This window comes from Oryx dammah, unplaced genomic scaffold (assembly GCF_014754425.2).
Source record: "Oryx dammah isolate SB20612 unplaced genomic scaffold, SCBI_Odam_1.1 HiC_scaffold_17, whole genome shotgun sequence".
Taxonomy (NCBI): domain Eukaryota; kingdom Metazoa; phylum Chordata; class Mammalia; order Artiodactyla; family Bovidae; genus Oryx; species Oryx dammah.
Window position 1 is genome coordinate 52,829,154 of NW_024070201.1, and position 142,045 is coordinate 52,971,198.

General features: G+C 47.3%; 3 protein-coding genes, 1 long non-coding RNA gene, 1 other non-coding gene and 2 pseudogenes across 7 annotated transcripts in view; 4 read left to right on the forward strand and 3 right to left on the reverse strand.

Moving 5' to 3' along the window:
- Positions 1 to 6,746: 6,746 nt before the first annotated feature.
- On the forward strand, positions 6,747 to 19,634 carry LOC120875954 (annotated as a pseudogene).
- Positions 19,635 to 42,016: 22,382 nt separating this feature from the next.
- Positions 42,017 to 51,983, forward strand: LOC120876778 (2-acylglycerol O-acyltransferase 2-like). 2 transcript variants are annotated; one of them, XM_040258865.1, is made up of 6 exons: positions 42,017 to 42,188; positions 45,477 to 45,655; positions 48,094 to 48,298; positions 48,595 to 48,769; positions 49,395 to 49,594; positions 51,053 to 51,983. In XM_040258865.1, exons 1-6 carry the CDS (start codon positions 42,098 to 42,100, stop codon positions 51,205 to 51,207), a joined length of 1,005 nt encoding a protein of 334 aa, XP_040114799.1. In that variant the 5' UTR covers positions 42,017 to 42,097; the 3' UTR covers positions 51,208 to 51,983. The 2 variants fall into 2 exon arrangements, with proteins under 2 accessions (XP_040114799.1, XP_040114801.1); XM_040258867.1 differs by lacking the exon at positions 51,053 to 51,983 and adding an exon at positions 49,625 to 51,040 and having other exon boundaries at positions 49,395 to 49,590.
- A 2,278-nt stretch (positions 51,984 to 54,261) lies between these two features.
- Positions 54,262 to 86,636, reverse strand: LOC120876798. 2 transcript variants are annotated; one of them, XR_005724206.1, is made up of 4 exons: positions 86,545 to 86,636; positions 85,634 to 85,777; positions 54,433 to 54,535; positions 54,262 to 54,301 (listed from the first exon to the last, which is right to left on the reverse strand). It is a non-coding gene; the product is annotated as an uncharacterized LOC120876798 (long non-coding RNA). The 2 variants fall into 2 exon arrangements; XR_005724207.1 differs by lacking the exons at positions 85,634 to 85,777; positions 86,545 to 86,636 and adding an exon at positions 82,187 to 82,281.
- LOC120876791 lies at positions 66,965 to 68,302 on the reverse strand (annotated as a pseudogene).
- A 314-nt stretch (positions 86,637 to 86,950) lies between the features above and the next one.
- On the forward strand, positions 86,951 to 121,045 carry DGAT2 (diacylglycerol O-acyltransferase 2). The gene is made up of 8 exons (XM_040258861.1): positions 86,951 to 87,211; positions 101,319 to 101,447; positions 109,134 to 109,241; positions 109,611 to 109,681; positions 115,860 to 116,064; positions 116,612 to 116,786; positions 117,588 to 117,790; positions 119,680 to 121,045. The coding sequence occupies exons 1-8, from the start codon at positions 87,172 to 87,174 to the stop codon at positions 119,832 to 119,834; spliced, it is 1,086 nt and encodes a 361-aa protein (XP_040114795.1). The 5' UTR covers positions 86,951 to 87,171; the 3' UTR covers positions 119,835 to 121,045.
- Positions 121,046 to 124,311: 3,266 nt separating this feature from the next.
- On the reverse strand, positions 124,312 to 124,383 carry TRNAW-CCA. Its single transcript has one exon. It is a non-coding gene; the product is annotated as a tRNA-Trp (tRNA).
- Positions 124,384 to 140,104: 15,721 nt separating this feature from the next.
- The window catches only part of UVRAG (UV radiation resistance associated), a 325,077-nt gene continuing 323,136 nt past the window's right edge, over positions 140,105 to 142,045 (forward strand). The window contains exon 1 of the mRNA XM_040258823.1: positions 140,105 to 140,427. Coding sequence (XP_040114757.1) covers positions 140,311 to 140,427 — 117 coding nt within the window. The 5' untranslated portion in view covers positions 140,105 to 140,310. The remainder of the gene's footprint in view (positions 140,428 to 142,045) is intronic.

The following is a 142,045-nucleotide window of genomic DNA, read 5'->3' on the forward strand; positions in this document are numbered from 1 at the left end:
TAACTTATATGCAGAGTACATCATGAGAAATGCTGGACTGGAAGAAACACAAGTTGGAATCAAGATTGTTGGGAGAAATATCAATCACTTCAGATATACAGATGACACCACCCTGATGGCAGAAAGTGAAGAGGAAGTCAAAAGCCTCGTGATGAAAGTGAAAGAGGAGAGTGAAAAAGTTGGCTTAAAGCTCAACATTCAGAAAATGAAGATCATGGCATTCGGTCCCATCACTTCATGGGAAATAGATGGGGAAACAGTGGAAACAGTGTCAGACTTTATTTTTGGGGGCTCCAAAATCACTGCAGATGGTGACTGCAGCCATGAAATTTAAAGACGCTTACTCCTTGGAAGAAAAGTTATGACCACCTAGATACTATATTCAAAAGCAGAGACATTACTTTGCCGACTAAGGTCCATCTAGTTAAGGCTATGGTTTTTCCTGTGGTCATGTATGGATGTGAGAGTTGGACTGTGAAGAAGACTGAGCGCTGAAGAATTGATGCTTTTGAACTGTGGTGTTGGAGAAGACTCTTGAGAGTCCCTTGGACTGCAAGAAGATCCAACCAGTCCATTCTGAAGGAGATCAACCCTGGGATTTCTTTGGAAGGAATGATGCTAAAGCTGAAACTCCAATACTTTGGCCACCTCATGGGAAGAGTTGACTCATTGGAAAAGACTCTGATGCTGGGAGGGATTGGGGGCAGGAGGAGAAGGGGTCGACAGAGGATGAGATGGCTGGCTGGCATCATTGACTTGATGGACGGGAGTCCGAGTGAACTCCGGGAGTTGGTGATGGACAGGGAGGCCTGGTATGCTGTGATTCATGAGGTCGCAAAGAGTTGGACACGACTGAGCGACTGAAATGAACTGAACTGAACTGAACTGAAATCTAGAAACAGAGATAACAGAGCAGAAGAAATGTTTAGGCATGATCTGAACATTTTCCAAAATAATTAAACATATAAAACCGTAGATCCAGGAACATAGAGATTCTCAATGGGATTTTTTTTTAAAACCTAGATACATTATAGTAAAGCTGCTAAAAGCCAAGAGGGTCTGCGAGGCAGTCAGATCAAAAGGTACATTTAATACAGAGAAACAAAGATAAGAACTATACCTTTGAAGAGCTGAAAGGAAAAGTAATTGTCAACCAAAATGTATCTACTCTGTGAAAATCTCTTTCAAATATAAGGCAAAAATTAGATATTTTCAAGCAAACAAAAGCCAAGAGAATTAATTCCTAATGGGCTTGTGCTAGAAAAAGTTTTAAGGAAATTTCTTCAAGCAGAAGGATTATGATACCAAATAAAAACCTGGGTTTACAGCAAGCAATGAATAACTCCAGAAATGATAAAAACAAACAAACAACAACAAAAAAAAAAAAACCAAGAGAAACACTTTTAGAGCTTTCCAAGTACACAATCATATCAACTGCGAGGGATTGATTGTCTCCTTTTCTTCCTCATCTGAGATCTCTTACTGATTTCTCTTTTCTTAATGCTTTCCCTAATGTGTCCCATATATGTTGAATTGCAGAGGGCTTCTTTGGTTTACTGTTGATCTTAGTGAAAATGCCCCAAGAGTTTCCCCATTAAAGTAGATTTTTAGCTTTAGGAATGAAGTATATATATTTTATCATATGAAGAAGCCATTCATCTATTTCACTCTACAGTAATTTTGGTCAAGAGCTTTTTAGCATCTATGGAAATAATCATGATTTTCATCTTAAATCTATTTATCTGATATACTATTGATGGTTTCCCTAAACCAATCTTTTCATAGTATTTGATAGTGTGAAGTTTGTTTTTTAATATTTTCTAACAACATTTTAATACTATTAATATATTTTGTCTTAACACTCAGCAATTCAGTAATTGCTTAATTGCTTCTCTTTTTTGTGCTTCTTTCTGAAAAATTGAGTTTAAATATCAATGTGCTACTTGCTATAGGAGGAAGAAATTGGAAGTTTTTCTTCATTTTATAAACTTTCAAACAACTCATGGAGCAGTGGGGCTATTTAGTCTTAACAAATTTGGTGAAATTATTACATGAAACCATCTTGGCCTGGTGCTATTTTGTGGGGAAATTCTTCTGTTTCTTCTATGCAAATTGTTCTGTTTTACCTATCTAACCTTAACTGGATCTGTTTGGTAAAGTGAATTTCCCTTTAACCTATGAATCTCATCTAAGTTTGAAAATTTATTTAAATGGAAGTTTGCCAAGTAGTTTTTTGGAATTTTAAAATTTCTCTGTTTCAGTTATATCTCCATTATCTTTCTTATTTTGTATAATGTGATTTGTCCCTTTATTTTTTTTAAATAATTTTTAAATTTATTTCTGGCTGCACTGTGTCCTCATTGCTATATGCTGGCTTTAAGTGCACAGGCTTCTCCTTGTGGTGGCTTCTTTTGTTGTGGAACACAGGCTGTAAGGCTCACGTGTCGGCTCTGTAGTTGTGGTACACTGGCTTAGTTGCCCTTTGGCACATGGAATCTTCCTGGACCAAGAATTGAACCCCTATCCCCTGCATTGGTGTGCATACTCCTAACCACTGAACCACCTGGGATGTCCTTTTTATTCTTGATTATATTACTTTTTAAAAATGTTTAGAAACCAAAATTTAATTCATTAATTAGATTTATTCTTTTTTAAAAATCTCTGTCTCATTAATATCTGATTTTTTATCTTTAATATTTTCCTCCTTGTGTTTTCTTTTGGGCTTCTTTGTTACACTTTTGCTAGATTTTAAGGCCTGAAAAATTTAACTCATCTATTCTTTCTCTTTTATTTCACATACACATTTCCTCAAAATGATCTCTGAATTCAACATTCTATGAATGTAACATTCCAAGAAGAATTACTAGAATTTTAAAAGTGAAAGTGAAGTCGCTCAGTCGTGTCTGACTCTTTGCAACCCGTGGACTGTAACCCACGAAGCTCCTCCATCCATGGGATTCTCCAGGCAAGAATACTGGAGTAGGTTGCCATTTCCTTCTCCAGGGGATCTTCCCAACCCAGGGATCGAACCCAGGTCTCCCACATTGCAGGCAGATGCTTTAACCTCTGCACCACCAGGGAAGCCCTTAAATACAAGAATACAGTCTCTCAGAAAACCTCCTATAGAGACACAGAACTTCAGACCGTAAAACACACTTGGAAAAATAAATTGCTGATTAAACCTTGGAAATGTTTTTTTCCTTTTTAAATATTTATTTATTTATTTGGTGGCACTGAGTCCTAGTTGTAGACTCATGAGATCATCAAACTTCTTTGTGGCATGAGAGCTTTAGTTGTCTCAAGTGAACTCCTAGTTGTGGCATGTGGGATCTAGTTCCCCGACCAGGGATGGAACCCAGGCCACCTGCTTTGGAAGCCAAGAGTCTTAGTCACTAGATCCCAGGGAAGCCTCATATCTTGGACATGTCTCAGATAGAAAAACCAGGAAGCTTGCCCTCCCAGATATTAGAACTAAATAATTAAGGGGGTGTGGCATTGGCATAGATACATAAATTGACCAATGAAAGAGAATAAAAGCCCTGACATAGTCCAGGTATTGTTGAATTCTTTTATACATCAAAGGTGGCACATTATATCATTGGGGATGGGAGAGGTATTTAACAAATAGGACTGCTCAGAAAGGTCCCCAGTGTTAAAGGATAAGTGAAAACTAACTCATACTATATAATTATATGAACATCCAGATGATTAAATATTTATGTATGAAAAGCAATATTAAATTCTCAATGGAAAAGTTGTTTTTTCTGAGAAAAAAGTGTTTTGGAGTTTCTTTTTCACACTTCTTTTAATGCCATATTCTATGTTTTCATTTAAAAGGGAAATAAAGCATGAAAAAAACTTAGTATAGGGGCTCAGTATAGTAAGTTACCTGGATTGAAAAAAACTTAGTATAGGGGCTCAGTATGGGAAGTTACCTGGATTGAAACACCAAGATATTACTGTGGGCTTAAAGAAAAGAACTTAGAAAATAATTCTCAATGTCTTTTAGGTGGGTTTGGTTTAGTTGCTCAGTTGCAACCCCAAGGACTGCAGCAAGCCACGCTTCCCCATCCATCACCAACTCGTGGAGCTTGCTCAAACTTATGTCCATTGCATCAGTGATGCCATCCAACCATCTCATCCTCTGTTCTCCCCTTCTTCTACCTTCAATCTTTCCTAGCATCAGGGTCTTTCCAATGAATCGGTTCTTCACATCAAGTGGCTAAAAATTTGGAGCTTCAGTTTCAGCATCAGTTTTTCCAATGGACTGATTTCCTTTAGGATTGACTAGTTGGATCTTCTTGCAGTCCAAGGGACTCTCAAGAGTCTTCTCCACCACCACAGTTCAAAAGCAGCAATTCTTCGGCCCTCAGCTTTCTTTATGGCCCAACTCTCACACCCATACACTACCACTGGAAAAACCATAGCCTTGACTAGATAGACCTTTGTCAGCAAAGTAATGTTTCTGCTTTTTAATATGCTGTCTAGGTTTGTTGTAGCTTTCCTTCCAAGAAGCAAGCCTCTTTTAATTTCATGGCTGCAGTCACCATCTGCAGTGATTTTGGAGCCCAAGAAAATAAAGTCTGTTACCGTTTCCATTGTATTCCCATCTATTTGCCATGAAGTGATGGGACCAGATGCCTTGATTTTAATTTTTGGAATGTTGAGTTTAAGTCAGCTTTTTCACTCTCCTCCTTCACTTTCATCAAGAGGCTCTCTAGTTCCTCTTCACTTCCTGCCATAAGGATGGTGTCTTCTGCATATCTGAAGTTATTAATATTTCTCCTGGCAGTCTTGATTCCAGCTTGTGCTTCATCCAGTCTGGCATTTCCTATGATGTACTCTGTATATAAGTTAAATAAGCAGGGTGACAATATACAGCCTTGACGTACTCCTTTCCCAATATGGAACTAGTTGTTCCGTGTCCCATTCTAACTGTTGCTTCTTGACCTGAATACAGATTTCTCAGGAGGCAAGTATGGTATTCCCAACTCTTCAAGAATTTTCCACAGTTTGTTGTGATCCACACTGTCAAAGGCTTTAGCGTAGTCAATGAGGCAGATAGAGATGTTTTTCTGGCATTCTCTTGCTTTCTTGATGATCCAATGGATGTTGGCAATTTGATCTCTGGTTCCTCTGCCTGTTCTAAATCCAGCTTGAACATTTGGAATTTCTCAGTTCATGTTCCACTGAGGCCTCGCTTGGAGAATTTTGAGCATTACTTTGCTAGTGTGTGAGTTGAGTGCAACTGTGCACATTTTCAGCATTACTTGATTTTTTTATATCAAAGTAAGCAAAGTCTATGTTTGAAAAGCTGACAAATATGAGTATATTAAAATTTAAAATGGTTTGTCTTACAGTGACACCTTAAAACAAAGCTGGATATTGAAAAAGAGATTCGCAATATGTACAGACAAACAACACTATAGGGAACTAGCAAAAATTAAGGAGTTTACACTGAGAGGAAATGCCTCCAAATAAAGACATGTTCAACGTTCATGATGAGGAAATGCAATCAAGATCCCGACTCAATATCACTCTACACGCTAATAAATAATTAGAAGTCTGTCCACACCAAGGGCCAGAGAGGATATGCATCCAAGGGATCTCATATACATTTCTGGTGAGAGTGTAAACTGGTGCTGCTGTTTTGGGAAAAGCCTGGCACTGCTCCTCCCCAGCTCATGAAGTTACATATTCTTTGACCTAGCAGTCCCTCCAGCTGTTGAGATTGTGGGAGAGAGAAAGGGTGCAGAGACAGAAACCAGTGAGAGTCGATCGAAGAGGCTGGCTGTAGGCGTGGAAAGCAACTTTCCCACGCAAGAGATATATAAATCAGCAAAAGACTCGAGCATGAACTTGTCATAAAATGTTATTCAAATGGTCAGTAAACAAATTGAAATGTGCTCTACCTCTCAGGCTAGAAAACCACAGTAAGCACAATGAAGTGTCCCCACATACTCACTACAATGGCTGAAATGTTAAGGAGGATGTGGGGCAATTGGAACTCTCGTGTGAGGTTTGTGGGTGTAAATTTGTACAATCACTTTGGGAAATATGTGGTTTTATAAAAAGAGATATGGCTGTCCTATTCCTGGGGACTCATTCAACAGAAATGTATGGAAATGTGAATCAAAGTCATGAACAGAATGCCCCTATTACTGCGTGATACATAGGAGAGTTGGGAAGTCAGTAGACCCTAAGAGCTCTCATCATAAGGAGAATTCTTTTCTTTTCTTTTCTTTTTTTTCATTGTACTATGTAAGATAATGGATAATAGTGAAATCTATTGTGGTAGTCATGTCACAACATTTGTAAATCACACCGTAATACTGGATACCTTATGTTTCTACAGTAACGTATGTCAATTATTTCTCAAATAAATTTGAAAAAGAAATACAGAAAAGAAAGCCTTCAGCTGCACAATTTGCAATAGCCAGAAACAAAAACACACCAAAAATCTTCAGTAGTAAAATACAAGAAGATAAAGCATTGCCTAAGGAAGCAAATGCATTTTTTCCCTCCATCTCTACCTGGGTCTAGGATAGTGGGTTCAAAGAATTCTCCTAGGAAAGAGGTCCTTGCCAAGCATGGGCAGGGAAGCACTGGGGCTGGATTGGATTGGGCACTCACCCTCTCCAGCCCCTACAAATACTTAGACAACCTCTGGCAGAAACAAAAGCCAGCAGGTGTCTCCAACCACAGCAGAGCTCAGAGAAGGCTCAGGAGCCAGCAAAGGAGCCAGCATGGTGGAGTTTGTGCCCTTGTTTTTGCCATGGGAGTGCAGACTGCAGACCTTCGCAGTCCTGCAGTATGTCTTCGGCATCATTGCCCTGAGTAAGGGGGCTGGGTTGGGGGACGGGAGACTGTGGGTTCCTGTCATTCCAGGTACACACAGTGTATTGATGGGACAAAGAGGTAGGTCCTGAGGGGACTGCTGAGGCTACTGGCCCTCCCGGAGACCTCTGCAGGGGGTGGGAATTTGTTGGGTCTAGGGGGTAGAAGCCCTCACCTGTGGCTTTGGGCAGGGTTCGTAGCCCTCCTGGGCTGTGGGTTCCACCTGAATACCAGGACAGGGACCCACCTCAAGATGCTTGGTGCTGTGAGGAAGGAATCCGTGATTCTGGGACATTTGGACTGCTCAGACTGCTCAGACAGGATTGAGTTCTTGCTTTTCATTCAGAGAAGAGGAGACTGACTCTAGTGGGTGGGGAAAGAGAAGGGAATAGGGATGAACAGGACGGGGAGTGAGGCAGGGGCCCATAGGGAATGGGCGAGTGAGAAGCACAGCTGGGTTGGACTCTGGCTGGGCAACTGACTGGCTGTGGGACCCTGGAGGACCCATGCCAAGCCTCCCTGTGCCTCCATCTCATCATCTGCAGAATGGGCCCAAGGATGCTGACCTTATCGGGGAGGGGCTGTGGATGAAAGGAAGAAATGTGCTCACTCTTCTCAACTCAGCCCTGGCCTGGCTCCGGGTAGGGAGCCCAGAGGGTACGTAGGATCTAGTACCTGACCTACTCCCACAGTGAACATATCCATTATGACAGGAAGGCCTCAAACATGCCAAGTTCAGCTCTGCTGAAGGGAGCATTTTTGAGGAGGGCCTGGGATTGAGGACTGGGAAAGGAGAGTGACTAGAAGTGTGTGAGATTCTTCATCTCCCCTGCTGGCACCAGACTGGGTAGAAATTGCTCCCCCTGTAACTGCTGGTGTTCAGCCTGTACACAGATGCTACTGCTGTGCTAAGTCACTTCAGTCCTATCCAACTCTCTGTGACGCCATGGACTGTAGCCCGCCAGACTCCTCTGTCCATGGGATTTTCCAGGTAAGAGTACTAAAGGGGGTTGCCATGTCCTTTTCCAGGGGATCGTCCTGACCCAGGGATTGAACCTACATCTCTTTGGGCTCCTGCATTGCAGGCAGATTCTTTACCACCAGTGCCACCTGGAAAGCCCTCTATCCTGGTGTTAAACTATGGACATACTCTGTACAGACTGCTCTACAGCCATTTCACACATTCACACACAAATTCACACACACACAGGCACCACAAACCCAGCACAAACCCACAAACCCAGCACATATACCAGGTGGTCCCTTAGAACCTCCTCCAACTTTAGCAGCTAAAATTTTCATCCCAAGTAAAGCCCCCCAGTTTCCTGCTCCCCGCATCCCTGATGATTGACTTGTGTCTCTGTCTTAAGAGTCATTGTGCTCAGTCACTCAGTCATGTCTGACTCTTTGTGATCCTTTTGGACCATAAGCCACCAGGCTCCTCTGTCCATGAGATTTTTCAGGCAAGAACACTGAGGTGGGTTGCCACTTCCTCCTCCAGAGGATCTTGCCAGTCCAGGGATCAAATCCTGGTGTCCTGTGTCTCCTGCATTGCGGGTGGATTCTTTATCCACTGAGTTATCAGGGAAGCCCCTAAGGATCATTAGACATTTTAACTATCCTTGATTGCCCTCATTACACAGATGAGTAGAGAAGCTAAGTGCCTAGATATCCAAGACTGTAAGTCTGGGCCCCTCTGCTTCCAAAGAAAGAAAGGGAAGGAGGCAGAGGGAGGAGAAAGGGCTGAGGGTGTGGGAGGAGGTGTGGAGCATGGGGAGGAGGGTTACCCTAGGGCAGGGGACAAGTCCCTTGGCTCCTGGATGAAAGGCACTGGGGGTCCAGAACCAGGTAGACTGACACCTGGGGATCATGGGGATGAGGGACATCTTTCTCACCTGGCCATGGGGGAGCTTTGTGAGCAGGAGTGTGTCCGACTAGCTGTGCCCACCCCCAGCCCAGCCCGGGACCTGGGAGTATCAGGAACAGCACAGGGAGGTCAAGTAGCCCTGGACCTGGAGCTAGAGGGAGAGAAGTTGAGAAAGAGGATGTGAACCCACCAATGTCAGGAGTGTGTACCTTGTCCTTTATCCTGGGGACAAAGAGGACCTTCAGGAGGCTTTAGGTATGGGAGGGACAAGGTTCAGTCTTTGGGTACAGGTCTCTGTGGCTGCATTTGGGGTTTCTACTCTGTCAACGGTCTAGGGGGTAGAATGATGATGGCAAGGAGTAGCCACAGTCTACATGAGAGGTCACCAAATTATGCCCCATGAACCAAACCCAGGTGACTGGTTATTTTTGTATTTGCACAGCCCATGAGCTAAGAATGGTTTTTACATTTTACATGATCTTTTGTCTCTGTAATATCCTCCAAGTTGCCTTTTGAGCCGAGTGGCAAAGTCTAAAATATTTACAATCTGTCCCTTTAGGTAAATGATTGCCTCCCCTGGTCTAGGGAGGCTGAGGGTAGGTGGAAAGAAGGTACCTCTTTCCAGACATAGTAGGAGATGGATCTTCTGGGAAGGATTTAAAGGCTGACAGGAGATTAAGGGCTTTCAGCTGGGGAGAGAACCCCATACTTACATTGGACAGCTGGTTAACAATGGATGTGAAATATGCATTTGTGGGAGGGGCAAAGAAGTGGTCAGAGAGGTCAACTAGGGCCTGTCACCGTGACCTCAGGGCATAGGTACCAATAGTTTCCAGTGGGTTACTTGTTCACTCTGCTTCCTTTCCTCTCCTCTGTAACTCTCACACCTCACACAGGAAGGTAAGTTCCATTCAAACAGTTGGTCTTATTCTCAGCTGTGTTTCCAGATCCTAGAAGGGTTGAAGTCAATGAATGTTTGTTGAATGAATGAATGTTGGGAGCATGATGGAGCCAAAATAGTAGAACTGAATGCCAGGTCCCATCCTACTAGCTTGCTGTGTGAGCTTAGGCAATTTGCATACCCTCTCTGGGCTTGGTAAAATGGGGTGATACATTTTCCCACTTGATATTATGAGGTGAAAGAAGTCTTTTTCCTAAGTGACTGAAAAGACTCCCAAGTTTGGGTTTGGGATAAGGCGGATGGTGAAGTGCAGGGAAGTCTTTCTGGTCAAGTATAAATGACCAAAATGTGTTTTTTTCCTAACTTTTTTTTTCTTGTTAAAGCTAATATTTGCTGTTGTAACACATTCAAACAAAATGTGTTTCCAAAGTGAAAGATGTCCCCTAAATCCAACCCTCTGGGGAGCCACTAATAACAACTTGATTTGATTCTCTAGAACTGGCTTTCTGAAAGTGGGAAAAACCAAAACAGATTTTTAATTTTGCCCCAGGGCAGAGATCTAACTGGGTCATTGTTTTCTTCAAATTAAACATTTGTAGTAAAAAAAAATAAATAATTTTACTTAATTAATTTATTTTAATTGGAGGCTAATTACTTTACAATATTGTGGTGGTTTTTGCCATACATCGACATGAATCAGCCATGGGTGCACATGTGTCCCCCCATCCTGAACCGCTCTCCCATCTCTCTCCCCACCCCATCCCTCTGAGTTGTCCCACAGCATCCGCTTTGAGTGCCCTGCTTCATGCATCAAACTTTCACTGGTCATCTGTTTTACATGTGGTAATATATGTGTTTCAATGTTATTCTCTCAAATCATCCCACCCTCGCCTTCTCCCACAGAGTTCAAAAGTTTTTACATCTGTGTTTCTTTTGCTGTCTTGCATATAGGGTCATCATTACCGTCTTCCTAAATTCCATATATATGCGTTCATATGCTGTATTGGTGTTTCTCTTTCTGACTTACTTCTCACTGTATAATAGGCTCCAATTTCATCCACCTTAGTTGAACTGACTCAAATGTGTTCTTTTTAATAGCTGAGTAATATTCCATTGTGTATATGTACCACAGCTTCCTTATCCATTCATCTTCCAATAGATATCTAGGTAGCTTCCACATCCTAGCTATTGTAAACAATGCTGCAATGAACTTTGGGGTACATGTGTCTCTTTCAACTCAGTAAATAAAATTGAAGTTAAATCCTGACCATCTTTCCCAGTGGCATCCTTTGTCCATCCTCCGGATTTGAGACAGTCAGCTCCAGGAGGGCAGGCATTTTTGTCTGCTGTTCATGGCTGTACCACCAACACCTGGCACATCACAGGTGCTCTGTGGGAAGTGAACATCTGTGAGCCTCAACTTACTTTATCCAGATTCTATATTTTACTACTGTTCAGACTGAGTCCAGAGTGCCTTCCTCCTGGAAGCATGCCGGGAAAGAGCCCGGCTACCCTTCTTCTAAAAGGAATAGAAATGGAAGCTGATCTTCTTAAGGAATTTGATTGCATGGTGTCAGGAGGAGAGAATGGAGTCTGGAACGAGCAATGTTCCCTGGAAATTAGGCTCCATTGGTATCATAGCACCTGACTCTTGAGATGAAACCAGGTTAGTCTGTGGTAGGGACTGAGAATCAAAGATCAGATGGAAATTCCTCGTCAAGCCCAGTCCTAGCCCTGCTGCACCCCCAACCTACAGTCCAGTCAGGTATTGGCCTCTTCAACCTTCCTTCAGTAGGAAAGGGCATGGCAGGCAGAGGAAACTGCATGAGCAAAAGCTAAGAGGTTGAAGGAGCTCAGGCAGTTGGAGGAGCACTGAGCCGCTTAGTGTAGCTGAAGCTAGGGTGCCTGTGCATGAGGTAGGCTGGAGCAAGTTTCTTGAGGAGCCTGAATGTCAGGCTGAGTTGCTTGCAATGTGCCTCAAAGTCATGAGAAGTTTAAGTAGAGGGAGGAATCTAGTGGGATTTATCTACAGAAAGATGGACAGCGAGTATACAGAAGGAGTGCTGGGCAGAAAGAATGTCTCCATTTCTCTGAGGTCCCAAAGAATAACTGGAAACAATTTATGCAGTCACTGGGCTCCTGGGAATTTATTGAGCACTTGGGAAAGAAAGACTGCTTAACAGACAGGGAGGGAAAGGGAAGGGAAAACCAGAGTGAATGAGGCAGCGTGGCACAGTGGGAACAAGTGAGTTTGGAGTTAGTCCTGGTGTCAAATCCAGGGTCCCAGTGTGGCACATCCTCGACTGCATTTTCTCCTCCTTGGAGTACTGGGGAGGCTGACCTGTTCCCCCTGGGGTGAGGGCTAGACAGGACAGTGCTGCTAGTGCTGGGCATACGGGGAGAGTGCATCCTTCACCCTGGCCATTAGTGCCCACTAATGCTCCTGCTTCCCTTCCCAGCCTTTATCTGCTATGTGATCTTCATAGGCCTCCTGTTCTCAAGATTCTGGATCTTCACTATCCTGCATGCCACCTGGTGGTACCTGGACCAAGACTCTCCACTGCACAGAGGCAGGCACATCCAGGCCTTCAGGTCCTGGATCTTAGGGAAGTACGTAAAAGACTATTTCCCCCCCTTGGTGAGTAATGGAGCTATCTGAGTAGTGGCCAGGACTGTAGTGCCCTATGTGTCCATGGGGAAGTGTGATCCTGTGTGCAGTGAGTAGGGTACTGGGCTGGGAGAGACGAACCAGGCTTCCACCACTATGTGGCCTGGAAGAGAGTCCAGCCTCTGTCTGCCCATGGTTTTCCATCTGCAGAGATGTAGGGCCAATATGAGGATTGATAAATGAACATGATTTGAAGGAGTCTTGTGGGCCATCTAGTGTGACACACATATGTAACTTACCTGCACTTCTCAACAGCCATGCTTGAGAGTGCAGGTAATAAAGTCATGTCCTTAGAGAACTTCTGGCCTTACAGTTCATCATATAAGGAGACAAGCACCCAGGAGAGAGGAAGGTGTGACCAAGGTCACACAGGAAGTTCTTTTACTAGTTTTACAATTAGTGCATTTCTGGGTAGAAAGCAAAACAGAGAGCCCTGAACTGGTTCTCAGGTTCTATCCTGTTGCATCTGGGTATGGTATGCATTCTTGGAAAGCCTTTCCTGTTCTGATCTCAGTTTCTCCATGTATCCCCTAAGCAGTCTGCTCCCTCCTACTCTGAGTGCCTCTGATTCTCTGACTCAGGGCTCCTCATGGCCATTGTGAAGTCCTGACCATGGACCCAAAGATCAGTCCTGATGGAAGAAAACATTGATTTGACCAACTCCATTCTGCTCTTTCCTTTATCACAAAGAGAATAAACTCAGTTTGTAATCAGAGAGGAAAGGATGGCTCGTTGACCAGATAGGGTAGGGAAGGCAGAAGGGAAACAGTGCCAGGCCAGGGCAGGCAGCTGTCCTCTGCACACAGGAGAGAATAAATATATGGAGTGTATTCTTTAGGCCTGGGCAGAAAAAGTTCTAATACCATGTGTGCAACCTACCTACTGTACACCTTACTGAGTATAATAAAATAGCCTTTCTGAGCCTCCATTTCTTCATATGTAGAGATGATACAGCATACATCATTGGGTTGTGTGGATTCCATGAGACATCAGGTCATCCTGGAGACCTCAGGACAGCATCTGGCTCTCTTTACAACCGGAGTTACTATAAAATGCATGACTGGGGAAAAAAAAAGGTTGCTGAGCAATTCTGTGCCTGTCCTTTGCACCCCCTTTCTGCTCCTTCCTTCGTGAGGTTCCAAGGGGATTTCTCAGCCCTAAAACTATTGACAGTGGTGGGACATCGAACTTGATTTGCAGAAATTCCACCTACACAGTGTTCAGGATTGTTGCCCACTGGAGTCTTCAGGCATCGCCATATCCACTGGAGGGGCAAGAGCACAAAGTAGCCAGCAGAGAGAGAGATGACATGCACTTTGCCTCACCTGGCCTAGGCTGGGGGCCTGCAAGAGTGGGGATTTGGCCTGCAGATTTTAGACCTAACCACCTCCTGGTAGCTCAGACAGTAAAGCATCTGCCTACAATGTGGGAGATCCGGGTTCAATCCCTGGGTCGGGAAGATCCCCTGGAGAAGGAAATGGCAACCCACTCTAGTATTCTTGCCTGTAAAATCCCATGGACTGAGGAGTCTGGTAGGCTATAGTCCATGGGGTCGCAAAAGAGTCGGTCACGACTGAGCAACTTCACTTCTTCACCTCCCAGGAGACCCTTCAACATGCCCACACATATTTATAGTACAGGTCCTTCAGGGATCTTGGGGAGGACAACATGTTCGTGGTCCCAGGTAGGGAGCCCCTCTCTGTTGGTGCTCCCCTGCATTCATAAGCCTCTGCACTCTGTGTCAAATGAGCATGTATTTCTGAACTTCCTTCAGTTCTTACTGATTTAATACCTAAAGTCTATTGGTAGAATTATAAGTAAATTTAGAAAACTATTTTAGAGTACTGGATCTTTCTAAGTATACCCTATGGCCTTCCTAAAGAAGTCTTTTGGCACTGCCATATCCACAGGAGGGGCAGTAGCACCAAATGGCCAGCAGAGAGAAAGCTAACAGTGGAGAATCAGGCAGTGTTTCCCCTAGGACAAGTTGCCTCCACCTCATGCTGATGATAAGTCCAGGAGCTGGGTTTCTTTGTGAAGATTTCATTATCCTGGGGCAGCAGTGTCTACACAGGCCAAGGCCTGAGCAGGGGTGCAGTGCTGTGGGCAGGCTGTGACCTGGTGTCAGGAACTGTTACCAACCTGTGCACTGAGGGCACAGGCTTCTCCTCGATCACCCCTGGTATCCGCCCACATCTTATGACACTCCCAGCCCCTACCTTCAGCACCCTGAGGTCTCTTACACTGAGTCACAGAAACTCAGGGATCCAGCCCTCCATGTGGGATAGAACCCCAGCTGCCACAGTCCTTGGAGAGATGCTCACTCTCTCCTGTGAAGGCTCCTTCATCCTGGGTGGGCTCTGCCTGGGACAAGGTCTCTCTTCACATAGGACAGGGGCTTGTGTCCCTGTCACCCTGCCAGGAGTCCTACCTCTGCCTTGGGCAGGAGGCCTTCCTTCCCAGGTGGGCTGAATTGGCTTCATCCATTCATGAGTCTGCTCCCTCTCCCTCTTCATTCCACAGTCTCCCAGAGCATCTCTTCTGCTCCAGGCCAGCAGTGGGGACAAGGATCCTCAGATAGGCATCTCTAATCTCAGGACACTCACATGGGGGTGTGATAGCACTTGGGCACAGGGGACACATAGAAGAGGTCAGCACAGAAAGTCAGAACAGAGACCAGGGAGGACATGAGGTGCAGCCCCGATTCACCAGGCCACCATCCCTGCAGCTGGTCAAGACTGCCGAGCTGGCCCTCCCGGAACTACCTTGCTGCCTACCACCCCCACGGGATCATGGGCATTGGAACTGTTACCAACCTGTGCACTGAGGGCACAGGCTTCTCCTCGATCTTCCCTGGTATCCGCCCACATCTTATGACACTGAACATGTTTTTCCAGGTCCCCTTGGTCAGGGATTACATCATGTTAGGGGGTAAGTCTTCCAACCGTTGGATTGCCCAGGTATATGAGGGCTGGAGACATGAGGGGGTTTTTTAGGAAGGGCTGCCAACAATCAGAACTTTCTCTAAGAGTATGTATATTAGAAAAGGAGGTTAGATATAAGGAAGCACTTCCCACAGTTCTATGCCCAGCAATGAGCTTGGTGAGGGGTTGTGTGGAGAGAAAGGACTCTGTCCCAGGCCTCAGGGAGCTCCCACCTGGGAGAGGGGAGCCCAGGGTACATCATCCCCGCCCCCACAGTCCCTGCCCCCTTTATCCTGTATCTAACCACCATCCTATCTCCAGGGCTGGTCTCAGCAGACAGGGAGAGTGCTGCGCACTTTCTGAGCAGGGAAGGAGGCAGTAACCTGCTGTCCATCGTTGTTGGGGACATCCAGGAGTCACTGGATGCCAGGCTGCAGAACCACAAGGGCTTCATCAGGCTCGCCCTGATGCACGGGGTATCAGGGAGAGGGCTCTTAGTTCAGCTGGAGATTGACAAAGGTTGTATTTTGCTGGAAAGACTGAGAGATGAATGTAAATCCTATTTTGGCAAGAGCTGCTCAGTCCATTCACAGTGAAGATTCTATCTTGGTGATAGATGTACTGTGCTGTGCTATGCTTAGTCACTCAGTAGTGTCCAATTCTTTGTGAACCTATGGACTGCAGTCCACCAGGCTCATCTCTCCATGAAGATTCTCCAGGCAAAAATACTGGAGTTGGTTGCCTTGCCCTCCTCCAGGGGATCTGCCCAACCCAGGGATCAAACCCACATCTCCCACATTGCAGGCGTTCTTTGCCATCTGAGCCACCAAGCCCTAGATGTATTGTGTCATGCCCAAATACCCAGAGAAGATTCTAGAAGGGAGACTTGGTGATCAAAGGGACTAGATGTGAAAGGTCATAATGCCCACAGTTGGCATCAGATCTGAGACCTAAGGCTTCTGTGAGAATGGAGCTTAGAAGTAGCTTAAAGCTGTTCTCTTACCCTGAAACACTCTTTAAGAATATAAGCTAGCTGGGGCAGAAGAGATTTTTAAAGAAAGTTTGCAGATGTTTTAAATCAGAAAGGACTCTCCGCAGCATTCTGGTCTCCCTGTCATGGTGTAATGGGGAGGTGATGGCCCCAAGAGGAGGCAGTAACTGCTTGAGTCCTAAAGCAAGGCTGTGGCAGGTCTGAGAGACACCCGAGGCCTCCTACTTTTGGTCCATGACTCTGTCCTCTGCTCCAGCTCCCACTCTCTATGTCCCTGCAGGAAGCTAGTGACCAGCTTGTGCCTTCTTGCCCCTCCACATGCCCTCTCTCTTGTCTCCCTCTAGAGCAGCTCTGGTGCCTATCTTCTCCTTTGGAGAGAATGAAATGTTTGACCAGATTGAGAACTCCCCTGGCTCCTGGTTGCGCTGGTTCCAGGAACAAAATTCTGAAGATCATGGGAGCTTCCATTCCATTCTTTTATGGCTATGGTGTTTTCCAATACAATTTTGGTCTTAATCCATACTGCCGGCCCATCAACGCTGTGGGTAAGCCAAAATCCAGGCTGGGAGGGGTTGGGTTACAGGGCAAGGGACTTGGGCTTGGGCTGAAGGGGAATGGAAATGAGCCAGACACATCCTTGTCCTCCTGGAGTTCAGGTTCTATTACTGGGAAATGGACATACAGGCAAGTAACCCAGATGCAAGGCTGCCAGGAGCCAGCAGGAGGAACTCCGCCCATGGCAAAGGTCATGAGGAAGGAGGCTTTGGCATATGCAAAGGCCTGATAGAGCCTCAGGAAACCCCCTGTTCCCGAGCATCTACCCCCAAAACAAGAGTCTGCCTACTTTAATGCTTCATGCTCTCACCTACACCTCTGATTTTATGGGGGGCTGTCCCCCACCACCTCTCTCAGAGAAGGAGTTAACCTACAACTCCAGTTAATAAAAATTCCTGGGCATGACAAGAGTGTTTCAACATACAAAATCCTCTGAAGGTTATCTAGCCTGCCTGAACACTTTCATCTGGCCACATGTGATTGTTTACAGCCTCCCAACCATGAGAGGCACGAGATGTTTTAAACTTTCTAAAGGCAGATTCTTTTAGGAAGTTAGAAATTATTAGTATAGTGGGTTGACTAGGAATTATATTGGTGAAGGGTTTTTCATTTATTGGGCCAATGTTTGCTGCTAAATCTCCATATTCCCTGCCCTTATAATGAATATAACTAGCATATAGGAAAAATAAGTATTAACCTTTAAGATTAATCATGTTAACCTTAGGCTAAGTAAATTCCTTTCTTAATTGTAACCCACTACACCCTCACCCTATAGGAATGCAACTTTATTTGGTACCTTCGGAGGGTGGCGCCTGGTTTAAGAAAAAAATCACCCTTGGAAAAAATAAGTTTTCTGGTTGACCAACCGTTATCAGAAAGAAAGGGTCATAAAATGTTAGCAGGCCTCATGTCCAGAAGATGATGTAAAGCCCCTACGACCTTTTTATACATTTGTATAAAGCACCTGATTTTGATAAGGGTCAGGTGTGCTGACCCTGCGAGACTCTGTATTCATCCCTATGTATAACAAAAAGTATATAAGCGGACATGAAAAATAAAGAAAGGGGACCAATTCCTGGAAAGACTGGTTTCCCCCGTGTGGTCTTTTCTCGTTCTCTCCATTTCTCTGGCTGAATTCCCATCTGGAGCGTGGAGGCTCACCATGTCTACTTACTTGCCCTGGCTTCTAAAACCCACGCGAGAGGGAGCCCAAGGCGGGGCACCCTCCACTATTCAAGTGGGCACCGGTGGCCTACGTAGATGGTGCAAATTCCTTGTCTTGGAGTTTTATTGGTATTCCACGTAAACCAAGTTATTTAGCCTCTTTTTCTCCACTAGTATTTTCCTACTACACTATTTCTTTCTAATCTCTTTCCATATGTTTAATTAAGCAATTAATTCCTAGGACGCTGACTCCATCCCCACTTCAAATTATTGCTGGGAAATGGATATATAGGCAAGTAACCCAGATGCAAGGCATCTGAGATGAGAAGAGTAACAGGGGCATAAAGACCAGTTGCCACTACTGATAACTGAGCACCTACTGTGCCAGGCACTGCATTGGCTACTTATATGCAGCTTCTCAGTTGTCCCTACAACCTTGGAAGCAAAAATTATCATCCTCATTTTATTGATCACAAAATGAGACCTATAGAAGGTAAATCATTTCCAAAAGATGACCCTGCATTTGAGTAACACAACTGAGATTTGAGTCAGGATCTACTTGACTTTTACTATACCAGAGGAAAGAGTTTTTACTTCTGAGAAGACAATCTCCATAAGGCTTATTGGAGAAGACGGATATAAGGGATGTGCACTCCAGGTCTGTTAGAACTGTGTATAATAGCCATCATCAGGCTACAAAGGAGAGCCTGAAGAAATTTCCTATAAATAATGGGCATGGGCTTCAGCGCATGGATTTAACACCATCTTTTCAGTTATATGGTCATCTTATTTGCTCTCCTCTTGGATTCCAAATGTCTTCCAACGGCAAAGCTTGTAATGAGAGGTCTGTTTATCTCCATTCACCCAGTTACCTTTAGCTGAGTCCAGGCAGTCAAGAGTTTCCCTGGATTTGGGGGTAATATTTTCAGGAATGTTATAGGGCTGCTGCCTCCAGATGACTCTGAAGAGAAGACATGACAGTTGCTTTCGGAGCCAGATAGAACCAGAGGAAGGAAGTTGATAGGGCCTCTTATTTCCTCCTTAGAATGGGGGGCACTGCCCTCTAGCATAGCAGGAGAGAGGGAAGTAAGGTGCTTGGGGTGTGGCCCACCGCCTCCCAGACATTTGGGTGTGTCCAATCATGGCATCTGAGACTCCAGTGTCCACATGTCCTTGAGACTAAGAGCACATTCCACCTGACACTTATTCTGCCTAGCTATGTGACATTAAACAAGTTACTTAAGCTCCCTGAGGTGAGTTTAACACCTCAGCTGTCAAACAGGAATAAAGCAAGTTCTATCCTTGGAGGATTTCTAGGAGGATAGAAAGAGATCATGCATTAAAGTATCTAATACATTGCCTAGCAGGAGGTCATGCAGCCTGTGGCGTTTTATCATCAGAGCTTAGAGTTGCCCTAATATCTAGATTAGGTCACCCAAAATACAATTGGAAGGGAGGCAGTACAGGCACCTTCCAGCAGGTGTGACCTCTGGCATGGAGTCCTGGCCCATGGGATCCTGGGACTCCAGTGGTTCCTGCTCTGGGCCACCACTCACCTCTGTGTCTTGCAGTGGGGGAAGCCCATCGAGGTGCAGAAGACCCCGCATCCCTCCCAGGAGGAGGTGTACAGGCTGTACCAGCACTACATGAAGGAGCTGGAAAACCTCTTCGAAGCCCACAAGCTCAAGTACAATGTTCCCAGAGACCAACACTTGGAGTTCTGCTGAGCTGAGATGCTGCCCCAAAGGGCAGGGCTGGATTGGGGAGGATAGAGGAAAGTTGCTGTGATCCCAGAAGGCTTCCTGGAGGTGTCTGTTGAACACATCTCCAGAGCCTTCACCGACTCCTGCAGCTCCACCCCATGCCAGGCCCCAGGTCACAGTTGGCTCCATGGCAGAGGAGACCAGACTCTGGCATCAGGGATTTGCTCTCCTGCACCGACTCCTCTGTAATGGGCCCTCTCCTTGGTTCTGCCCACCTGAGAAGTGGGAGAGATACTGGGAGAGGATGATGTTTGTGTCTCTGTCCTCTGTGGTCCTGTCACTCAATGAGCAGGACAAAGAGCAGCTCCAGTTAGCAGGTTTCCCTTCCTCTGCTTTGAGTGACAGCACAGAAGCTGCCCCCAGCTACAGCCCTTTTTCCTACAAGCTCCCTCATCCTGCCTCCTGCCTGTCCCATCTCCTCCCTCCCTGAGCTGGAGAGGAGGGTGAGGTCACAACCTCCTGGCTCATCCTGGCACCTCTGAGTTTCTGAGTCCTCTGAGCCCCAGGCTGGCAGCCACAGGGAGATCCAGAAGTTGGGGAAAAAGAATTGGGCTCTGTCACTGGCTAAACGACTGTGCACTAACATCTTCATCCTCCTTCTGGGTCTCAGTTTCCCTGAGTGACTAAGATGAACTTTGACCTCAATTCTGAGGTCACATTAAGCAAGCGTCAATGGCAGTTCCTACTCATTCAGCCCTAACAGTGGCACGGAATCTGGGCTCCATAAATTTCAATTCAATAGTTGAAAGATTCTGGGAATTCCCTAGGAGTCCCGTGGTTAGGACTCTGCACTTTCACTGTCAGGGCCCAGGTTCAACCCCTGGTAGGGGAACTAACATCCCTCAAGCCACTTAGTGTGGCAAAACAAAAAAACACAGAAACAATTGAAAGATTCCATTTAATCTTTTTCTCAATCCTTCTACCTCCAACTAGGAAAGAAAGAAAGTGAAGTCGCTCAGTCATGTCCAACTCTTTGCGACCCCGTGGACTGCAGCCCACCAGGCTCCTCCATCCATGGGATTCTCCAGGCAAGAATACCAGAGTGGGTTGCCGTTTCCTTCTCCAGGGATCTTCCTGACCCAGGGATTGAACCCAGGTCTCCCACATTGCAGGCAGATGCTTTAACCTCTGAGCCACAAGGGAAGCCCCAATAGGAGGGCTGGTCAAAAGCTCACCTTTGATTCCCAGCCTGGACCCCAGCCCTGCTGTCCTGTGCCCCCTTCCTAGATGGTGGCTCAGATGGGCCAGAGAATGGCATGCTTCTTCTTCCTTCCTAAGCAGTCAACTCCAGCTTACCACCTCTGGCCTATTCTGTGGGAGACAAGGGTTATTACATAAAGACACAAGGCAGACCAGCCAGAGAAGGAAGGCCACACCTGAGGAGTGACTGATCTTATGCATCTGCAAGAAGAGAAGGTGGGGCCAAGCCTCTGATGAGAATTCTGGGTTCCTAGGTCTGGGACACAGGTCATTAGTGAGGGACAGGATGTAGGGTGGGACAGGATGATAGCATAGGACCAGAACTGTGAACCCCCACATTTTGAGTGGGAAAATACGTCTTCTCCATCCATAAGCTAATCACAGCAATAACTGTAAATGTGGGGCACTTCAAGAATGTAAATTTGGGTCCAAGCTTAGCCCAACCCTTTTCAGTGACTGTGGGCAAGTCACATCCTCCACAAACCTTAGTTTTGCTATCAGAGAAACAAGCATCACAACATGAAGCTTGAGTCTTGGGAGTGGAACAGATATAATGAGATAATTAGCCATTTCACATACAGTGAGAAATGGTTGGCAGGGAGAAGAGTGTAACCAGGAGTCAGGTCATAAATGTGCCCAGCATCTCATGATGGCCTGTTCTGACACTATGAAGTGGGTGCTATAGGGTCCCAAGAGAAGCAGGATCAAGAGCAGGGGGTTTGGTTTCTACCAGGGGAAGAGGGAGGAAGTTGCAGGTGGGCTATGCCATGAAAGAAGGGCAGAATTTGCCAGGAGAGAAGTACCTGTCTGCTATAATTTTCTACTGCTTGTATTGAACCACTGCAGACCTAAGTGGCTGAAATCAGCAAGGATTTATTGTGTCTACATCTCTGTGGGTGGCTGGGTGGTTCTTAGTCTTAACCCAAGCTCTCCTTCATCTGAGTTCAGTGGTGGGGTGGCTGAAGCTGGGGGCAGCTGGGGGGCCCGACCAACTGACCTCTCCTTGCAGGTGGGCATGCTGCTGCTAAGTCGCTTCAGTCGTGTCCGACTCGGTGATCCCATAGACGGCAGCCCACCAAGCTCCACAGTCTCTGGGATTCTCCAGGCAAGAACACTGGAGTGGGGCATAGGTCTCTTTCTCTATTCATCTGACTTTTCACATTCATGGTGGCTGGTTTCCAAAGGATGAGAGCAAGGCTGCAACATCTACTAAGTCCTCTAGGCATGACTTGCACAATTTTGCTTGCATCTGTCAAAGCAAGTCCTGAGGCTGGTCTAGATTCAAAGGGAGAGGAATAGGCTTCTCCTCTGTGTGGCAGGAACAGCAAGTCACACTCAAAAGGGTGGGACACAGATAGCAACACTTGGGCCCCTCTTTGAAAACAGTTTACCAATAAGTGTACGTGGAAACCTACCAGGCCCCCTTCTCCCACATCACCTGGCCCTCCCTGAGTGTGACCATGACAAAGCCCTACTTTACCCTGAGGGTCTCGGCCCCATTCCCCATCGGTGCCCATTCCCATCTTGCTTGTTCCTTCTAGGGCTCTCCATTGCTCCTAGAACTTGTATCAGCCTGGATCCCAGCAGGGATCAGTTGCCACGTTGCAGTTAGGATAATGTAAGGCAATCTGGGGCTTCCCTGGTGGCTCGGTATTAAAGAATATGCCTGCAATGCGGGAGACCTGGGTTCAATATCTGGGCTGGGAAGATTTCCTAGAGAAGACAATGGCTACCCACTCCAGTATTCCTGCCTGGAGAATTCCGTGGACGGTGGAGCCTGTCAGGCCCCAGCCCATGGAATCACAAAGAGTCGGAGATGACTGCGGGACTGACGTTAACACTTAATAATGAAATCTCTCTAAGGCAATTTTAACTAAGGGACAATTCTCTGAGGAGCCTGCAGGGGGTGGGAAAGCACAATTATCCAGGGCTGTGGCAGAGGTAAAGGGCTACTACCACCCTGAAACCTAGAAGGACAAGAGGAGGCAGCTGTGGCCTGAAACTGGAGGGCCTGAAACTGAAATGCAGGGGCCAGGTTTGCGGAGGAGCACAGGAGCACCCTGACCCTGCAGGGAAAGAGCCTTCCCACCTCATTCTCCTCCCTCCATCGCCTGCCAAGTCTCCCGATTGCCTGAACCCATGTGGAAGCTAGAGGGTACCCAGACCCTTGGGATACAGTCTATGGAGTGGTCTCTCTGCAGAAAGCAAGGTGGACACATGTGGAGAGTAGGTCTGAATGTGTCAACGGGAGACAGAAGGTGTCCGCATCCAGGCCCAAGCTTCTTTTCCCACCATCCCCAGCCTCCACTGTCTCCTCCAGGTCTCCATCCTCCTCCTCCTGCTCCTCCTTCTCCCTTGGCCTTCAACTCTCATCGTATGGATGAGATAGTTTCCACTGGGTTCACATGACTTTCTCTTCCTCTGCTGTTGACTCAGCCCCCTGGGTTCTCACTGGCGGGGAGAGGAAGTCCCAGTACTGTGAAATAATCCTCCTGCCTCCAGGGCTTCCCTCTAGCTAGCCTTCACCCAGCACCTGAGTCTTCTCCTCAAATAAAACCCAGCCTGTAAATGATCTCTATGTGTCAGGATATGCCTAAACTCTACCTCAGCCTGGCTTGCAAGGCCCTTTCAAACCTGTTCTACAAACCTGCCCCGTTTCACCTCCCAGATCCTCTCCCCTCCAGCCCACTCTTGCCTGCCCTGCACACTCAGTCTTACAGAACACATGCTGCTCACACAGGCTATGTCTTAGGACTCTTTCCCTGGACCCTCTGTTTCCTCCACTTGGTCAAATAAAGGATACCTCTGTTGTCAGACCTCAGTACACTCCACCCACCTTCAAATCCAGGTCTCCCACCCCACTGCCCTCAATCCCAGTTAGTTACCCATCTTGTGAGCTGACTTGTGGTGAAAGGACAGGGCCACTAGTGGGTGAGTGGATACCATGTTGCCAAGGGACTGGACTCTGAGGCTAGACCACATCCTTATTGCCCCCAGGACCCACCCAGCCCTGACACAGGACCTAGGCACGTCAGTATCCCCGGTGACTGTGGGAAGTTGCATAAATGATTCACATGGCACCTCCTCTCGGGCCTCACAGGCCAGACCTGGGAAGGGGTAGAGACCAGTACTAGACTCTCAGGTGATTAAACTGGTTCTCTCTTGGTTTAGATCTAATGTTCCAAAACTAAGCTGCTTTTACACAACCAACATTTACTGTCTCACAGTTCCTGAAGGTCAGTGTTGTGGAGTTGCTAGGCTGTGGGCCTGAGCACAGGTGTCTCATAACAAGGCAGCCAAGCTGTTGCAGGGGCTACTGTCTCAGAGCCTTGAGTGGGGCTGGAGGATCCACTCCCAGGCTTGCTCCTGTGGCTACTGGCAGCAGGCATCTATGCATCACATGTGGGGTTTTCCATGGGGCTGCCAACTGTCAGTGACACTGCTTCTCCCAGAGTAAGCGAATCACGAGGAAGAGAGAGAGAGAGAGAGAGATGTAGAGACAGAGGTGTAAGGCCCAGAGAACCGCACTCTGAAAAGGACACTCAGGGACAGCCTCTAGTGGACTGACAAAGTTTCTTATCCAGTTGTGTAGTTTTATAATTTTCAGGGAATAGAGCATAAGACAGACTTGCACGTAGCCATTTCAGATAAACATCAAAGCATTTAAGCATAAAATACAGTTCCCACCACCCAAGCCATAACATAGCTTTGGCGAAACTCTAAAGGGAGTCTTATCATGAAACAACAGTCCTTGCTCTCAGAAACAGGTGGTCAGAAGGAAGCCTTTGAACGCCTCAAGGCCGGGCGTATAACCCTTCGTTCCCAGCCTCAGGCACTCGGTGAACACTCATAACCCTTTGTTATGCTCGTTCCAGCTTCCAACCTTCATTAACAGTGGAGCAAATACATTTTCAGTATTTACTCAAAGCCTTCCAGCTCCTCCACACAGAGGGAAAAGGCACAAAAAGAAGCCACACTGCCTTCTATGAGCTAACTTACCTGAATCACCATCAGTTCAGCCTCTGTATTCTATCTGTTTGATGCCTGGCTCTAAGTCCACCCCACCCTCCGTATGAGAGTTTGATATTTGCAGCTTAAGTCACTGCAGGCATTTTGCAGGTGCTACCAGAGTGATAGCCCACGAGCCCTCAGACACTGGATTAGGCAACCCCAGTGCTGTGGGTGTTGCAGGAGGCTGTCTGCCAGGAGGACACAGGCTGAGATGCATGCACAGCAGGGCCCCAGGTGGGGCAAAGGTGTGAGCACAGGTCAGAGATGGGAATCATGACAGTGAGTCCAGGCATGGCTGGGATGCAGTAGAAGGTGACCATCAGACTTAGGGCACTTGGATGGGGAATGGGATGTGGGAAGCCAGGGAGGCTATACAGAAGGATTTTCCCCCTTGTACACAGTAATGTTGGAGGCTCTATTTGATGACCTCAGTCACACAAGGAGGGAGCAGTGAGACTGATCTCAGAGGAGGGCTGCCCGGAGAGGTACCCGAGCAGGAACAGCCACACTGGATTCTGTGTGGACAGAGTGTCCTTTCATGTGTTCAGCACTGATGCTGGGCTATTAAGCAGTCGGCCTCCCCATGGATACAGCAATCCAGGAGCTGCAGAGCAAGAGTCCAATACTATACAGCACCTACTCCCTGACACCCCCTCAGTGTCTCCAGCTTTCCCAAGAGGCTTTGCCCTTGTGAGAAGATCTCCCACCAACACAGGGGCAGACTCACACAGCCTGAGGAGCACAAGAGATGTCAGGTGTGGTAGAGAGACTCAGAGGCCCTCAAGGTTGGGCAGAACTGGAGTCCCCTCCAGAAATCAGGCCGCCCTTTGACCTGGAAGAAGTTCTCAGACATCATTTCTCACAAGACACAAAGGGTGTGCTGGGGCCAAGCCTAGTGACACTGCTTGATGGTGACAAGTGGGACAAAGGTCAGCCAGCACAGCTCTACCGACAGCCACATGGCCTGAATCAACCTCACCCTCTCAGGAGGACTGGGCTTTGCTAGAGATCAGGAGGAAGCAGAGGTGCAATCATGGGAGCTGCTAAGGGAGCAAAGGCAGAGAGGAGAGGGCAGAGTACATGTGGGCGAGACTTCCTGGTGAGGGTCAGGTTCAAGGTTAGGTTAGGGAACAGGAGGCTGAGGTTTAGGCCTTTGTTCAGCAAAGTTCTATTGAGATAGAGGGGGATCAGGTCAGATGGGGTCCCTGAGGATGCCCGGCCTGCTGTCTGAAGGAACTATTGTCCAGTCCAGGGGTCAAGAATTGATACCCAGGTAGGGAGGAGCCCTGGGAGGTGCTTGAGCAGGAGCAGGTCATGGGTCAGATGGAGGGGCAGTGGACCCCTCAGGCTGGACTGAGCATGTGTCTTAGTGACCCCACAGCAGGGCAGAGTCAGCTCCCTGAGCCACTTTCTAAGAACCTCCTACCTACTAGAGTGCATGTGGATGCTTCACAGCTGCACGATGTCACTTTTACCAGTGGTTGGCAGGGCCCTGCTCCCTCCTGAGGCTCTCAGGGAGAATCTGTTTCCTTGCATTTTCCAGTTTCTAGAGCTACATGTGTTTCTTGGCTCATGGCTCTTTCTCCATCTTCAAAGCCAGATAAGAAGCATCTTCAAATCTTTCTCTGTTTCCATTTTCACATTACCTTCTCCTTCCTTGTTGTCATTTGTAGTTGTTGTTTAGTTGTTCAGTCATGTCCAACTCTTTTGTGACCCCATAGACTGTAGCCCCCATAGATTGTAGACTGTAATCAAAATTGCTGGGAGAAATATCAATAACCTCAGATATGCAGTTGACACCACCCTTATGGCAGAAAGTGCAGAAGAACTAAAGAGCCTGTTGAAGAAAGCGAAAGAGGAGAGTGAAAAAGCTGGCTTAAAACTCAACATTCAAAAAACAAAGGTCATGGCATCCAGTCCCATCACTTCATGGCAAATAAATGGGGAAACAATGGAAACAGTGAGCGACTTTATTTTTGGAGGCTCCAAAATCACCGCATATGGTGATTGCAGCCAAGAAATTAAAAGATGCTTGCTCCTTGGAAGAAAAGCTATGACCAACCTAGATAGTATACTAAAAAGCAGAGACATTACTTTGCCAACAAAGGTCCGTCTGGTCAAAGCTAGTTTTTCCAGTAGTCATGTATGGATGTGAGGATTGGACTATAAAGAAAGCTGAGCGCCAAAGAGTTGATGCTTTTGTACTGTGGTGTTAGAGAAGACTCTTGAGAGTTCCTTGGACAGCAAGGAGATCCAACCATTCCATCCTAAAGGAAATCAGTCCTGAATATACATTGGAAGGACTGATGCCGAAGCTGAAACTCCATACTTTGGCCAACTGATGCAAAGAACTGACTCTGGAAAAGACCCCAATGCTGGGAAAGATTGAAGGCAGGAGGAGATGGGGACGACAGAGGATGAGATGGTTGGATGGCATCACCGACTCAATGGACATGAGTTTGAGCAAGCTCTGGGAGTTGGTGTTGAACAGGGAAAGTTGGTGTGCTGAGTCCATGGGGTCACAAAGAGTCGGACATGACTGAGCGACTGAACTGAACTGACTAAGACTATAGCCTGCCAGGCTACTCTGTCCACGGGATTCTCCAGGCAAGAATACTAGAATGGGTTGCCATGTCCTTCTCCAGAGGATCTTCCCAACCCAGGGATCAAACTTGCTACTCCGGCATTGGTAGGCAGATTCTTTACCACTGAGCCATAAGGGAGTGAGCTAGTCAAATCTCTCTCTGTGTCTTTCTTATACTGATGCATGTGATTGATTTAGAGCCCATCCAGATACTCCAGGATAATCTACTCATCTAAGGATCCTTAGTTTAATCACATATGCAAAGACCCATTTTCTCTTCAGTTAAGGAAATATTCACAACGCTAGGGATTATGACACGGATATCTTTTGAGACGACTCCATTTTTACTCCTAATAGATGGCAAGCAAGTTGTTCATTCTCTTGAAGCCTCAGATTCCTAATCAGGGAAAGTTATGTATGAAATATATGTAAATTTGGAGGCCTGATCTGCCCTGGACCACCAGCTGGGGAAATCAGGAGCCTGAAGAGCATCTTTTTCTCATTTGCTCCTGCTCCCAGTGTTAGCCAGAGATCATGGCAAGGATAGGGTTGTATAGGGAAAGGATACCCAGCTGTGAATCCTGAGATTTGTATTCAAATACCAGCTCTTGCAACATGATCTCACAGGTTACTTTCCATATCTGGAATATTTTGCTTTCCTAAGAAAGTCATGTATGTTAGTCCTGCCCTGGGAGAATGCTGGGCAGGGACCTCTTAGGTCCCTGTTACCCTGAGATATTATGATTACAGACCTTCACATTTGTGGGATCTTCCTGTTGCTAAGGGATCTCAGTTCCTGCTGGCAGTAAGGGTAATTTTCACTGATTCCCCCAGATGTGACATCTCTCAAAGGATGACAGGCTGGAGGAGGTCCATTGTGGTGGGACTAGAGACCCTCCTAGCTTCTCACTTGCTTCCACCCAGTCCCCCTGGTCTAGACCAGAGTGAGCAAACTATGGTCAGTTGTTGAACAACCTGTGAGCTAAGAATGACTTGTGCAGGTGAACATTTGCCATCACTTGATTGTAGGGAACATTGACTGAACCCCAGTTAGGTGAATATCCTCTGAAATTTCTACCCTTCTCAGTAGTAGACCTCTAGTACAAAAAAAAAAAAAGAAAGAAAGGAAACTGTATTAAATTACTTTGAATACTATGTATTATAATTTAGAGAACATTTCTTCCTTTCTTATTATATGAGTATCTATGTAAAGTCCTTCCTTGGGCAACCCCACTAATCAGCTGCCCTACATTCCACTCAAATTAGTCTCAAGCCATCCCCAGATCCACCCTGCACTTGGAGCCAGAAGGACCTCCCAGTGCAGGTCTGACACCATCAGTCCCCTGATGAAAACTGCCCAGTGGATTCTCTGGGTTCTTAGGATGTCTCTGGTCCTTTGGCCTGCTTACCACCCTTTGCATCGTGGGCTCTGCCTTCCTCACCAACTACTCCCTACCCTCCTCCAGCCTTGCTGAGCTTTCTCCAGTTCTCTAGGACATCATGCTTCCCTTAGTGCCAGCATTTTGCAGAGACTGTTCCCTCTGCCAGAAAGCCCTTTTACCCAATCCTATTTTGCTTAGTCTCTCAGGAGTGCTTTCAGACATCACCTCCTCCAGAAAGCTTTCCCTGATCCCACCCCCTGAAGTCCATCAGGTCTCTCCTCTGGGTTTCCACAGCCCCCTGATTCCTTTCAACAGTGCACTGTCCAATCTTTTAAAATATTTATGACTTCCATCAGCCAAGGAGGCCCTTGGAGCTGGGGTCACTTTGACTATGAACTGATGGCCTTGCTTCCCACTGGCCACGTTTCTGCTGGCCCCTGACATTTGGGGAAGACATGGGTTACATGTCAGGGATGAGGGTGCATATCAGGAGCCTTGTTTCACCCCTACCCTGTATGCAGAGCCTTATTTGTAGAATGAGGTCGATGTGCCCCTGACTCTCAATGGACTAAGCTTGGGTCAAAGGTAAGAGTGGAACTTTGGGGACAGTGACAGGGAAGGAGGTAGCAGCTGAGCTCCCAACACTTTTAAAAATCAGCCAAGAAGATGTATACTTTGATGAACAGTTTAAAAAAAAAAAAATCAGCCAGAGTGACTCCAGACAGATATAAGCCTAGGGTCTGGATTGTGTTACTCTTCCCAGGTGGCACAGTGGTAAAGAATCTGCCTGTGAATGCAGGAGATGCAAGAGACTTGAGTTTGATACCTGGGTCAGGAAGATACCTGGAGGAGGAAATAGCAACCCATTCTAGTATTCTTGCCTGGAAAATTTCATGGACAGTGGAGCCTGGGTGGGCTACAGTCCATGGGATCGGAAAAAGTCAGACATGACTGAGCGACTCTGCACTGGACTGCATGATCTGGGCCATTCACGCTAAAAGTCACCCTCCTGTGAAAGCTGCTAGCAGCCTGGTTCTGGACTCTGGTGCAGCCCCTACTTCCCCCTCCTTTGAGGGTTGGTCTGAAAGAAACAAGATGGCCATCCTTTAGGCATGAGCTCAGCAATATGCATGTGGAACAGATTGTGAAAGTCTCTGGGTGTGTTTCTTCACTGGGGCTCATGTAATTGTCTGAACACAGCCCAGCATGAGTCTGTGTCAGCAAGTCTGTGTGCACCAGTTGCCCAGTTCAGTTCAATTCAGTCACTCAGTCGTGTCCGACTCTTTGTGACCCATGAATCGCAGCACACCAGGCCTCCCCGTTCATCACCATCTCCCGGAGTTCACTCAAACTCACGTCCATCGAGTCCGTGATGCGATCCAGCCATCTCATCCTCGGTCGTCCCCTTCTCCTCCTGCCCTCAATCCCTCCCAGCATCAGTGTCTTTTCCAATGAGTCAGCTCTTCTCATGAGGCGCCAAAGTACTGGAGTTTCAGCTTTAGCATCATTCCTTCCAAAGAAATCCCAGGGCTGATCTCTTTCAGAATGGACTGGTTGGATCTCCTTGCAGTCCAAGGGACTCTCAAGAGTCTTCTCCAACACCACAGTTCAAACACATCAATTCTTCGGTGCTCAGCCTTCTTCACAGTCCAACTCTCACATCCATACATGACCATAGGAAAAACCATAGCCTTAACTAGATGGACCTTAGTCGGCAAGGTAATGTCTCTGCTTTTGAATATGCTGTCTAGGTTGGTCATAACTTTTCTTCCAAGGACTAAGCGTCTTTTAATTTCATGGCTGCAGTCACCATCTGCAGTGATTCTGGAGCCCCACAAAATAAAGTCTGAAAAAAATAAATAAATAAAGTCTGACACTGTTTCCACTGTTTCCCCATCTATTTCCCATGAAGTGATGGGACCAGATGCCATGATCTTCGTTTTCTGAATGTTGAGCTTTAAGCCAACTTTTTCGCTCTCCTCTTTCACTTTCATTAAGAGGCTTTTTAGCTCCTCTTCACTTTCTGCCATCAGGGTGGTGTCATCTGCATATCTGAGGTTTTTGATATTTCTCCCAGCAATCTTGATTCCAGCTTGTGTTTCTTCCAGCCCAGAGTTTCTCATGATGTACTCTGCATATAAGTTAAATAAGAAGGGTGACAATATACAGCCTTGACGTACTCCTTTTCCTATTTGGAACCACTCTGTTGTTCCATGTCCAGTTCTAACTGTTGCTTCCTGACCTGCATACAGATTTCTCAAGAGGCAGGTCAGGTGGTCTGGTATTCCCATCTCTTTCAGAATTTTCCACAGTTGATTGTGATCTACACAGTCAAAGGCTTTGGCATAGTCAATAAAGCAGAAACAGATGTTTTTCTGGAACTCTCTTGCTTTTTCCATGATCCAATGGATGTTGGCAATTTGATCTCTGGTTCCTCTGCCTTTTCTAAAACCAGCTTGAACATCAGGGAGTTCACGGTTCACATATTGCTGAAGCCTGGCTTGGAGAATTTTGAGTATTACTTTACTAGCGAGTGAGATGAGTGCAATTGTGCGGTAGTTTGAGCATTCTTTGGCATTGCCTTTCTTTGGGATTGGAATGAAAACTGACCTTTTCCAGTCCTGTGGCCACTGCTGAGTTTTCCACATTTGCTGGCATATTGAGTGCAGCACTTTCACAGCATCATCTTTCAGGATTTGAAATAGCTCAAGTGGAATTCCATCACCTCAACTAGCTTTGTTCATAGTGAGGCTTTCTAAGGCCCACTTGACTTCACATTCTAAGATGTCTGGTTCTAGATTAGTGATCACATCACCATGACTATCTGGGTCGTGAAGATCTTTTTTGTACAGTTCTTCTGTGTATTCTTGCCACCTCTTCTTAATATCTTCTGCTTATGTTAGGTCCATACCATTTCTGTCCTTTATCCAGCCCATCTTTGCATGAAATGTTCCCTTGGTATCTCTAATTTTCTTGAAGAGATCTCTAGTCTTTCCCAATCTGTTGTTTTCCTCTATTTCTTTGCATTGTTCGCTGAAGAAGGCTTTCTTATCTCTTCTTGCTATTCTTTGGAACTCTGCATTTAGATGCCTATATCTTTCCTTTTCTCCTTTGCTTTTCACCTCTCTTCTTTTCACAGCTATTTGTAAGGCCTCCCCAGACAGCCATTTTGCTTTTTTGCATTTCTTTTCCATGGGGATGGACTTGATCCCTGTCTCCTGCACAATGTCACGAACCTCCATCCATAGTTCATCAGGCACTCTATCAGATCTAGGCCCTGAAATCTATTTCTCACTTCCACTGTATAATCATAAGGGATTTGATTTAGGTCATACCTGAATGGTCTAGCGGTTTTCCCTGCTTTCTTCAATTTAAGTCTGAATTTGGTAATAAGGAGTTCATGATCTGAGCCACAGTCAGCTCCCGGTCTTGTTTTTGTTGACTGTATAGAGCTTCCCCATCTTTGGCTGCATAGAATATAATCAATCTGATTTTGGTGTTGACCATCTGGTGATGTCCATGTGTAGAGTCTTCCCCTGTGTTGGTGGAAGAGTTTGCTATGACCAGCACATTTTCTTGGCAAAACTCTATTAGTCTTTGCCCTGCTTCATTCCGCATTCCAAGGCCAAATTTGCCTGTTACCTCAGGTGTTTCTTGACTTCCTACTTTTGCATACCAGTTGCCCAGCCTTCATAAACACTCACACAAGTGTGTTCCTGGATCGTGTATTTGATTGCACAGAGCTGAGCACGTGGATCTGTGCATCTTTAAAGTGGGAGTTGAGATGGTGGAGGAGAGTTAAGACCCTTAGTCCTGTCAAACTGTGACATCCTGCTCCCTGGGGCTCCCCTGATGCTGTACCCTCCAATCTCACTCCAAAGCTCCACCTCACCTGCAGCTTCAGGCTCCCAGATATCAGTGTCCTCATCCTGCTCCTGTCCATCCAGGGCTGTTGGGGAAGACCTGGGGTCCTGAAACATGCGGATGAATTGAGAGGACACTGTGGTTGCTCCACCAGATTCCCTCCACTCTGACTCTGAACCCCATTCTGGGCTTCAGGGGGGCAAAACTGGGAGGCACTTGAGGGAAAATGGACAAAATCTAGTCCTTCCTTCTTTCCTCAGAGGAGAACTTGTACGGTAGAAAAGCCTCCATTCCATAATACAGGACTCTTGATCCCAAAGGCACCTGTGCCATCGTCTGGCTGAGTAACTTCAGAGAGTCAGTGGACACTCTGAGGGCCTCAGTGTCCCCGTCTGTGAAGCCAGCAATGGAGCACAGTGAATATGCCATTCAGAGCACAGGATTCAAGCTGCAAACCTACCTATGCATGTAACACTCTCTCAGAACAAAAGAACCAGCAGCTCATTTCCTCAGCAGCTGCATTTCCCCTGTGTCCCTGGAGATGCCCAAGGACTGACCTCAGGCTTGTGAGGATGACAGGGGATAAACACAGAACCTAGGCAGTCCTGCCCACAGTCAGTTTTGGGGACTGGTTTTGTTCAAGTTATGGACCATAACTTGTTGTGTAACTGACTTGTCAATGTGTTCTTGTAGACTTGACAGAACCACCTTAACCTTGTAAAACCAGAGGACTTTGACTGAAGGATACACCATCTGGAGGAAGGAGAGTTAAAAGGGTTTCCCTTCTTTCTGTCCAACTAGCCCCACCTCTAATGTTGCCTTGGCTTCAGAAAAAAGAAAGAAACAGGTTTCCCAGGAGCTCCAGGCCAGGGCTGGGGCCTAGCAGGTCCTCAGGACAGGTGGACTAATAGGGTGAGGATGGTGTGTGTGTGTGTGAGTATCTGACAGAATTCGCTGTAGGACACAGCCCAACCGTGTTCCTATACTCTCTGAAGTGAATAGAAATGACACAGGTTTAACTTTGTGTTGTTTCTCATGGCCTAAAATGTAACTGATCTTGTCAAATTTCTTTCCAGTCTTTCAAATTATTGTAAAATATAAGTAACCTAAAATTTACTATCTAAACCACTTTGAAGTGTACAGTTCAATGGCATTAAGTACATTTACATAATTGCAGCCCTCACCACCATCCATCTCCAGAACTCTTTTCATCTTATAAAAGTGAACTCTGTATCCATTATATAAACATTCCTTATTACTAGTTTAGTGATGGACATGAGATCCACACTGGATCAATTGGAGGAAATCTTAGACTTTAGCTGGAACTACATGTAAAGAGTCACTCTCTGTTTTACTGAACTGTTACATGGGAGACCATGAGGCTACTGTTGTTAGTGACTATCTTTGCCATCACTGGGGGAGGCCACATGCTTAAGGTTGGAGCAAACTCAGAGAAAATCAGAAGAGGATGCAGGATTCCAGGGATGTCTGTGGAAGACTGCAGTTGATTCCTGGAACCCATTCTCTCTTTCTGCCTTTTAGGAACAGAAGCCACCACGTTTTAGTTGGGCTCTTAGTTGTCCAACCAGAAACAACATTTTCCATCTTCGCAGTGAAGAGCAATTGTGTGTACTTCCAGGCCACTTCCTTAAAGAAGTTGTTCAGGTACAACTTTCTCTTTCTCCTCCCCTAGCATAAAAAGTGAACATGGCAGACTTACATTTTCATCTGGAGGTTAAGGAGATGATGAAATGGTAGATAAGAATGTTCTCATATCAGGGTTTAGCCCTGGGTCTAGGAGGACAGAGAACAAGATAGACAAAACCTGTCTTGGGTGACCTCCTAGAACTGAGCTCTCTCAGCAACCTTGGACCACCTGCCTGCTTCTGCCCTGTAGTGTGAGAAAGAATTACACTTTTCATTTGTCTGAACCACTGCTGTGGGGTCTCTGTTCAGTTTTTTAGTCATCTGAGCACATGGATCTGGTCATGCTTGAACTAATTTGAGGTACATGAAAACAGTGTGGAACTAAGATACATGTAAGATGGGAGGGAGTGATCAAAGTTAAAGTATTCTAAAGTCCTTAGTTGTTTGTGAGGAGAGTAGATGTATTGATTAACACATTAACCTGAAAATTTATATTAACTAAAAATACACATTGAAAGAAAGAAAAGGGATCAGACAGCTTTACTAAGGTTAGAAAAGGCACAAAACAAACAAAGAAAAATGGCAAATAATAAATAGAATGTAAGGTGGTAATAATATTTCCAAATATGTTAGCAACTGGATAAATGCAAATGATAAAATTTTTCTTGTTAAAAGAGAATGTCAGAGGCAGAAAAACACTTAAATAAAATTAAATGTAGGAACACATCACTTGCAGGAGACATATTTAAACATAATGACACATAAATATGGGAGAAATGATAGAAAAGGTGTGGTAGGTAAATATTAACTAAAAGGACTATGAGACTATTATATTAATATCACACTAAATTAATCTTAAAGCAAAAAGAATTACTGGGGATAAAAATGAGTGGTCATCATATAAAAACAATTCACCTGAAATATATGACATATTTTTGATCTAAAATTATAGCTTCAAAATATATAAAACAAAATTAGGTAAAATTTTAAGAAAAATGCACAAATTCATTAACATTATCACAGAGATTAAAAAAACACTTCTGAGTAACTGGTTAAATAAACATATAAAATATTGTTAGAAATGTAGAAGATTTAAATGATTAATAAGCTTGATTTAATGGACCCTGAATCTAGCAACTAGAGGATACATGTTGTATCAAACAGAAAAAATTGTAAAAACCAACTATATACTAGGCCAATAAACTAACATAAACAAGTACCAAAGACTCACACAAATCATTTTTCTGATCACAAACCTTCACATATTTAGAAATTAAATAAATAAGTGCTTCTAAATTAATTATTTGATTTAAAGATAAATTGTAAAGGATACTAGAAAGTAGTACATCACTAAAAAAAAATTAGAACACTACACGTCAAAGTTTATGGGCTGCAGCTGAAAACAAGACTCATGGGGAAATTTATCACTGAAATATATACTTTCTTTTTTTTGTTTGTTTGTTTTTGCTTTACAATATTGTATTGATTTTGCCATACATTGACATGAATCTGCCATGGGTGTACAAGTGTCCCCCATCCTGAACCCCCCACCCACCTCCTTCCCCATCCCATCCCTCTGGGTCATCCCAGTGCACCAGCCCCGAGCACCCTGTATCATGCATCAAACCTGGACTGGTAATTCATTTCACATATGATAATTTACATGTTTCAATGCCATTCTCCCAAATCATCCTACCCTCTCCCTCTACCACAGAGTCCAAAAGACTGTTCTATACATCTGTGTCTCTTTTGCTGTCTCACATACAGGGTTAACGTTACCATGTTTCTAAATTCCATATATATGTGTTAGTATACTATATTGGTGTTTTTCTTTCTGACTTACTTCACTCTGTATAATCAGCTCCAGTTTCATCCACCTCATTAGAACTGATTCAAATGTATTCTTTTTAATGGCTGAGTAATATTCCATTGTGTATATGTACCACAGCTTTCTTATCCATTCATCTCCTGATGGACATCTAGGTTGCTTCCATGTCCTGGCTATTATAAACAGTGCTGCAAAGAACATTGGGGTACATGTGTCTCTTTCAATTCTGGTTTCCTCAGTGTGTATGCCCAGCAGTGGGATTGCTAGGTCGTATGGCAGTTTTATTTCCATTTTTTTAAGGGATCTCCACAATGTTCTCCATAGTGACTGTACTAGTTTCCATTCACACCAACAGTGTAAGAGGGGTCCTTTTTCTCCACACCTCCAGCACTTATTGCTTGTAGACTTTTGGATAGCAGCCGTTCTGACTGGCATGAAATGGTACCTCATTGTGGTTTTGATTTGCATTTCTCTGACAATGAGTGATGTTGAACATCTTTTCATGTGTTTGTTAGCCATCTATATGTCTTCTTTGGAGAAATGTCTGTTTAGTTCTTTGGCCCACTTTTTGACTGGGTCGTTTATTTTTCTGGAATTGAGTTGCAGGAGTTGCTTGTATATTTTTGAGATTAATTCTTTGTCCGTTGCTTGATTTGCCATTATTTTTTTCCATTCTGAAGGCTGTCTTTTCACCTTGCTTATAGTTTCCTTTGTTGTGCAGAAGTTTTTAATTTTAACTAGGTCCCATTTGTTTATTTTTGCTTTTATTTCCAATATTCTGGGAAGTGGGTCATAGAGGATCCTGCTGTGGTTTATGTCGGAGAGTGTTTTGCCTATGTTTTCCTCTAGGAGTTTTATAGTTTCTGGTCTTATGTTTAGATCTTTAATCCATTTTGAGTTTATTTTTGTGTATGGTGTTAGAAAGTGTTCTAGTTTCATTCTTTTACAAGTGGTTGACCAGTTTTCCCAGCACCGTTTGTTAAAGAGATTATCTTTTCTCCTTTGTATATTCTTGCCTCCTTTGTCAAAGATAAGGTGTCCATAGGTGTGTGGATTTATCTCTGGGTTTTCTCTTTTGTTCCATTGATGTATATTTCTGTCTTTGTGCCAGTACCATACTGTCTTGATGACTGTGGCTTTGTTGTAGAGCCTGGAGTCAGGCAGGTTGATTCCTCCAGTTCCATTCTTCTTTCTCAAGATTGCTTTGGCTATTTGAGGTTTTTTGTATTTCCATACAAATTGTGAAATTATCTGTTCTAGCTCTCTGAGAAATACTGTTGGTAGTCTGATAGGGATTGCATTGAATCTATATATTGCTTTGAGTAGTATACTCATTTTCACTATATTGATTCTTTCAAACCATGAACACTGTATATTTCTCCATCTATTAGTGTCCTCTGGGAGATGGTGATGAACAGGGAGGCCTGGAGTGCTGTGATTCATGGGGTCACAAAGAGTTGGACACGACTGAGGGACTAAGCTGAACTGAACTGATTAGTGTCCTCTTTGATTTCTTTTGCCAGTGTTTTATAGTTTTCTATATATAGGTCTTTTGTTTCTTTAGATAGATATATTCCTAAGTATTTTATTCTTTTCATTGCAATGGTGAATAGAATTGTTTCCTTAATTTATCTTTCTGTTTTCTCATTGTTAGTGTATAGGAATGCAAAGGATTTCTGTGTGTTGATTTTATATCCTGCAATTCTACTATATTCATTGATTAGCCCACTCCAGTACTCTTGCCTGGAAAATCCCATGGATGGAGGAGCCTGGTAGGCTGCAGTCCATGGGGTCGCTAAGAGTCGGACATGACTGAGCAACTTCACTTTCACTTTTCACTTTCATGCATTGGAGAAGGAAATGACAACCCACTCCAGTGTTCTTGCCTGGAGAATCCCAGGGATGGCGGAGCCTGGTGGGCTGCCATCTATGGGGTTACATAGAGTCGGACACAACTGAAGCGACTTAGCAGCAGTAGCAGCAGCAGAAAGAAAAGCAAGCTGGTAGTTGCTGGGGGTTGGGGAACACCAAATGGAGAGTGAACACTTAATTTGCATTCTTTGATGAAACTGATAGTTTCCAAGGAAAAGTTACAATTTATCAAAATGACTTAAAGATTTCCAAAGTCAGACCAAGCAATCTAGCAATATCAATTAAATAAAAGGCTGATAAAATAAATAGGAATACATTAAAATTTAAAATGTTCAGTTATTCAGTTCAGTCACTCAGTTATGTCCGACTCTTTGCAACCCCATGGACTGCAAAATGCCAGGCTTCCCTGTCCACCACCAACTCCTGGAGTTTACTCAAAGTCATCTCCATTGAGTCGGTGATGCCATTCAACCATCTCATCCTCTGTTGTCCCCTTCTCTTCCTGCCCTCTATCTTTTCCAGCATCAGGGTTTTTTCAAATGAGTCAGCTCTTCACATCAGTTAGCCAAAGTATTGGAATTTCAGCTTCAGCATCAGTCTTTCCAATAAACACTCAGGACTGATCTCCTTTAGGATGGACTGGTTGGATCTCCTTGCAGACCAAGGGACTCTCAAGAGTCTTCTCTACCACCATAGTTCAAAAGCAGCAATTCTTTGGCACTCAGCTTTCTTTTTCCTGGCAATCTTGATTCCAGCTTGTGCTTCCTCCAGCCCAGTGTTTCTCATGATGTACTCAGCATATAAGTTAAATAAGCAGGGTGACAATATACAGCCTTGACATACTTCTTTTCCTATTTGGAACCAGTCTGTTGTTCCATGTCTAGTTCTAACTACTGCTTCTTGACCTGCATATAGGTTTCTCAAAAGGCAGGTCAGGGGGTCTAGTATTTCCATCTCTTTCAGAATTTTCCATAGTTTGTTGTGATCCACACAGTCAAAGGCTTTGACATAGTCAATAAAGCAGAAATAGATGTTTTTCTGGAACTCTCTTGCTTTTTCAATGATCCAGCAGATGTTGGCAATTTGATCTCTGGTTCCTCTGCCTTTTCTAAAACCAGATTGTCAGTGACACCTTAAAACACAAGCTAAGTAAGAATTGAGAGAAGAACCCCAGGGCTCCATGTGTTCCTCACCAGGAAAGTAAAAGTGAAAGTTGCTCAGTCATGTCCAACTCTTCATAGTCCATGGAATTCTCTAGGCCAGAATACTGGAGTGGGTAGTCTTTCCCTTCTCCAGGGGAACTTCCCAACCCAGATCTCCTGCATTGCAGGTAGATTCTTTACCAGCTGAGCTATCAGGGAAGACCCTCCCTACAAGGAAGAGGGGGAAAAAGATCACACCTCACAGGTGAAGAAGATGTGAGATGCCCAACCTTGCCTTGTTCTTAGGTCTGCTGATGGAAGGCACTGCAGGATTCAAGCACACTCACTTCTGCTCCAAGTCCAAGTCCTACTCCCTTGTAGACAGCAGGACAGGCTAGCTGGTGGCTCCTTCTTCTCCATCCTCTCTCCTTAAAACAATAACACAATACAGTTTCAGTGAACACTTATTATACCCTATAAGGGGTGGGGGTGAGATTTTAGGTGCTCTTTTAGGAGAACAAAGAATTAATGTAAATACAATTTCTAATTTACTGTGTAAATAAAAATTTATATAAATGAAGAAAAAAATGGGACAAAAAATTCATAATGTACCCAACCAACAATGGTTAGTATTGGGGGGGGTGGGGAGGTAGCAGGGGAGGTTTCTTCAAATTCAGAAAAAAAAAATCAAAAATACACTGTAAAGAAATGAGTAAAAATTAAGGAGACTTTCACAGAGACGAAATGCAATGAATAAAGCCAGGTTCACCTTTCGTGATGAGGAAATGGAAATCAAGACCCCAACTAGATATCTCTCTGCTGCTGCTGCTGCTAAGTCGCTTCAGTCGTGTCCAACTCTGTTTGACCCCATAGACGGCAGCCCACCAGGCTCCCCAATCCCTGGGATTCTCAAGGCAAAAACCCTGGAGTGGGTTGCCATTTCCTTCTCCAGTGCATGAAAGTGAAAAGTGAAAGTGAAGTCGCTCAGTCATGTCCAACTCTTACTGACCCCATGGACTGTAGCCCACCAGGCTCCTCCATCCATGGGATTTTCCAGGCAAGAGTACTGGAGTGGGTTGCCATTGCCTTCTCCAAGATATCTCTCTACACACCAGCAAATAAGGTGTCTGAATTCACCAAGGAGAGAGGATCTGCATCCATGGGACACTGACATATTTTAGGTGAGATATAAACTGGTGCTGCTGTTTTGGAAAAACCTGCCACACTACTCTACAGCTTGTGCAATCACACAGCCCTTGACCAAGAAGTCCCTCTAGCTGTTTAGACTGTGAGAGGGAGAAAAAGCCCAGAATCCAGTGAGAACATCAGTGTCAGTGATTATCAAAGAGGCTGGCTGTGTGGGTGGAAAGCAGCTTTACAGTACCAGAGATATTTAAGTCAACAAAAGAGTGGAACTTAAGATAGAATATATTTAAATGGCCTATCAGTTCAGCTCAGTTCAGTCACACAGTCGTGTCCGACTCTTTGTGACCCCATGAACCGCAGCACGCCAGGCCTCCCTGTCCATCACCAACTCCCGGAGTCCACCCAAACCCATGTCCATTGAGTTGGTGATGCCCTCCAACCATCTCATCATCTGTCATCCCCTTCTCCTGCCCCAATAAACATCCTTAACTGTGCTCAATTGCACTAGGCATTAGGAGCACTGTGAGCACAATGAAGATTTCCCCATATCCTCATTACAATGGATTAAATGTTGAGGAGGATGTGGAGCAACTGGAATTTTTGTCAGGGGCTTGTGGGGGTAAATATTGTTAACCACTTTGGAAAGCTCTGTGGCTATATGGAGACTACAACACAGGCGGATGAGGGGAAGTCAAGTTCAGTTGTAGACAAGCTGTGGTGGAGGTGCCGAGCAGACTATCAGGGAGAATGTCAAGTACCCACCTATTTAGTCAAGTATGGAGCCCAAGGGAAGGTCAGGCAGGAGACGCAGTTTGGAAGTGTTCATTCTGTAGACAGACTTCAAGGCCATGAGCCTGGATGAGGTCTCTACAGGAGAGGAAGGAGGGTCAGGGACAGAGAGAGCAGAAAGACCCTCAAACACTTAGCCTGGTGAAGGACAAGAGCCACTGTGGAGACCCAGGGGCAGTCAGAGGGGCAGGAGAGAAACCAAGAGAGAGTGGTGTCCACAGACTAAGTGGTTTCAAGGAGGAGGGAGGGACCAACTGTGTCTGAGGCTGCTGAGAGGTCAAGATGAGTGCTGAGAATTGACCACTGGATTCAGCAGCGTGGAGACCACTGGTGAACTTGTCAAGGGCAGTTCCATGGAGCAGTGATGTATGAAGTCTGGAGGTGGGAGGAGAGAATGGGAGGGAAGGGTGTGGAGCTGACAGTTGGAAGACAATGACAGCTCTTCCAACAGTTGTGCTGTGCAGGTGAGCTGAGGAATAGGGCAGGAGGTGGAGGAGATTATGGGGCCAAGGGATTTTTAGATGGGAATTGTAATTACAAATTCGTGGAAGGGAACAGTGGATCTGACAAATGAAAGGAGACAACTATCACAGCCAGGTAGCTGTGAAGGTGGAAAGAAGACAATATTGTACTGTATTTGTTGCTTCACATGCCAAGTGATAGCAAGATTTAAGCAAACAGAGAAAGAAGATATGGCAGATAAAACATTATTTTAAAAGGCAAATGTCCTTTCCTTCCTCCATTTCGACATGGGGCCTGGAGAGTGAGTTCAAAGATTTCTCCTAAGAAAGAGATCCTTGCCAAGCGGGGGCAGGAAGATGCTGGGGTTGGGTTGGATTGGGCACCCACCCACTTCAGAACCCATAAATGCTTAGCCAATCTCTGGCAGCAGCAAACACCAGCAGGTGTCTCAGTCTGCAGCAGAACTCAGAGAAGCCTCCAGAACCCACAGAGGAGCCAGCATGGTGGAGTTCGCGCCTTTGTTTGTGCCACTGGAGCGCAGATTGCAGACCTTCGCAGTCCTGCAATGGATCTTCTCCATCTTGATCTTGCGTAAGGCATGCTGAGCTGGGAACAGGAGGCCATGGACACCTGCCACTTCTGGAGCACAGGGGGCATTGATGGGAGAAAGATATAGGTCCTAAAAGGGCTGCTGAGATCAGCACCTGGGGAACACCTGGTATGAGGGACAATTTGCTCAGCTGGCCTTCCAGGTGCTTTGCCAGTAGGAGTGTGTCTGACTGGCTGCACCCACCCACTGCCCAGTCTGGAATACTGGGAGGTCAAGTAGCTAGAGGGAGGGAAGCTGAGGAAAGGGATCTGGGTCCACTGGTGCCAGGAGCAGGAGCTTGTACCTTGTCCCTTATCCTGGGGACAAAGGGAGCCCCAGGAAGGCTTTAGGTATGGGAATGACAAGGTCCAGTTTGTGTGGTATAGGTCCCTATGGCTGAAGCCAATGGATTTCCTGTGTTTAGGGCATAGGGTGTAAATTAATGACAGGGAGCAGTAACAATCTGTATCAGGGGTCTCCAAAGTATGCCCCATGGGCCAAATCCAGCCCACTCATTATTATTATATTGGTACAGCCCATGAAAGTGAAAGAGTCACTCAGTCATATCCGACTATTTGTGACCCCATAAACTGTACAGTCCATGAAATTTGGAATTCTCTAGGCTAGAATACCAGAGTAGGTAGCTGTTCCCTTCTCCAGGGGATTTTCCCAATCCAGGGTTCGAATCTATGTCTCCCTCATCGCAGGCATATTCTTTACCATCTGAGCCACGAGGGAAGTCACCTGGGCTTCCCAGGTGGTGCTAGTGGTAAAGAACCTACCTGCCAATGCAGAAGAACTAAGAGGCACTGGTTCAATCCCTGGGTAGGGAAGATCCCCTGGAGGAGGAAATGGCAACCCACTCCAGTGTTTTTGCCTGGAAAACCCCATGGACAGAGAGGACTGGTGGGCTATAGTCCAAGGAGGTCCCAAATAGTCAGACACGACTAAAGTGACTTAGCACAGCACAGCACAGCACAGCACAGCACAGCACAGCCCATGAGCCAAGAATGATTTTTACATTTTAAATCCTCAGCTCTGTATATAATATCCTCTGAGTTGCCTCTTTGGCTGCAAAGTCTGAAATATTTACAGTCTGGTGTTTAGGGTAAAGATTGCCTCCCCTGGTCAAGGGAGACTGGCAGTAGGTAGAGAAATGGTTAGGAGATGGATCCACAGGGCGGGATTTAAAGGCTGGTGGGAGAGTGATGACCTCCAGTGGGGGAGTAAGCACCATACATATAGTGAACAGCTGGTTCATACTGGACATGGAGCAGGTCCTATGGTGGAAGGGCCAAGAGATGACTGGACTGCTTAACTAGGACCAGTCACAGTGGACTCAGGGCCCAGAAACAATGGGTTTCTTGTTTACTCTGTTTCCTTCTCTTAACAATTCACATCTCATATAGGAAGGTAAGATCCTTTCAAACAATTTGTCTTGTTCTCAGCTGCATTTCAAGCTCCTAAAAGAGTTGAAGTCAATGAATATTTGTTGAATGAGTGAATGCTGGGAGTACAATGTAGCCCAAATAGTAGAACTGAATGCCAAATCTCATCCTACTAACTTTTTGTGTGACCTAACCAATCTACATACCCTCTCTGGGCCTCTGTAAAGTGGGCTTTTACATTTTTTCCCTTGTTGTAATAAGGTAAAAAAAGTCTTTTCCTGTCCTCAGAAATTGAAAAGACTCCCTGGTTAGGATTTTTCCCGCTGACAGTAAAGAGTGAGCCTAGGTGAGGGGGATGGTGGGGTGTAGGAAGATCTTTAGATCAAATGGAAATACCCTGCATATGGGTTTTTTTCCTAACATTTATTTTCTCAGTACAAAACTAATAATGTTACTGTGACACACTGAAACAAAATGTGTATCCTAAAAGTAAAAGAATTCCTCAAATACTACCCTCCAGGGAGTCACTATTAACAACACGGTTTTACCTTCTAGAGCTGGTTTTCTGAAAATGGGTGTGGCCCACACAGACTTCTGATTTTGCCCAAGGGCAACAACCTAGCTGGGGTTTTATTGCTTTCTTCACATTGTAGTGACAAATAAATAAATAAATGAAATGAAATAAAACCTAAGTCAGAATCCTGGACATCTTGTCCCCACTGACATCCTGTAGCCTTCCTCCAGATTTGCGGGAGTCAGCTTGAGAAGGCCAGGATTTTCTGCCAGTTCACAGTTGTCCCACCAGTACCTGACTCATTGTAGGAGCTCTGTGTAAAGTGAGCATCTGTGAGCTTCAACCTACTTTGTCTGGCTTATGAATTTTACTACTATTTAAATTGAGTCAAACATCCCCTCTTCTTGGAAACCGACCAGGAATGACAGCCCAATCTACCCTACTTTCAGATGAAACAGAAGTGGAAACTGACCTTTAAGAGTTTGAATGTATGGGATTGAGTGGAGTCAATGAGTTGAAGAGGGAACATTATTCCCTGGGAATGAGGTTCCATTGGCATTAGATTAATGACAGCCCCACAGAACTCCCCAACTCTGAGGTGAAGCTGGGACTAACCTGTGGTAGGGACTGAGAATCAAAGATCAGAAAGGAATTCCTCACTGGGCCCAGCCCTAGTCATGCTGTACAGGCAGATGTGTTAGCCTCTACCTCCCTCCTTTGGCAGGAGAGGGAAGGGCAGGCATAGGAAACGTGAGCAAAAGCTAAGAGACAAAGAGCTCAGGGAGTTGTAGGAACACTGAGCAGCTCAGTGTGGCTGGATTATGGGGATGCATATGGGTGAGTGAAGCTGGAGCAGGAAGGGACTCCAGTCAGTCATGGGGAGCTTGAAAGCCAGGATGAGCTCCTTGGACTGTGCCTCAAAGTTATGAAAAAGCCATAGGAGAGCTTCATTAGAGGAGGGATATGGTGGGATATACCTATGAAAGATGGGCTGAGGGTGTACTGAAAGAGGGCTGGGCAAAGACAATGTCTCCCTTTTCTCTGTGGTCCCAAAGGCTCATTTAATCGCTTCTCCATCAGGCCTTTACTGAGCCCTTGGTAAATACAAATTACTTAACAGGACAGAAAGGGAAGTGGAAGTGATAAGATTGGAGTGAATAAGCAGCATGGTACAGTGGGAGAAAGTTTGTAGTTAAGTCTGTCTTCAAATTCAGGTTCCCAGTGTGACACTGGAAAGGCTACATTCCTTTTTGCTTGAAGGCAGGGAAGGGTGACTCCTTCCTCCTGGGATGAGGGCTGGACAGGGCAGTGCTGCTAGTGCTGGGCATATGGGGAGAGCTTTGTCCTTCATTCCTGTGACTACTGACAGCTCCTGCTTCCCTCCCCAGCTGTTCTCTGCCTTGTGGTCTTCATAGGCCTCCTGTTCACCAGATTCTGGTTCTTCAGTATCCTGTATGTGATCTGGTTGTACTTGGACCAAAAGAAGCCATGGCAGGGGGGCAGGCACAATGAGATCCTAAGGCACTGGGTCATGTGGAAGTACATGAAGGACTATTTCCCCATCTCGGTGAGTAATGGGGTGGCTGGGGAGTGGCTAAGCCTGTAGTGCCCCACGTGTCCGTGGGGAAGTGTGGCCCTGTGTGCGGTGAGCAGAATACCAGGCTAGGAGGAAGGAGCTGGGCTTCCACCACTATGCGGCCTGGGGAGGAGTCAGCTTCTGTCTGGCGGTGGTTTACCACCTGCAGAGATGTGGGGCCACTATGAGGACTGATGAATGAACAGGATTTGAAGGAGCTCTGTGGACTATATATTGTAGCACACATATATGTCTTATAGGTGTAAACTGCTCAGCAGACATGCTTGGATTTGCAGGTATAAAGTCATGTCCTTAGAGAACATCTAGCCCCACACCTCTTCAAATAAAAAGATTGATACCCAGTGAGAAAGAAAGGCATGACCAAGGCCACACAAGTCCTTTTACTGGTTTCAAAGTTTGTGTATTAACTTTGGGTAAAGAAGCTAGGCAGAGAGCCCTGAACTGGTTCTCTGGATCTATTCTGCCCCAAATTTCGGTATGCTTTATGTCCTTGGACAGAGCCTTGCTCAATCAGTTCCTCAGTTTCCCCATGTATCCAGTAAACATACTGCTCCCTTCTACTCTGAGTGCCTCTGACTGACTCTCTGACCTAAGGTCATTGTGGACACCTGACCATGGGCTCAAAGGTCAGTCCTGATTGAGGAAGACATTGCTCTAAGTGAACTGAGCCTTCTACTTCTTTCCTATATCACAAAAAGACTGAATCTTTGGGTGTAAGTCCTGGGAAGGGATGATTTACTGTCCAGATAGGGTGGGAAAGGCAGGAGAGACACAGAAAGGTGCCAGGAAGAGGCAGGTGGCCCTCCTCCGGAAACAGAAGAGAAGAAATGGATAGAGTGTGACCTGTGGAGCTGGGCAGGATAGGTTCTAATACCAGATCTGCAACATACCAGATCTTGGGTGAGCTAGTCTCATTGAACCTTGATTTCTTCACATGTAAAGCAGAAATTATGCCACATTCATTATTGGGTTGTGAGGATTTCATGAAATATCAGATCATCCTAGGGCCTCCAAGAACAGCATGTGGCTCTCTTTGCAACCAAAACTGTTGTCAATTGAATGTCTGCCAGGAAAATGGTACTGAGGGGCTCTGTGACTGTCTATCCACATCCCTCATGCTCTTCACCCAAACAGGTAACCCCAGGGGAGGGTTTCTCAAAGTCACTATTAAGATGGATGGGACACTGGACTTGATTTGCAGAAATTTCATGTGTACAGCATTCAGGAGTCTTGCCCACTGCAGGCCTGCAGAGGGCAGGCAGTACCATTGAGTGGGTGCAGAGGGCAGGATGATGTGCCCAGTAACTTGCCTGTCTTGGGCTGGGAGCCTGCAGAGATAACTCAGTGGCCTCACATTCTGGACCCCAGCACCTCCCAGGAGATCCTCCAACTCTTCCACACACTTTCACTGTGCAGGCCCTGCAGGAATGATGGGCTAGTCCATAAGTGGGAGTCCGTGCTCTACTGGAGCTCTCCCACATTGACAAGCCTCTGCACTCCCTGCCAAATGCTTGTGGATTCCTGAACTTTAAACAGTTCCTGCTGTGATTTTTATAAACTAGAGTTTAGTGGTGGAATTTCAAGCAAAATGAGGAAATGGTTTCTGGGTCTTGGAGCTTTCTAAACACAAGTGATAGGCTTCCTCAAGAATTAACGGTAGAGAATCAGGCAGTGTTTCTCCCAGGACAAGGGGCCTCCACCTCATCCTGAAGATCAGTCCAGGAGCTGGGTTTCTATGTGAGGATTTCATTATCCTGGAGCAGCAGTGTCTACACAGGCCAAGGCCTGAGCAGGGGTGCAATGCTGTGAGCAGGCTGTGACCTGGTGTCAGGAAGTGCTGCAGACTTGGCAGGATGCCTCCTTGACCCCTCCCCACCCAGACCTGCGGGCATCCCTAGGGACTTCGTGCCCCTTTTCCCACCCCCACTTCCTAGCACACTGGGGTCTCTTAGACTGAGTCACAGGAACTCAGGGGTCAGCCCTGTTCCAGGACAGAACTCCAGCTGCCCCAGTCTTTGGAGAGATGCTCACTCCCTCCTGCAACGGCTCCTTCATTCTGGGTGGACTCTGCCTAGGATAAGGTTTCCCTTCATGTAGGACAGGGGCTTGTGTCCCTGTCACCCTCCCAGGAGTCCTTGGGCAGGGGGCCTTCCTTCCCTGGTGGGTCCATTCATGGGTCCATTCTCTTCATTTCATTCCACAGTCTCCAAGAGTGTCTCCTCTGCTCCAGGTCTGCAGTGGGGACAAGGATCCTCAGATAGGCCATCTCTAATTTCAGCACATTCACATGGGGTGTGATAGCACTTGGGTACAGAGGAGACATAGAAGAGGTCAGCCCAGAAAGTCAGCAGGTGGACCAGCGAGGGCACGAGGTACAGCGCCAATTCACCAGGTTTCTGTCCCCACAGCTAGTCAAGACCGCTGAGTTGGACCCCTCCCGGAACTACCTCGCTGGCTTCCACCCTCATGGAGTCCTGTCAATTGGAGTTTTTGCCAACCTGTGCTCAGGGAGCACGGGCTTCTTCTCAGTTTTCCCTGGCATCCAGCCACATGTGACAACGATAAACATATTTTTCTGGATGCCATTCTTCAGGGATTACATCATGCAAGGGGGTAAGCCTTCCCAGAACTGGAGAGCCCAGGAAAATGAGGGCTGCAGGCATGGAGGAAGGATTTCAGGGAGGGCTTCTAAGAATTCTGTATTTCCTCCAAGAACATGTGTGGTAGAGAAGGAGGCTAGACCCAAGGAAGCACTTCCCATAGCTCTGTTCCCAGCAATGAGCTTGGTGAGGGGTTGGGAAGTCCTCAGGGAACTCCCAGCTGTAGGGGGAGGGTGAGTAGGGACCTACCGCATCCCCCCTATGGCCCCGTCCCCTTCACCCCATAGCTAACCACGTGACTCTCCCCAGGGCTGGTCTCAGCCGACAAAGAGAGTGTTGCTCACATTCTGAGCAGGAAAGGAAGCGGCAACCTAGTGACCATCACTGTTGGGGGTATCAAGGAGGCACTGAAGACCAGGCCTGGAGCCAACAAGCTGGTGCTGCGGAACCGCAAGGGCTTCGTCAGGCTCGCCCTGATGCATGGGTATTGAGGAGAGGGCTCTGGGTTCAGCTGGAGATTGGCAAGTATCATGTTTTGGTGGGAAGACAGCAGAGATCAAGACAGGTCCTATTTTAGCAAAAGATGTTCAGTCCATTCATAGAGAGGATAACTTAGCAAGATATTTACTGTCTCATGTCCAAATGCCCAGAGAAGATTCTAGAAGGGAGACTAGTTGATCAAAAGGACTAGGTGTGATGGGTCATACTGCCTAAAGTTGGCATTATATCTGAGACCTAGGTGATCTGAGAGAGTAGAGTTTTGGGGCACAGCTTAGAGCAGTTATCCAACCTTGAAGCACCTCTGAAGAACACAAGCTAGCTGGGGCAGAAGAGATTTCCCAGAAACTTTGCAGATGTTTGGTGTTTGGGAGGACTCTACAACATTCTGATCTTGTCATGGTGTAACTGGAAGGTGGTGATCCTAAGAGGAGCTGGGACCTACCCACTATCTCAAAGCAAAGCTGTAGCACAACTGGGAGTTACCAAGGCCACCTACTTCCAGCCCAGGGCTTTGTTCTCTGCTGTAATTTTTGTCACAAGCTTCCTTCTAGGTGACCAGTTTGAATCTTCTTGCCCCTCCACACGCCCTCTCTCCTGTCTCCTTCCAGAGCAGATCTAGTGCCGGTCTTCTCCTTTGGGGAAAATGACTTATTTGTCCACCCTAAGAATTCTCTTGGCTTTTGGTGGAAATGGTTCATTGATCAACTGTACAAGAAGATGGGTGTTGCCCTCCCGCTTTTCTATGGCCGTGGAATCTTCCAGTACAGTTTTGGTTTTATGCCCTACCGCCGACCCATCACCACCGTGGGTGAGCCTAGACCCGGGCTGGGATAGGGAGGTGGGGGGGAAGGCTACAAGGCAAGAGGCCTGGGCTCTGCACTGCAAGAAGACGTGGACTTGGGTTGGACACATCCTTGACCAAGTGGAGCTCATGTTCTAGAGGGTGAAATAGAGACACAGGCAAATAACCCTGACAAAAGGCAGTCTGGGACAAGAACTGTAACTGAGGTACAAAGAACCATAGCCATGACAGATTACCAAGCACCCACTGTGTGGCAAGCACTGCAATGGCTCCTTACAGCTCACTTTTCCAGGTGACCTTGGAGGTAGACCCTCATCCCTATTTTATTGATGGCAAACTGAGACTCAGAGAAGGTAAATCACTACAAACAGATCCTCATGCCCTTGAGTACAACACTGAGGCTTGAATCAGGATCTACTTGACTTTTATGATGCCAGAGAAGGAGGGTTTAATTCTGACCAGACAATCCCATAAGACTTTTGGAGGAGGTGAATACAAGGGAAGGGCATTCCAGGTCTGTTAGAATTGTGTATAAAGTAGCAAGCAGCAGGCTATAAAGGAGAGCCTGAGGAATTTCCCTGTAAATAATGGGCATGGGCTTTAGTGCATGGACTTAGCACCATCTTTTCTGCTATATGGTCATCTCATTTGCTTTTGTCTTGAATTCCAACTAGGTTCCAATGGCAAAGCTTATAGAGAGAGGTCTGTTCATCTCCACTCACCCAATCATTTCTTAATTGAGTACAGACTTGGCCAAGTCTCTACACCATGACTTTTCCTGGGTTGTCTGGCAATGTTTTCATGAATATAATTCACAACTGATGCCTCTAGAACCATTCCCAAGAGAAGAAGACAGAACAGCTGCTTTCTGAGCCAGGCAGAGCAAGAGGAAAGAGGTTGATAGGTCTTCCCATGTCCTCCCTAGAATGGGGGGCACTGCAGACCAGCATGGAGGGAAAGGAGGAAGAGGCACTTGGGCTGTGAGCTACCTCCTCCCAGACATACAGACACTTCCACTCATGGCATCTAAGACTCCCGGATTCATGTGTCCATGAGGCTAAGAGCACCTCCTCAGGGCTTACAATCTGTCACTGATTCTTTCTGGCTATGTGATCTTTCAATAAGTTACTTAACCTCCCTGAGCCTCAATACCTTACCTGTTAAAATGGACTAATAGCAGGTTCAATCCCCATAGGATTGTTCAGAAGATTTTAGGAGATAATACAAGTAAAGCACCTAGGACATTGTCTGGCAGGTGGCAATGCCAGCTGGAGGTGTTTTTATTATTTCAGAATCTCAGAGTTGTCCTAATATCTAGATTAGATCACCCAAAATACAGTTGAAAGGGAAATAATACAGGCACTTTCCAGTAGGTGTGACCACTGGCATGGAGTCCTGCCCCATGGGATCCAGAGACCCCAGTGGTTCCTACTCTGGGCCACCACTCACTTCTGTGTCTTGCAGTGGGGAAGCCCATCGAGGTGCCGAAGACTCCGCATCCCTCCCAGGAGGAGGTGGACAGGCTGCATCAGCGCTACATGAAGGAGCTGGAAAACCTCTTCGAAGCCCACAAGCTCAAGTACAACGTCCCAAAAGACCAACACTTGGAGTTCTACTGAGTACCTTCCCAGAGGAGGGGCTGCCCCAAAGGGCAGGGCTGGCCTTAGGCAGAGAGGTGCTGTGATCCCAGAAGGCTTCCTGGAGGTGTGTGTTGCACACATCTCCAGAGCCTTCCCTGACTTCTGCAGCTCCACCCCATGCCAGGCCCCAGGTCACAGCTGGCTCGTGGAAGAGGAGACCAGACTCTGGCATCAGGGATTTGCTCTCCTGCACCGACTCCTCTGTAATGGGCCCTCTCCTTGGATCTGCCCACCTGAGAAGTGGGAGAGATACTGGGAGAGGATGATGTTTGTGTCTCTGTCCTCTGTGGTCCTGTCACTCAATGAGCAGGACAAAGAGCAGCTCCAGTTAGCAGGTTTCCCTTCCTCTGCTTTGAGTGACAGCACAGAAGCTGCCCCCAGCTACAGCCCTTTTTCCTACAAGCTCCCTCATCCTGCCTCCTGCCTGTCCCATCTCCTCCCTCCCTGAGCTGGAGAGGAGGGTGAGGTCACAACCTCCTGGCTCATCCTGGCACCTCTGAGTTTCTGAGTCCTCTAAGCCCCATATGGCAGCCAGAGGGGCCTGGAGGTGGGGAAGACCTGAGTTCTGTCACTGGCTAAATGACTGTACACCAACCTCTTCAACCTCCCTCTGAGTCTCAGTTTTCCCAAGAACTAAAATGACCTCTGACCTCGGCTCTAATCACACATAGGCTGAAACCTGCTTATGGTAACTCCTACTTTATCCTTTGTAATTCAGCCCTGACCTCAGGCTCCATATATGTCAATTCATCACATGAAAGATTCAATTTTACTTTTTTCTCATCCTCCTTACCTAACTGAAAACACTGGTAAAAGACTCCCATTTAATCCCAGCCTGGTTTCACAGCCCTCCTGCCCTGTGTCCTCTTCCCAGACAGTGGCTCAGATAGACCAGAGAAAGGCATGTTACCTCTTCCTCTCTGATCAGTCAGCTCCAAATTACCACCTCTGGCCTGTTCTGTGGGAGAAAAGGGGGAGGCTATGTACAGATACAGGGCAGACCAGGCAAAGGATGAAGGCCCTCAGGGATTGGCAGAACTGGAGTCTCCTCTTAAAATTAGGCTGCCCTTTGATATGGAAGAAGTTCTCAGACAAGACATCATTACCCACAGGGGGCAAAGGATCTGCTGGAGCCCAGCCTGATGATACTGCTTGATGGTGAGAACAAATAGGACAGATGTCAGCCAGCACAGCTCTGCCAGCCACTACATGGCCTGGCCCAGCCTCACCCTCTCAGGAGGACTGGGCTTTGCTAGAGATCAGAGGAGGCAGAAGTGGAGCACATGAACTGCTGAGGGAGCAAAGGCAGAGAGGAGGGAGAGGGCAGAGCACACATGGGTGAGACTTCCTGATGAGGGCCAGGCTCAAAGTGAGGTTTAAGAAACAGGAGGCTGAGGTTTAGGCCTTTGTGCAGTAAACTTCTATGGAGTTGGGAGTGGACAGGGTAAGACATGGTCCCTGAGGATGTCTGGCCTGTTGTCTGGGAAATTACTGTCCAATCCAGGGGTCAGGAATTCACTCCCTCCAGTAGGGAGGAGCCCTGGGAAGTGCTTGAGCTGAATCGGGGCATGGGCCAGATGGAGGGGCAATGGATCCCCCGGACTGGGCTGAGCATCTGTCTTAGTGACCCCACAGCAGGGCAGAATCAGCTCCCTGAGCCACTTTCTAAGAACCCACTACATCCTGGGCTCTGGGTGGATGCTTCATGTGGAGTACTCGATGTAACTGACATGCTGCTGCTGCTGCTAAGTCGCTTCAGTCGTGTCCGACTCTGTGCGACCCCATAGACTGCAGCCCACCAGGCTCCCCTGTCCCTGGGATTCTCCAAGTAAGAACACTGGAGTGGGTTGCCATTTCCTTCTCCAATGCGTGAAAGTGAAGTCACCCAGTCGTGTCTGACCCTCAGTGACCCCATGGACTGCAGCCTTCCAGGCTCCTCCGTCCATGGGATTTTCCAGGCAAGAGTACTGGAGTGGGGTGCTATTGCCTTCTCCGGTAACTGACATGACTTCTTCATAATTAAACGAGGTTCATGTCAGAGATGTTAAAGGATTAGTCATCCTGGTCCCAGGCAGCTGTCACATGCTGCTCTCATCCTGCCTGGTTCTGGACTGAAACTGTGCAGAATTAGAAATGGCAAGTGCCTGGGAACCAGTCAGGCACACAGTCCCCACCCCCAACACCCCTCTGCTGGCATTAGGACCCCATACAGGTCACATTCCCTCATTGAGTCCAGTGCCTTCACCTTTAAATGGTTCATCCATAAATGACTGTTGAATAAATAACAGCTCTTCTTCACCCCTTCCATTTATAAATTCCTGGAAAAGTTTTTGAAAGAGCTGTGAAATTTTGTGTCTATCACAGACCAGGTTTGGACTTTTCTTGGATTCTGTGTCTTTCCCTCACTCCCTGCCAGAAAGCTGACCTGAGTGTTTCCCTTTTCAGTCAGTTGAACTGGTATATCCACGCATGGCCAGTTACGTTCTTAGAGAATGAATAGAAGTAGATGGGCAGAAAGACCCTTTCTAACAGCCCCTTTCAAAGAGGCCCTAAAAACACAAAAAGACAGTAACAAATTTTGGCACTATCAATAAAATGCCAGTGATTAAGGATCAAAGGTGACCCGGTCCACAGCTTTAAAAAATGTAAGAATTGTCAGAGGCCTGCATTAGGAATACTCTAGATTAGTGCATCTCAAAATATCTGTGGTAAAGGAACAGATTTTATATATATATTTTCTAATTCATCATTGACCTATCCATTTGTAAAATACAATATAAATTACCCCAGAAATAAAATAAGAAAACAAAACAAAAAAAACATAGTGCAAATCAAATGTTTTAAATTATTTTATTTTTGGCTGCAGTGGATATTCATTGCTGTGTGCAGGCTTTCTCTAGCTGTGGCCAGTGGGGTCTACCCTTCCTTGCAGTTTGCAGGCTTCCCATTGCGCTGGTTTCTCTTGTTATGGAGCAAAGGCTCTAGGCATGAGGGCTCAGTAGTTGCAGCACACGGGCTTAGTTGCCCTGCAGCACATGGAATCTTCCCAGACCAGGAATAGAACCCACATCCCCTGAAATGGCAGGCAGACTCTCAACCATTGGACCACCAGGAAAGTCCTCAATTTTTTTATTATTACACATAGAACTACTCTGCCACGTTGCTCTAAGGTTTCTGAGCAGTTCTCTCCAACTCTGTACTTACCTTGTCAGGAACCAGTAACAAGCAGCTCGTGGACACAGGCAGGTCCTCAGATCACACAGGAGCCGCACTGTCCCAGGATGTATGCTGCAGCCTGGTTATTGGCCTGCAAGGGGGTTGTGAGGTGAGGGGGACAGAACCCCAGTGGACTGCTGAGCGCTGTACATGGGTCAGTAGGGGCTGTCGTCTCAGCCCCTGATACCCAGTAGGATGAGGGGCTCTGGGAAAGAATTGTCTGAGGTCACACAGCTGGAAAGTGGCCAGTACAGGACTGGTCTCAGCTCTCATCTCGGGCTCTTCCAACCTCCCTTGAGGGAGGACCCTGGAAAATGACTCCCAGTTGCCCCTTCAAGGAAGGAGGGGTGGTCCCAGTTGCAGAGCTCTCTGCACAGGGGTAACTGATCCTAAGACAGATCCAGGTGGGATGTCAGCCTCGGCCATTTTAGCCCAACTCAGGACCACTCTGATGGGCCATTTTGGTTTGCATTTGCCTCTTGCACAATTCCACTGTCTTCCTTCCACAAAAAGTTTAGCCCAAATCAGGAGCACTCTGATGGGCCATTTTGGTTCAACTTCTCCCTCTGCCCAATCCCACTGCCTTCTCTTCCTCTTACAGATGTTGATGTCTAGGCTCCCCTTAATAAACATTCTGCAGACCAAACACCATCACAGAATCCACCTCTTGGAAAACCCACCCAGGAACATCATGCATATATGAAGGATGAATTCCCAATATGAGGCTCAGAGAGGTTAACTAACTTGTCCAAAATCACTCAAATTTCAAGTGATTTTTACACTTGCAGAGCCAGGACTTGAACTCAAGTCTGACTGCAAAGCCAGAACCATTTGCCTTGTGAGTATGACCTCCTGATTACAAGCCTGGAAACAAATGAGTAGGAGAAAAGTCAGCTTTAATTTGCAAAATGTAAAGTAACTCAATACAAAATGACACACCATTTTGGAAGACTTTTTGGCAGTTTCTGACAAAGTTAAATATAGGCTTATTGTATAACACAACAATAATGTTCCAAGTATACACTCAAGTGTTTTGAAAATAAGTCCACACAACAATCGGCACATCAGTATCTATATAGCAGCCTTATTCATAATCTCCAGTCACCAGGAGCAACCAAGATATCCTTCAGTGGGTGAAATGAAAAACACACTGTCCTCCATCTATACAATGGAACACTGCTCAGAAACAATGAGAAATGAGCTATTCAACAATAACATGAATGAACCATAAATACATTTTGTTAAATGAAAGAAGCCATAAAAATGGCTACACTGTATTTGATTCCATTCATATGATTTTTCTGGAAAAGGATAATTACAGGAATGGAAAACAAGTTAGCAGAAGTCAGGGATTTAAGGAGTAAGAATCTTAGATGGGGGAAGCAGGGGAATTGTTTAGGATTGTACAACAAATCTATATGGTATTGTAGGATGTATACATGAGACTACATATTTGTCAAAACCCACAAATGGTGAATTTTAATGTATAGAAATTAAAATTTAAAACTCAGGACTTCCCTGATTAGTGCTTTGATTGCATAGGCATGGATTCAATCCTTGGTCGGGAAACTAAGATCCTACTGGCCACACAGCATGGCCAAATAAATAAATAAAACAAGCTTAAAAATTAACCAAGAAGTTGATGAATCCCAGGATGGAATGTAGACAATTACAAAAGAATCTTAACTGAATTACAAATGTATGAGAAAATCTCATGGAACTGAGTAAAGAAAAAGGACTGACCAAAGTAACTTTGGAAAATAGTGTATTGACTGGAAACGGCCAAATTATGAATATGGGTTAATATACAGACCTGTATTTCCAAGCTCTATCTTCTGAGGGAGGCTGAAAGCAATGCCACCCGAGTAGCAGGTAGCATCAAGACCTAAATTGTTGTTTCGAATACATTCTCTAATGAATGGATTTCTGAGATACTTAGGGAAATAACTGGTGCTAGGGTAAGGCCAAGGAGCTTCCCCAGTGGCTCAGCAGTAAAGAATCCACCTGCAATGCAGGAAACCCAGTTTGATCCCTGGGTTGGGAAGATCCCTTGGAGGAGGGCCCAGCAGCCCGCTCCAGTAGTCTTGCCTGGAGGATCCCATGGACAGAGGAACCTGGCGGGCTATAGTCCATAGGGTCACAAAGAGTCGGACGTGACTGAAACAACTGAGCACACACTCAGGGTAGGGTCAGACTATAAGATGAGTCCCAAAGTGTCAGAAGTAAGGGAGTGGTCAAAACACAAAAATGACAGGAGCGTCTCAAAGAAACACAGGAGCCAAACTGGAAACACTCCCAAGGCCAATGGCTGGAACAATTTGACTAACAAAACAAATAACATACTGTTTTGCATTATAACCCAAAGTATAACCAAATGTCTGCAGTGTATACTAATATAAATATGACTACAGTGTATATTAATATAAATATGACTGAATAACTTATACACAGGGTAGAAGAGACAGCCTCCTTTATAGAAGAATCCCAAGTACTTCATGTAGACACTGTGCTTTCAAGGAGGTTGCCTACAACCCCTTCCCACTTGAGCTAGGTTAAGCCTAGTGGCTTGTTTCCATGAGTTAACTATGGAAAGAGTAGAGGGAAGAAAGGAGTTGAAGGCAAGGGAGGAACAGGAAGAAACTGCACAACAGAAAACCTGGCAAACACTACCTGAAGATCACCAGGTAGTCAAGGTCCACGTCATCAGTGATGTCATGTTGATAGTATGTACCCTTGATATGATGTAATGAGCGTGGCACTGCACTTCCGTCGTCTGCATTCCCACACCCCATAACCCCAGTCTAACCAAGAGAAGAACATCAGATAAATTCTAGTTAAGTGACCTTCTCCAAAATATCTGCCCTGTATTCCTCAAAACTAAAGGTCATCAAAAACCAAGGACTGAGAAACTGTCACAGAGCAGAGGATACAAAGAGCACAAGATGACTAAGTGTAAGGTGTCTTGGATGGAATCCAAGGCTAGATAAAGGTCTCCTGAACTTTGAATAAGTTGTGGGGTTTAGTTAGTGGTAACGTGCCAATCTTGTCTCTTGGCTGTGACAAACGTACCAAGGTAAAGTGAGACGTTAACATTTGAAGAAACTGGGTAAGGAGCATAGAGGAACCCTCTATATTGTCATTGCAACTTTTCTTTCAATCTATCCCTATTCTAAAATTAAAGTTTGATTTAAATTAAGGAAAATTCTATCAGATGCTATATGAGTTTTCTGAGGCTGCTTGTAAAAAATGACCGCAAGCTTGGCCACTTAGAACAACAGATATTTATTCTCTCTCATTTCTGGGGGCCAGATATACTAAATCAGTGGCATTATGCCAGTTTGCAAGTGGTGGGCAGCACCTGGCTTCCTCATGAGTCTCTAGGGGAGAAACTGTTTTCTTATCTTTTCCAGCTTCTAGAGTTACATATATTCCTTGGCTCACAGGCCCCTTCTCCGACTTCAAAGCCAGCAGAGAAGGAACTTCAAATCTCTTGCTGTTTCTGTTGTTTCATCTCCTCCTGCTTTCTGGAGCTAGTCGAATCTGTCCCTAACTGTCTTACAAGGATACATGTGGTTCATTTAAAGCCCATCCAGATACTCCAGGATAATCTTCTTATCTTGAGATCCTTGATTTAATCACATATGCAAAGACCCATTTTCTCCTCATACAAGGTAATATTCATGGGTCTAAGGATTAGGACCAGATATCTTTTGGGGGATGCCATTTTAATCCTGCCACAGAAACCAATCAAGTTATTCATTCTCTTGGAGCTTCAGATTTCTCATCAGGGAGAGTTATGCATGCAAATATATGTAAATTAGGAAAGCTGCTAGGAAAGGCAGGGGTCTGAGGAGCATCTTGTCCTCGACAGATGAGTCCTGACTTGTTAGCAAGGTCCGTGGTGATGAGTACATGGTGGGAAGGACCCCAGCTGGGAAGCCTGTGACTTGTGTTCAAATCCCAGCTCCATTAGCAACTTGCAAATCACTTTGTGTATCTGGAGTATTTTGCATTTTCAAGAAACTCTCAAATGTTAGTCTGGCCCTGAGAGAATGCTGGGCAGGACCTCTCAGACTCCTGTAACCATGAGATGTTATGATTATAGACCTTCACTTTCCTGGGGGCTTCCTATTGCTAGTCCATCTTGGTCCCTCCTCATTTCAAGGTTTAATTTTTTTATTTGGAAGATAATTGCTTTACAAGCTTATGTTAGTTTCTGCTATACAACATGGGTAAGCTATGTGTATACCTATATTCCCTCCCTTTTGAGCCTCTCTCCCACCGCCCATCCCACCCTTCCAGGTAATCACAGAGCACCTAGCTTCCTATGTTATAAAACAGCTTCCCACTAGCTATCTTATACATTGGTCTTCCCTGGTGGCTCAGACTGTAAAGAGTCTGCCTGTAATGCAGGAGACCCAGGTTTAATCCCTGGGTCAGGAATATCTCCTGTAGAAGGGAATGGCAACCCACTCCAGTATTTTTCCCTGGAGAATCCCATGGATGGAGGAACCTGGTGGGCTACAGTCCCTGGGATCGCGAAGAGTCGGACATGACTGAGCAACTAACGCTTAGTGTACATGCCAATGCCACTCTCTCAATTCATCAAGCTCTCTACTCCCCCCGTGTCCACAGGTCCATTCTCTGTGTCTCTACTGCTTCTTGCAGACAGGTTCAGCAGTACCGTTTTTCTAGTCTCCATATATATATATGCATTAACATACAGTATTGTTTTTCTCTTTCTGAAAGACTTACTTCACTCTCTGTAAGATATGGTAACATATATATGGTAAGATATATATATATATATGTATATAGTGCTGTGTGCATAGTCGTTCAGCTGTGTCTGACTCTTTATGACTCCATGGACTGTAGCCCGCCAGGTTCCTCTGTCCACGGGACTCTCCAGGCAAGAATACTGTAGTGGGTTGTGATGCCCTTCTCCAGGGTATCTTCCCAACCCAGGGATCAAACCCAGGTCTCTTGCATTTGCAGGCGGATTCTTTACCCTCTAAGCCAGCAAGGGAAGCCCAAATATATATATACAATGGAATATTACTCAACCAAGAAAAGGAATAAAAATGGGTCATTTGTAGCAGTTGTAGCAATGTGGACGAACCTAGAGTCTGTCAAATAAGGCTGATTTTCACTGAGCCCTCTGGAGGCAGTGTAGTGTCCCCAGGGAGTGGCAGGCTGTTGCAGAGCCTTTGTGGTGGGGGAGGGGAGATCCTCTTTGCTTCTAAATTGCTTCTAGCCAAGCCATGTGTACACCAGGTTCAGCAAACTACAGCCCTGTCTGAACGATCTGTGAGCTAAGAATGACTTATACAGATGAACATTTGCCATCACTTGATTATAGGTAATGATGACTAAGCTCCAGATGTCATCCTCTGAAATGTCTGCCCTTATAATTAGTAGACCTATAGTAAAAAGAAAAAAGAAAAAAAAACTGTACTCAGTTATTTACTTTAAATTTAATGTATTATAATTTTGTGAACATTTCTCTCCCCCTCATCCTCGGCTCCCCTCCCCTCATCCTCCCCTCTCCTCCTCTCGTCCTCTCCTCTCCTCTCCTCTTTTTGTAGGAGAGGACTACATAAAGTCCTTGCTTGGCCTCTTGTCCTGCAAAATCTCCACCAGCCCTACATTCCATTCAAATTAGTCTCAAGCCATCCCCAGATCCACCCTGCACTTGGAGCCAGAAGGACCTCCCAGTGCAGGTCTGACACCATCAGTCCTCTGATGAAAACTGCCCAGTGGATTCTCTGTCCTCAGGATGTCTCTAGCCCCTTGGCCCGCTTATTGCCATTTGCAGTGTGGGCTCTGCCTTTCTTGCCAGCCGCCCCCCTACCCTCCTCCAGCCTTGCTGAGCTTCTTTCAGTTCCCCAGGGCTTCGTGTTTCCCCTACTGCCAGCATTTTGCACAAACTGTTCCCCCTTCCTGAAAGCCCTTTTACCCAAATGCAATTCTTGGTATGTCAGGAGTCCTTTTGATACCACCTCTTCCAGAAAGCCTTCCTTGATCCCACCCCTTTCAGGCTGTCATGTGTCTCCTCTGGGCTTCCACAGTTCCCAACTTCTGTCTACTGAGCATTCACCAAGCTTTTTAAATACCTGTGACCTCCATCAGCCTGGTAGCCTCTCAGAGCCAGGAGCAATTTGATTCTGAACTGATGACCCTTGTTTCTCACTGGCTATGTTCCTGCTGGCTCCTGCCACTCGGGAAGGATGCGGGCTAAATGTCAGGGACTGTAAGTCACCGTCCCCATTTCATTCCTTTCATGACTGCAGGTCCTCATCTGTGCACTGCAGGCAGGTGGACCCCTGGTCCTGGATGGACTAAGGCCTGGATCAAAGGTAGGAGTGGAACTGTGGGGACATGGATGGGGTGGATAGGGCAGGAGGCAGCAACTGAGCTTCCAGATGCTTTTATCATTGCTTCACAAGCAACACCAGACTCTGGGACTGCATGATCTGAGAAATTCCAGCCAAAGGTCACCCTTCAGTGGTCAGCTGCAACCAGCCTGCCTTGGACCCTGCCCAACTCCCTACCTCCCCCTCCCCTGAGAGCCAGGAATAAAAAGGACCTGGCTGGCCATGCTTCAGGCATGAGTTCAGGAATATGCATGTGCAAGCAAGTGTGAAAATCTACAGGTAAGTGTCTGCAGGAATATCAGTGTGTGTATATGTGGAGAAGGCAATGGCAACCCACTCCAGTACTCTTGCCTGGAAAATCCCATGGACGGAGGAGCCTGGTAGGCTGCAGTCCATGGGGTCACTAAGAGTCAGACACGACTGAGCGACTTCACTTTCTCTTTTCACTTTCATGCATTGGAGAAGGAAATGGCAACCCACTCCAGTGTTCTTGCCTGGAGAATCCCAGGGACAGGGCTGCCGTCTCTGGGGTCGCACAGAGTCGGACATGACTGAAGCAACTTAGCAGCAGCAGCAGCAGCATATGTGTTCGTATATACGTGTATATGGTGTACACACTCCTGTCTGTTCCTGGCTCATGTGTCTGAATGTGCCTGGCTGGGAATGTGACATCTTTCATCTGCAAAGCAGGAGAGTCAAGCCCCTCAGTCCTTCCAGACTGTGACATCCTGCTCCCTGGGGCTTCCCTGACACTGTACCCTGCAATCTCACTCCAAAGCTCTGTCTCACCTGCAGCTTCAGGCTCCCAGACGATCAGTGCCCTCACCCTGCTGCTGTCCATCCAGGGATACTGGGGAAGACCTGGGATCCTGAAACAAGAGGATGAATCCTGAGGGGAGCGAGGGAGCACTACTGATGCTCCACCAGGTTCCCTTCACAGGGACTCTGAACCCCATTCTCGGGTTGTGTCATTCTTTCTAACACCTTTCCCTGCACCTCTCCTGGGCTTCCTGGCTCCACGAGGACACAGTCCCAGGAGTAGATTAGGGGAACACTAGTCACAGTGCAAGTTTACATCACACCCTCCTGCTGCAGCCAGGGGCCCCTCGGCCCTGACTGACTGGGGAAGCCCAGCCCCTTGCTCTAAGCAGTAACACACTTGGGGCATCGTGTTTGCTGCCCCAAGGTATGAGCTGGGGCTGCTCCTGGTGTGGGTCACACCCTGCTTAGCTGCTTCCCCTTCCTCATTCTGCTGCCCCAACTTCTTCTCCAGTTTCTCCCACGGGCATTTCCTCAACAAACTAGGATCACTTGGCTCCTATCCTATGTCAGAGTCTGCTTCTGGGGAATTTGAACTAAAACAGGGAGCTAGGCTTAGAAACCAGTGACCCCCAACTACCTCCACACCACCTGGCTGAACAAAGAGTACAAAGAGCCCACAAGGGGATGGGTGTCTCCAGAGGCTCCCCTTGGTCTGCCATGTCCTACCCTCCTCGCTGTAGTCCCCCAAATCTCCCCATCTTTACTGTAGGCCCAAGGCCCTCTCTGAAGCACTCCACAGTCCTGGTTAGAAAGATTTCTCAGCCTGCTGAGTCCCTGTCCCTGAGGGTGTCCCCTTAAGCCATCAGCTCCCGTTAGAGGATGAAGCAGTCACAGTCAGAAAGTAAGAAAAGAGACATCCTTCCAAGTGGGGTCAGCGAGGCAAGAGTTGCTCTGCCAACACCCTCCACATACTGATTTCAAGGTGGTGCAACTGGGAGCACATGGGGGTCCAGGGGACAATGCTAGACCTTTCTTTCCTCAGAGGGGGCCTCTTATGGTAGAAAGGGCTCCATTCGGGAATAAAGGATTCTTCATCCCAATGGCACCTCTGTCATTGTCTGGTTGAGTAACTTCAGGGAGTCAACTGATGCTTAATATCACTGTCTGTGAAATCAGCAATGGAACACAGGGAATATGCCATTCAGAGCACAGGATGCAAGCTGCAGACCCACCTATGTGTGCGACACTTTCTCAGTGAAAGAATTGGCTGCTCACCTGTCAGCAGCTTCATTTCCCCTGTGTCACTGGAGATGCCCGAGTACCAACCTCAGGCTTGTGAGAACGACAGGGGGTGACCACAGAGCCCTAGGCAGTCCTACTTTGGAGTCCGCTTTGGAGACTGGTGGCTATTTTTGCTCATGTTATGGACCATAACAGGGCTGTGTAAGTGGCTTGGCCATGTAGTCTTGCTGACTAGACATACTATCTTGCTTTGTAAAACCAGATGACTTTTCACAAAGGACACACTGTCTGGTGGAGGGAGAGTTAAAAGGGTTCTCCCTCCTTTCTGTCCCACCTGCCTCACCTCTATTGCCTCTCTGGCTTCAGAAAGAAGAAACAGATTCCCCAGGAGCTCCAGGCCAGGGCTGGGGCCCAGTGGAGCCTCAAGACGGGTGGGCTAATTGGATGGGACTGGTGTATGTGTGAGCATCTGGCAGGGTCTGCAATAGGGCACAGCCAGATTGCATTTCCTTTCCATTTGTGAAATGAATAGAAATAATGCCGGTTTAGCCTGTTCTGTTTCTTCAGATGAAAGAACGTATTTATTTTGTCAGGTTTCTTTTCAGTATTTTAAATTATGGTAAGATATAAGCAACATAAAATTTTTATCGTCTAAACTATTTTAAAGTGTACTACACTGTTTCAACCATCACCACCATCCAACTACAGAACACTTTTCATCTTGCAAAATGGAAGCTCTATATCCATCAAATAAAAATTCCTCATTACCCTACCCCCATGTCCCTCTTTTTTTAATCTGTGCAAGGATTGGGTTTGGTGGTGTCATCTCTTTAATAAATACATATCAGTGCTTTCCTATGTGCCTGGCACTGCGCTAGGGCTGACACAAGAGCAAGTCTAGGGTCTTCGCTGACTCCGTGGGTGTAGGATGCAACAAGTTTGAACAAAATCAGAGAATTTGTTTTTTTTTTTTTGTCTCTTCATTCAATAAAACTCTCCTGACCCTGTGACCAAAGAGGGCAGGAGGCAGTGATGGAGGACACGTTCTTCCCGCCCCAGAGGTGCTCACATCTGGTCCAGGAAGAGGGCTCCAACTACTAGCTATGCAGGCTTCCCCTCCCCAGACCTCAGCTTTCGCAAATCCCACCCACACTTCCTCCCTGAGGAAGCCTAGGGGAACCAGCACCCCACTGCCTCAGCTGAGGAAGAGCACAGCACCGGAAGCTGCATCCTGGGATTCAGCCCAGAGCTACCAAGTCACACTGGGTGACCCTAACCCCTAACCCTAAACTGCCCCCTCCGGATCTCATGCTGCGGTCAGTCTGGGACCATCAGTCCCCAACACATACATACACCCCAAGTGGCCCTTGTCATAACTAAATTAGATCATGAATATGAGTGAACTTTGCCAATAAAAGTGCTCTGGGAACATGAGAGCTCCAATTACAGCCTTCTGTGATTTGTAATTTAGAGGAAGGGGCATGACTATCCCTGTGGGCTGACAGCTCCACAGCTGCCTCTTGATCCCCTCCCACCTGGCTTCCTGACACAGATGTGGACAGCCCCAGCCTGTTGATTCAACCTGCCCTCTGCAGAGGACATGAATAGTCCAGAATTGGCCACAGACTGAGCAAAGGTCACACAGCAAACAGGCCTGCCCTTCCCTTCTTGGGTAAGTATTTTATTAGCTGGCCTACTAGATTATCTCACTAAAATAAATGCATAAATATTTCTTATTGTCCCAAATAGATGCATATTGTCCAAATAGTATTGGAAGGAAACTTAGAGACTATCAAGAGTAACAGAAATGCTACTTTTGGTACAGTATCTCTACGGCCACTGCTATTACTACTTTGCTCTACAGGTGACGATAATAGCTAATATCCTGTTCCAGGCATCATGATGCAAGTTTTATATGGGTTCATTAGTCTTCACATCATTCCTGAGGTAGGTTTATCATTATCTACATTGGACAGATGAGGTAACTGAGGCATATAGACGTTGAGTAACTTGCCAAGGGTCACGCTGTCACATGGGGCAATCTGATCTGGAGCCCCCATCCTCACCCTTCTATGGGCCACCCTGCACATCAGGGAGACTGAAGGAGTTGGTTCAAGGTCATAGGAGTACCTGACTCGGGCCCTGACATTTAGCCCTACAGTCAGGAGTAAGCCTGTATGGAACACCACTCACTTCTGCTCTAGATGTGACACTTGAGGTCATCTGCTGGGATTTCATGGGCAAACCATCCCAGAGAGGATACAGGAATGAGATCACCTCATCAGTGCCTAGAAGAAGGGTGCCAATGTACTAGTGGAAGAGAGGAAATCAGATAGTACTCAGTGAAGTCTTAAAGGTCTAGTGGGCTCAGCATGTCAGGTGGAAGGAATTGGGAACCTCAGCTACAGGGGAGTCAGACTGACCTCAAGCTCTTTGCCACAGGCCTCCACCATTACTCCCTCCCAGGAAGATCACGTGGGGCACCAGAGAGACCTGCCCTCCACCATTCTGCACAGTCAAAAAGCCCCAGTCTTGGACTTCCCTGGTGCTCTAGTGGTTAAGAATTCGCCTGCCAATGCAGAGGACACAGGTTCGATACCCGTTTCAGGAAGATCCCACATGCCTGAGGGCAACTGAGCCCGTGCACCACAGCTAGTGAGCCCAACCACTCTAGAGACCCTGCTCCTCAAGAGAAACCATCTCGATGAGAAGCCTATGGACCGTAACTAGAGAGTAGCCCCACCTCGTTGTAACTAAAGAAAGCCTGCGAGCAGCAATGAAGACCCAGTGCACTCAAAAATAAATTAATTTTTTTTTAAAGCCCAATCTCTCGTTCTGACCCTTTCTACAAAGCAAAATCTTAAGCTTTGGGTGAGAGACAGAAAAAAACTTTGTTCTAAGGACCTAGGAAAAATTACCTTGCCTCTGAGGGAAGAGTAAAAGCAAAATCATCTACTTCTTGGGAGAGAAGTAGGAAACTTTCTCACTGCCCCTAGGACACGGTCCAAGACCCACTGTTGTCACAGAAAGGATGGAAAACCCTTCTCTCCCCTTGGGGTGGTGGGGCTCAGGAAACTGTCTCCTGCCCAAGTAGTACCCACCAGGCAGAGGTGGGTACTACTGGGGAAGGGGCAGGAAACTCTTTACCACTCCAGACTAATCACAGATGTGTGTGAGTGCTCAGGCACTGTTGGGTCCGACTCTTTGAGACCCCATGGACTGTAACCCACCAGACTCCTCTGTCCTGGGATTTTTCAAACAAGAATACTGGAGGGGGTTGCCATGCCCTCCTCCAGGGGATCTTCCCAACCCAGGGATCGAAGCTGCACTTTGGTATCTCCTGCATTGGCAGGTGGATTCTTTACCACTGAGTCACCTAGGAAGTCCCAACCACAGATAGAAGGTAGAAAATAGTTGCCACAGAAAAGAGGTTTTGGAAACTGAGAAACCCCTATGTCCATGACCAAGATGTATAAGGGCCCACCCAAGACTCAGCTAAACCCACAAACTGAGGATCCACTGTGCCTGCCATGACCCTATCACAGTATAATGAGCCAGCAACAGTCTACCACCCAGGGAAGAGACGAGTATGGAGAGAGATATCCCCTGTGACATAGAAATACAGGGACTATGGAAAACCGAGAAAGTTGGGCAGAAGCCCTGGGAAAAACTTCATCAAAATTTTAAAATTTGTGCTTGAAAGGACACTATCAAGAAATTGAAAAGACAACCCACAGAATAGGAGAAAGTATTTACAGAGCATATATCTGATAACAGGCTCATGTCTATATATTAATATAATATATATAAAGAATCTTACAATTCAGTAACAAAAAGACAATACAATTAAAAATTATGTTTTGGAAGAACTCAGTAATAAGGTGACAGAATTCCAAAATCAAATTACATGGAAATATACATCACAATTTCTTTGTACAATAGGTGAGAAAACCCTGCAATATTAGAAGAATAGAGGCAAAGAAATATAAAGGACTAAGGAGAAAGGATGAGGATAAACAGCATTTTTAATAGCAAACCCAGAAGTTAAGTAGAAAGCATGTAGCTATGCATGCTTTATTCATCCATCTTTCACATTAGGTAACTGAGGGCAAAAAATAAAACCAAATCAGAGTTTTGTGTTGGGTGTAAATTTCAATCATTTTAAATCTGAATTGAATTCAGAACTAACTGTTTTTAGTTCCTAGGGATAATGACTGAATTCAAGAGCTCTTAATGACAAAAAAAAAATGTCATTGCTGTATCCAATCTGAGAGATGAGTACAGGTACAATACAAAGGGAAGTAGCATCTAGTGATGACCACTCCTCTGAAGTCATCATTAAAAATCAAGTAGTTGCTTATTGAGTACTTCGGCATTTGAACTAAATGATTGGAAAACTTCCTGGCAGACAGAAGAGATAAAAGTAATGGGGACTATGTGAAAACAAAGATATAAAAGTTTAGTAAGTGGAAAGAGTTTAATGAAGCCTCAATTGTTTAAAGGAAATTAAATGGAAGCTGTTAATCCTAATTGCTTTTTATCTGACATGCTTTTAAACCTGAAAAGAAACAATAATAAGGAAAGAAAATCTGCTAAAATGTTTTAGAATTTACACAATTCTTATTCTACTGCAAGAAAGTATTATTTGGTGCAAGGTGTATTTGTGGATGTACATGAACAGTATATATACTATCTGGACCATGTTGTGCTATGTACAGGTCTTTACAATTCTTCCTGAAGGGTTAAACAGTTCATTAGATTTCAAAATACATAATCATCTGTAAGCTGGCATTTGTTAGGCTCTTTCCAGCATTGATACTGGCATGTTTTATTACAGTCCAGTTCCAGCCAGTGCTTGCCAGCTTGTTACAACAGAAGTCAAGCAATAGGTGGGTAGAGTGCACGAAAAAGTGCCATGTTTCTCAATTGGAGACCCTGAAATAAGTGAAGTTACAGCTGTTGAATAAATGTCACTAAAAAGCAGGCTCTTGGCTTCTTCTTATACAGTGGGCAACTGTCCTCTTGACTTCTCCATTTCTGTCTTCCCTCCATTCTTTTGCAGCATCAACATTAGCAGGTGAGTCTCCACTGGGGTCTGCCAGCATAGAAATGACACTAATCATGATGATTCTCACTGTGTGAATAGGCAACTAGCATTTCTCTGGCTTTTCATAACCATATTTATCTTCCCCAGATTTGTGAAGAATAGAAAAGCATATATCACTATGTTTATCAACATTTGGATGCTAGATTTTGGTAATGAATTTCATTTTAGGAGGCCAAAGGGGATAAGCTTTTGGGAAAGTGAGATGAGCTTTAAAAACACCACCTTCTTAAAGTGTATCTGGAAGAGCAATAAGAACTTCCCATTGGTAAAGATCATTGTCATCTATTAAACTTTCTGAAAAGCCTTCCACTGGATTTTTGTTGAGTTCTGCCAGGTGTCTTCACTATAGCAGTACCAACTGCAGCTCAGTCATCCTTCCCCAGCAAGGGCCCAGGCTGGCATTGGGGCTTCCAAAGGACTGCACACAGGTTCCAGAGCTGCTGGAGCTGGGTGTGCTGAGGAACCCAGGTCCCCACAACCTGGGCACTGAAGCCGAGGCAGGCTGGTCTGTAGCAGTGGTAGCAGCACGTCATTGCCAGTGTGAGTCCACTCGCCTTGATAATAGCATTATTCATGATAGCCAAGAGGTGGAAATAACCCATATGCCCATCAATTGATGAATGGATAAATGAAATATAGCACCCATACAATGAAATGTTATTTGATCATAAAATCATACTGATACATGGTCCAACAAAGATTGTTTTAGTCCATTCAGGATGATATTAAAAAGAAAAAAAATCACAGACTGAGTAGCTTCTACACAATAGAAACTTATTTCTCATGGCTCTGGAGGCTGAAAATCCAAGATCAAGGTCCCAGTATGGTCAGGTTCTGGTAAGGGCTGTCTTCCAGGTTCCAGACTGCTGACTTCTTGCTGCGTCCTCACAGCAAGGATGAACTAGTTCTCTGGTGTCTCTTTTATAAGGACACTAATTCCAATCATTAGTGTCAAGCTACCCTCCTGACCTAAGCATTTCCCAAAGGGTGCACCCTCTAACACTATCATCTTGGGCAATAGGCGTTCAGCATATGAATTTTGAGAGTATACAAACATTCAGTTTATAGCAAGGATGATCCCTATAAACAAGCTAAGTGAAAAAAGCCAAACACAAAATGTCATGTAATGTAAGATTCCATTCATATGAAATGTGCAGAATAGGCAAATATATACATGTGAAAAGTAGAGAAGTGGCTGCTTAGGGATTGAGGGGATAGGGGGACTTTGGGAGGTACAGAGTTCCTTTAAAAAGTTTTAATTGTGGTAAAAAAAAATAACAAAATTTACTATTGTTAACACTTTTAAGGTGCACAGTTCAATGACATTAAATGGATTCATAATGTTGCACAACCAATACCAGTTCCTAGTTCCAGAAGTTCATTATCTCCCAAACAGAAATAGGATCTCTATACTTATTCCCTGGCAACTACAGGGCTTTTGTTTTTGAGGTGATGACATGTTCTAAAATGGACTGTGGGGATGGTTGTGAAACTCTATGAATAAACTAAAATCGGTTGAATTGTACACTTTAAATGGTGAATTTTATGGTATATGAATTATATATCAATAAAGCTATAGAATAAAGAAAAAGAAAGAAAGGAAGGAAGGAAGGAGAGAAAGGAAGGGAGGAGACCGAGAAGAACCCTCTGACACTGTAGACTCCACTTGAGGCACAAACTTACGTAAGTCAACTGTCTAAGAGAAAAGGAGACATGCCTACTTTCAGGCATAAATTCTATTTACCACATTTTCTTCTCTTTTTTTTTACATAGTGATTGGCATTCCACCAACAAATAGGAGAAGTTTATGAAAACCTAGATCAACCACTAAAAATATTTCAAAGAGGTATAATCAATAACCCAGTAATAGAATAAAATGGAATAATAGTAAAATACTAAATTAATTCCAAATAAGGCATAGAAAGAGGAAAAAGGGATACAATATCAGATGGCAAAAAAAATTGCAAGTAGTAAGACAGTAGTTTCAAATCCAGTCACATCTGTGATTATATCAGTTGTGAAAGATCCAAGTTCAGTTAGGTTCAGTCACTCAGTCACATCTGACTCTTTGTGACCCCATGGACTGCAACATACCAGGCCTCCCTATCCATTACCAGCTCCTGGAGTTTACTCACATTCATATCCATTCGTCGATGATGCCATTCAACCATCTCATCCTCTGTTGTTCCCCAGTTAAAAAAAAAAAAGACCCAAACTTCCAATGAAAAGACAGATTGTCAAACTAAAATTTTTAAAACTAAGACCTATATATTGTCCATGAGAACCTCACTTTAAATATAAAAATATATGTATGTTGAAACAGGATGGAAAAAATTATACCACGCAAACCCTAATCAAAAGGAAGTTAGGGTAGCCATATTAATATCAGACAAAATAGATTTAAGAACAAAGAATATTACCAAGAATAGGGAGAGATATTATACAATGATAAGGCAGAATTTATCAAAAATTTATTAAAAATACATAATAACCTTAAATACATACACTAAGCTTATAGAATAGTTCATCAAAATACATGAAGCAAAATCTGATATAATTGAAAGGAAAAACAGAAAAATCCATAATTATAGTTGGAGATTTCAAATTTCTTCTCTCCATTCGGTAACTGATAAGTAGCCAGAAAACTGTAAGAAACAAGAAGGCCCACATAATATCAAAAGACCTACTCCTTTGACTGTGTGGATCACAATAAACTGTGGAAAATTCTGGAAGAGATGGGAATACCAGACCACCTGACTTGCCTCTGAGAAACCTATATACAGCTCAGGAAGCAATAGTTAGAAATGGACATGGAACAACAGACTGGTTCCAAATAGGAAAAGGAATACGTCAAGGCTGTATATTGTCACCCTGCTTATTTAACTTCTATGGAGAGTATATCATGAGAAATGCTGGGCTGGAAGAAGCACAAGCTGGAATCAAGATTGCCAGGAGAAATATCAATAACCTCAGATGTGCAGATGACACCACCCTTATGGCAGAAAGTGAAGAGGAACTAAAAAGCCTCTTGATGAAAGTGAAAGAGGAGAGCGAAAAAGTTGGCTTAAAGCTCAACATTCAGAAAACGAAGATCATGGCATCTGGTCCCATCACTTCATGGGAAATAGATGGGGAAACAGTGGAAACAGTGTCAGACTTTATTTTTCGGGGCTCCAAAATCACTGCAGATGATGACTGCAGCCATGAAATTAAAAGACGCTTACTCTTTGGAAGGAAAGTTATGACCAACCTAGATAGCATATTCAAAAGCAGAGACATTACTTTGCCAACAAAGGTCCATCTAGTCAAGGCTATGGTTTTTCCTGTGGTCATATATGGATGTGAGAGTTGGACTGTGAAGAAAGCTGAGCACCGAAGAGTGATGCTTTTGAACTGTGGTGTTAGAGAAGACTCTTGAGAGTCCCTTGGAGTGCAAGGAGATCCAACCAGTCCATTCTAAAGGAGATCAGTCCTGGGTGTTCTTTGGAAGGACTGATGCTAAAGCTGAAACTCCAATACTTTGGCCACCTCATGCGAAGAGTTGACTCATTGGAAAAGACTCTGATGCTGGGAGGGATTGGGGGCAGGAGGAGAAGGGGACAACAGAGGATGAGATGGTTGGATGGCATCACCGACTTGATGGACATGAGTTTGGGTGAACTCCGGGAGTTGGTGATGGACAGGGAGGCCTGGTGTGCTGCGGTTCATGGGGTCGCAAAGAGTCAGACACGACTGAGTGAAAGAACTGAACTGAACATTTCTAAAACACTGTACACAGCATCAACAGAATAAACACTCTTTTCAAGTACATATTAAAGATTTTATATATATATGTATTTGCCAAGACAGACATATTACCACATTCTGCCCATGAAATAAACCTCAACAATTTTAAAAGAATTAAAGTCACAAAATATATTTTCTAAACAAAATGGAATCAAACTAGAGATTCCTAACAAAAAGATATCTGAAAAAACCCAAATATTTGAAAACAACACACTTCTAAAAATAACTGAGTCAAAGAAATTGCAAAAGAAATTTTTAAATATTTTGAACTCAGTTAAATTAAAAACACAACATATCAAACTTCATGGGATGCAGGTAGAACAGTTTGTAGATGAAAATTTATATCATTAAAATGTTTGCATTAGAAAATACAAACTTCCCCAGTGGCACTAGTGGTACAGAATCCACTTTCCAAGGCAGATGTAAGAGACAGGGAGGGATTTGATCTCTGGGTCAGGAAGATCCCTTGGAGAAGGAAATGGTACCCTACTCCAGTATTCTTGCCTGGAGATTCCCATGGACAGAGGGGCCTGGTGGGATGCAGTTCATGGAGTCACAAAGGGTCAGACACAACTGAGTATCTGAGCCTTAGAAAATAAGAAAGGCTATCTATAATAGAAACCAACACAACATTGCAAAGCAACTATACTCCAATAAAAATTAATTTTTAAAAAAGTGGAAGAAAAATGAGATGGCAAAGGAATATGTATACTGTGATCCAGATTTTAAAAAATAAGATGTGTGGGAGTAGTATACGTACATGAAGGAAAAAACAGTTATACATACATAAAGGAAAAAAAATCACTTTCACATGGAGTGAAATAATGTGTGATTTTTTTTTCCTTTGTGCCTATCCATAGTTAGGAACGGCGGCAGTAAGGAGATACCCTTCGTCCAAGGTAAGGAGCAGCGGCTGTGCTTTGCTGGAGCAGCCGTGAAGAGATACCCGATGCCCAGGGTAAGAGAAACCCCAGTAAGATGGTAGGTGTTGCAAGAGGGCATCAGAGGGCAGACACACTGAAACCATACTCACAGAAAACTAGCCAATCTAACCACACTAGGACCACAGCCTTGTCTAACTCAATGAAACTAAGCCACGCCTGCGGGGCAACCCAAGACGGGTGGGTCATGGTGGAGAGGTCTGACAGAATGTGGTCCACTGGAGAAGGGAATGGCAAGCCACTTCAGTATTCTTGCCTTGAGAACCCCATGAACAGTATGAAAAGGCAAAATGATAGGATACTGAAAGAGGAACTCCCCAGGTCATTAGGTGCCCAAAATGCTACTGGAAATCAGTGGAGAAATAACTCCAGAAAGAATGAAGGGATGGAGCCAAAGCAAAAACAATACCCAGCTGTGGATCTGACTGGTGATAGAAGCAAGATCCGATGCTGTAAAGAGCAATATTGCATAGGAACCTGGAATGTCAGGTCCATGAATCAAGGCAAATTGGAAGTGCTCAAACAAGAGATGGCAAGGGTGAACGTCGACATTCTAGGAATCAGTGAACTAAAATGGACTGGAATGGGTGAATTTAACTCAGATGACCATCATATCTACTACTGTGGGCAGGAATCCCTCAGAAGAAATGGAGTAGCCATCGTGGTCAACAAAAGAGTCCGAAATGCAGTACTTGGATGCAATCTCAAAAACGACAGAATGATCTCTGTTCGTCTCCAAGGCAAACCATTCAATATCACGGTAATCCAAGTCTATGCCCCAACCAGTAACGCTGAAAAAACTGAAGTTGAACGGTTTTATGAAGACCTTTTACAAGACCTTTTAGAACTAACACCCCAAAAAGATGTCCTTTTCATTATAGGGCACTGGAATGCAAAAGTAGGAAGTCAAGAAACACCTGAGGTAACAGGCAAATTTGGCCTTGGAGTACGGAATGAAGCAGGGCAAAAGCTAATAGAATTTTGCCAAGAAAATGCACTGGTCATAGCAAACACCCTCTTCCAACAACACAAGAGAAGACTCTACACATGGACATCACCAGATAGTCAACACCGAAATCAGACTGATTATATTCTTTGCAGCCAAAGATGGAGAAGCTCTATACAGTCAACAAAAACAAGACCAGGAGCTGACTGTGGCTCAGATCATGAACTCCTTATTGCCAAATTCAGACTTAAATTGAAGAAAGCAGGGAAAACCACTAGACCATTCAGGTATGACCTAAATCAAATCCCTTATGATTATACAGTGGAAGTGAGAAATAGATTTCAGGGCCTAGATCTGATAGATAGAGTGCCTGATGAACTATGGAATGAGGTTCGTGACATTGTACAGGAGACAGGGATCAAGACCATCCCCATGGAAAAGAAATGCAAAAAAGCAAAATGGCTGTCTGGGGAGGCCTTACAAATAGCTGTGAAAAGAAGAGAGGCGAAAAGCAAAGGAGAAAAGGAAAGATATAAGCATCTGAATGCAGAGTTCCAAAGAATAGCAAGAAGAGATAAGAAAGCCTTCTTCAGTGATCAATGCAAAGAAATAGAGGAAAACAACAGAATGGGAAACACTAGAGATCTCTTCAAGAAAATTAGAGATACCAAGGGAACATTTCATGCAAAGATGGGCTCGATAAAGGACAGAAATGGTATGGACCTAACAGAAGCAGAAGATATTAAGAAGAGGTGGCAAGAATACACGGAAGAACTGTACAAAAAAGATCTTCACGACCCAGATAATCATGATGATGTGATCACTCATCTAGAGCCAGACATCTTGGATTGTGAAGTCAAGTGGGCCTTAGAAGGCATCACTATGAACAAAGCTAGTGGAGGTGATGGAATTCCAGTTGAGCTGTTTCAAATCCTGAAATATGATGCTGTGAAAGTGCTGCACTCAATATGCCAGCAAATTTGGAAAACTCAGCAGTGGCCACAAGACTGGAAAAGGTCAGTTTTCATCCCAATCCCAAAGAAAGGCAATGCCAAAGAATGCTCAAACTACCGCACAATTGCACTCATCTCACTCGCTAGTAAAGTAATGCTCAAAATTCTCCAAGCCAGGCTTCAGCAATACGTGAACCGTGAACTCCCTGATGTTCAAGCTGGTTTTAGAAAAGGCAGAGGAACCAGAGATCAAATTGCCAACATCTGCTGGATCATGGAAAAAGCAAGAGAGTTCCAGAAAAACATCTATTTCTGATTTATTGACTATGCCAAAGCCTTTGACTGTGTGGATCACAATGAACTGTGGAAAATTCTGAAAGAGATGGGCATACCAGACCACCTGACTTGCCTCTTGAGAAATCTGTATGCAGGTCAGGAAGCCACAGTTAGAACTGGACATGGAACAACAGAGTGGTTCCAAATAGGAAAAGGAGTACGTCAAGGCTGTATATTGTCACCCTGCTTATTTAACTTATATGCAGAGTACATCATGAGAAACGCTGGACTGGAAGAAACACAAGCTGGAATCAAGATTGCTGGGAAATATATTAATCACCTCAGATATGCAGATGACACCACCTTTATGGCAGAAAGTGAAGAGGAACTAGAGAGCCTCTTGATGAAAGTGAAAGAGGAGAGCGAAAAAGCTGGCTTAAAGCTCAACATTCAGAAAATGAAGATCATGGCATCCGGTCCCATCACTTCATGGGAAATAGATGGGGAAACAGTGGAAACAGTGTCAGACTTTATTTTTCGGGGCTCCAAAATCACTGCAGATGGTGACTGCAGCCATGAAATTAAAAGACGCTTACTCTTTGGAAGAAAAGTTATGACCAACCTAGATAGCATATTCAAAAGCAGAGACATTACTTTGCCAACAAAGGTCCATCTAGTCAAGGCTATGGTTTTTCCTGTGGTCATGTATGGATGTGAGAGTTGGACTGTGAAGAAAGCTGAGCGCCGAAGAATTAATGCTTTTGAACTGTGGTGTTGGAGAAGACTCTTGAGAGTCCCTTGGAGTGCAAAGATATCCAACCAGTCCATTCTAAAGGAGATCAACCCTGGGATTTCCTTGGAAGGAATGATGCTAAAGCTGAAGCTCCAGTACTTTGGCCACCTCATGGGAAGAGTTGACTCATTGAAAAGACTCTGATGCTGGGAGGGACTGGGGGCAGGAGGAGAAGGGGACAACAGAGGATGAGATGGCTGGATGGCATCACAGACTCGATGGACGTGAGTCTGAGTGAACTCCAGGAGATGGTGATGGACAGGGAGGCCTGGCGTGCTGCGATTCATGGGGTCGCAAAGAGTCGGACACGACTGAGCAAATGAACTGAACTGAACTGAACTGAACTGAACTATCCATAGTTTTCTAAACTTTGTCTTTTCTTCTACTTTCTACCATAACTTCTGTAATAAAAAAAATTTTTTTTAATAAACTTGTTGATGCTTGAAGGAAAAAAATAAGATGGTCTTACCAAATGCTCTAAGCTTAAGAAATAGAACAGATTATAACTGTTGCAAATCAGTGAATGGAAATAACAAACATAACAGAAATAAATTATAAACAGAGAAAATCATTGAAACTAAAAATTGCTATTAGAAAAACAATAAAATTATTAAACCTCTAGTCAGACGGGTCAAGAGACTTGGGCAAACAAGAGGGAAAGTTTGGGCCACAGAGTGTTCAAACTGCTATAAAAACAAGCCTCCAGACCCAAGGAGTTTGGCCTGAGAGAGGCCACGCTGGGCTAGTTGCTTGGCTTTGAATTCCTCTAAGTTTATTTCAGGTCTGAGTCTCTTTCCCAATAAGAGGTAGACAAGATGTAACAACTTTGACTGAATTCTGGAGATTGACCAATGGCAGTATTGGAAAATTTTCAGATTTAGGTTTTCCTTCCTGTCCAAGGTACTGCCACAGCACCATCCCAATACAGAACTGAAAGGGTGGTTAAATAACAAAACAAAAGCCCTGTGTTCAGGTTCTCTCTCTCTCTCTCCCTCCCTCTCTCCTTCCTTCCAGACCCAGGTGAATCAGAACAAGCAAGGGCCTGGGCAGCAGACCAACTTGGATTCCAGTCCCAGCTCTTCTTCTAACCAGATATCATCACTCCAAGCCTCAGTTTCTTTAAACATGTTTTAAGGTTGTTGTGAACTCATACCTCCAGGGCTATGAAGGTAAATGGCAGGATGCATGTACAGTGTTGGGAACAAGGTCAGCTGAATTCACATCAGTCTCTGGTCTCTTCCCTAAAGGAATGTGTTTCTTCTTCTCAATTTGACCTTCAACTACAAAAGCTGCAGAATGGCAGGAGCTGGGTCTCCTCACAGTTGTATCCCCAGTACTTACATAAGTTTTGGCAAAGAACATGTATGTGGTAAATGTACTGAATGAGTAGATAAATGAATGAATGATGACAACAATTATACTGGGTAACATGAGATGTAAAACTGAATCCCACAATATATTTATCAAGTGCACATGATTGTAGAGGCAGGGAGTATACAATGAAATGAATGAGATCCAGGCCTTGCCCTTGGGGAAATCAATACATTCTTTGTGATGTCCTCCCTGTACCAGGTTGTCATGCTAGGTTCCAGGTACTGGAACTTTTGGATTAGCCTCATCTCTGCCTGAGACAAGAGGATGAATCTAGACAGATAAACTACTCTATAAACTGTTTCTCCAAAATGTATGCTTCTGCAAACTATGTATTTCTCAAGTTATGAACTTCTAGAAGGCAAGGATGTGGCCCTATATACCTCCAAAATCCCAACTCAGGTCCCAGTGCTAGAGTTTAAGTGAAAGCTTTTTAAAAGTGGGTTTGTGGGACTTTTCTGCTGGTCCCGTTGTTAAGAATTCATCTTGCAATGCAAGAGACATGGGTTCAAACCCTAGTCAGGGAACTAAGATCCCACATGCCACAGAGCAACTAAATCCACGCACAGCAACTAGAGAAATCCCAAGCATCACAACTACTGAGCCTGAACGTCACAACTAGAGAGTATGTGCGACCTAACGAAAGATCCTGAATGCTGCAACTAAGACCAGCTGCAGCCAAATAATCATAAACAAATTCTTTAAAAAATAAATAAAGAAGAAGCAGGTTGGTAAAGATGGCATAGATAAGGAAGATGGGCCAGGTGTGGAAAAAGAGAGGCTGGGGGAAAGACACTTTGGCTCCAGAGCACAGTGTGAGCAAAGACCCAGAGATGAAAAAGTACATTCAAGGACACAGCAAGTGACCTGATGTAACCAGAGAGCTGGATCCATATCAGAGAGGGGCAGGGACAGGGGTAGGAGGAGAGAGGAAGGAGGCTGGAGACAGTGTCAAGGGCGGGAACACGTGAGGCACTTGCATATCAAGTTAAGGAGCTTGGGCCACATCCTAAGAGCTATGGGAGACAAAGGAGAGAATGGTTGGACAGTGTTTCCCAAAGATCATTTCAGGGGTTGATGTGGAGCTCAAGGCTGGAGGTGCAGGACCAGTGAAGAGTTCAGTGTGGCCTAGGGCAGCAGGGAATGTCCTGTTTGTTGAGGATAGAGGTATCTGTGTGTAGGATTCTAAACACACCCATGAATGTGTGCATAATCCCACACAGGGTCAGCCTAACCAGAAATCCCAACCCTACTCAGTTTCATGACCCACCAAACCCCAAAACCTGGGGAAGGCCATGAATACCAAAGAAGGAGGTGAGATGCATTCAGCCGGTGCCTGACTATATTTCTTCCTCTTCAACATTATCCTGTCAGATTCAACCCTCTTCTGCTGGCTTTCAGGGTCTTCTAATCTTGCTTTTGTTATTTAGTCACCAAGTCGTGTCCAACTCTTTTGCAACCCTATGGACTGTAGCCCGCCAAGCTCCTCTGTCCATGGGTTATCTTAGGCAAGAATACTGGAGTGGGGTGCCCTTTCATTCTCTAGGGGATCTTCCTGACCTACAGATTGAACCCACATCTCCTGCATTGGCAGGTGGATTCTTTACTACTGAGCCACCAGAGAAGCTATGTAAACCCTTCTTTGCCTCCTGCATGCTGTGTCAAAATCTTTGCACAGGTTGCTGATTTTAAAACCCCACAAAGCCAGCATGAGAGTGGAGCCTGGAGCTGCCAGGAAACCTTGCCCAAGGCCTAGCTCTCATCTGGATCAGCTATTTCTGCCTGGTCAGGCCCATGCTGGCATGCAAATCATCCTGCGCTCATGAACTAGGCTGACACCCAAGGACCCAGGCCTAGGCCAGCTTGGGGCTCCAGTGAAGTCATCAGAGAGGAAACTGGTGCAATTAATATCACTCCTTTTTGATGACTCAACCTCAAGTTCCTGATAACCAATGCTTCCTTCTCTCAAGGGTCACCCTTTAACGTATGCAGTTTATACCATTGATCTCAGAACCAGTTGGAAATTGCACCTATTAAAGAACATGGGCTCTGAAGCCAGAACACCTGGACTTAAATCCTGGCTCTGCCACTAGCTTTGTGATTCTGGGCAAGTTTTTAAACCCTTTTGGCCTCCATTTATTCAACTGTAAAATGGGACAAATTATAGTACGGTCTATTCCATAGGGTTATTGTGAGGCTTCAATAAATCCACACATGTAATGTATCTAGAATCAGAACTGGCAGACAATAAAAACTCACTGAAGTTTAGCACATGTTACTATCTGTTATTTTCAGGAAATCAACCTTGAATATTCATTGCAAGGACTGATGCTGAAGCTGAAGTTCCAATAATCTGGCCACCTGATGTGAAGAGCTGCTTCACTGGGAAAGACCCTGAGGCTGGGAAAGATTGAAGGCAAAAGGAGAATGGAGCAGCAGAGGATGAGATGGTTGGATGGCATCACTGACTCAACAGACATGAGTCTGAGCAAATTCTGGGAGACAGTGAAGGACAAGGAAGCCTGGCGTGCTGCAGACATGGGGTCACAAAGAGTCAGACAAGACTTAGCAACTGAACAACAACTATGTGCTGTAATTCATGAAATCTGCTGCTGCTTCTTTTGGAAAAATAAGGACTGCTCCACCCTACCTCCAGTCTCCTAACGCTTTTTCAGCTGAACATCACCTCCCATCACCTCCCAGAGAAGACAGATTCCTCCTGCAGTTTCTCTGAGGTGCACTGTCATCTCCTCAGTACAAAGCAGTTCAACAGGGATTCTGAGAGCAGGCTTCAAAGCAGCAGTGTTAACATCTACTCAGGAACTTGTCAGCAATGCAAACTCTACTGAATCAGAGCTCTGGGGGAGGTACCCAGCAAGCTGTGTTTGACCAAATCCTCCAGGTGATCCCGATACACAAGCAAGTTTGAGAATTCCTGCAGCAGAGTGTAGCACAGTGGTGTATTTAGGTAGATCCAGCCCAGTGCAACTGTACCCTCCTCGAGGAAGTGTTCCTGATTCACCCAAACCCCCTTTCATTGATCCTCCAACTTCCTCCCTAAATTGCAGCTGTTTGTGCCAGAGTGACTTCCTGGATTACAAATTCTCTGAGAGCTTGCTTTTGTGAGAGCGGGGTTGAATCTCAACCATCTCTATGCCTGCACTGAGCTTTGCTTAGAAAGATAAGTCACGCACTAGCTAGGTCAAGCACACCACATTTCCAGGTTCCTCTGACTAAGGCTGCTGTTACTGGGCCTCTGCTATCTGGGACTCTTGGTTACATTGTGCTTTTCCCCTGGAGGTTTTTCATCTCCATGCTGGGATGCCTGTCTCTTTGTCATTCCTCGAGTCCTCCTCTAGTTCCACTGATTTCTTGGTGCATTTTACACTTCACCCCTCCAGTATGTTTGCTCAAAGCCCTTTGGACAGACTGCTCCATCTCCAGGCAAATCTGTCCTCCCAATCCATGTTTTCAATCATAACACTTCTGTTTGATAACATTTGTCAAGTACTAGATGCTTGGCCCTGTGCTGGGCACTGTGTTCATTCTTTTAGTCCTTAACAACCCCAGGAAGGAGATACCTTACTTATTCCCATTTGGATGGATCACTGAAGCCTGAACACAATATGTAACAATCACACGTCATCTGTGTCACCTTGTGGGCTTCAGAACAAGGCTGCATTTGAAGAAAGGATTTCACTGCTATGGAAAGCTGGGAAAACTACTGAGAAGCAATTGCCTTTTTAAAAAATATAATTGACATATAATATACTTGTTTCAAGTACACAATACAATTCGATAATAACTGTGTATATTGTGAAATAATCACCACAGTGAGTCTAGTTAGCATCCATCACCACACAGAGTAATTGCCTTTTAATGTGTCTATTTCTTCCCCCAGAACGCAGGTTCCCAGAGAGCAAGGACTGCACCCCCCAGATCAGCACAGGGCTAGGAGGGTCTCCAGAAAGGTGGACCAGACAAAGGGATGGATGGAAAAGCATTCATGAGGAACTCTCAGTGTGGGAAGATTTACCTCCCACCCCTTCCCTGCAGGGAAAAAATGGTCCTAGGAGAGTTGAGTAAGAAACTTACTCAACTTACAGAAAGTCTGTAAGTTTGTAAGGGGCACTTCCTGTACGTATTGCAACAGGCATGCTAAAATGGGGCAGGAGCTATTCTGAAGGCTGGTTCCCAAGGGTCTCAGGCCTACTCCTCTCTAGTTGGCTAGACTTGTCCCACAAGAGAGGGCCAAAGGCCACTACTGAGCCCCCTCCCCCAGGTCTGCCTTAGAGTAGAGGTCAGTGCTTCCAGGTTCTGGTCTGAAACCTAAAGTTATCTTCAAGCATCTCTTTGTGCTTCAGCCCCACCTCCATGTCACCAAGCCTTAGAGATTCTAAGGGCTCACCATCTCCCCAGACTTCCCTCTTAACATCTCATCCACCACTACTTTAGCTCTGCCTGCATCCCTATCACCTCTCCTTCCTTCCCCTCCCTCTCTCCTTTCCTCCTTTCTTCCTTCTTTCTTCCTTCCAATCTTAGTCAAGTCCCTCCTGTGGGCCAGGCCCAGTGCTGGGTACTGAGACACAGAGAGCCCACTGATTCCATCTTTTCCCTCAAGTAGCATCTCCTGGGCAGGACAGGTGCATAGACACTAAGAGTTGCAGATGCTCTGAGAGAAAGAAGCTAGGGATCTGATGGGGACACTGGTGTGGAGAGGGCCCTCCTAGGGCCATTAACCTCCAGACCAACCCTGCACCTCTCTCCACCCTAAACTCTGCCAAGAGTCTCTGCTTAGACTGCATCACTGGGCTCATTCACCCTCTGCTCATTGGGAAGTCCTGGCAGCAGATGGGAGGGAGGAAGGGGCAGAGAGTGACCTTGCTAGATCACTACAGGTTATCTATGCCACAGCTTCCATCAGGCAGCCCTCAGCACACACCTCCCACCCCACCTGGCCTCCTCCCTTTGCCCTTCAGGCCACATGCTCCCACAACATCACTGGCCTTGGGGTGCCTCACCACACCTAGATTTTTTCCCTATATCTTGGCTACATCTTTGAAGACAGTCTTTGTATTAAAATTCCCTCAAATTGCCCTATTACAGATATACTGTTTCCCATGGGGACCCCAACTGATACAAGGCAGAGATAGGAAGGGTACCACGCAGGTGACACAGAAGGTGTCCTTACCTGAACACTGATCCTTCTAAAGCCCAAACTGACCATATGTCATCCCTGCTAAAACACTTTATGGCTCCCCATTTCTCTGAGGACAAAGTGAAGACTCCTTAGCCTGGTACCAGAGACTGTACACCATGTGGCCCCTGAAGACCTAGAAGCCTGTGGTGAAAATCACACAGACGGGGCATGACAGGGGTTTAGAAGGGGAAGGAGAAAGTCCCAGGAGGGAAGGAGCTCCATGCCCCAAAGCAATCTTGCCTGGAAAATTCCTGGATGGGGAAGGAGGAGGAGGGTGGCATGTGGCACAGACCACAGGGCCATGCCAGGCCCCCTCCCCGTGCCATCACCTCTGTCCTTCAACCTTCCAAGTGAGCCCAGCACTGGAAATGAGTTTGACCCAGACAAGCACTAGCCTTGGGCTATGAGAACTGGCTCAAATCCCAGCCCCAGCTCTGACATCTGGCACACTCTTGGAGTCTCTGAGCCTGAGTTTTCCCAACTGCAAAATGGGATCAAACTCACAGGCCTATGAGAGCTTAAGGAGGAAAAGTTTGGGAATTTCCTTTCATCAAACAGTTCCAGGGTTAGGGATAGTCCCTCGCCACCTCCCCCGCCGAGCCTTGTGAAGCTGAGAAATCATGTGGGCTTGTGGCTCAGGAAGTCTTGGATGTGAATCCCAGCTTTGCTATTTATTCACTGTCTCATTTTGGACAAGTCCCGTTACCTCCCTGCACCTCATTCACAAAGCGGAGTGATAATCACCCCCAGCAGGGATGGTCCCACATGAACTGGGTGAGCTCCCACAGGCCAGGGCCTGCCTGGAGCAGAGCGCTTGTAAGCGTTTGTTTCTGCCTTTCGCCCTGTGCCTCTCTTAGGACAGGTGTCCTCTCTGCCTTGCAGACCAGCCACTCACCTCCTCTGTGCAATGGAGGGGCTGAGGCTGCCATCACTGCTACGGGACTCAGAGGAGCCCATATTTATCCCCTCAGAAACCATAAAACTGCACCCATAATTCCTAATGGCAGCACAGCCCTGGTGACTAAAGAGGGGGTGGGACGTACTACCTTTGGGGAAGCCCACCCTGGTCACATGGTTCGACAGCATCACTGACTCAACGGGCATGAATTTGCACAAATGCTGGGGGAGATAGTTGAGGACAGACGAGCCTGGCATGCTGCAGTGCAGAGAGTCGGACATGACTTAGCGACTGAAGAACAACTACAACCCTAGTCAAACTGGGACTTGTGGCTTGATTTGACCTCTCCCTCTGGGGTTTGGCCAAAGCACCTTGGGAAAAGCACTGGGATGGGAAATGAGGAAGGAAAGGTGACCCAAGTCCTGGAGGCACCCTGCCCACACATCGGCAGGAGCAGCAGGGCAGGCCATGAGGACAGGGCCCGAGGGATGCTAGGATGTGTGGGGAGGGGCCAGGGGAAGTCAGTGCCTGGTATGAGGCCCTCATACTCACCTGGCGCAGCAAAGAATAGTCCCAGGACACAGAAAGCTGCCAAGACACATCCTCTCTGGCTACTCTAATGCTGGGTCTGGTTTTCTATCCAAGTCAAAGCAGACTAAGCTGCTTACGCAGGTGCCTTGGGCATGGCAGCTGAGGGCCGTTGGGAAGGAGTTGTCACTCTGTGAGATGACCCAGAAGGAAGTGACTGCCCTTCTCAGCCCTCAGACTTGCCTTAGCATCCTTTGGTGAACATTCTCATGTGTGCAAAGGACCCAAACTGGTCCTAGTTTTATTGCCTTAGCCCAAGTCCCCACACCACCCACGCACCTGATCATCCTAGCCTTCCAGTCTAATCCAGGTGCTCTGCTCATAGCCCTTCTTTGGTCTGGTCCCAAGGATGAAGTTCAGGTGGGATTATAAGACTCCTCAAATCTGGTCCAGTCAATCTCTCCAGCCTTATCTCCTGCTCCTCCCTGCCTGCATCCCCTTTCCAGCATCCTTCCTCCAACCAATCAGGGTGCTCATGGTTCCCACCTCCAAGCCTCTGTTTCAGGCTGTAGCCTCTGCCCAAAGGCCTTCTCCTTCCTCTCTGCTAGGCAGAACTGTCCTCCTCGACTCAGGCCCAGCAGCAAATGTCATCATCTCTCAGCCTTCTTAATCACCATTCCCTCCTTTGACACCCCACCCCGCTCATGGCACTTTGTCCATGACTCTGTTGTACTTACTCACTGGTCAGTCCGCTGCTGACTGAGCCACAAACCTGAGCCAGGCCTGCACTGGGCACAGAGTGATGGTACTCCTGACGATCCTGGGAAAGCTCCTGGCTCACGGCGATGGTGACAGCGCAGGAGAAAGGACTGAGCTCGGCACAGCCTCCCACATGTCCCTGCACCACAGCCTGGCCGTCTTGCTGCAACCATTGGTTTTGGGACATATCTCTGGGCTAGGGCTCCTCGAAGGCAAGGACTGTGTCTGATTACCTTCTGTGTCCCAGTGACAGCCAGGCCCAGGAAAGTGTATAGGAAAAATTGTGCTGAAGTAGATGAACCTGGAGGGGCTTTCATCTTGATCCAAAGTCTCGCCATTTCGGTAGCTTACTTTCCTAACATAGTGGTGGCACCATTTTACATCCTGTGATTTCATTTGATCCTCAAATACTCAAGGGCAGTTAGCGAGCTAAGAACTGCCACCTACATTTCAGGATGCAGAAACTAAAACCAGGGCTGGCAAGGTGACTTGCCCAAGGAATTGCTGCAAGTCGGTGGGACAAGAAAGGCCAGCATGCAGACCTCCTTCCTCCCAGCCCACACTCTGCCCCTTAGACCATACTGAGGGAGCTGGGTGGGCCACGTGTTCCAGCCCGATGCCTCCTCCACAGGAGACTTTTCTGGAGCAGGCACAGGCCACACACTGACTTGGGGTACCTCCAGGCCAGTAGGAGTCTTGCCTCCAAAGGGACCCAAAACACCGCTGGGGTGAGGATTGAAGGATTCACAGCATCTTTAGCATCCACCTTGCTGCACTGCTCTTTCCCCAGAAATCCACCACATCCGATCCAACCTCCCAGCCTTCGCTAACCCCTATGTCTCCCACAAACCTGAAAGCTGCTAGCTTTCCCTCAGTTTCCTGAAAGGTACCAAGCTCTTTTCAGCATCAGAGCCTCACCACCTGCTTGCTCTCTCTACCTGGAATGCTTTTCTTTCTATTCTTAGACAACTCAAGCCTTAGGGTTCCATGACTTTTTTCTCAAGGTTATTCCTGTAACCTTGAATAGGCTGAACAAATGGCAGGGTTTCTAGGTCCCATCAGTGGCATTTGTCACATGCTGTGCGGGCACTGTGACTTCTGACAAGACTTCTGACAAGGTCTTCTGGTAAAGACCTCAGCAGCAGAGATTCCCTCTCATCTTATGCTGTGAGCCCACACCTAGCTTCCTCAAGCTGACCCCAAGGAGTCCGTCTTTTCACTGACAGGCTTGTTGCCCTTACACCTGCTCTTACCATCCACGTGCAGTAAGTCATTCCAGTGCATTCCAGTCGATCTCCCCTCCTCCTGCACTTCTCTCCGGACCAGGCCTTCCCTCCATCCTTCCACCACCATCCGAGATCAGGAATGGTTCTCTCTCACCTGGGTCCCTCCTGCAGCTTCCTCATAGCCGTCCTGGCCCCCAGTCTCTCCCCACACTTTGGCTGGAGGACTCTTAAAGACATATAAACACTCATTTCCCCATTCAAAGCTATCCCCACCCTGATGTCTCAAGGGTAGCAGTCAAGAACCTTCCTAAGATCTAGCCCCAGCATCATTTCCCATAGCTGTCTGAGCTCTAGCCACTCCAGGTACCCTAACCCTGCCCCAAGCATGCTGCCTTTTCTAAGAGTTTACACCTTACCCTCACACCCTCTACAAAACTACTTATCAAAGGGCAACAAAAATAATTTTGGAAAACTTTCTATGTGCCTGGTACTATATTAGGCTATTTTTTAACTTTAAAATTTTTACCTCATTTAGTTCTCAAAGCACCTCACAAAATAAGTGTTATTCTTCCTATTGTACAGAGATGGAAACTGAGGTTCAAGAAAGGGAGGGCCAGAACTGGCTTCGGGTCTATTTGATTCCATCTCTGTTGTGCAATAATCTCTCTGGGAAGTGCATCCAGCCTCCAGTTCCCAGCCCCCAGTCCAAGAAAAGGACCTCTCTCCTCTGGATCTATAGCCAGAGATTTCTCTCTTGGCCTAGCATTGCTGCCAGCTTCAGTGTGCGATCACCTCTCACCAAGGAGAGCACCTCCCAGGGCAGGGCCAGGATTGACTGGTTTGGGTCCCCAGCACGCAGCAGTATACATTATACACGCTCTGTGAGGTTTAGACGGAAAGGTAGAGGCAACTTGAGGGGTTTAGGAGCCCGACCCTACCTAACTAATTCCGTCCCAACCACCAATCAGAGGCGGGACCTCGGCATCTGTAGCCAAAGCGAAGCCCTGAGGAACGGAAAACACAAACCCCCGCCTGCCCCCGCCAGGCCCGCACGTGCCGGGCCTCCCGGCCCACGTTCCTGCTGCCGGGCTGCACCAACCGCCGCGGGGGAGCGGCTAGGGGCGGGCACAGGGAGCAGCAGGAATAACCTGGCAAGCCCCTCACGAGGAGGACCCCGCGCCGCGGGCGGCGCAGCCGTGAGGAGCAGGGGGCCCCCTACAGCCCTCCGGCGCCCGGCCGAGCCCGGCGCTCAGCCACCCCCACGGAGCTGAGGCTGCCGTGGTTGGAACGGCCGGCCCCGCCCCTGCCGCGTCGGTCCCGCCCCCTTGTGAGGTTACAAAGTGCCGCGCTCGGAGCCGCGGGCGCAGTGGCCGTGGCCGTGGCCAAGGCTCCGCTTTCCGCCGGTGCTCCGGCCCGTCTGGCGGCCCGCGCCTCCGCACCCCCGGCCGTAGCGGTCCCCGCGCTCCCTGCTCGGCGCGAAGCCCTGGCCGCGGCGGCCGGGGCATGGGCCAGGGGAGCGGGGTCTGGCGGCTTCCCGCGGGGCCCCGACCTGTACAGGCTTCGTCATGAAGACCCTCATAGCCGCCTACTCCGGGGTCCTGCGAGGTGAGCATCGGGCCCGGCTGCCCTGAGCGAGGGCTCTGACTGAGAACCCATGCTGCCCCCGAGGCCTCTGGGAGCGGGACTAAGGGTCTGGGAGATGAACTGTCACAGCCCAGGGTCTGCAGGGCTTTCCCGTCTTCCTCCTTGGGCCATGCAGCTGCGAGAGGGCTTTCAGGAAAGGAGGTGATGAAGGGCTCCAAGGTAGGCAGGAATGTGTTGGTATAGTGGGAGTTTGTTGCTGGAGGGCGGGCCGCTCTGGGGGCTGAGGTCCCTACCCCTTTCTTTTCTTTTGGGAAGGCTTGCGGCCCCCTCCCCGACCAACACCCCGATTCTTACCCCCTGCTCATCTGGGTCTGAGATGAGGTTAGAATAATGGTCTGATCCAGGCCACTTGGCATGGTAGTCATGTGGGCGCATTCTCCACCTTAGCACTCATCAATTTGGGGGACTTCTGTTACATCACTTCTTTTTTTCCAGCCTGTGAGATAGGATGTTACCTGAGAACTCTCCAGCCCCCCAGCACTGCTCCTGGCCCCTGGCAGTTCCCTCCATCCCTCCTTACCTGGTGGATCAAGCTGTGAGGAACTGGATGGGGCAGGCCACTAGACTGGGAACATGCCTGGCTGGGACAGCTGTGCCCACACTGTCCTTTGTCCCCTACCCAGCCCAGGCTTGGGAGCCCACTCAGCAGCGACTGTGAGCCTGGAATGCTTAGAAGATAGGACAAGGGGACCCTGGGTGCCCTTCAGTGTGGTCTGTGCTGCTTGTTCCACCATGTGGAATTGAGGTCCTCTCTGAATCAGGGGCAGAGTTGAGATCAAACTCCACAGCTTTTCCTGCTCAAGGAAGAGCATCCCTTCCATGTCCCGCACCTCTCACCTATACTTGGAGAAACTGAGGTGGGAGGAGGCATGACCTGCCCAAGGTTTCCCTAACAGGGCCTTGGCCAGGGGATTAAATACAAATCCAGGAGACTCTGGGACATCCTCACAGCTGCCCTGGTCTGTCTTGCTTGAGTCCTCCCTCCCTCCACCTAAAGTCTTAATTCAGCTTGCTGAACCTCTCCTACTTAGGATTTTTCTTTAGTAACTAACAATAGCTTACTCCAACCCCTTCATTATAAAAACAAAACATACAAATCATTGGATTTGGAAAAATTGGAAAAACAGGAAGAAAATGTAAAGCTCCTGGTTAATTGACTATCCAAAGATAGCTTCCTAATAGCATTTTAGTATATTTCATTATAATTTTATTTATACACATCATTTAGGTAAGATTGAGGGCATGATGCAGATATCGTTCTAAACCCTGTTTTCTCCCTCTTGATGTTAAATCTAGAGTATTTCCTTCTGTTACTCCAAATCACTTACAATATTCTCGGGGCTGCTGGGTAACCACCTTGAGCTGTACCGCAGTTTAACTGTGTCCTAGGCATTGGCCCTTTTCCCTCTGTGGCTGTTGGTGTGATTATCTGCCCCTCTTGGTCTGAGTGCCACTCACTGCCCTTGGAGAGGTACCTAGCTGCTGTTGGCATCTTGGGGTACATGCAGCCTGAGCTGTCCCGTGCACCCGGCCCGATAGCCTCTGACAGTCTCTGCTCTCACTTAAAAGTGCTTGTCCATTCACTGTGCCATTTAATGCCCATAACAGGGAAGGAAGGACCCTACCCATGCTCATGGTTTAAAAGTGCTTTTGTCTCCGGGCAATGAGATTGGGATGCTCTCTCTGAGGGTGGGCCTTCCTGGAGATGCCCTTCCCTCATCTCTGCTATCCACAGAGGTGAGTTGTATCTTCCAGGAGCAGGTGACCCTGACTTCCTCGTTTTTGACCTAGAATTTGTTATTCAGGAGGACTTCCAGTGAGTGATTTTGACCAAGTCACTTACTGTCCTTTCAGGAGCATGTCTCCATGTTTAATTAGGTCTTGAAAACATTAAAAAAAAAAAAAAAACTGGCTGCAGACAATTCCATCATGGGCTGTAGCAAGAGCTGGCATGAAATGCAAACCAATCACTTTAGCTGTCTAGGGTTCTCTTTGGTGAAAGACTGGGTGGGGAAGGGAGGGAGCTGAAGCAAATCTTGCGTTATCTGGCATCTCCATTAGACCTGCTTTCTACATCCTTGGTCTTTGAAGACACTCCCCAGTGGCCTGGTTTTTACCAATAAAGTCTCGTTGTTGGGAGGTGATGAACACTTTGTCAGTGGTGATATTTAAGGGGAGACCATGGCTTCTGTCAAGGGAAGACCTGTGATGGGTGAGATTGAAATAGATACCTTGGTGTCTGGTTTCCTGGGCAAAAAAAAAAAAAAAAGCCAGCTGTGGGGGTGGGTGTGCGCTGCATGTGTGCTGGGAATTTGTGTGGGAGACAGGAGTCTCTGTTGGTATTTTCTAATATCTGAAGGATTTACCTGTGCCAGGGGTGGAAGATGCAGAGTTATTCCTATTTGCATTTTACTTTTGCCCCTGGATTTAAGGCTCTTCTGATCAGCCCTCTGATGCCTGCCTGTATACCCAGGGTTCACCACAGGACCCAGCATGAAATGGTGGCAGCTTCAGTAAAATTCTGAACTGATTTGTTCTGCGCGGCCCCCCAAAAGCAAGGCCAGGAACAGGGCTGGAATTTCAGGAGGTAGGGGGTGCAGATTTGATATAATGGAGGAATGCTTTCTGACAGCCACTGCAGCAGGTTTGGTGTGGGTGGGGTGGAGCTCCCCATCACTGGGAGTGTGCAAGCAGGAGCTTAGCAGGAGGTGAAACTAAGAGGCTGGATTGTTGGAGGGTTGATACCTAACTCTCAATCGTAGGATGAGAACATGGTTTTCATATTCCCCTTCCCCCAATTCTATATAGCTTCCCCCGGCCTACACCACTTCCCCAAATGCACAAATGCCACTTTGGGGTTATCTGTGCTACTTAGGGCTCTTCTGAGCTGGGAAAGGAGGGCCAAGAGTAGTATTTTATTAGCAGACTTGGTGACTCAGTGGCCACTGTGGAAATCCTGCCCCACCCCCATCCTCCCACCCCTGAGATCTGCAGCAGGTACTTGAGTCATAAAATCACAGCTCTCTGGCAGTGCTGGGTCAGGGGCAGCTCTCACATTACAGATGGAACACTGAGGGCCCCGGAGAGAAGAGACTAGACCAGGGTTATCAAAGCCAGGGTTAGAACCCAGATCCACCTCCCAGTCACTGGCTGCCTTAAACTAAGAGAGAAGTGTGGTGAAGCCATGAAGGGCCGAGTGCAGGGTTCTGGCCACTGCAGGTGCTCATTTCCTGACTGAATGAAGGTTTTTCTGGGACCATGATGGGGCTGGCAGATCACCCCTTCTCGTGGATTTTCAAGATGTCCCAACTTGCCTTGATGAGTAGATGCACCATGAACCCTGGAACTCTGAGGCCAGGGGAACAGCCAGTTGCCTTCATTGTATTCCAAACCTTCCAAACTCTTCCTTGTGGCTGTGGAGCCCCCTGTGATCACTCCTCTGCTTCCATGCCCTGCTCTAGAACGGCTGGGGTCTTCCTGTTCCCCCGGGATTCCGGTCAGTTCAGTCCTACCTCAGGGCCGTTGCATTGGCTGCCTTTCAAGCATTCAGTCTCCTCTCGGAGGCCTTTTCTGACCATACCATCTGGAGAATGGTTCTGTCCTGTTGTATTTTTTATAGCCCTTCTCATTAGCTAGGTTCTTAGGTGTACTTTTCTGTTTGGGTGATGGTCTGCCCCAGAAGAATGTCAGCCCCTTGGAAACAGGACCTCTGTCTGTCTCCCTCGGTGTTTGTCCCAGCATTGAGCACAGTGCCTGGAGTATAGTAGGTGCTCAGTAAATATTTGCTGAATGAATGAATCATTAATGGGACTTCAGCCCTCCCAAGCACTGCTCCTTCCTCTTGGCAAGAAGCCCTGCTTTTTGCTTCAGTGCGAGTCCCCAGTGCTTGCTCAGGCCTCCTCTGTATCCACCTGTGCTAGGTGCTGGGCCTGCAGCTGTTCCTTGCTCTGGAGGCTCCACGGTCTCGAGGAGCTGGCTGCAGGGCTGATCGCTGGGGGCAGGGGGAGCTCACCACAGTCCCCCTTGTTGCTTCCAGGGCTTAGGAGCCAAAGAGTGAGGATTTCAGCCCTGGCTCCCCTCAAGGACCTGGCTGGGTGTCTCTCTTCTCCTCTGAGGATCTCATTCCCCCTCAGTGGAAGATAGGATCAGAAACTCTAAGACTAAGGATGCAAGGGTTTAGGTTAACACGAATGGAAAGTGCTTTGTAAACTAACTTGTGACTCGCCTGTTAGTCCTTGTCACTCATTTTATGTGATACAACAGCCACCAACACTGTGACGAGCGGCAGACTGCCTGGGGCATCCAGGAAGGCTTCTTACAGTGGGGACTCGGGTGTAGGCCCTTCAGTTTATTGGTGGATCACCTGTGTGTGTCAGACTGCCACACACATGTCAATCCCTGGTCCCTGCCTTTGAGGAAATGAGACTAGGGGGATGACAGCGCACAGTGATCCACGCAGTGACGGGGGAGGAAGCATGGGGAACTGAGGAGGCCTGGAAGTGAGGGTTTGGCAGCTAAATCATCCTGGCGTCAGGGAAGGCTTCCTGGAAGAGGTGACAGTCAATCCGGATATTGAAAAATGAACCAGTGTTACTGGTTCAGTGTTACTGGTTCAGAGACTATCAAGAACCTTCAGGTAGAGGGACCAGCATAAATAGAGGCGTGAGATTTGGGTGGGAGGGAAAGTCTGATGGCAGGACCTCTGGGCTACTAACCTGAGCTGAGGTCCCAGTGTGCTGAGAGATAAGGGAGACAGAAGATGCTGTATCCAGGCAGGGGCTGGCTTGCCTATGCACTTTGCATGGGTTGTTGGTGGAGATTTGAGAGCTGGGAAAGGAGCCTGGTGCAGGCAGTTTCTTGGCCTGTACCACTTCTGGAACCTCCTGGGTCTGGAGCTGCTACTGGCAGTTTTGAGGGCTTGGGGCTAGGAGTCTCAGTCTCCTCATCTGTAAAGTGAACAAATGCATGATGACAATATCTGCCCAGGTTATGGTACAGACCCAAGGAAGCTGAAGCCACACACCCTTTGGGCAAATTGACAGAAGCAAGGAATGTGAATTTACTTTACTATTAGAGCAGATCTAGAGGCCAGAAGGCTCACTCTGCATCTGCTTCCTATGTGACCTTGGGCATGACGCTCCCTCTTAGGGCCTCAGCCTCATCTGTACAGTAAGGAGGGCTGCATAAGGCAGCTCGCCTGAGTTCATTCCAGCTCTGCTGCAGAAATGTGATTTTAATCATGCCCCAGACTGCTATGGGATCCAGGGGCCAACCTCCTCCTCATTCGTGTCCTCAACTTGTCCTTGTGAAAATGGGCTCTTGTCCTAAATGGGCCCAGGTACATGCCTGAGAAAACCTAGCTCCCCACACTTGCTCATGTACCGTGATAAGGGCCTATTTTGAGGACTCCTTGGTTGTGACATACCCGCAAGCTAGTAGTGTTGCCATGGCAACCCCTCCCACTTCAGTAGCTATTCTTTTAATGTGTCAGAAGATGGGGATAGTGAAAGCAGAGCTTTGGGGTCCTCAGCAGTCACCTCCAGGGTCCCAGTCGCAGTTTCGAAGTCTCAGGAACATGGCGTTCTAAGAACCCCACTTCCTTGACCTCACCTCCCAGGACCCTACCCTACTGCATGAAAACCAATACTTGAAAATCCAGGCCTCTGGAGCAGCTCAAGGAGGGGCCTGTAGTTTCTTTAGGGGGATACAAGCCCCTCCTTGAGCTGCTCCAGAGGCCTGGATTATTCATTAGTCAATCTAAGCTGTCAAGACCTTAGATTTCAACTAATCTAACACAAACCCCTAATGAATGCCATTGGGAAACCTAGAGAGGAGAGGAGGAGGCCCCAAATCCCAGTGTATCTGTAGATACTTAGGATGCCTGGCTTCCTGCCAGGATGCTCTGTGGGGGGCCCTGAGGACTGACTGAGGAATCCACTGAGTTCTGCAGGGTCCTGATGGGCAAGCCAGGAGCTTCCCAGCGAGCACACCAACCACAGCAGTGTGTATCGGCTTCCCATTTGGGTCAGATGTCCCAGTGAGCCCTGCTTTAAGGACACTTAATTTTCTTTAGGATTACCTAATTAAACACCTAACCCTTAAAGGGGAGATTATTAGTCTTTCAAGAGAAGAAATCACCAGCGTATTGGGATCAGGTGAACAGCTGGTGAGTTGCTTCAGAGCCCTTACACCTTCGGAAGTTGGTGGAGGTCATGGGAGGAGTGGGCAGCAATCTTCCCTGCTGTCAGGGTGGAGCCTGGTCAGTCATCTGTGTTCTTGGGACTCCTCGGCCTGGCATTTCCAGCCCTCCATGGCTCCCCCTGCACATTCTCGACTAGCCTCGCCCATTCACATGGCCTGGTTGAACGACTTGCAGTTAATTCCTTAACCTTGTGCCCTTTCTCCCTTCCAGTCCTTTGCCAGTGCTGTCTGCTGGACTCCAGGACCTGGGTTCCTGGCCCTGTGCTTCCCTTCTGTCAGCCTGGCAAACTTACTCATCCTCTACCTCTCACCTGACGCAGCCCTGAGAGCATCCTCCGGGCCAGTTGGGCACCTCTTGTGGACTCCTCAGCCATGACCTACCCTCTGTGCCTGATTGTTCACAGCCCTGTCTCCCCCAGCCATAGCTGAAGTGGGCAGCCCCAGGGCAGAGCTCTGCCTCCCACAGAAGCCCAAGAAACAGAGGAGAGGCAGGGGCTAGCAGTTCCTATCCTAGGGCAACACCTAGCCTGGCCTGTAAAGGCTACTTGGAAAGTACTTGCTGAATGAATATTAACGTTCAGCCTCCACCCTTCCCTGCCTCCCTCTAAAATCTTGCATTTTCGCCCCTAGCCTTGAAGATGTGGCATTTATTTGGCACTTGGCCTGGCTTCCTGGACCTCAAGGGGTGTCCTGGGAGTCAGAATGTCCATCTCTCTGCCTCGATGCAGCCTCATGCCTGGCCCTTTGCAGAAGCTTTGGGCAACTTCCTCACTGTCCACTTGGAGGCTGCTGGACCAGGGCAGAGCTTTGGTCTGGCTGGGCCCACATGTGGCATCCTTGAAGCTGGGGGATGTGAGCAGGATGACGTCCCCACTCAGGAGCCCCTGGCAGCTGTCCACATCTCTGCGACCTCACTGGCAGCTTTCTAGCTCTCTAACAGACATGCCACATGCTGTTTGTCTCTTTTCCATAGGTTGTTTGGATTCCTCCCAACAACTGCTACATCCCAGCGAAGGAGGACGCTGAGTCTTAGATGGGGAAATGACCTTCAGGGTCTCACTGTAAATGATAGAGCCAGGGTTTGAATCCTAAGTGTACTGATGCCAGCGCCTCTGCTCCAAGACAGGACAGGGGTTATTACACCCATAAGTCAGGCGAGGAAACCCAGGCTTACTTGGTAATTATCCTGCATACACACAGGTCTTGACTTTTTATGATGCTTCTGTTTATTGTTTAATTCTCACAAGAATCTAGCGAGGTGGGTATTAGCCTCACTGGACAGATGAGGAAACTGAGGCTTGCATAGGAAGTGACTCACCAGGGCTACACTCCTGCAAGTTGGAGCCCAGGTTCTCTGGACGCCCATCTTCCTTAGCTTCTCTAGGCTGGTGAGCCGCTTCCCAGGATGCCAGTAGCAAAGGAGAGTAGGGACGCAGTGTGGGCCGCCCGGAGGCCTGACCTGGGAATGTCCCGTGTGCCCCCACCTCCACGTGGAGGGAAGTCAGCCTTGCTCAGGGCTTCCTCTCCTCAGGGCTGAGGACCCTCTTGTCTCCCCCTCTAGCTGATTGCCCCAAATTTTGTTTCCTCATGGCTCTCCTCACTGCCTGACGTTACACCCTACCTTTGTGTGTAGGTGCTTTGTCTCTCCCTCAGCAGAATCTAAGCCCCTAACAGGTGAGACTCAACCTGCTATGTCCACTGCTCTTTCCCCAGGGGCTGACAACAGTTATCGGGCACCTCAAAAGTGCTCCAGGCTCATCCCTCCCCACCCATGTCCTCCAGGAGACCGCTTTTGGCCGCTTGAGCCCTGACCCCATCGTCTGTCTTGGGTTCATGTGAACCCCCGTTCCTGGGTCGTTGAACATTCTGGCCTCTGGCCTGCCTCGCTGTAACTCCCTCTGAGTCTGTTCTGGCCGGCGCCCCCACCCCAGCGCCCACTTTCCTCCTCTTTGCCTCCCAGATCTCGCCTTCTGGGCCCTGCTGACGCCTCGCCGCCTCCTTGGAGCCGCCCCCACTCTGCTCCCTCCCCTCTTAACACATAACCTCATGGTCACATGCGTCTTGAAACATTGCAGTAGCTCATCAGTCCCCTCCCGCTCTGGTCAGTGGTATATGCCGTGATGAGAGCTAATCACCCAACAGGTGTCAGTCACCCAACAGTTGCCAAATGGATGTTATATGCGGTTTTTTTTTTTTAATCTTCCCAACCACCCTTATCCTCAGTTTATGTCTTCTCTCTTGTTTGGCTGCACCGGGTGTTCACTGTGGCATGTGAGCTTTCTCTAATTGTGGCATGCAGGCTTAGTTGCCCTGTGGCAGGTGGAATCTTAGTTCCCTGACCTATGCCCTTGCATTGGAAGGCAGATTCTTAGCCGCTGGACCGCCAGGGAAGTCCCCTTATCCTCACTTTGGAGATGAGAAACTAAAGCTGAGAGAAGCTAAGTGACTTGCCCTAGGTCACAGAGCCATGCAAGGGCAGGGCTGGCCCAACACCCTTTCTCAGATTATGGAGACTGGGGCTCAGACCCTGCCCTCTCATACCAGTATGAGAGGAAACCCTGGTTTCATCAGTCCTGGGTGCGGCCTGGTCAGTTTGCTATCAGATGTTGGGCAAAGAAGCATTCCATACCCGACCTGGGCTGGGGACCAGAGGTTTTTGGCTCTACTGCTATGCGCAGCTTCAGCTTAGCTCTTGTGGGAGCATGTGGGTGGGGGTTCACATTCCTTGCATAGCCAGTCTGCAGGAGAATGGCCCCGTGAAACTTGGGACATGGTTGAGGCAGAGAGGCAGCCCTCCCTTCCCCGGGGTGTATTCCTGAGATCGGGATGTGGACTGGCTGGTGTAGTGAGGACCAGCCCTCAGGAGCTTGGCATCATGGAAATGGCGAGGGTCTCAAAGCTCGAATGCCTGCCTTGAGTCGTGACTGACTCCTCTAGACCATGACCTCAAAACAAATGGTTTAACATCTTTTGGCCTCACTTTGCCTCAGTTTCCATCTCTGTGAAATGAGGCTTCCCCTCCCTGCCTGTCTACCTTCCCAGAGAATGCTGTGGGACAGGGAAGCCCCATACAGACATGGGGGCAGGGGGCTCTTCTCTGGGGGTAAGAGAGCTTCTCTGGGCTTCTCTCTCTCAGCTCTACTCCCTCTGCCCTTCTAAATCCAGGAACAAAGGAGCTATGTAAAATAAATGGTGAAATCAGTGGTGCCCTGGAGCAGCTGTTTGGATTGGTTACTGAAAACTTCTCTTCATAGAACAGGTCAAGTTACTCTATTGCCATCTCATCTTCCTTCGTGAGAAAAAGACATCTGTAGGAAGTGGGTTCTGTTCTCATCATGGCAAGGTTAGGGGGGACTCCTGCTCAGAGGAGGAGAGAAAGGCTCACTCCCCCTCCCATTGCTCCATCTCTGGAGGCCTTCCTGTCTGGCAGCTCAGTTGCAACTTGAGCATCCTGGCCTTCAGCTGCCTCTGGGACTTACAGGTTTGTTCATTCATGCAGTAAACCCCTATGAGCTCCTTCTCTTGTCAGTCTGACTGGGCACACTGCTCTGGGCACATGAATGAATCAAGTTCCCTCCTTGGAACTTAAGAGATGCTGCCTGAGGAGGATGGCCGAGGAAGTAGATAACTGGCTTCAATGGACTGGTGCTGAGAGAGCGTGCAGAGTTCAGTATGCTGGCAGAGGCTGGGGAGGGGTAGCAGGGGAGCAGGTTGGAGCTGAGATTTGGCCAAATGTTGAGGCTCCCTGCCAGCCCCACCTAGGACTATGGGACAGTTGGGCTGGGTATGAAGTTAGTGGCAGTGTTGGCATCTGATTGCAACACTGGCATCCACACCAGCCACCACTGAGGCAGAAGAGATGCTGACAGCTGAGTGGTGAGGGCTGGACCTGGGAGTGCCCAGCTGAAGCCTTGCTTCCCACTTGCAAAGCAACTGTACCAGGGCTGTTGCAAGGTGGTGAGCATCTAGGTGGTGTCTTCAGGAGGGTGGGCACCGGGGTCCAAGCAGTCAAAGAGATCATAGAAGTCATCCTCCCCACCACCATTTTATATATGGGGAAACCAAAACCCAGAGAGGTGAAGCGACTTGGCCAAGAAGACACAGGAATCAGTGATACAACTGGGACCAGAACCCCCAGGCCTGCCACCACTTAACTTACTACACAAGATGCATGCCCCTCACCTGCCCCTCTGGAGGAAAATAAGCCATGCATTTTCTCCTGTCCCCTCCCAGCCTTTCCCCACTTTCTTTTGGGGAGAAGAGAGAAGGAACTTGGGGAGACCAGCACAGGAACAGAATGCTGGCCTAGAAGTTAGTCTTGAATTGAATCCAACTTTGCCACCCTCTGGTCAAGTGACCTTGGCTATATCATTTCCTCAAGCCTTTCCCACCATCAAAATGGCAATGATGATGCCAAACTCACAGGGCTGGTGAGAAACCAGAGTTCCTGAGGAAGTACATTGGAGGCTCCGAAGCTGCCGGTCACCCAGCCCTGCAGAGAGCTGAGGTAGAGGATGGGGGCCTGAGGAATAGTCAGAGCAGAGATGTGCTCTTGGTTTTGCTCGGCAAACCTTGCTGAGTGTTGACTCTCGGCCAGACTCTGAGAGGCCACTGGGTGAATCAGACTCAGGCCCTTGGGCAGCTCCTGATGTGATGAGAGTGGCCTTGTAATCAGCAGCTGGTACAAGGTGAGGGGCTGTGGGAGCCTAAAAGGAAGCTTCCCTTCCTCTCTTATTTCTCTCTTTTGCTGGCCTCTCCCACCTTCATCTGCTGACAGGTTCTCTCCAAGATCAGTGGGGGCTGGTGAGATTGCCTCAGACAGTTCCACACTTGCATGGGCCTTACAGTCAATAATCCCAAAGAAGGAAAGCCCACCTCTCTGAAGCTTACCTATTTGGGTTTTGAAGGACAAACTGCTTTATCTCATTGTCAGGGCGTCATCAGGTAGACAAGGCAAGCAGCAGCTTTCTAGGGAAGGGAGCAATGACTGGATACTCCTTAAATCCATAGGGGCTTCCACTGGGCCTATGGATCAGCATCATGGACAGGCCAGCTCCTGGGATTGGGCTCTGTGGTCAACCAGTCGGGATGGTCTGGCCAAGAGGCGGCTGAGTGGTCTCAGGCCCGAGGGACACAGAGTGGCCTCCCCGCTCCCCAGGCAGCCCCACACTGTGCCGTCCAAGGAACACTGGCCCCTCCTCAGTGGACTTTGCATTTCCTACTTGGTTGCAGAGCGGGCTATGGACAGTAGTTGGGATGGGGCAGGGAGGATAGACCGAGGAGGCTGGAACAAGCCTGGTTCTGGGGCTATGGGAACCTTTCAGGCCTCTCTTCTGTGTGGATAATCCACTGAACAAGACGTTCTGCATTTCCTGCACCCTGACTTTATATCTAATTGCAAGAGACCTGCAATAGCAGATGGATTTGGATTAGGAAACAAGAATTTTTCAGTTGTTTTAGTGAGGGATATGTCACCAACATGGACTTGCTGTGTGCACCCCACCCCCAAAGCAGGAGAGCTCCATGTTGTGAGTGCAGTTGGTTGGCCCTGACCTAACAGCAGAGGCTAGACGGCGAGTCCTTTCCTCAAGCACTCTTCACGGTCCTGTTCACAGTAGGAAGTGGTCAAATGAGATTATATCTGATGCCCTTCCTTCCATCACCCTTTTTCTCCAGCCTGGTAGACAGTGGAGGCCCCCAGCTCCTCCTTGCAAACTCCCCACCCCAAACTTACCCTACCTGAGACTTTGGACTGAGCAGATCTCAGTTCAGTAAATCCAGGCTGGGGCCCTGCATTTCTAAACAGCTCCCAGGGTGGACTCTGAGTAGGGAGGTGCTGGAGAACATTCTATCCTCTCTGCAGCCAAGGCGCCCTGCCTGCTCCAGACCAAGGGCAGGGCCTCAGCTGCCATGACCCCTGCTTACCTTCACTCCACATAGCTAGGAGGGAGTGTCAGCAGCTAGGGGGTCCCTTGGACAGGGGGTTCAGGCCTGTGCTTGGCCTCATTTCCCTCCCTCCTGTACTCACCCAGGACTCTCTCCTCACTTCTGAGCACAGACCACCCTTGGACTTGCAGTGTCCCATGGGTAGAGCTCTTTGTATTTGGCATCTGCTGTCCTCTGAATCCAGGTCCCAGCCCTGGCTGGGTAGCCCTGGACAACTCAGTGCTCCTCTCCTCAGCCTCCCCAGAGGTCCAGATGGACTAGACCAGAGGACCCAAGAGGGCTCTCAGGCTCCAGGAGGGGGTGTTGAGAAAGGGTGGAGGTGGAAAGGGCTGTGATGCTGGATATATATGTTAAGAGCAGAGGAATGTCATGTGCCAGACCTCTGGAGTTCCTGTGTGGACCAGCCTCTTCATCTGCTTTGGTGAGTTCACTCACCACCGCCTCCACCCCGGGTATGGCTGCTCCTGAGTACCCAGTATGTGCCGTGTCTTGGATGTGGCAGTATGCCATTGAGGTCGTGCCTGCATAGTGAGTGGAACCAGGGTTTGCACTGGGATCTGACTCTTCTGCCATACCCCTGGCTTCCCCTTCTCTCTGCTCCATGAGACCAGGGGAGGGCAACAGGACTGAGAAGTCTGCCTTGAGTCCTGGTGGTTATCTCTGTGCTTCCTAAAAGTCAGAGTGATTGTTAGCTTTCAACAGATGAGTGCCATGTCCCTTTCTAAACCCCACTGTGACTTTGTTCCTCTGCAGATTTTAAAGAAATACAAAGGCTTGCATGTAAACCCCTAAACCCCTCTCCCTCCCACTTCTGCTGTAGGCCAGGGTGAAAGGTCATGAGAGCCTCCAGGACAAGATTGTGGCTCAGTGAGGGGCCTTGCAGAGTGGGTCGTGTGAAGGAATTTGACCAGCAGAGTCAGTGAAGATGTGTTGAGCGAAGGGCATGCAGTTGGGGCTCAGCACGTGTGGGGTTTGAAGGGGCACAGTCCTCTGGCCCAGCTTCCAGAAGGAGAGGGGCTGTGTCAGGAACCTCGCCCGTGCTCCTCCTGAGCGCTGCCTCTCCTATAGTCATTAGGCTTTCTGGTCCCTCTGTCCATCAGCCACTGGAATCTAGGGCGTCATCCTGGGGGTACAGCCACAGAACCAATTAACTGAGCACATCTTGTCTGAACTTATAGCCTTGGCACTTGCTTGGTAGCAAACATAATTGCAGCTCTCAGTGTCCCAGGCTGCCCAAAACTCAGTGGCTGCTGGATCCTCTAGGGAAGCAGAGGTTCCTGCCCAGTTCCTCTCTCAGCCCTGGGCTTTGGGCACTGAGGTGAAGCTCAGAGTGTGAATTCCCCTGAAGGTGGTATTGATGGTGTTGGGCTAGGGCAAGAGGGCTCAGCTCCCTGGGAGAGGGTATTAGTCCTGGAGATAAAGGGGTGGGGGTGGGTCAAGGATTGGGGTGCTCAAAGTACACTTGGAGGAAAAAATAACATTACAAACTGGATGTTGGCCCTCTGTCCCTGGCCTCACAGACCCAGATAGCAAAGGTTAAATATTTGTACTAGATCCAGATAAAGGAAAAGATAGGGGTTTGACTGGGGTAGAGGTGAGGAATGAGAATTGGAAACTATGGCAAGCCTCCCCGTCGCCTCTTTGGATACCCTATTTGGTCTCCAAAATGACCCTTTGTTGGGGGGGACATCATTCCCACTGGGTATATATAGAAACTGGGGCAGAGGCAAGTGCAGCATGTGAGCAGCCCAGAATTACAAAACTGTGGTGTGACAGGGCCGGGATGTGAGCCCAGGTCGGTCTGATTCTTTGGCCTGTGCCCCTCTCATGTCTAGGGAGGTGGGGAGGTGGGCTGGTGTGGGGTACTCTGCAGCTGCAGGGAAGGGCGCACAGGCTGGCATCTACCTTCTGTCTGTCACAGGCACTGGCTCCAGCATCCTCTCCGCCCTCCAGGACCTGTTTTCTGTCACTTGGCTCAATAGGTCCAAGGTAGAGAAGCAGCTCCAAGTAATCTCGGTGCTACAGTGGGTCCTGTCCTTCCTCGTGCTGGGTAAGCTGGGGCTCAGAGGGTGAGGGCAGGCGGGGATGTTAGAGAGCTGAGGGGTCCTTTTTAGTCTCCTATCAAGTGCTGTACCCCAGGCAGGCTTGGGGACTCAGTAAGATTCAGTGGGAGGTAGTAGTACGGTTCCCATTTCACAGATAGAAAGCCCAAGTCTCAGAGAAGGTGAGTAACTTGTCCAAAGTCACGCAGATTTGAGTCTAGGTCTACAGAACCCCCCACCCCCCACCCAAAGCATGTGCTGTTCCCAAATGCCACCCTGCCTCCCAACAGGCATTTTCCTACAGGCACATTGCATTGTCTTAGGCTGGTCTGGCCCTGGGATTAGTCCCAACTCAACTAAATATAAGCTCTGTGACTTTACACAGGTTCCTTGAACCCCTTAGAAATCAGTTTACTCACTTTGGATATGAGGAAAAGGCTGCCACACAGGCCACACAGGGCCTGGGCTGGTGGGGGTTGTCCCCAGCTTACGGGAGCTCCTACTGGGACATACCCTCCAAGCCCCCCGACCCCAGCCTCACCCACCCTCTGTTGAATACCGCCCCCAGCTACTTCTGCACCCGCTCAAAGCTCCTCCTTTCTTCTACTGACACTGCCCATATGAGTGCTTGAGTTGTTTCTTCTGCAGGTCCGGATTGGTGCCCCTGTCCCCTGGGTTGCCATCCAGACCAGGGTCAGGGCACCGTGGGTTGTCCAGGAGGAGGAAGGGCCCCTGCCTGAGCCAGGCCCTGCTCCCCCAGCAGTCTCTCCTCTTCCCCAGGGCCAGGTGTCCCTTCCCCAACATGTCAGGGCAGACACACCTGCTGCTGAGCTTCACAGAGTACATTCCAGTGCCTGAATGAGTCCCTCTGAGTGGCCCGCTCTTCAGGGTAGTTCAGGCCTATGGGGATTATCAGGAGTTACCATGTCAGTGCTGAGCCGTCCTCTCAGGAGGCTTGGGGGCCTCTGAGACCACATTTCCAGGGCAGCAGCTGCCCCTCCCTCCCTTGGCAGGGCAGAGTGATGGAATGGGGGTGCTAGTTATTGAGCCCCTTCAGTAGATGTGAGCTCAATCCCTGGGTCAGCAAGATCCCTTGGAGAAGGAAATAGCAACCCACTCCAGTATTCTTGCCTGAAAAATCCCATGGACAGAGGAGACTGGTGGGCTACAGTCTAAGGGGTTGCAAAGAGTCAGACATGACTGAGCGTGCACACATTCACACACACGTGTGTGCATGCACTCACATACACACACACAGTGGACTAGGCTTTCCACTTCATAGGTGAGAAAATGGAGACTCACAGAGGCTCAGTGACACACAGAGATGGTGAAGCTCATTAAGTGGCAGAGTTAAAAATTAAACAGGAGCCTTGAGTGCTCACCAGGGAGCCCGAAATCAGCGTGCCTGGTCTGAAATGGCCAGTCTTCACCTTAAGGCCCAAGAGTGGGCTTTGGGGGGCTACGAGCCCCTAAGACTAGATAGAAAATTACGTGTGAGAGTATATTCACATTTTTCTGAATGAAGGGCAGTTGCTATCCTCAGATTTTTGCAGAGGCATATGGACCACAATCTCCTGGAGTTTGCTCAAATTCGTGTCCACTGAGCTGCTGACGCTATCTCACCCTCTGCTGCCCTCTTCTCTTTTTGCCTTCAGTCTTTCCCAGCATCAGGATTTTTCCAATGAGTCAGTTCTTTGAATCAGGTGGCCTAAAAGTGTTGGAGCTTCAGCATCAGTCCTTCCAATGACTATTCAGAGCTGATTTCCTTTAGGATTGACTGGTTTGATCTCCTTGCAGTCCAAGAGACCTTCAAGAGAGTTTTCTCCAGCACCACAATTCAGAAGCGTCAGTTCTTCAGCATTCAGCCTTTTTTATGGTCCAAGTCTCCCATCTGTATGAGACTACTGGAAAAACCATAGGTTAGATAGCATCACAGATTCAATGGACATGAATCTGAGCAAACCCCAAGAGACAGTGGAGGACAGAGGAACCTGGTGTGTTACAGTCCATAGGGTCACAGTCAGACCCGACTTAGCGACTGAACAACAACAATGGGCCTTAACAAGATAAAGGAACAGTGGTCTAGGGAACAGAGCAGATTAAACTGGCTCCCTCAGGGCTCAAACTTCCAACTTGGCCTGCCTGGCCAATTTTTAGAATCCTGGAGTAGAGAGCACCCCTCTGTTTTCATATAAGAATCAGGCACCCAGTGAGGGCAGAGCCTTGTCCAGAATCACATAAGAAGGAAGTGACACCCTCTCTAGCATATATGGCTTGTAGACTTTTGGATAGCAGCCATTCTGACTGGCAAGACCGCATGGACTCCAGCCTCCAGGCCCCAGTCTGCTGTGCCAGCTCCCTTCCCCCTCATCTGCACCCAGAAGCCACCACTGTCCTATTGTCTTAGTGGGTCAGAGCTTAGCTGATGAGATGCTGAGCAGCTTGTAGAACCCCAGACTCCTGTAGCATGCGGCAGGGGCTGCCCCGAGCTGTAGGTTAATAAATGATCAAGTCTAACCACAGCCCAGAAACCGGCTCAGCATCTTCCCGAAACCCTTGTGTAGGTGGGAGCCAAGCCTGCATGGACGGGCAGGTCTGCTGAGCTGCTGCTAATTATTGCCCTGAGCAGCCCCAGCCACTCCCTCCCACTACCACCCACATCTGCTGGCAGAGGCTTGCCTGGCATTGCAAAGGATGCTGTGGCCCTGTCAGCCTCCCTCTGGAACGATGGAGTGACTCTGTGCCACCATTCCTATGCCCCGGGTCCCCCTGGTATTCTGGTTAAGGCTCTAAACCATATTCATTCCGAGTTTTTATGTATTTATTTATTTTAATCTCAGTTTTATTTATTCATTTTTTTACTTTACAACATTATATTGGTTTTGCCATACATTGACATGAATCCACCATGAATGTACATGTGTTCCCCATTCTGAACCCACCTCCCACCTCCTTCGCCATCCCATCCCTCTGGGTCATCCCAGTGCACCAGCCCCGAGCACCCAGTATCATGCATCAAACCTGGACTGGCGATTCGTTTCACATACGATAATTTACATGTTTCAGTGCCATTCTCCCAAATCATCCCACCCTCTCCCTCTACCACAGAGTCCAAAAGATTGTTCTATACATCTGTGTCTCTTGCTGTCTCGCATACAGGGTTATCGTTACCATCTTTCTAAATTCCATATATATGTGTTAGTATACTGTATTGGTGTTTTTCTTTCTGACTTACTTCACTCTGTATAATCAGCTCCAGTTTCATCCACCTCATTTGAATGAATCAATTAGAACTGATTCAAATGCATTCTTTTTAATGGCTGAGTAATACTCCTTTGTGTATATCTACCACAGCTTTCTTATCCATTCATCTGCTGATGGACATCTAGGTTGTTTCCATGTCCTGGCTATTATAAACAGTGCTGTGATGAACATTGGGGTACACGGATCTCTTTCAGTTCTGGTTTCCTCGGTGTGTATGCTCAGCAGTGGGATTGCTGGGTCGTATGGCAGTTCTTTTTTTTTTTTTTTATTTTTTAATTAAGGTTTTTATTTTATTTTTTATTTTTTTTAAATTTTATTTATTTATTTATTTATTTTTAATTTTTACTTTACAATTCTGTATTGGTTTTGGCATAGATTGACATGAATCCACCACAGGTGTACATGCGTTCCCAAACATGAACCCCCCTCCCACCCCCCTCCCCACAACATCTCTCTGGGTCATCCCCGCGCGTCAGCCCCAAGCGTGTCATATCCTGCATCAGACATAGACTGGCATTTCGATTCTTACATGATATTATACATGTTTCAATGCCATTCTCCCAAATCATCACACCCTCTCCCTCTCCCTCTGAGTCCAAAAGTCCGCTATACACATCTGTGTCTTTTTTGCTGTCCTGCATACAGGGTCATCATTGCCATCTTCCTAAATTCCATATATATGTGTTAGTATACTGTATTGGTGTTTTTCTTTCTGGCTCACTTCACTCTGTATAATCAGTTCCAGTTTCATCCATCTCATCAGAACTGATTCAAATGTATTCTTTTTAATGGCTGAGTAATACTCCATTGTGTATATGTACCACAGCTTTCTTATCCATTCATCTGCTGATGGGCATCTAGGTTGTTTCCATGTCCTGGCTATTATAAACAGTGCTGCGATGAACATTGGGGTACATGTGTCTCTTTCAATTCTGGTTTCCTCTGTGTGTATGCCCAACAGTGGGATTTCTGGGTCATAAGGCATTTCTATTTGCAATTTTTTAAGGAATCTCCACACTGTTCTCCATAGTGGCTGTACTAGTTTGCATTCCCACCAACAGTGTAGGAGGGTTCCCTTCTCTCCACACCCTCTCCAGCATTTATTGCTTGCAGATTTTTGGATCGCAGACATTCTGACTGGTGTGAAGTGGTATCTCATTGTGGTTTTGATTTGCATTTCTCTAATAATGAGTGATGTTGAGCATCTTTTCATGTGTTTGTTAGCCCGTATGGCAGTTCTATTTCCAGTTTTTTAAGAAGTCTCCACACTGTTCTCCACAGTGGCTGTACTAGTTTGCATTCCCACCAAGTGTAAGAGAGTTCCCTTTTCTCCACACCCTCTCCAGCATATATTGCTTGTAGACTTTTGGATAGCAGCCATTCTGACTGGCATGACATGATACCTCATTGTGGTTTTGATTTGCATTTCTCTGATAATGAGTGATGTTGAGCATCTTTTCATATGTTTGTTAGCCATCTGTATGTCTCCTTTGGAGAAATGTCCATTTAGTTCTTTGGCCCACTTTTTGATTGGGTCGTTTATTTTTCTGGAATTGAACTGCAGGAGTTGCTTCATTCCGAGTTTTTAAATGCATAATACAAAACACACTGGATTTCAAAGGAAGCCAATGATATTAAAATATAAACACGCATGCATTAAATCAGATTCCACATATAGTGACACATTGTTTTTTGTTACTATGTTAAATGAAAAGATCTAGCAGCAGGCATAAGGACTGCTAAGACTACTGCAGTCTGGTACATTCATAAATGAAGGAAGCATTGCATTTCTATAAGAGATGAAGGAACATTAAGATGTTATTTTTTTCTCCCATCCAAGTCCATGGATCTCCAGATTGGACACTTAACTGTGTGTTAAGTCTTCTTCCCACATTATCTCATGTAATCTTCCCAACACCCTGTTGGAAATGGAGATTCAAGGATGGGCCGTGGCCAGTGAGCCAGCAGGGCCCCAGCTTCATGGAAGAGCGTGTCCACGCTCTTCATGGGCCTGACTGCTGCCTCCCTGTATTGGGCAGCCATAGGTTGCCTGCTCATGGGCTTTGAGGAGCAGTTCTGAATCACGAGCTTGACTATGTTCTATGGGGAGGGGTGATGGTAAAGGTGGGTCCTGAACCTTCTGCACACGGAGCCAAAAATTGTTTACATCTCCTGGACCTGAGGGGACTGGGTCGGGGGGTTCCTGCTGCAGTCCCTTGCCCTACAAGAGTGGACCAGGGAGCCCCCTGTTCAGAGGACTGGGCTTAGTCTCTGAGAAAAGCAAACTTGTGTGATGGATTTAGCTCGTTTTTGCTCAATAAACCTTTCCTGTCGTGGTTGCTGGGGCTGGAGAAGTTCGTCTGACCTGGTTCCAGTTCCCAGGGAGCCCAGGGGCTGAAGGGCCTTCTGATGGAAGGAGTCTGCTGGGGGAGGCAGATACCGATGAGACAGCTGTGGACACACAGGGCTTAGAGAGAGCAGGGGCCCCCGGCTGAGAAAGTCCAGAACTAGAATGCAGTCTCCGGACTCTTCATCTGTTCTCTTCTCCTCCTCCCAGGCTGCCTCAGCACCAGAGTAAGGACAGTGGACAGGGACTCCCAGCTTCCCAGAGAGCCCAGACATTTAGGCAGTGCAGCCTGGGGCTCTACCCGCTCTGGTCCTGGTGCCCCTCAGCAGAGTTAGGGCTTTGACAGCAGCTAGGTTTCCAGGCTGCTCAGATCCTAACCTGAACCTCACAACTCTGCCCAGGCCCACCTGGAGCATCCATCTAGCCTCTGAAGGCACTTGGATACCCTGTGGAGTCTAGGGGGCTTGTGACCCTTTTTCTAGGCCTAAGAAAGGGGACCCGGGGCAAACCACTCAACAAGGTGAGAGGCTGTGTAAGTGGCCCTAGCTTAAACATTGCCATTCACCAAGCTGCCTCAAGTACTTCACAGCTGGCCTTTAACAGGGTTTAGTTGGCTCCAGATACTTCCCTAGAGGCTCATCTTCCCCATCTATGATGTCACACTCCTAAGGTGGTCCTGAAAACCTGGACACCTGGCCAGCCTGTGTTCACTGCCGGTCCCAAGAGAGCTGTAGCACATTTAGCTCCCTTGGCAAGAGGCTGGCTCAGGAGCTTAGAACAGGACCAGGTTGCGGATGACAAGGGGTCACCATTTTCCTGCCCTTTGGCTTGTGGAGTGTGCGTCTGGCCCTCCCTGCTCCCTCGAGAAACTGGAGGGGACTGAGCAGGTGGGAAGAAGAGAGCGTGGAATCGAAGACCTGGCAGCCCGGGAGCACCCATGACCAGTGTAGCACCCAGCAGCAGGGGCCTGCAACCGGGGTTGGCTTCCCTCCCAGCAGTGCAGGGGATGCTGGCCAGAGCCCATCCTTCTCCCAGGCATGAGTGCCTGATGCCCCTGGCCCTCTGCTAAGTGACAGGGGGCAAAGATGTGCCCCACCCCCAATGTAGAGAATTCAGGGGTGAGAGATCCGTGCAGGAGGATGGCATGATGCTGGAGTTGAGGTCTAAGCTTTGCTTTGATGCCTTGGTAAAAATCGGAAAGATGGAAGCCCTGAAGAGGGCTTTCTTGCCAGGTTATTCAGTCTCATGGCCAGCAGGCCCAGAATAAAGGGACCCCTGGAAGCTGGCCCCAGTGGTCTTCAAGTGTGCTGCTGGGGGTTTTGAGAGAGAGGCTGATGGGCTCTGGGCTTTGGTCGGGGACTGCCGGGTGCTCAGTTATGTGGGAAGGGGGCCAGCCCACCTCCTGGGGTGGGAATCCCACTCTCTTGGGTTCCTCCAGTGGCAGTCTGGGCCTTCTAGTTTGAGGTAAATTCCTAAAGCCTGGTACAGATTTTGGACTTAACAGTCAGACTTGAGTTTGAATCCTGGCTCTGCCTCTATCCTGGCAGGTGACCTTGGACTAGTTCCCTCCCCCTAGAGCCTCAGTGTTCTCATCTCTAAAATGGGGTAAAAGTCACCCTGCCTCACACTCAAGACAGTGATTCAGCCCAAGTCCTGAGATACAGTGGCACTTGGCAGGTCCCTCCCCTCATCCAGCCATTCTGACGGGCACTCAGGTGGGGAGAACACACAAGGAGGGGCAGAAAGGACAGCTGTAAGGCTCTAAGTTAACATCCATCACCTGTGGACAGACAGCATGGAGCCCACCTGTGGACAGACAGCATGGAGCCCACGTGCCTCCTGATGCTAGGACAGCCCGTGAGAATCCAGAAGATGAGGCTCGTGTCCCGTGAGCCTGCTGCTCTCAGGAACATCTTCCCCGCCTCCCCACCCCACCCTCCCCATGGCCCTCTGCCCGGGGCCCCAGGTGTGCCTAGCTTAGGGCCACAGTAGACGCTCAGTCACCCAGTGACCTGTGTCCAGAGGGTACTAAAGCCCGTGTCGGGACCGCAGGCCTGACCTGGGACCGTCTGCCTTCCCCCAGGAGTGGCCTGCAGCGTCATTCTCATGTACACATTCTGCACCGATTGCTGGCTCATCGCCGTGCTCTACTTCACCTGGCTGGTGTTTGACTGGAACACACCCAAGAAAGGTAGGAGCACAGGTCACCCTGCCTGACTCCCCCGCCCTCGGGACACTCCCTCGTGCACAAGCTGAAGTTCCTCGTCATGGGTACTGCCCCTTCTCTAGTTAGCACCTACTATGTGAATAGTGTCGGGCTAAGCCTGGGCATGGTTCTGAAGGCAGGGGAGTCTCTAAGGTCACCATCATGCTTGTCACCGGAGCTCACACTCAGTGCTGGGTATCCATAACGTGAGGGAAGGAACATGGAAAGGGGCTTGGAGGGGGAGGATGCTGCCTAGGGTGCCGGTCACCCAGCTCAGGGGTTCACACTGGCTCTGCCTGAACGTCACCCTCCCCCTCCTACTCCTTCTCAACACTGTGTTTTGTTCCCTGGAAGGTGGCAGGAGGTCACAGTGGGTCCGAAACTGGGCTGTGTGGCGCTACTTTCGAGACTACTTTCCCATTCAGGTAAACAGTTGCAGATGTTATCTTGGGAGGGTGGGAATGGATGGGAAATCTGAAGTCAAGCCTTAACTTACCCATCCACAGCGATCATGTGTGCAGGGTTGAACTATATGACGTCTCCCACTGTGAGCATCTGTCGATATTCTACCCTGCCTTATTCAGGATGTGAGGCAATTTAGGATACATACATATAATTCTGTACCAGGTAAAAAGAAAAATCAAGACTTGGAGGAAAACATACTAGTAATTCATCCATAACTGTCAACAGAATTGCAGTGATTGAACTTCATGGTCACCTCTGAGCTTCCTGGTAGCCAAGGCAAAAAGGGAACCATGCTAGTTATTGATCCTCATTTTCAGAAAGAAAGAAGCTTCTTTGTTCCTTGGGTAAACAAGACTTCTTCTAGCATTTGGATCTAAAAGCTGTTTCAGATACTGAGAGCCTGGGTGATGTAAGAAGCAGGAATAATAGTAGATACTATGGCCATTGCTTGTCTGCTTTCAGTGAATATTAATGTCATAAGTTAAAATGGAAGTGACTGGGAATTCCCTGGTGGTCCAGTGGTTAGGACTCAGCACTTTCACTGTTATGCCCCAGTTTATTCCCTGGTCGAGGAACTAAGATCCTGCAAACTGCATGATGGAGCCAAAAAATATAAAAAAGGAAGTGATTTATCAAAAGCAATACTAAGGTAGTCCAAGTTTATCTGGTCTGAACCAAGATTAGCAATAGGTGTGAGGAGCTTTCTTTCCTTCTGAAGCTCTTACAGAAATTTCACCTCTCTCAGCCAGTTGTGGGTGGGTCACCAGGGGTCCTGGTCATGGGAATAAGGGGCCAGAAAATTTGGTGTGCAGTGAATGAAGAGTGAGAGCCTCACTGCTGAAGTACTTGGGAAAGGCTTCTGAAGGCGCTGCTCCTTGAACCCCATCCTGAAGAGAAGCAGCGCTGAAGGGGCAGGGAAAATCATGAGAACACAGGTGTCTGAGCTTCAGCAAGAAGCCTGGGATGGGGAGGATGGGGAGAAGGTGGAGGGGAAGGGCGGACTTGTATTCACCGGGAGCCTTCTCAGGGCCAGTGCCTTCCCCCAAGGAGTCTCCTTTAACCCTCGCTACACCCTGTATGGTGGGTATTCATTTTATCCCATTTTTCCAGAAGAGGAAACTGAAGGTCAGAGAGGAGCACAGCTGAATGAGGCTAACAGGGAACTGAGCCAAGACTCCAGCTGTTGTCTTGCTTCAAGTCTGGACACTTCCCACCACAGCACACTGCCCCCCTATGCAGCAGAGCTCTGGGAGATACGCTTGGACAAATCCTCAAGCTTCCCGCAGGCTTGGAGGACAGAGGCAGGAAAAGCAGCCCAGTCTGACCCTGGGTGAAGCTGAGGTGCTGTCACCCCGCAGACAGCCAGTTTAGACCAAGTTGATCTCTGGGTTTCCTTCCTCCTGCGCCACTGGCTGCCCCGGGTCTCCCACACTGGTCTTTTGAGCATCTGTCTCCTCTGGGACCAAACTCAAGGTCCTGACAAGATAGAAAGCGGCTTGGTCTGGCTTTCAGTGCCATTCTGTCAGGCCCCCTGCCGGTGGTCTGCAAGCCAGGTTGGTAGGGCCGGGGCATCCAGGCCCTGGTGCACGTGGGTGATGCTGCTGGATGGTGGAGAACTCTGGCAGAATCCTGAAGGTTTTCCCTGCAGAGGAGAGACCTGTCTAGGCAGCTCACCCGGCACCCCAGCCCTGGCACACCCCAGATGCTGCGGTAACCCGGCAGAAATCAGTGGGGTCTGAAGAGTGCAGAAAGCATGTGTGAATGTGGGACTGTCCTGACACAGGGTGGTGTGTGTTTGCTGTTGTGAGTCAGTGATTGAGACATCTTGGCCTGCTGCCTGGGGGAGGTGGCCAGGTAACCCTGCATTTTTCTGCTGCACTCAGTATTGTAGGGGTTGCACCCCGGGCTGGCTTCCTCTGCCCATCCCAGCCTTGGCCCAGTTTCCCCAAGACCTTTGGAGTCAGGGTCCCTGCTCTTCCCTTTTCTTGACCCCGTCTCTCTGGCTGCAAGGAAACCAAAGCTGTTGTTGCTAGGAGGATGTTGCCTCATAGGACCCAACCCTCTCATTTTGAAGGTGAGGAAACTAAGTCCTAAAGAGGGGCAAGGACTGGTCCAAGTTGCGCAGTGACTCCGTGCCAGGGCTAGTATTAGAATGCAGGCCCCACGCTCTTTCCCACTGAATTCCTACTGCCTCTTTCTCTGGGAGAGATGCAATCCAGGTGTGCCCGGCTGGGCTGAGCCTCACTGCACGGGGCTCCCTCCCTCTGCTGTGCTGTTGGAGATCCGGGTTGAGGTCCTGCCCTGTCCCTCTGTTCGCTGGGCTCTCTGTTAGTGCACTCTAGTCCCTGTGCACTGCCGGGCTCTGCTGGGCATGGGGATGCAGAAGAGTGTGCCTGGTCCCTGCCCTTGCCCTTCTAGTGGATCCTGCTGGACTTTGTCACTTTCTTCACATGAGACTATGAGCATGAGCATGCTTTTCAAGCCCACTAAGCCTCATTTTCCTTATCTGTAACATGGAGCTATTCACATGCTAGAAAAGTGGTAAATTATGGTTCGTTGTGAGGGATTATGGACTCTTTTTCTCTGCTGGGGCTTTTTCCTTGGGGGTCCCAAAGTAGCCTGCCCCCCCCCCCCCCCCCCCCCGGCAACCACATCAAGGCTGATAGCTCCCTCCATCCAGAACAGGATGACCTGATTACTGTTGGTCAGAGCTGGGACAGACAGGTACCCTTTCCCACTGATCTCTACCCTCCCTGAAGAACAAAAACAAAACCCATGTCCCTTGTCTCACCTCTGTTCCAAGAAGTCAGCTGGGGGTTGCATCCACATGGCCCAGGTGAGCTGGCCCTGGGAGGGGCCCTAGGTCCTGCCAGAACCAAAGCCAGGCTGAGCCTGAGGCCTCATGCCTCATCCTGGGCTCTGCACTTGCCTGGCGGTGGTCTTGGCAGAGTCCCTGACCCTCGGGACCTCCGGCTCCTCTTCTGTGCAGGGAGGTTTGGCCCTTGTGAACTGATGTCAGGATTGATGGAGTCGTGTATGACCCTTCTGTACCACACCCTTTTCCTGGCCTCTTGCCACTGGTTGGGGAATGATCTCTAACTGTGCCCACCCACCTATACCTCCCCACTCCCTTTTCGGTGAAGGTCTTTGCCACCAGAGCTGCTCTGCTGGCCCAGAGAGCATCCTTTCTCCCAGCAGAGGTGGGGCTTATGTGTTCACTGCCAGCCACCAGGACCACCAGCTACCTGAAAGAGGAGCGGGCAGTGCCTGGGTCACCTCTCCCAGTGGTGATGGGCAGGGTCTTTGGAGAAGAGACTAGGAAAGACTCTCTGAGCTTACAGTCACTTATCTGTCCATCTGCCTGATTTCACAGATGGACCTACCGAGGCCCAGAGAAGAGGAACTGTCCCAAGGTGCGAGGCTGGTATAGAAACCAAGGCAGTATCTGCCTCAGGGCCCGTGTTCTCATTCCTTCGTTCCTCTGCCCTGGTGCCCCACTATATGAGCTTAGGCGAGTCTCTGCTCCTCTCTGGTTCTGAGTTTCCTCCTCTATAAGGTGCCAGGCTGGGACAAAGCTATCTGACCACCGTGGCTGCCAGGGAGACAGGCAGCCTTGTGTCGGGCTTGTGTCGGGCTTGTGTCGGACTTGTGTCGGACTTGTAGGCTTGTGTTGGCCGGCAGGCTGAGCCTGGCCAATGCCTGGGGCTGAGACTTTGCCATTGGAAACAGTCAGGGAACATGAGATCAGGTGCGTCAACAGAGCCTTCATCAGCACTGCCCTTCCTCCTCCCCCCTGAGTGGACACTGTCCACCCAGGGGAAGAGTCTGGCACAAAGTCGGATCAAAGCCATATCAGATGCCTGCACTTTTCCAATTGCTGCACTGGAGACAAAGAACCTGCACTCTGCCACAGGACACCTCACTTAACCAGATAGAGGCTTGGGGTGCAGGGAGGAAATGATTTAAGGGACCAGCCAGGCTTCCGCCAAGTGGCCCATCTGTATCTTGGGACCAGGGAAAGCACAGAGGGGTGGCCAGGTCTAGAGGTAGGAAAGAATCCGCTGTGACCTCCCTAGGAAGCAGCAACTCCTTTCTCTGGGCCTAATCTACCTCATAATAGAAGAAATGGCCCAGATCAGGGCTCTTCGAGCCCACGCTGTCCAGCAGGTTCCTGGGCCTGGCCCTCACCTCAGCTCAGGAGCAGGTTTCCATCCCAGTACTGGCCGCCTCCGCTCTCACCTCCATGCCTTCCTCCTCTGTGGAGACTGGCACAAGGTGCTTTTTCATTCTGGCTTTCCTGAAAACTAAAGTGGTGGGCACAGCTGCTCTCAGGGACAAAACCCCAAAACCACCACCTCGCGGAGCTCATGTCAAGCTGCATCCCCACTAGCCGTGGATGCAGCTGCTGCTGCTCCCCTTTTATGTGGTGGGCAGCTGGAGATCACTTGGGGTTTTGAGGAGTTTTAATCTGCTCAACAAAGGCAAAGAAGGAAGAAAGAGTACAAATGTCCCGAGCATCTGGGCACACAGCACAGGGGGTCTGGCTCATGCTGACGTGTCCTGGTAGTTACAGAGCTGGGAGGTGTGCCAGCTACCTTCACTCCCATCCCCTTCTGGCCTCCATTGCCTGCAGATTCAGATTTCAGTTTCCTGGAGACCAGTCACCAGCACCCCACCCCCTCAAGCTGAGCACAAGGTCCTTCCCTCGGCCAGGGGGTTTCCAAATCCAGAGTCATGGAAGCCCCAGCACTTGCTCTTCTGCTGGTAGCGGGGCGCTCTGCTGCCAGCTGGCCCAGCGCAGGGCATGGGGAGCCTTGAGGCACTGCTGGTAGGGATGTCCTCCGCACCATGTCTCCAGAGGCAGGGCAACCCACCAGACCAAAGTGGTCCTACCCTCTGACCCGCGAGCTGTCTTTCTAGAAGTTTGTCTTAAGAATGCAGACATGAAGACAAAAATAATGTATCTATGGAAGCATTATTTCTGAAGGAAATTTTAGAAGCTTTTCAAAGCTTTTTATCCGTATGGGTTTGATAACAATCCTATTCATGTAGCATAGCTGTGAGAAGTACATGTTACTGAGGGATTCTGATAAGAAAAAAAAATAGCTTTGATATGCTTGGGAGGTAGTTATAGAAAAGTCATATCAACCATATGACCTCAGTTTGGGGATTTTTAAAAAAGAACATGTGTATTTGAGTAGAAAAAAACACAACACATCAGAGTGGTTTATCTGGCGGGAAGTATGACAGGTGCTTTTGATTTTCTTCTGCCTTTCCTGCACTTTTAAAATTCTCTGATTATTCATCATTTTTCTAGTTGGGAAAAAAGTGATGTTTTCTGAACAGAATCCCATCCTCTCCATCCCTCTCAGCACCTTCCACCCCCTTGGTGCTCCCTGTAGTGCTGGGTGGGCGCCTCTTAGTGCTCAGGGATTAGGGCAACTTTGCACCGTCCACCCCAGTGTCCAGGCCGCCAGCCCCAGGGCGGGGGGTGGGCCCCAAGGAAGCCAATCACCCTTGAGACCATCCCAGGACAGCTTTGTGGATAGCACCGCAGGTCAGCCACCCCAGCTGCACAGCTGACCTCCCCACCCCCGCTGTGGCTGGCACCAGGGCTGTGACTTGTCCTTGTCCTTCCTGCATCGGAGCCTGACCTGAGTCTGGCTGCCTGGGAGGAAGTTTCTGTTCAGGCCAGACGCTCTGTCCCTTCTCTAGCCAAAGTTAGGGACTTGGACTTTACCCCGATGGGAAATGGACATCCCTCTTTATCTGAGAGGGAAAGAGATTTCACTGGGCTTTTAGAGCCGTCACTCTGGCTGTGGTGAGGGGGCTGGGCCCAGAGGGAGGGAATGCAGGAGGCTGGCAGAGTGCAATTAAGAGGACTTGGTGTGTTTGGCTGGAGAAACGGGGAATGGGGAAGTGTCTTACTCCCTTCCCAGGGACTCAAAGTCCAATGGTGACTTACAAGTCCCCAGCACTGAGGCCCAGTGATGAGAGTCTGAGGTCTAGGGGGAGTCACTCCAGTCCTTCAGACCCAGGCTCTGGGGAGCAGGGCACGCCCAGTGCTTCCCTCACCTCTGGGTGTTCCCCGGTACCCCTTCCTGGCCAGTTTGCTCTGACCCAAAGTCTTCCCTGCAGCTAGTGAAGACACACAACTTACTGACCAGCAGGAACTACATCTTTGGGTACCATCCCCATGGCATCATGGGCCTGGGTGCCTTCTGCAACTTCAGCACAGAGGCCACAGAAGTGAGCAAGAAGTTCCCTGGCATAAGGCCCTACCTGGCCACGCTGGCCGGCAACTTCCGGATGCCAGTGCTGCGGGAGTACCTGATGTCTGGAGGTGAGAATCCACCTCTGAGTGCCCCTGTCTGAGCCTCTCCGTTGGCCAGGAAGCCAACCCACTGTGCTCTAGTGCACCACAGCCTGGTGTCTCAGGGCTGGGCGAGAGAACTGTTCATATGATCTTCTGGATTCAACTAGCATAACGTCATCCCTAGGAAACCTTCTCTGACCCCTTTTTCTGGGCATCCCCAGGCCCTGTGCTGCCCTTCGCACAATCTAATCATTGTCCATGACTCTCATGTTCTATCCACCTTGATCCCCACCAGCCTGACTTACTGGGGTTCCTTGGCACCTGGCACCACTCAGCAGAGTTAGGACCTCAGGGAATGTTTGCCAAATGAATGCATTCCCTAAACAACCCTGTGTCATCCCCATTTTACAGATAAGTAAGCTGAGGCTCAGAAAATAGAATGACCTATGTGGGGCTGTTCTTCTAAGTGGCTGGGCTAGGTCTGGGAACCAAATCCAGGGCTCTGTCTATATTCGACCATGTGCAGAAGGTAGGAAGTCCATCCCTGACTGTGTGTCCCCCCTCCATTCCCCAGGCATCTGCCCAGTGAACCGGGACACCATAGACTACTTGCTTTCGAAGAATGGGAGCGGCAATGCCATCATCATCGTGGTGGGGGGCGCGGCTGAGTCCCTGAGCTCCACGCCCGGCAAGAATGCAGTCACCCTGCGCAATCGCAAGGGCTTTGTGAAACTGGCCCTGCGCCATGGGTGAGTGTGTCTCTGAACGCGTGTGTGCACGCGCGTGCCCACACCCCGCCACAGCTCTGCTCAGCCCAGGGCAGCAGCTCCTTGCCTCCTGGAGGCAGGACCCAGACCCTAGGAAGGCAGAGAAGGGAGTTAACCATCCGTGGGGAAGGGGACACTGGAGACCAGAGGTTCAGGCCAAGGGTGGCCCGGTGGACAAAAATGCAGCCTGAGTCTCCTGGGCCCCGGCAGGTGGGGTGAGAGGCCCGCCAGCCCCAGAGGCAGGACTGTGTGCTCTATGCCAAAGCCTGTCACACAGCTAGGAGAGCAGAAGGCCAGGAAGGAGAATGGTGTGTGGCTGGAAATATCAAGGAAGGCTTCTTGGAGCAGTAACCCTGAGGACAGGCAGAGAGGAGCAGGGCAGCTTGGGTTTCTGTGACCTTTTCTAGAAAACCAGGGGCACATTCTGTAGCCACCTGTTGAGCACACTTCATTAGAGCACATTTACTTCTACCGCCCCGTTGGATTCTCCTGCAAAGTCCTGCAGGAATGCCATCCCCATTTTCCATTTGAGAAAACCAAGTGAGGCTCAGGGGCCTGGTCAGGGCCACGTTGTAAAACCCTGACATGATCCCCACCCGCCAACGGGGGCAGGGGGCCTGTCCTTATTTGGCCCCGAGGGGACATGTGGTTTGGGGTCCCCCAGGCGACTCTTGTACAGCCCTGAGGGAGGGCAGTGTGGCTGGTGTCTGGGGCCTCTGGGGCTGCCGGGGGGGACTGAAGCCAGTGATTGGGCCAAGACAGACCCTGGCCTCTCTCTTCCAGAGCCGACCTGGTTCCCATCTACTCCTTTGGGGAGAATGAGGTATATAAGCAGGTGATCTTTGAGGAGGGCTCCTGGGGCCGATGGGTGCAGAAGAAGTTTCAGAAGTACATCGGCTTCGCCCCATGCATCTTCCACGGTCGAGGCCTCTTCTCCTCTGACACCTGGGGGCTGGTGCCCTACTCCAAGCCCATCACCACTGTCGGTAAGCTCCCCTAAACAGCTAGTTTAGTGGCAGAGTTAGGATTCAAATCCAGGCCACTGTCACTGATGTCCGTGCTCTAAACCACGAGGACATGGAGCTGTTTGGGTGCTGATAGCAGTGATGGGTGTGGGTGGGAGATGGGGGTTAGTTCCATTACCATGAACTAAGCTGTCTGGATGAGAAAGCAGGACTCAGCAGTTCTGTGTTTGCAGATCATAAGTCTATCAGGGAAGACCCCCTTACAGTAAAGACCGATGGGGGCTGTGAGAAGGATGTGCTCTGGAGGGTCCTAGTGGATCTCAGGGAGGAGTGACTCTTACACTCTTGGCCAAATAGGAATTATCCTGAAAAAAGAAGAGGAAGAGGCTTTTTGTCAGAAACAATAGCCTAAAGGAAGTTCTCACAGCAGGATCGCATAGATTTTTGAGGAACAGAAAGAAGTCGATATGATTGGAGCAGAAGTCTATGAGAAGTGGAGCAAAAAACACTGACTTCACCCCCAGCCAGTTGTGTTGCTTTTATATGAGACAATTTAGGGGATTCCAAGGAATTATCTATTGTAGGAGTGTGTGTCTGTCTGTTAATGAATGGTTCACAGTCCGGAACTCACACAAGAGCATGGAGGCCACAAGCCATGGACTTCAGGGGCCAAAGCTCACATAAATGCTTTGAGTTGTTATCAGGCCCGGAAGTTTTGCTTTGTACTTTTTCCAAAGAGATCCACTTCCTGCATTTTAAATCCCATGACCCAAGACTCACCCTTGACTCTTGTTATACACCACACCAGGTCTGATGTCTGTGAGACAGCAGGAACATTTCCTTGCACAGGGTGGCTGGAGAAGGATAGGCTCCGGTGCCCAGGGTGAAGGAGTTTGCTCTTCACCTTAAGAATGGAGAATTGCTTGAGGGTTTCGGGGAAGGGAGATTCAGATTTGCATTTTAATGTGATCCTTGTGACTCCCGAATAGAAAAGGAGTTATAAAAGGCCTGTTTGCTCAGTCTTGTCCGTCTCTGTGACCCCAGGGACTATAGCCAACCAGGCTCGTCTATCCATGGAATTTTCCAGGCAAGAATACTAGAGTGGGTTGCCATTTCCTTCTCCAGGGAATCTTCCCGACCCAGGGATCAAACCCATGTCTCTTGTGTCTCCTGCATTGACAGGCAGATTCTTTACCAGCTGAGCCAGCAGGGAAGCCCTAGAAAAAGGAGTTAGAAGGGACAAAAATGGAATGCACAAGACCAGTCCGGAGTCTTTTGTAGTAGCCGTTGGCTTGGACAGAGGGAGTAGCAGCAGAGACGGAAGAGAAGTGCATGAACTTGGAAGAAATTTCAGAAATAGCATTGATAGGACTTCAGGATGAGCTGGGTATGGAGAGGAAGCAGGAGGATGACAAAAAATAAAATTATGCATGGATTTGTGAAAGTGGTCCCCTTCTCCTTCTGCCCTTAGCACAATTCTCATAGCATATCGCATTATTGCCCAGAATCCTCAGCAAAGCCCTATAAGGAAGGGTCCCCCTGTGATCAGTGAGGAAACTAAGGCTCAGAGAGGCAATGACGTGCCCAGAGCAGGCAAAAGCAAAGCCATTCCTGGATCCCACACCTCTCACGGGAGCTCCCAACTAAGTACTGCGAGCAGTGAGTGCAGCTGGACTTGATCCCGCCTGCTGCTTAGTGGCTAGGTGGCCTTGGGCAGGTCCTTCCCATCGCCCTGGGCCCCAGTCTTCTTACCTGTGAAAGGGACAACCTGAAATGGAGCACTTCCAGCACGGTTCTGGCGCGTGGCTGGCTCGTAGCACAAGGTCATCGCCAAGAGCATCGTGGTGACTGCCCAGGGAGGGTGGGCCAAATGGCACTGACTAACCAGAGGCCTCTGCCCCTCCCTGCAGTGGGTGAGCCCATTACCATCCCCAAGCTGGAGCACCCGACCCAGCAGGACATCGACCTGTACCATGCCATGTACATGGAAGCCCTGGTGAAGCTCTTCAACCAGCATAAGACCAAGTTTGGCCTCCCGGAGACCGAGGTCCTGGAGGTGAACTGAGCCTGTCTGCAGGGGCCAGCTTCTGGGAGGAACCAGCTGCAAATCGTTTTCTACCAAGTTCTCAAGTGCTTTTTGTTCTGTAAATTTGGAAGCGTCATGGGTGTCTGTGGGTTATTTAAAAGAAATTATAATAATTTTGTTAAACCATTACAATGTTAGGTCTTTTTTAAGAAGGAGAAAGGGAATATTTCAAGCTCTCTCACTTCCAGTTTGTCCTGTTCCAGGTGGGGGCTGCCACATCTGGGCCTTTATGGTTTCACAACCCCTCTTCTCTCCTTCCCCAAATTACAGAGAAAATTCAGTCCTGGTTAACTGGGGAAGAACAGTCATTAGTGACTTGGGCCAGTTAGATGATTTGCCCTTTGGCCCTGAGGGATGAGGGGCAGAAGCCTCCTCTAATACAAACATCTCTATGCCCAGCTACCCAACGCTTGACTGCAGGACTAAACCCTCTTGCCAAGGGAAGACTCAGAGGAAACAGGTGTTCCCATGTTGAACAGCGCAGGGATAAGCATCTGGAATATTCAAGCCTGATTCTCCTTTCTGCCACCCCCCATGGCCCCAGTCTCTGAAATCTGAGCCTGAACTGGCCTCCAAAGAGAGGATCAGAGTGGCAATGTTCCTGTGCTGGAGAATGGAGCTGTCCAGATGAACCATCTCTTAGGTTATCAAGCCCCATCACATTCTGGTTGGAGTGACTGGTTTTCCTCAGGGGGCTGATGACATGGACCCAGCACAGACCCTGCCTTGGCCTAAATCACAAACTTCCCAGTGGCCTCGCTTTGCTTAACCCACATCCTCAGTAATGGATGCGAGGAAGGGGTCCCCTTTCCTGTTTACAGAGGGACCTGAGCAGTAGACTGGTACCAGAACAGAAGTTCCCCGAACCCAAACCTCATATATTTGTGCCTTTTCTGAGAGGGGGCCCCAGGGAGGAAAACTAGTCCTCTGTACACTCTGTTTTCTCTTGATGAGATCATTATACCATGTCAGACTTTTGTATATTCCTAAATGAATAAATGAAAACAAGTGTCCTCTATGAGTTATCGTTGGGGCCACATCAGCATCTTGCTGCTGATGCTTGGGGAGACCACTGCCCCAGCTGGGCTGCCTGCTGAGCCCTCTCCCGCTTTCAGCCCACATGGCCCTTTGTGGTATATTAGTTATCAATTGCTGTGTAATAAATTACTCCAAAACTTGGTGGCTGCAAACAACACTGTCTACAGTTTTTAAGGGTCAGTAGTCAAGGTACAGCCTAGCTGGGTCTGCTTCAGGGTCTCATACAAGGCTGCAGTCAAGGTATCAGCTGGGCTGCAGTCATCCCAAGGCTCAATCTGGGGAAGATCCACTTCCAAGGTCATTCTTTTGACGGCCGGTGGGATTCACTTCTCACTGGCTTTGACTGGAGGCCACTCCCAGTTCCTTGCCACATGGGCCTTTTGGTAGAGTAGCTCACAGCATGGCAGCTGGCTGCATCAGAGAGAGTAAGCAAGAAGAACCAGAGTGCAAACAGAAACATCAGTTCAGTTCAGTCCAGTCCCTCAGTTGTATCTGACTCTTTGCAACCCCATGGACTGCAGCACACCAGGCTTCCCTGTCCATCACCAACTCCCGGAGCTTACTCAAACGCATGTCCATCATGTCGGTGATGCCATCCAACCGTCTCATCCTCTGTCGTCCCCTTCTCCTCCCACCTTCAATCTTTCCCAGCATCAGGGTCTTTTCCAATGAGTCGGTTCTTCGCATCAGGTGGCCAAAGTATTGGTTTCAGCTTCAGCATCATAGAAACCATAGTCTTCTATAATCTAATCTCAGCAGTGACAACCTATCACTTTTGCCATATTCTTCTTTAGATGGCAGTCACTACGTCCCGCTCGTACTCGTGAGGATTACACAACACACAGTGAACACCAGGGGGCAGGGCTCACTGGAGCCCCCTTCACAGCTGCCTACCTCCCCTGGGAAAGGCTACTCTCCTGAAGTAAGGCCCTGGAATAGCTGAGCTAGAAAGGTCTATATGGATCACTCAACCATGCTCCTTGCTTCTGGCCTTAGTTATACCACAACTAAGGCCTGGCCTGCTGGCATCTAGTGATTTCATGCACACCTGGATCTCACAAGATGCTGGCTCTCTATTCTAATTCCATTCAGTTCAATGAGTACCGAATACTTTGGGATCTTCCCCACTTGAGCTAAGGGAACTTCACATTTTCTACTGCCTAACGCCTGTCCTGGGGCTTCCCGGATGGCACTAATAACCTGCCTGTCAATGCAGGAGATGTGGGTTCGATCCCTGGGTCTGGAAGATCCCCGGGAGGAGGGACTGGCAGCCCACTCCAGTATTCTTGCCTGTAGAATCCAGGCACAGAGGAGCCTGGCAGTTTAGGGTCCATAGAGTCACACACAGTCTGACAAGACTGAAGCGACTTAGCATGCACGCATGCAATGCCTGTCCCAACCATTTACCTCAGGGACCATTTCTCTTTGCCAGAAGCTATGAGCTTGGGAGCAGAAACAAATGCTGGAAATAACTGAGGATACTCAGAGTGGTCAAGGTGTGACAGAGAGGCCCCTAGTCCAACCCTGGTGGTCCTTGGTGAGCTGGGGCCCCAGCCTGAGCTGGGACTTAATCGGTGACTGGAAATTTGCCAGGAAGGGCAAAGTAGCAAAGTGCAGACCAGAGAGGCTGCTGATCTGAACCACCTAGAGGTGACGGTAGAGAGGTCTGCAAGGGGCTTCTCATGGAAGGGCAGGGAGCTGGCTTCTCTGGAGTGTTTCCATGGGAAGGCAGGCAGGGCAGAGAGGAGGTGCTCTGAAGGGGCCAACAGAGACTGGATTCTGTGGCTCCAGGCAGGTCTTAGGCCTCAGGACACTGAGCCTGGGTTAGAGAACAGACATTGCCTTTAGGATCGGGAAAAGGCCTGTTTTCTGATGCATCTCCCATACCAGCCCCAGCCTGAGCCTAGCCATGACCCTCAGCATTTGGCTTCAGACTAAGCTGCTGCTGCTGCTACTGCTAAGTCGCTTCAGTCGTGTCCAACTCTGTGCGACCCCATAGACGGCAGCCCACCAGGCTCCTCCGTCCCTGGGAGTCTCCAGGCAAGAACCATGGAGTGGGTTGCCATTTCCTTCTCCAATGTATGAAAGTGAAAAGTGAAAGTGAAGTCACTCAGTCATGTCCGACTCTTCGCGACCCCATGGACTGCCGCCTACCAGGCTCCTCTGCCCATGGGATTTTCTAGGCTCTGTCAGACTAAGCTAAGCTACCCCTATAAACACAGCCCAGTATTCTCAGCATTAATTTTGTGAAGATTAAATACCTACTCTGCATCAAGAAACTCCACCATCTCTACTTAAGAACACAAGCGATAAGGAGGTTGCAAATGTTGGACGGGCCATCTTCACCTGGGGCAATGTATGGTCAGCCCTCCATATCCATGGATCTTGCATCTGCAGATATGTAGGGCCAACTGTATTACTGTATTTTTTATGAGGGATTTGAGTATCCTCAAATGTTATTCATTTGGGGGAGGGATTGGAATAGGGGTGGCAGATCCTATCATCAATCCCCTGCAAATAACAACGGTGCCTATCTAGCAGTCACCTGTGCAGAGCAGAGGCTAGCCTCACTCTAAGCTGTGTGTGGGGGACTCTAGGTAAATGTGATGAACATTGCCTTGGGCTGGGAGTTGTTACCTTAAGAGAACGAGCTGGAATCTCCTTTTCCAGAAGACCCACTGCCTATGGATGGCGGGAGTGGGGCTGTCGTCTCAGTTGTTGTTCAGTTGCTCAGTCGTGTCCGACCCTTTGCGACTCCATGGACTGCAGCACTCCAGGGTTCCCTGTCCTTCACCAGCTCCTGGAGTTTGCTCAAACTCATGTCCATTGAGTCGGTGATGCCCTCCGCCTGAAGCTCAATTCCGAAGTTCTGCTTGTTGTTCCCAGATATGGCCACTAGGGGGCACTGAGACTAGGTCTGAGGCAAATGCTGCCCAACTTCCTTCCTTCCTTCCTTCCTTTTTGAATTTTGACACTTAGCCCCCAGGATGGAGCTAGAAGACAGAGATAAGTAAAATTACAGACTCTCAAAAGCTCAGAGATAGCAATTTAGCATTCATCATGAGCAGTTCCTCCTAATCGGAGAAACTAGGACCAGAGACGCCAACAGACTTGCCCCTTATCACTCAGCAAATCAATATTTGCGAAATGCCTTCCGGCAGGAAATAAACAGCTTCCACATTGAATGTCCCCTGTTCTTAGGTGCTTGTTATATAAAAAGGGAGGCAGAGACATACGTGAAACACTTATCTTTTAAAAAACCTATCTGGGTTCTAGATGTCTGTGGTGATGGTGAAGTCACTCAGTCATGTCCGACTCTTTGCGACCCCGTGGACTGTAGCCCACCAGGCTCCTCCGTCCACAGGATTCTCCAGGCAAGAATACTGGAGTGGGTTGCCATTTCCTTCTCCAGGGAATCTTCCCGAGCCAGGGATCGAACCCAGGTCTCCTGCATTGGAGGCAGACGCTTTAACCTCTGAGCCACCGGGGAAGCCTAGATGTCTGTACTGCCCACTATAGCAGAAACGGCCTCTGGACCTAGTGAGCTCTCCTCCCCCTTCCCTGCCCCATTCCAATACTGCCTGCTGATGCTGAAGGTGACATTTTTGTCTCTCAAACCATCCCCTCCTTTCTCCTCCCTAATAACATACATGACTTAACCTTTCTGAACCTCAGCTTCCTCATCTGTAAAAGGGAATAATCTATATTCCTGAATAAGTGAGATAATATGTATCCAAATATATGATACATAAATAAAAAGTATTCATCCTGCTCCCTCAACAGGAAATAATAGCTGTGGTCATCTTTATCATCACACCCTTACTAGGTCTCCCAAACATATTAAACTGAACTCTCTGTTTCCAGGCCCCTCTCTACCTCACTGTTCCTGCAGCAAAGTGGCCAGCCTTCCTCATTTTTTTTTTAATAAAAACTTTTTTGAGATATAATTCACATATCATAAAGCCCATCCTTTTCACAAAGTTGTGCATCAAACACCACTCTAATTTCAGAACAATTTGGTCACCACCAAAAGAAACCCCATATTAATTAGCAGTCACTCCTTGCTACCCCTCCTGTCAGCCCCTGGCCAATGACTAATCACTAACATACTGTCTGTCTATATGAAATTGCCTACTTGGAACATTTTATGTCAATGGAATTATTCAGTAGGTGGCCTTTCGTGTCTAACTTCCTTGATTTAGCATAATTTTTCAAGGTACATCTGTGATGCAGCATGTTTCATGAATCAGATGTACCACTTGTCCTTTGGAGAATGAAAGTTAATTTAATGTATCTAGGGTTTTTTCCTGTTTATTTTTGGTTTTGTTGTTTCTAGTGTGTGTTTTTGTATCAAAGAAGTCACAGCCTAATCTAAGATTACAAAGATTTACTCTATGTTTTCTTCTAAACATTTTAGAGTCCTTAGCTGTTGTTATATTTAGATCTCTGATCTATTTTGAGTTAATTTTTGTGTATGGTTGATGTAGGGTCCCACTTCATTTTTTTTCATGTGGATATCCAGTTATCCTGGGACTGCTTGTTAGAAAGACCATTCTTTCCTCATAAAACTGTCTTGGCACTTTTGTCCAAAATCAATTGATCATAAATGTAAGGGTTTATTTCTGGATTCTCAGTTCTATTCCACTGATCTATATTTCTTGATTTACTCTAGTAGCACACTGTCTTGGTTAGCTTTGTAATAAATTTTGGAATCAGGAAATGTGAGTCCTACCTTTGATCTTTTCTAGATTGTCTTGATTATTCTTGCATTTCTATATGAATTTGGGAAGCTAAGGTGTTAGTTGCTCAGTCCTGTCTGACTCTTTGCAACCCAATGGACTGTATAGCCCACCAGGCTCCTCTGCCCATGGAATTTCCCAGGCAAGAATACTGGAGTGGGTTGCCATTCCCTTAATCTTCCTGACCCAGGGATCGAACCTTCATCTTGTGCATTGCAGTCAGATTCTTTACCTTCTGAACCACCTGGGAAGCCCACATGAATTTTTGGATCAGCTTATTAATGTCTGCAAAAAATGCAGCCAGGATTTTGATAGTGATTGCCTTTGAAGGGACAGATCAAGTTGGTGAATGTTGCCATTTTAACAATATTAAATGTTCTGGATGTTTTCCCATTCATTTAGGTTTTCTCTAGCTTCTTTTAATGGTGTTTGCAGTTTTCTTAAAATCTGTTTTGTGTAGCTTGTATTAGTATAATAGAGCCCCAGGTCTCTTTTGGTTATTATTTGTATGGAATATCTTTTATCCTTTCCCTTTCAACCGGTCTGTGTCTTTAAATATGAATTGTGTTTTTGTAGACATAATAATGTTGGACTTTTTAAAATACATACTTCTACTTTTTGCCATCTGGAATGTTAATTACATCTAATGTAATTACTAAGGTCGGATTTACATCTGTCATTTTGCTGTTTTCACTCTCCTTCCATTCCTGCCTTCTTTTGTGTTAAACATATATTTTCTAATACATTATTTTAATTCTCTTGTCTCTTTTACTGTATATTTTTGAGTTATTTTCTTAGTGGTTACTCTGGAGATTACAATTAACATCTTAATTTAAAACAATCTAGTTTAGATTAATACCAACTTAATTTCTCCATCTTTTGGGCAGGCTGGCCTGAGAGAAAAGAGGGGCAGGCCTTACATAGGAATGGTGTGGTGGGTTAAATACTTGCCCACAAAAGAATATGGACATGCCCTATTCCCTGGAACTTCTGAATATGACTTTACTTGGAAAAAAATCTTTGCAGATATAATTAAGTTAAGGATCTCAAGATGAGATAATCTTGGATTATCTAGAAGGGTTCTCAATCCTATGAGAAGTGTCTTTAAAAGTAAAAGAAAGAGGAGACACAGGGGAAAGGGGAGAGGCCACGTGATGGAAGCAGAGACTGGAGTTAAGCAGCTAAAAGCCGAGGAACACCTGGAGCCACCACAAGCCGGAGGAGGTGCGAGATTGTTGTCCGGAGGGAGTACAGCCCTTCCAACACCTCGGTTTTGAAATTCCAGGCTCCAGACCTGTGAGGGAATAAACTTCTGCTGTTTTAAGCCAGCCAGTTTATGGCTTAAATGAACACAGTGACCCTCAATGTATTAGAGAGGGCGCGCCGGTGGATGGCAGTGACTGGTCTTCTCATCAGTAAAACATTCCACTTTTCTTTACATGGAGTGGGCTGTAACTGACACTTTTTTCTAATACTTCTGAGAAAGTGGACTAAATACTCACTTAATAGATTATAATGGGGTCACTAAGAGGAGAAAAATAGGATCTTCCCCCCACCCCTTAAGGGCTTCCCTGGTAGCTCAGCTGGTAAAGAAACTGCCTGCAATACAGGAGACCCCAATTTGATTCCTGGGTCAGGAAGATCCCCTGGAGAGGGATAGACTACCCACTCCAGTATTCTTGGGCTTCCCTTGTGGTTCAGCTGGTAAAGATCTGGGTTCAATCCCTGGGTTGGGACGATCCCCTGGAGAAGGGAATGGCTATCACTCCAGTATTCTAGCCTGAGAATTCCATGGACTATATAGTCCATGGGGTCACAAAGGGTCGGACACGAGTGAGTGAGTTTCACTTTTCAGTTTTCTACACTTTTCTTTGGGCAGAGATGTTCAAGCTGGTTTTAGAAAAGGCAGAGGAACCAGGGATCAAATTGCCAACATCTGCTGGATCATCAAAAAAGCAAGAGAGTCCCAGAAAAACATCTATTTCTGCTTTATTGACTATGCCAAAGCTTTTGACTGTGTGGATCACAATAAACGGTAGAAAATTCTGAAGGACATGGAAATACCAGACCACCTAACCTGACTCTTGAGAAACCTGTATGCAGGTCAGGAAGCAACAGTTAGAACTGGACATGGAACAACAGACTGGTTTCAAATAGGAGAAGGAGTACGTCAAGGCTGTATATTGTCACCCTGCTTATTTAACTTGTATGCGGAGTACACCATGAGAAATGCTGGGCTGGAAGAAGCACAAGCTGGAACCAAGATTGCTGGAAGAAATATTAATAACCTCAGATATGCAGATTGCACCACCCTTATGGCACAAAGTGAAGAAGAGCTAAAGAGCCTCTTGATGAAAGTGAAAGAGGAGAGCGAAAAGCTCAACATTCAGAAAACGAAGATGATGGCATCTGGTCCCATCACTTCATGGCAAACAGATGGGGAAACAGTGGAAACAGTGTCAGAGTTTATTTTGGGGGCTCCAAAATCACTGCAGATGGTGATTGCCTCCATGAAATTAGAAGACACTTAACTCTTTGGAAGGAAAGTTATGACCAACCTAGACAGCATATTCAAAAGCAGAGACATTACTTTGTCAACAAAGGTCCATCTAGTCAAAGCTATGATTTTTCCAGTAGTCATGTATAGATGTGAGAGTTGGACTGTGAAGAAAGCTGAGTGCTGAAGAATTGATGCTTTTGAACTGTGGTGTTGGAGAAGACTCTTGAGAGTCCCTTGGACTGCAAGGAGATCCAACCAGTCCATCCTAAAGGAGATCAGTCCTAGGTGTTCACTGGAAGGCTGATGTTGAAGCTGAAACTCCAATACTTTGGCCACCTCATGCAAAGAGCTGACTCATTTGAAAAGACCTTGACACTGGGAAAGATTGAGGACAGGAGGAGAAGGAGACAACAGAGGAGAAGACGGTTGGATGGCATCACCAACTCAATGGGCATGGGTTTGGGTAGACTCCGGGAGTTGGTGATGGACAGGGAGGCCTGGCGTGGTGCAGTTCATGGGGTCACAAAGAGTTGGACATGACAGAGTGACTGAACTGAACTGACCAGTTCAGTTTTCAACCAGTTTTTATAACAAAATTCTGCCCAGTACACATTCCAAATTTCTTTTCCATAATCCTGTTCTCTTCCTAGTAAAATCTTTCTCAAGCTATTTTTCACCATTTACTGCTTAAAGAGTTTTGTGTATTTTCATCTCATATTTTTATCATGCATACATACAATTGTATCCTCTACTTTTTAACATAATACCACATTGGACTTCAGTTCAGTTCAGCTCAGTTTAGTCGCTCAGTCGTGTCCAACTCTTTGCCACCCCATGAACTGCAGCACGCCAGGCCTCCTTGTCCATAACCAACTCCCGGAGTTAACCCAAACCCAAGTGCATGGAGTCGGTGATGCCATCAGCCATCTCATCCTCTGTTGTCTCCTTCTCCTCCTGCTCCCAATCCCTCCCAGCATCAGGGTCTTTTCAAATGAGTCAGCTCTTCGCATGAGGTGGCCAAAGTATTGGAGCTTCAGCCTCAGCATCAGGCCTTCCAATGAACACCCAGGACTGATCTCCTTTAAGATGGACTGGTTGGATCTCCTTGCAGTCCAAGGGATTCTCAAGAGTCTTCTCCAACATCACAGTTCAAAGGCATCAATTCTTCTGTGCTCAGCTTTCTTTAGAGTCCAACTCTCACATCCATTCATGACTACTGGAAAAACCATAGCCTTGACTAGACAGACTTTTGTTGACAAAGTAATATCACTGCTTTTTAATATGCTATCTAGGTTGGTCATAACTTTCCTTCCAAGAAGTAAGCATCTTTTAATTTCATGGCTGCAATGACTATCTGCAGTGATTTTGGAGCACCCCCAAAAAAGTCTGACACTGTTTCCACTGTTTCCCCATCTCTTTTCCATGAAGTGATGGGACCAGATGCCATGATCTTTGTTTTCTGAATGTTGAGCTTTAAGCCAACATTTTCACTCTCCTCTTTCACTTTCATCAAGAGGCTTTTTAGTTCCTCTTCACTTTCTGCCATCAGGGTGGTGTCATCTGCATATCTGAGGTTTTTGATATTTCTCCTGGCAATCTTGATTCCAGCTTGTGCTTCTTCCAGCCCAGCATTTCTCATGATGTACTCTGCATAGAAGTTAAATAAGCAGGGTGACAATATACAGCCTTGATGTACTCCTTTTCCTATTTGGAACCATTCTGTTGTTCCATGTCCAGTTCTAACTGTTGCCTCCTGGCCTGCGTATAGATTTCTCAAGAGGCAGGTCAGGTGGTCTGGTATTCCCATCTCTTTCAGAATTTTCCACAGTTTATTGTGATCCACACAGTCAAAGGCTTTGGCATAGTCACTAAAGCAGAAATCGATGTTTTTCTAGGACTCTCTTGCTTTTTTGATGATCCAGCAGATGTTGGCAATTTGATCTCTGGTTCCTCTGCCTTTTCTAAATCCAACTTCAACATCTGGAAGTTCATAGTTCACATATTGCTGAAGCCTGGCTTGGAGAATTTTGAGCATTACTTTACTAGCGTGTGAGATGTGTGCAATTGTGCAGTAGTTCGAGCATCCTTTGGCATTGCCTTTCTTTGGGATTGGGATGAAAACTGACCTTTTCCAGTCCTGTGGCCACTGCTGAGTTTTCCAAATTTGCTGGCATATTGCGTGCAGCACTTTCACAGCATCATATTTCAGGATTTGAAACAGCTCAACTGGAATTCCATCACCTCCACTAGCTTTGTTCGTAGTGATGCCTTCTAAGGCCCACTTGACTTCACATTCCAGGATGTCTGGCTCTAGGTGAGTGATCACACCATCATGATTTTCTGGGTTGTGAAGATCTTTTTTGTACAGTTCTTCCGTGTATTCTTGCCACCTCTTCTTAATATCTTCTGCTTCTGTTAGGTCCATACCATTTCTGTCCTTTATCCAGCCCATCTTTGCATGAAATGTTCCCTTGGTATCTCTAATTTTCTTGAAGAGATCTCTAGTGTTTCCCATTCTGTTGTTTTCCTCTATTTCTTTGCATTGATTGCTGAGGAAGGCTTTTTATCTCTCCTTGCTAGTTTTGGAACTCTGCATTCAAATAGGAATATCTTTCCTTTTCTCCTTTGCTTTTCACTTCTTTTCACAGCTATTTGTAAGGAGTCAGGCAGCCATTTTGCTTTTTTGCATTTCTTTTTCTTGGGGATGGTCTTGATCCCTGTCTCCCATACAATGTCACAAACCTCTGTCCATAGTTCATCAGGCACTCTGTCTAACAGATCTAGTCCCTTAAATGTATTCCTTACTTCCACTGTATGATCATAAGGGATTTGATTTAGGTCATACCTGAATGGTCTAGTGATTTCCCCTACTTTCTTCAATTTAAGTCTGAATTTGGCAATAACCAGTTCATGATCTGAGCCACAGTCAGCTCCCAGTCTTGTTTTTGCTGACTGTATAGAGCTTCTCCATCTTTGGCTGCAAAGAATATAATCAATCTGATTTTGGTGTTGACCATCTGGTGATGTCCATGTGTAGAGTCTTCTCTTGTGTTGTTGGAAGAGGGTGTTTGCTATGACCAGTGTGTTCTCTTGGCAAAACTCTATTAGCCTTTGCCCTGCTTCATTCTGTACTCCAAGGCCAAATTTGCCTGTTATTCCGTGTTTCTTGACTTCCTACTTTTGCATTCCAGTCCCCTATAATGAAAAGGACATCTTTTTTGGGTGTTAGTTCTAAAAGGTCTTATAAGTTTTCATAGAACCGTTCAACTTCAGCTTCTTCAGTGTTACTAGTTGGGGCATAGGCTTGGATTACCATGATATTGAATGATTTGCCGTGGAAATGAACAGAGATCATTCTGTCATTTTTGAGATTGCATCCAAGTACTGCATTTTGGACTCTTTTGTTGACCACGATGGCTACTCCATTTCTTCTAAGGGATTCCTGCCCACAGTAGTAGATATAATGGTCATCTGAGTTAAGTACACCCATTCCATAATCACAGAAAACTAGCCAGTCTGATCACATGGACCACAGCCTTGTCTAACTCAATGAAACTAAGCCATGCCCTGTGGGGCCACCTAAGACGGATGAGTCATGGTGGAGAGGTCTGACAGAATGTGGTCCACTGGAAAAGGGAATGGCAAACCACTTCAGTATTCTTGCCTAGAGAACCCCATGAACAGTATGAAAAGGCAAAATGATAGAATACTGAAAGAGGAAATCCCCAGATCAGTAGGTGCCCAATATGCTACTGGAGGTCAGTGGAGAAATAACTCCAGAAAGAATGAAGGGATGGAGCCAAAACAAAAACAATACCCAGTTGTGGATGTGACTGGTGATGGAAGCAAGGTCCGATGCTGTAAAGAGCAATAGTGCATAGGAACCTGGAATGTTAGGTCCATGAATCAAGACAAATTGGAAGTGGTCAAACAAGAGATGGCAAGAGTGTACGTCGACATTCTACGAATCAGCAAACTAAAATGGACTGGAATGGGTGAATTTAACATTGGACTTAGGCACATTTATTTTTTTATTTTATTTTTTAAATTATTTATTCTTTATCTAATTCTTTCCCCATGGAGATTATTACAGAATGTTGAACAGAGGTCCCTCATTTATCTTTTATTTATTTTTTTTTTAAATTTATTTATTTATTTTTAATTTTTACTTTACAATTCTGTATTGGTTTTGGCATAGATTGACATGAATCCACCACAGGTGTACATGCGTTCCCAAACATGAACCCCCCTCCCACCCCCCTCCCCACAACATCTCTCTGGGTCATCCCCGCGCGTCAGCCCCAAGCGTGTCATATCCTGCATCAGACATAGACTGGCATTTCGATTCTTACATGTTATTATACAGGTTTCAATGCCATTCTCTCAAATCATCACACCCTCTCCCTCTCCCTCTGAGTCCAAAAGTCCGCTATACACATTTGTGTCTTTTTTGCTGTCCTGCATACAGGGTCATCATTGCCATCTTTGTAAATTCCATATATATGTGTTAGTATACTGTATTGGTGTTTTTCTTTCTGGCTCACTTCACTCTGTATAATTGGCTCCAGTTTCATCCATCTCATCAGAACTGATTCAAATGTATTCTTTTTAATGGCTGAGTAATACTCCATTGTGTATATGTACCACAGCTTTCTTATCCATTCATCTACTGATGGACATCTAGGTTGTTTCCATGTCCTGGCTATTGTAAACAGTGCTGCGATGAACATTGGGGTACATGTGTTTCTTTCAATTCTGGTTTCCTCTGTGTGTATGCCCAACAGTGGGATTGCTGGGTCATAAGGCATTTCTATTTGCAATTTTTTAAGGAATCTCCACACTGTTCTCCATAGTGGCTGTACTAGTTTGCATTCCCACCAACAGTGTAGGAGGGTTCCCTTCTCTCCACACCCTCTCCAGCATTTATTGCTTGCAGATTTGGACTTAGGCACATTTAAAAAGCACATTTTCACAGCTCTAAAATGCCAAATAATTTTTGAGATTTCAAATTACTTCTGATGAAAACCAATTCACTTTAGTTCAGTCACTCAGTTGTGTCCGACTCTTTCTGACCCCATGAACCGCAGCATGCCAGGCCTCCCTGTCCAGCACCAACTCCCAGAGTGTACCCAAACCCATGCCCATTGAGTTGGTGATGCCATCCAACCATCTCATTCTCTGTCGTCCCCTTCTCCTCCTGCCCTCAGTCTTTCCCAGCATCAGGCTCTTGTGAAGAGCTGACTCATTGGAAAAGACCTTGATGCTGGGAGGGACTGGGGGCAGGAGGAAAAGGGGATGACAGAGGATGAGATGGCTGATGGCATCACCGATTCAATGGACGTGAGTTTGAGTGAACTCCGGGAGTTGGTGATGGACAGGGAGGCCTGGGATGCTGCGATTCATGGGGTCGCAAAGAGTCAGACAGGACTGAGTGACTGAATGAACTGAACTGAACTGAACTGAAAGAGACAACAATTAATGTAAGTGTAAAATACACTTTAAAAGGGGGATGGAGGAGGCCTACATAGACAACATTTTGTTTAAATTTTTCTTATCTTGTTATTAAAAAAGAAGAAAAAAAGAAGAAAAACAAAAAGTCTTCCCTAGCGGCTCAGATGATAAAGAATCTGCCTGCAATTTGGGAAACCCAGGTTCATTTCCTGGGTTGGGAAGATTTCCCCAGAGAAAGGAATGGTTACCCACTCCAGTATCCTTGCCTGGAGAATTCCATGCATAGAGGAGCCTGATGGGCTCAAATATCAACTAACGCTTTCACTTTGCCATAAAACAGACATTTTATTTCATCACCATGTAAATATCTTTTTCCTAATGAGACATTTGTTTTACCAATAAAAACTCATGAATACCTATTTTTTATTTAGTGGGCTATAGGCCATTCTATCATTCATTTTGATGTTCAAGTTCCCCCAGATTGAGCCAGTCAGACTCCTTTCAAATTGGCTTCTGTGTCCCTTTGACATCTCTCTTCATTTTTTTTTTGAGTACTTCTTTATTTTCTGGCACAGCTAAAGGTCCTAGGATCATCCTGTACTTTTTCTGGCCCAACCCTAAGTGATCAGTCACTTAGCCAAAGAATCCTGGTGAAACCATGCATCTCAGGTTGGGACTTGAACCCATGGGTTTTTCATTGAGATCACACACCTAGTCTCAGGGTTTAATGAAGTTCAGGTTCTTGATGTCTCATCACAGAAAATTCAGTGAGAGACAAAGTTATAGGTAGGAAGTGGATTTATTTAGAGAGAAACACACTCCTCAGACAAGAGTGTGGGCCATCTCAGAAGGCAAGAGAGGCCCCAAGGTATGGGGTTGTTAGTTTTTAGGCCTGAGTGTTCAGTTGTGTCCAACTCTTTTGCAATCCCATGGTTTGTAGCCCACCAGGTTCCTCTGTCCATGGGATTTTTCAGTCTGGGTTTCAGTTGGGTTGCAGTCCTATCTGAGTTGTGCAGTTTTCAAATCTGCTCTTGAGCTGGCAGCAAGAGCAGCATTTCTAAAACGTGAATCAGATCATGTCACTCCCCTTGCTTAGATCCTTCAGTCTATGTGCCTCAAGCAAAGTCAGACTCTGCTGGGGCTACAACACCTGGCAGGTCTGGCCTTTGCCAGAATCTCCCTCCCACTTCATTCTGTGCCATCAGGCTGGATTAAAACTCCAGAAACTCTGAGCACCTAAAAGATAGTGCCACTTCTGCCATATGAAATTACACATAAAAGCAACATGAAATTGTAAAAGAAATTAAACGAGGTCTTTGATTTTCTCTTATTTTTGAAATAACAATTTCTTTCCAAAAGTGTTCTCCTCCTCCTCCACACTGGCTGCCTCTCTCTGCCTACTCCCACCTGGCCTTCCTTTTAGCTCCTTTGGGCTGTTCCTTCTGTCCAAATTGCTCCCCTTGCTCTCACTAGCCTCTTTTGCCCAGTTAACTCCTACTCATCCTTCAGACCTCACTGTAAAAGTCACTTCCCAAAGAAAGGTTTCTGTGGGGACTTTGGCTAAATCAGCCCCCTGGGTTAGATTCACTTGGATCCAGTGTGTGTCACCCAGGGCTGGCCTATAAATTCACCAGCTCGTGTGCTCTCAGTTGGTACAAATATAGTCTGTGACAGTGTGAAAACCACTGGAACCTAGGAAGAAGCACTAGTCTCAGGGGCAAGAGGTTTGAGTCTTTGTCTCAGCTTTGCTACAAATTTCAAGTGACCTTGGACAAGCTCATTTCCTCTCTCTGGGGCTGTGTCCAGTGGGGGAGGTATGAGGCTCCCTGTCATCCAAACATTCACTTCCTCAAGCATTTAGGCATTCAGTGATTTTATTCAGGCAGTCATTTGCTCACTGACGCTGATGGAGAGCCCCTGTGTGAGGATGCTGGGGTTGTAGAATGAAGTCAAGAACAAGAGGCCAGGGTGGAATGGGCTAGACAGATAGAAACCTCTCAGTATATGACAAACCACATGAACACCTGCACTAAGAGAGATCAGGCAGCTGCTGTGGGAACCTAGAGGAGGTAGCCGTTATGAGCTTACATTCTTTGGAGAAAATGACCTTGAAGGGTTGAGAAAGGAGGAGAAATGCTGCCCGGGGACTTGCCTTTCAGGTTTCTTGGGTGTGTACAGGCTCTTTGGGGAATGACCTCTTTGTTTTACAATTCTCCCCTGACTTTCTGCAAGAGTCTTGCTCTTCTAGTCCTTCCCCTTCAAAGCTGCATCTCCAAGGCTGCCTGAGGATCTTTCTAAACAACTTCCTGTTGCCTAAGATTAAACTCAAGTTCTTTAGCCTGGTGGTCAGGTTCTTTTCACCTGGCCCACCTTCCTTCTCTAGCCTGTCCTCCTCCGGGCAGCTTTGCTTCAGCTGTGCTTGACTGTGCAAACGCTGTGTCTTCTGCCCCAGTGCCTTTGCTCACTTCCTTCAGCCTAGAATGCTCTTTCTCCTGTAGAAAGCCTTCCTGCCCAACACATTGCAGTTAGCAATGTCCTCTTCTGTGCTTCCATTATACTTTATCATCTCAATGATTGCACTTGCCATTTTGTGCTGAAATTATCTGTAAACTCCCTGCAGTGAGGGATTCTATTTGCATGGTTTCTGTCAATGTAGTAACAAGGCTGGACACCTGGTAAAGGTTTGGTCCTTGACTAAATAAGTAAGTGAATGGAAGAGAGAGGACTCTGTTGAAAGGAAAGGGATAGATTTAATTTAATTAGATTCAAGACATAGAAATACCAATCTGCTCTGTCTTGCACTTATTTACCTAATACATCACACCCAGGAGATCTGTAGAATGAAGAGGGTGGAGGAAGAGGATGCAAAGTGTATTGGGACAAGTTTGGCTTTTTGGTTCTACAAACTGACATTTTGATTTTAGTACCCAACATGGTACTAATTGGTTGTTAAAACAGGAGCCATCCCTGAACCAAATGGCTCTAACCATCTGTTGTTTACCTATCAAACTTCTAATCAACCTTTAAGACCTTTGTGAAGCCTGCTCTGACCTTGCCCACCAGCCCCTGTAGAGCCTGTTAGTCCATTACCACTTGACCTTGATGTTTCTTCTACCATAGCATGTATATTGTATTTGGCCACCTTTTAAATTCATGCTCCTTATACTTGAATACTTGTTTCTCTACTATATAGCACTATAAATAACACTGTATAAATATTATACTAACTCGATTCTAAGTGAGTAAAAATATTTTAATGTTGAAGCAAGTACAGCCATATGATGGAGTAAGACCCAAAATAATACAAGAGTCTTTAGAATGAATAGTCCACATAAAAGTAATGATACGCAGCATTTACTGAACATGTACTCAGCAGGCTATTTCAGTGTTCTGCCATGTCCCTAGGGGTGAGTGCCAGCTCTCCTAGGCTTTGTGGCATGTAGATGGAAACGTCTGTGAAGGGTTATTTACTTCAGTTCTGTATTTCCGGTATCCAGTAATTTGCCTCATGCAGAGTAAAGGCTTGTGGAAAATCACTCCTGCTCTCTCTACTGAAACATCCTTTCATCCCTCCTTGCTTGTGAACTCTTATTGGTCCTCCAATACCCAGGTTAAATGTCATCTCACCTATCAAATCTGAGTGTCTTTTCTAGCTCCCACATTCCCTTCTTAGACCCAACACTAAGCCCTTGATTTGGGGCTTCTGGCTTCTAGAACTGTGAAAGAATAACTTTCTGTCATTTTCAGCTACCCACTTTGTAGTAATTGGATACATCAGCTTTCAGTTCAGTTCAGTTCAGTCGCTCAGTCGTGTCCGACTCTTTGCGACCCCATGAATCGCAGCACGCCAGGCCTCCCTGTCCATCACCATCTCCCAGAGTTCACTCAGATTCATGTCCATCGAGTCCGTGATGCCATCCAGCCATCCCATCCTCGGTCGTCCCCTTCTCCTACTGCACCCAATCCCTCCCAGCATCAGAGTCTTTTCCAATGAGTCAACTCTTCACATGAGGTAACCAAAGTACTGGAGTTTCAGCTTCAGCATCATTCCTTCCAAAGAAATCCCAGGGCTGATCTCCTTCAGAATGGACTGGTTGGATCTCCTTGCAGTCCAAGGGACTCTCAAGAGTCTTCTCCAACACCACAGTTCAAAAGCATCAATTCTTCGGTGCTCAGCCTTCTTCACAGTCCAACTCTCACATCCATACATGACCACAGGAAAAACCATAGCCTTGACTAGACGGACCTTAGTCAGCAAAGTAATGTCCCTGCTTTTGAATATGCTATCTAGGTTGGTCATAACTTTTCTTCTAAGGAGTAAACGTCTTTAAATTTCATGGCTGCAGTCACCATCTGCAGTGATTTTGGAGCCCCCCAAAATAAAGTCTGACCCTGTTTCCACTGTTTCCTCATCTATTTCCCATGAAGTGATGGGATAAGATGCCATGATCTTCATTTTCTGAATGTTGAGCTTTAAGCCAACTTTTTCACTCCCCTCTTTCACTTTCATCAAGAGGCTTTTTAGCTCCTCTTCACTTTCTGCCATAAAGGGTGGTGTCATCTGCATATCTGAGGTTATTGATATTTCTCCCGGCAATCTTGATTCTAGCTTGTGTTTCTTCCAGTCCAGCATTTCTCATGATGTACTCTGCATATAAGTTAAATAAGCAGGGTGACAATATACAGCCTTGACGTATTCCTTTTCCTATTTGGAACCATTCTGTTGTTCCATGTCCACTTCTAACTGTTGCTTCCTGACCTGCATACAGATTTCTCAAGAGGCAGGTTAGGTGGTCTGGTATTCCCATCTCTTTCAGAATTTTCCACAGTGCTTTAGGAAACTAATATAGCTTGGAAACAGACAAATGTCTTCTATGAAATTCCAGAAGATGGTGGAACCTGATGAGATTTGGGATTTCTCAGTTACTACCGTCTCAACAAACACCTGACTGCATGAACAGGAGACAGTGTGACATACATTAGCCATCTCTGGGATCAGATCCAAGGTGTCTTCAGGCAACATTACCATACATTCTATAGTTGTTAAAAAGGAAATAAAACAATATGAACATTCCCCCCAAATACCCTTGAAAGATAGCATGCTTATTAAATATTTTTAGTGCAATTATTATATGCCAGGTCCCCCACTGGGCACTATGTCTACAGTGGCTTATTTACTCCTCAGAGCAACCTTGTTACTATTTTACAAGTGGGAAAACTAAAATTGAACTGGCTTACCTAGGAACATAGAGCTGGAAGAGCCAGGATTCTAAGTTTCTGATTCCTGTTGTGTCTGAGCCTAAAATACTCTGTTCTTTCTGCTGTATCAGTCAGGGTGTTGGAGAAATTCGCAAAGGAGGTGAAAGGTCATTATTCTGAAGAACGACTCGATATTTATTATAGAAGCAATTCTATAGATGCTATCATTATAATCCAAGGAGGTCTTCACGGAAGAGGTGTCATTTAAATTGTGTCTTCGCTTCAAAAACACATGTCCTGATTCTCTGCGAGTTACTGGGAATCCAGAAATGAATCAGAGGTTCTTTTGCTTGAGAAATTAGCAGTGTGTGTTTGTGGGAAGGATATGTGTAACTGTCCAAGCGTGTTACACACTTATTAAAATACAATTGAATGCAATAGAATAATCAGGAATGTGGTAGAGGCAAGTTTTCTAACGCAGGGTCCCAGAGAGTCTGAGAAGCCTTTTGGGATCCCAACACAAGATGAAATTTGATGGCTAAGTAAGCATTAGTCAGGAGGAGCAAAGTACATAGCAAAGGCCTTCCATGGAAAGCATAAACCACCCACTCACATAAGTGAAACAGCATCCTGAGTGCCTGCCTCATCCTACCAGTTAGTGGAGTATGCGGAGGGGCGGGGACTTGTGGGTTGGAATTGGTCGTGGGTGGAGCTGGCGGCATTGCCCGACAAGTTTCTGGTCTCAGGGCATCCTGCGTGGTGGCTTTCTGCCGAACCATAAAGTATTCCTTTTCAATCCTCACACGTTGGCGGAAGCCCCTAGGAAAAGATTGTCCAGGGAATGTTCAACTACATACAGACAGACCATCGCGCCCCAGCTGGCGCCAAATGGGTCCCCGCCCTCCTAGGGAGGCCGGTTACCATGGCAACTAGGTTAGGGCGGAAGTGGCTCCCAAAACTGACTCTCACTGATCAGGTGACTCTCCTGCCTCCTGCACGTGACACCGGAGTCCAGGCGCCGGTCTACCTAGTCGGACTCCGCCCCTCTCTTCCTTTACTGACAACTGACGGCGACCTCGAGCAATGGTCCTTGCGGCTCCTCTAGGAGACCCTGCCCTATGGTAGTGAAAGAGCCAATTAGACTGGGGAAAAAAGAAGCAACGCCCTAGGTTTCACCCCGGTTTGACAGACGCAATTGAGGCCATCCCCGGGTCCCTCCGCCCCCTGTCTATTTCTGCTGGCGACGGACAAATCTTCTGACCAATAGCGCGTCCTCTTTTTGTCGTTTGGTCCCGCCCCCTTGGAAGCTGAACCAATGGGCAAGCCAGGTCTCAGCGGGTGGTGGGGGTTGCACTGCAGTAATATGGCTCTTCCTTAGCCAGCGGTGGCGGCTGGAGGTGGGGTAGGACGGTCCTGCCTCTAGGTTGGTTGGTTTCTGGGCTGCAGGGTCTCGGCGGGTCGTGACTCGGCGGTTGTGGCGGATGCTGGAGGAGCGTCGGTCCCGCCGCTTGGCGGCCCCTGGGTCAAGATGAATGCTTCAGCGTCGGTCGGGGGCCCACTCCCCCCGCCGCCCACGGGCCCGTCCGCCGCGCTGCCTCCAGGTTCTGCCGCGCGGGCCCTGCATGTGGAGCTGCCGTCTCAGCAGGTAACCCCGCGGGCTCGCGGCGCTCTGTAGGGGCCGGGAGGAGGCCCGTGAGGGATCTCCGTGGGCCGCAGGCTGACCCAGTGCCAGCCAGGAGACCGGGAGAATTGGCCGGGGAGAACTCCGAGGACTGAGGAGGGCTGTCCGGAGGTCTTGGGAGGGGAGGGATCCAGGGATGGCCGAATCTCTGGGGGATCTTCGAGTCCCAGGAGACATCCCGTTACAGGAGATGGGTTGGGAAGAGACGGGAAGGGACTCCCCGGGCCCCGCCTCTCCCCCCCGTAGGGAGCTGGGGATTCCCTGGCGCAGACCCTCCGCTTTATCCCTCTTGGGAAGGGACCCGGGGAAGCCCTGGTATCCCAGGAGAGATGGGGGAAACGCCTTTTCATTTTTAACTCATTCACTTGCTGACAAACCGATTGGTGCTCTCTGCTGCGGGAGAAATGAGGTTTCCCGCATTTGCTTTTAATCTCTCCTTATTATGATGTACTCCTATAAACTTCTCAAGAAAAATCCTTTGGGATTTCGGGTTTCCTTCCTATTCTTCGATCCCCCAAAGAAGGCACTTTAGCAATTTGAAGGATGCTGGTACATTCCTTCAAAAGAGTGTGGAAGAAAGAACATTTAACGTACAGTACGTATTCACGTCTTCCCCATCCTTTACCAAGGCGTGCAGAGCTTCTTGGATCCAACTTGGATCCACACTGTAAGCAGATAATAAAGAGAGAACACCGAGTTTGGGGACCTGACAAAACTCTTTGTATCACAGACTTATCTGTAGAGTACGTCTTTCCCCTGCCTTCTTGCTATCCCCCAGGAAGAGACTTTGCAGGAAGTTTTGCATTTAAGAGACTGAACGAAAGTACCTTTCATTTCCCCCCATCCACAAAGAGGACCTAAGAAAAATAGCCAGTTGTTGAGAGTCTACCGTGTTGGGTTTGTGCCAAGTGCTCAGCTGGCTGGGAGTTGATTCAATCTCCCAACTCTGGGAGGTGGCTATTTTTTATTAGCTCCATTTTGTAATTCTGGAGACAGAGACTTAAATATGTAAAATCGCCTGGCCAAAACCTTGCAGTTAGTAATTGGTGAGGCTGGGTTTCAGAATCCAGCCTCTGACTGTAGTCCCTGCACGTGGTTGTTGTGCTGCAGACTTGAGCAATCTTTTCTCCACTGTTTTCACGTGGGACAGAGTACTTTCCTCCACACCCTTCCACCAACTTCCCATCCCTGTCTTAGGAAAGAGTCAGACAGGAGAGAACAGAGGTTGGGGGCAGAGGGTGGACGGGAGATGGGCTGGATTTGAATACAGGAAAGTGTGGGGATGTGGAGGCTGCTAGAGGGCAAGAAAGGTGGAGATCCGAGCTACAGCGGTGGCCATGGAGCTGAGTTGTTTGCAGAAGCAAGGGCTTTTAGTGCGGTGGGAGAGAGGATTTAAGATACTGGGAGAGCATGGGCCCTAATTTTGTGGTGCTGTTGGGAAAGAAGTGTGTGGAGAATATGAATATGAGGGTAATGAAGTTTGGATTGTATTTACAAGGTTTCTGGGGGAGAGGGAGACTAGCCTCTGGAATGAGCATTAATGTGAATTTTCGTGTGTGTGTGTGTGTGTGTGTGTGTGTGT

Bases quoted from the DNA above. Each gene is read 5' to 3' on its own strand.
- DGAT2 (XM_040258861.1), top strand. From the start codon at position 87,172: ATGAAGACCCTCATAGCCGCCTACTCCGGGGTCCTGCGAG. The intron at 109,242-109,610 runs GTAGGAGCACAG...GTTCCCTGGAAG, and splicing joins CTGGAACACACCCAAGAAAG to GTGGCAGGAGGTCACAGTGG. The intron at 109,682-115,859 runs GTAAACAGTTGC...TCTTCCCTGCAG, and splicing joins GAGACTACTTTCCCATTCAG to CTAGTGAAGACACACAACTT.
- LOC120876778 (XM_040258865.1), top strand. From the start codon at position 42,098: ATGGTGGAGTTCGCGCCTTTGTTTGTGCCACTGGAGCGCAGATTGCAG. The intron at 42,189-45,476 runs GTAAGGCATGCT...TTCCCTCCCCAG, and splicing joins CTTCTCCATCTTGATCTTGC to CTGTTCTCTGCCTTGTGGTC. The intron at 48,770-49,394 runs GTATTGAGGAGA...GTCTCCTTCCAG, and splicing joins AGGCTCGCCCTGATGCATGG to AGCAGATCTAGTGCCGGTCT.